The sequence below is a fragment of the Mesoplodon bidens genome, assembly GCF_964165515.1.
Source record: "Mesoplodon bidens genome assembly, chromosome: 3".
In the NCBI taxonomy this organism is placed as follows: domain Eukaryota; kingdom Metazoa; phylum Chordata; class Mammalia; order Artiodactyla; family Ziphiidae; genus Mesoplodon; species Mesoplodon bidens.
Window position 1 is genome coordinate 82126103 of NC_138178.1, and position 144179 is coordinate 82270281.

Below are 144179 nucleotides of genomic sequence, written 5' to 3' on the forward strand. Positions count from 1 at the left end.
ATATTTCTGTTTTTGTGCCAGTACCATACTGTCTTGATTACTGTAGCTTTGTAGTATAGTCTGAAGTCAGCGAGCCTGATTCCTCCAGCTCCATTTTTCATTCTTAAGATTGCTTTGGCTATTCAGGGTCTTTTGTGTTTCCCACACAAATTGTGAAATTTTTTGTGCTAGTTTTGTGAAAAATGCCAGTGGTAGTTTCATCAGGATTGCATTGAATCTGTAGATTGCTTTGGGTAGTAGAGTCATTTTCACAATGTTGATTCTTCCAATCCAAGAACATGGTATATCTCTCCATCTATTTGTATCATCTTTAATTTCTTTCATCAGTGTCTTATAATTTTCTGCATACAGGTCTTTTGTCTCCTTAGGTAGGTTTATTCCTAGATATTTTATTCTTTTTGCTGCAATGGTAAATGGGAGTGTTTTCTTGATTTCACTTTCAGATTTTTCATCATTAGTGTATAGGAATGCCAGAGATTTCTGTGCATTAATGTTGTATCCTGCTACTTTACCAAATTCATTGATTAGCTCTAGTAGTTTCCTGGTAGCATCTTTAGGATTCTCTATGTAGAGTATCATGTCATCTAAAAACAGTGACAGCTTTATTTCTTCTTTTCCGATTTGGATGCCCTTTATTTTTTTTTCTTCTCTGATTGCTGTAGCTAAAACTTCCAAAACTATGTTGAATAATACTGGTGAAAGTGGGCAACCTTGTCTTGTTCCTGATATTAATGGAAATGGTTTCAGTTTTTCACCATTGAGGACGATGTTGGCTGTGGGTTTGTCATATATGGCCTTTATTATGTTGAGGAAAGTTCCCTCTATGCCTACTTTCTGCAGGGTTTTTATCATAAATGGGTGTTGAATTTTGTTGAAAGCTTTCTCTGCATCTATTGCGATGATCATGTGGTTTTTCTCCTTCAGTTTGTTAATATGGTGTATCACATTGATTGATTTGCGTATATTGAAGAATCCTTGCATTCCTCAAATAAACCCCACTTGATCATGGTGTATGATCCTTTTAATGTGCTGTTGGATTCTGTTTGCTAGTATTTTGTTGAGGATTTTTGCATCTATGTTCATCAGTGATATTGGCCTGTAGTTTTCTTTCTTTGTGACATCTCTGTCTGGTTTTGGTATCAGGGTGATGGTGGCCTCGTAGAATGAGTTTGGGAGTGTTCCTCCCTCTGCTGTATTTTGGAAGAGTTTGAGAAGGATAGGTGTTAGCTCTTCTCTAAATGTTTGATAGAATTTGCCTGTGAAGCCATCTGGTCCTGGGTTTTTGTTTGTTGGAAGATTTTTAATCACAGTTTCAATTTCAGTGCTTGTGATTGGTCTGTTCATATTTTCTATTTCTTCCTGGTTCAATCTCAACAGGTTGTGCATTTCTAAGAATTTGTCCATTTCTTCCAGGTTGTCTATTTTATTGGCATAGAGTTGCTTGTAGTAGTCTCTTAGGGTGCTTTGTATTTCTGCGGTCTGTGTTGTAACTTCTTTTTCATTTCTAATTTTATTGATTTGAGTCCTCTCCCTCTTTTTCTTGATGAGACTGGCTAGTGGTTTATCAATTTTGTTTATCTTCTCAAAGAATCAGCTTTTAGTTTTATTGATCTTTGCTATCATTTCCTTCATTTCTTTTTCATTTATTTCTGATCCAATCTTTAAGATTTCTTTCCTTCTGCTAACTTTGGGGTTTTTTTGTTCTTCTTTCTCTAATTGCTTTAGGTGCTAGGTTAGGTTGTTTATTTGAGATGTTTCCTGTTTCTTAAGGTAGGAATGTATTGCTATAAACTTCCCTCTTAGAACTGCTTTTGCTGCATCCCATAGGTTTTGGGTCGTCGTGTCTCCATTGTCATTTGTTTCTAGGTATTTTTTTATTTCCTCTTTGATTTCTTCAGTGATCTCTTGGTTATTAAGTAGTGTATTGTTTAGACTCCATGTGTTTGTATTTTTTACAGATTTTTTCCTGTAATTGATATCTAGTCTCATAGCGTTGTGGTCGGAAATGATACTTGATACAATTTCAATTTTCTTCTATTTACAAAGGCTTGATTTGTGACCCAAGATATGATCTATCCTGGAGAATGTTCCATGAGCACTTGAGAAAAATGTGTATTCTGTTGTTTTTGGATGGAATGTCCTATAAATATCAATTAAGTCCATCTTATTTAATGTATCATTTAAAGATTGTGTTTCCTTATTTATTTTCATTTTGGATGATCTGTCCATTGGTGTAAGTGGGGTGTTAAAGTCCCCTACTATGAGTGTGTTACTGTTGATTTCCCCTTTTATGGCTGTTAGTATTTGCCTTATGTATTGAGGTGCTCCTATGTTGGGTGCATAAATATTTACAATTGTTATATCTTCTTCTTGGATCGATCCCTTGATCATTATGTAGTGTCCTTCTTTCTCTCTTGTAATAGTCTTTACTTTAAAGTCTATCTTGTCTGATATGAGTATTGCTACTCCAGCTTTCTTTTGATTTCCTTTTGCATGGAATATCTTTTTCCATCCCCCCCACTTTCAGTCTGTATGTGTCCCTAGGTCTGAAGTGGGTCTCTTGTAGACAGCATATTTATATGGGTCTTGTTTTTGTATCTATTCAGCCAGTCTGTGTCTTTTGGTGGGAGCATTTAATCCATTTACATTTAAGGTAATTATCAATATGTGTGTTCCTATTACCATTTTCTTAATTGTTTTGGGTTTGTTATTGTAGGTCTTTTCCTTCTCTTGTGTTTCTTGCCTAGAGAAGTTCCCTTAGCATTTGTTGTAAAGTTGGTTTATTTATGCTGAACTCTCTCAGCTGTTGCTTGTCTGTAAAGGTTTTAATTTCTCCATCAAATCTGAATGAGATTCTTGCTGGATAGAGTAATCTTGTTTGTAGGTTTTTCTCCTTCATCACTTTAAATATGTCCTGCCACTCCCTTCTGGCTTGCAGAGTTTCTGCTGAAAGATCAGCTGTTAACCTTTTTGGGATTCTCTTGTGTGTTATTTGTTGTTTTTCCCTTGCTGCTTTTAATATGTTTTCTTTGTATTTAATTTTTGGTAGTTTGATTAATATGTGTCTTGGCGTGTTTCTCCATGGATTTACCCTGTATGGGACTCTCTGTGCTTCCTGGACTTGATTAAATATTGCCTTTCGCATATTAGGGAAGTTTTCAACTATAATCTCTTCGAATATTTTCTTGGTCCCTTTCTTTTTCTCCTCCTCTTCTGGGACCCCTATAATTCGAATGTTGGTGAGTTTAATGTTGTCCCAGAGGTCTCTGAGACTGTCCTCAGTTCTTTTCATTCTTTTTTCTTTATTCTGCTCTGCAGTATTTATTTCCACTATTTTATCTTCCAGGTCACTTATCTGTTCTTTTGCCCCAGTTATTCTGCTATTGATTCCTTCTAGAGAATTTTTAATTTCATTTATTGTGTTGCTCATCATTGCTTTTTTCCTCTGTAGTTCTTCTAGGTCCTTGTTAAATGTTTCTTGCATTTTCTCTATTCTGTTTCCAAGATTTTGGATCATCTTTACTGTCATTATTCTGAATTCTTTTTCAGGTAGGTTGCCTATTTCCTCTTCATTTGTTAGGTCTGGTGGGTTTTTAGATTGCTCCTTCATCTGCTGTGTGTTTTTCTGTATTCTCATTTTGCTTATCTTACTGTGTTTGGGGTCTCCTTTTTGCAGGCTGCAGCTTTGTAGTTCCCATTGTTTTTGGTGTCTGTCCCCAGGGGCTAAGGTTGGTTCAGTGGGTTGTGTAGGCTTCCTGGTGGAGGGGACTAGTGCCTGTGTTCTGGTGTATGAGGCTGGATCTTGTCTTTCTGCTGGGCAGGTCCACGTCTGGTGGTGTGTTTTGGGGTCTGTGGCCTTATTATGATTTTAGGCAGCCTCTCTGCTAATGGGTGGGGTTGTGTTCCTGTCTTGCTAGTTGTTTGGCATAGGGTGTCCAGCACTCTAGCTGGCTGGTCGTTGAGTGAAGCTGGGTCTCGGTGTTGAGATGGAGATCTCTGGGAGATTTTCGCCATTTGATATTATGTGGAGCTGGGAGGTCTCTTGTGGGCCAGTGTCCTGAAGTTGGCTCTCCCACCTCAGAGGCACAGCACTGACTCCTGGCTGGAGCACCAAGAGACTGTCCTCCATAAGGCTCAGAATAAAAGGGAGAAAAAGTAGAAAGAAAGAAAGATGATAAAATAAAATAAAATAAAGATAAAATGAAATAAATTTATTAAAATAAAAAATAATTAAGAAACATTTTTTTAAAGTAAAAAAAAAAAAACGGATAGACGGACAGAACCCTAGGACAAATGGTGAAAGCAAAGCTATACAAACAAAATCTCACACAGAAGCATGCATATACACACTTACAAAAAGAGGAAAGGGGAAAAAATAATCTGTCTTGCTCCCAAAGTCCACCTCCTGAATTTGGGATGATTCGTTGTCTCTTCAGGTATTCCACAGATGCAGGTACATCAAGTTGATTGTGGAGATTTAATCTGCTGCTCCTGAGGCTGCTGGGAGAAATTTCCCTTTCTCTTCTGTGTTGGCACAGCTCCCGGGGTTCATCTTTGGATTTGACCCTGCCTCTGCGTGTAGGTCGCCTGAGGGCATCTGTTCTTCGCTCAGACAGGATGGCGTTAAAGAAGCAGCTGCTTCGGGGGCTCTGGCTCACCCAGGCCGGGGAGACGGAGGGGTATGGAGTGCGGGGCGAGCCTGCGGTGGCAGAGGCTGGCGAAACGTTGCACCAGCCTGAGGCGCGCCGTGCGTTCTCCCGGGGAAGTTGTCCCTGGATCACGGGACCCTGGCAGTGGCGGGCTGCACAGGCTCCCCTGAAGGGAGGTGTGGATAGTGACCTGTGCTCGCACACAGGCTTCTTGGTGGCGGCAGCAGCAGCCTTAGCGTCTCATGCCCGTCTCTGGAGCTCCTTTAAGCGGCCCTCGTAATCCCCTCTCCTCGTGCACCAGGAAACAAAGAGGCAAGAAAAAGTCTCTTGCCTCTTCGGCAGCTCCAGACCTTTCCCCGGACTCCCTCCCGGCCAGCCGTGGTGCACTAACCCCCTTCAGGCTGTGTTCACGCCGCCAACCCCAGTCCTCTCCCTGGGATCCGACCGAAGCCCGAGCCTCAGCTCCCAGCCCCCACCCACCCCGGCCGGTGAGCAGACAAGCCTCTGAGGCTGGTGAGTGCCGGTTGGCACCGATCTTCTGTGCGGGAATCTCTCTGCTTTGCCCTCTGCACCCCAGTTTCTGTGCTCTCCTCCGCGACTCCGAAGCTTCCCCCCTCCGCCACCCGCAGTCTCCGCCCGCGAAGGGTCTTCTAGTGTGTGGGAACCTTTCCTCCTTCACAGCTCCCTCCCACTGGTGCAGGTCCCGTCCCTATTCTTTTGTCTCTGTTTTTTCATTTTTCTTTTGCCCTACCCAGGTACGTGGGGAGTTTCTTGCCTTTTGGGAGGTCTGAGGTCTTCTGCCAGCGTTCAGTAGGTGTTCTGTAGGAGCTCTTCCACGTGTAGATGTATTTCTGATGTGTTTGTGGGGAGGAAGGTGATCTCCACGTCTTACTCTTCCACCATCTTCCTCCCATCAGGATTTGTTGAATAAACAAATGAATGGCTGACTGAATGGATGCATACATACTAATCCTTTCATGTTTATACTGGACCTTCATCTTACTCTATGTAAAACAATCATGTGAGCTTTCAATGAATGGTTGGTCACATTTTCCCTTTCCTCAAAGACTATGGGAGACCTTGTAGTAACATATCAGTGACTGTGAGATTAGTCCAGAACTAGACAGACAGCATCATCGTAGGACTTGTAACCCACTCCAAGAACTACATGTCACCTTGGTCACATCATTTAACCTCTCAAGGTCCCCCTATGCAAAATAAGGAAGTTGAAGGAAATGACTGTCAGCATTCCTCCCAGCTGATCCAATCAATCTAAGAACCCAGAAGAGACTGTAGCATCTGGAAATAATCTCTAGTCTCAGTTCTTTAAGGTTTGCTTACAATTATTTTTATTATTATTTTTAATGAACTAATACAAGGTGCCAGGGAAGCCTGGGAATGGGGTTATTTATTACATGACCTCTGGGTTGTGTGCTATAAATGTCACAAATAGGCACACCCCTTTCACTATTTATTTCCAGTAAAACAAAAGATCAAAAAATCAGCATCAAGGGATGACACAATACAGCTGAGACCATTAGAAGTAACTACTCCCAAACTGGGCATCATAAGACATCATGAACTGCAAACAGATTTACTCAATGAGGGAGAGCCACATCCCTTAAATTCTCCACGGATGCCATAGGGAGTTTCTCAGGGTAGAACATGAAATGAAAAAGAAGCGCCTGGCCAGGAATGCTGTACATTATCCCCCAATGACCTGCCACAGAGACTATTTTTGAAGAAGCATTTATCTCAGCAAGAGTGACAGCATTTAAGAAGTAGCCAGGTCCCAGTGCCAGACAATCCTTCATGGGAAAAGGCTGCGAGCATGGCTGGACCTTTACAAAAGCCTGAATGATTGATGGGATGGGAATTGCCCTTGGTTGGTTAGGTTGTTGGTATAAAGGAGCCATAAAGATAATGCAGAAGTTAGAACTTAGGAATCAAATGGAGTTTACCCCAAGTCGTTGCAGCCATTACAATGCTCAAAAATTAATCAAGTTTTAGATTTGCAAGATCCATCATAACTAGAAATGCAGACCCTCACTGCCTTGTAAATCTCTTAAGCAGTAACGGCTCATCGAATTGTATTATCCCATTGAAGAATAATGTTATAAGGGATGTGGTAATCCCGGTTTACACAATTCTGTTTTATGAACCTAGCCAGTGTATTTCGTATCACAAGCAAATATATTACAGCTATATTACATTGGCTCTCTCATTACTGATGTAGCACTGATGTTAGGTAACTCCTGTAAAACACCGAGAGAAACACTAACACACAATGGTATATTTATATATTGAGGGGAATCAGGATGTCAAATCAGAGTTAATGTGTCTTCTTTCCCTGCACAGAAAAAAAACGGCCAGTAAAGAGGTGGGGAACATGAGAAGCAGAGAAAACCTTTTAACCATTAAAATTGATCTCAAATCCAGGGTAGAAATGTGTTATAGAATATATTCTTTCCTCCTGTCTACCTTCTTCTACTCCAGAGAATAACCAAAAGATGGCCTGAAGTTATCACGGGACTTGGTGTTTCTCCAAAACAGAAAATACACTCAATGCAGCCATCATTTTCTTTAAATTTTTGAAGTTTCTGGTAGAGAAAGTGTGGCACTTTACAGAATTGAGAGCATCGCAAATCAATTCAAAGAACTAGTTCTTGGTGACTGGTGTTCACCTGGCCTCAGCAAGTTCACCTCTGGTGGCAGGGGTTTACAGCTCACTGTTCCTTCCATGCAGGACAGTTCTGATGGGTTCTTTTTCTATGGAGTCAAGACTTCAGTCTATTACTGACCTTTGCCAAACAGTTTGTCCTGGGTTCCTCACCCCACCCCCACCCCTACCCCCATTCATGTTTCAAACTGGATCTCAGGAAAGTGTTCTCTTGGAACACTGAAGGTAAACATATGTGACATCCACTACACTCCCTAACTCCCATGCCAATGACTGCTTCAAAAACCCTGAACCGAGATATATCAGGTAGATTTTTCATTGGACCTGACCATTATAACAAATACAGATTGTGTTTTACTGCTAAGTTTACACTTTGAAGATCAGTGGCTACACTTCCCCATCCCTCCCTCAATCCCCCATGTGGTCCACCGTGTTTTAATCTCGCCTACAAAGAGGGTGCCAGAGGTCACGGAAGACTTCCTGTATTTCTTCTGGGTGAGCAGCAATGTCAAATGCCAGGATGGAAGATGGTGAGTTTGTGTTTCACCAGTGATCTGTGTAAGAAAGGAAAGTAACTCCTCCCCCCACATGAAGAAAACTGCCTGGATGAAAGGAACTGTACAACATGAGTTTGCTAAGTGCATCCTCTCAACAGCAAGTTAAATGGCTGTAAGAAGTTGTGCTTGCATTTCATTCCATCAGCCCCAATTTCCTGGAAACTCAAACACCAAGTCCTCTCAAAATATGGCTAAATGCTAGCAAATATTTGCAGATATCATTTCTGCAAATGAAACCCAAAGACAGTTATGTACAAAGTTAGTTTACAGAATACCTATCCCATTAAGTTTCTTTGATGAGATCAAAATAGGAATAAATATTATTCTTAAATTCACCACCTAATCATCATTAGGAAAACTTAGGACCCTTGGAGGGGGTAAAGTAGATTTCTACAGATATTACTCACATATTTGGTTTTCTATATCAGAGTATCTTCGATGCTATTGTGCCAATTTTCAACTGGAAACTATGATAAGTAATACTTTAAATGCAAAAATATATGTATCCTGTACTTCAGTATTCATATGATGACTCAACTTCCCCGCCAAGTCAATTTGTCAGGTCCTTGGGCTCCAAGGAACTTTATGGAGGACATTGAGTGTTTCTCAAATTCATTTTGAAATGAATGGAAAAAGTCCTTGCACCTCACTTGTGGAAATACCCCTTATTTAGTTTGGAGGGCATGATCCCTCCTCCCTCACCTTGGGCTGGGGACACCATTAGCCAAGCACACAGTTCTGGGACTCTAAGGGAGGACAGCTCAGGACACCCTCAAATCAGTCACCTGAGTTACAAACATATAGACAGCTGAAATGGGTGCTAGACTAGGGGTCACAAATTCAACTTCTCCTCCTGTGCTATCCAGGTGTCCTCTGGACAGTGATGGACAGGAAGTGTAGGTGCAGTTAAGGTTCCTGGACGAGGTTCTTCCAACATTTCCTTTCCCCATATGTTGTTCACATCAGGACCTGTTCTCGAGTCTCTGGCAGTCGAAGAGCAATCAGGCCACCCCCAACAAGAGAAGTAGCAGCCAGAAGGATGGGGACCACTTTGGTGATCCCAACAAAAGAAGCAAAGATGGTGTTTCCCAAGATGGCGCCAAATTTGCATAATCCATTGAGGATGCCAAAGGCTGTTGCCCTGTAAAAGAAGAAAGTAAATCATTCTGGGAGATGCAAACTAGACCTCCTTAGATATGTGGGACTGGGTTCTTTCTTTCCCTTGTTAAAGAAGTATGGTGAAGGTGTGGGAGGGAATTTTTTTCCTAAATGTAAAAGTAACACATTCTTATTTTAGAAATTTGGAAGTACAGAATAACATAAAGATGCAAGAATATATAACTTCACCACTGAAAGTAATCACCATTATTAACATTTTGGAGTATCTCCTTCCCCAACTTGAAAGAATGAAGAAGGATGAAGCAGAAAGTGCAAGTGTTCCCCATTAATAACACTTCGACCCTCTTGTGGCAGAGACTGTTAGTTCTCCCTAAATAGCATTTCTCCAAATGTAAGACTACATTTCCCAGATTTCCTTGTTTCTGAGTCTGGCCATGTGACTAAGTTTAGGCCAATGGGATGTAAGTACTCCCAGCAGCTCCTGAGAAACTCCCTTAAGAGATGTCAAGAGTGGTCCTTTTTGCTCTCTTCTTTTATCCTTTTTCCTCCCATCCTGCTTCCTGGAATATAAATGGTCTCATCTTGGACCATGGCTGAGGTCATGAAAGAGGAAAAAGAAGATAAAAAGAGCCTTTAGTGCCTATCTCCTAAGTGTGCAGTTATTTGGGGTCTGTGTCACCCATGGCAGAAGCTAATCTTAATTGTTATTAATCACACTTCCCAGTGATAACTACCGTTAACCATCAATCCTTTTCTGACTCCATCTATATAAAGAGACAATATTCCCAGCACTAGTCCTCCTCAGATTAAGCAAAATATCTCTATTTAACACCACTAGTTTATGAAGAATATGGCTATATTTTTGTACTTTAAATTCTTTTTACATTTTTTTCTATAACTATACTACACTATACCTTTATCCATTTTCACCAGCTCCAATCCCAATCCTTTTGTTTTCTGAATTTTCTTAGATATTTTCACATGTGTATTTTTCCAAATAAACTTTAGACTAATTTTTTCAAGTTCCCAGAGTGTGGAAAAATCTCATGGAGTTTTGAATGGACTCTCTAAAAACTAAAGAATACTTGACATTTTTGTAAGATTAAACCTTCGTAGAATTCAGTAAGCTATATCTTGACATATTGTTGAGTCTTCTTTTATATCTCTCAGTAAAGCTTTATGGTTTTCTTCACATAAGTGTTTCACCTTTCTCATCAAATTGATTCCTATATATTTTTATGATTTCTTCTATTATTAGATGGATTTCAATTTTAATTTTTTGATATATTTTAAAATCTATAAATTATTAAATTAGTTTTATTATTGACCACCTTACCAAATTATTTTATTGTTTCTGGTAGTCTCTTTAATTCTCTTAGGTTTCCTGGATTTAAAATCACATACCATGAAATAATGATAACTTTTCCTCCTCTTATTTTTTGTAAAACTTAGAAGTTCTTTGATTCACAGAAAAGGCTCCAAGTTCACTATTCTGTGCTTTTCCATAGTTACCTCTATCCCAATACCTCTGTCATCAATCTTGGGAATATCATTAAGATTTGATGCAGAATTGCATTTACCTGGCTTCCACACCACTTCCCATTCCTTTCTGGCCAAAGAGCCACTTACCTGCTGTCCTGAAAAGTCCCCCTCCAAGAGGAGAAATAACTGCTAAGCAATGGCCTTGACCCTATGCCTTTAAACCAGGCCTCTTCCCATAGGGCATGCACAAAATAAAAGGAAACCCTGGGCATCCCTGCCCCATTCTCCACAAATGCCCTAGACCATCATGCCTCATACCCACCTTTATTTCTGCCCCACCCTTTGTTTGTCTAGTTCTGCACCTTTTCACTTCATTTCCCATTGGCAGGCCTGTTCTCACCTCCCTTTGGATCGCACGATACATGTGGTTTAGCTCCAGTTCTTCTCTCCTGGACAAGGACTGCCCTTATCCTTTGCATCTTGCCATCCACCCCACCGTATCAAGCCTTAGCCTTCCCACTTCTGGCCTATGCCAGCACCCAGGCAGGATAAACTCAATAACCTAAAAGACATTTAGTCCATGGAACACCAAGAAGACCAAGATGTGGCCATCATCAAAAAATCTACAAACAATAAATGCTGGAGTGGGTGTGGGGAAAAGGGAACCCTCTTGCACTGTTGGTGGGAATGTAAATTGATACAGCCACTATGGAGAACAGTATGGAGGTTCCTTAAAAAACTAAAAATAGAACTACTATATGACCCAGCAATCCCACTACTGGGCATATACCCTGAGAAAACCATAATTCAAAAAGAGTCATGTACCACAGTGTTCATTGCAGCACTATTTACAATAGCCAGGACATGGAAGCAACCTAAGTGTCCATCGACAGATGAATGGATAAAGAAGACGTGGCACATATATACAATGGAATATTCCTCAGCCATAAAGAGAAATGAAATTGATTTATTTGTAGTGAGGTGGATGGACCTAGAGTCTGTCATACAGAGTGAAGTCAGAAAGAGAAAAACAAATACCATATGCTAACACATATATATGGAATCTAAAAAAAAAACATGGTTCTGATGCACCTAGGGGCAGGACAGGAATAAAGACGCAGATGTAGAGAATGGATTTGAGGACATGGGAAGGGGGAAGGGTAAGCTGGGATGAAGTGAGAGGGTGGCATGGACATATATACACTACCAAATGTAAAACAGATAGCTAGTGGGAAGCAGCCGCATAGCACAGGGAGATCAGCTCGGTGCTTTCCAACTACCTAGAGGGGTGGGATAAGGAAGATGGGAGGGGGACGCAAGAGGGAGGGGATATGGGGATATACCTATGCATGTAGCTAATTCACTTTGTGATACAGCAGAAACTAACACACCATTGTAAAGCAATTATACTCCAATAAAGATGTTAAAACAAAAAACAAACACCCTAAATGCAATGTGGTATATTGGGTTGGATCCTGAAACAGAGAAAAAAAGAACATTAGTGGAAGAACTGGTGAAAACCAAATAAAGTCAGAGTCTAATAATGTACCAATGTTAACCTCTTAGTTTTGACAAATGTACCATAGTTATGTAAGATGTTAATATTAAGGGAAGCTAGGTGAAGTGTACGCAGAAACGTTCTGTACTATATTTGGAACCTTTCTGTAAGCTTAAAATTATTCCAAAATAAAATGTTTACTTAAAAAAATGGAAAAAAGAAAAAGAAGAAGAAAACCAAGATGACCGTAGTGGAGGATCTTGGGGCAGATGGACTTCTGGCCAAAGAAGTCCAAGAAAGTCCCAGAGGAAAGCCCAGAGAGGAACTGACCTCTGGTTGGTGGGATACAGCTCCACCGTGATCACATCCAGAGCATTCCAGGCAGCAATGCTTGTCCCACAGAACAGGCACTGCCAGCCAATCATCGCCGACTCACTGTTGCCAAAAAATAGGAAGAAGCAGCAGACAGCTGAGATGAGCATGGAGCCACCTGCAGAGGGAGATCAGGGCACAAAGAAACATGAAGCCCGTGGCAGACAACACCTGAAAAAACAGATTCATCTCTACACAAAGAAAGATGTGGACCCCATACATGGTACCCCAGCCATGGGATTAGAGACTTCTATGTGGGTTATATCACCAGAATTAGCCTCAAGGAAGCAGTTCGAAAACCTCACCCTGTGGTGCTGTCCAGCTCAGAATAACTGAGAACAAGGCGGAGAGTGTGAGTATTAGTAGAGAATTTATTATGCTCCAGACATTGTTCTAAGGTGCCCGAGATACATCATTATCAAAAGACTCTACTCTCATGGAGCTCATGTTCCACTGAGAACACAGCTGCAAACGGGCAACAGAAGAACACCCGATCAAGGGCCATGCTGCTTATTTTCACGTATGCCCATCTCCACCCTAGATATCTGAGTTGCCCTTCTCAGCTCTGCTCTGTGCCCGGGAAGCTAACCCCCGTGGACTGCATACCTGGAGTTTCCTTGTCAGTTGTGAGGAGAAAGGGCTTGGAATACTTCTTCCTAATTCCCATCCTGCTTTATAAGCCCTTTATTGGCAAAGGCTGCTTCCCCCCAGGATGACAGTTCCTCCCGGACACCGCCTGCTCCTTAGTTCCAGCTCTCCCTGGGCTCGGTTACTACTGTTTTCTCCCTTTGTCCCTGCAGCCCTGGAGGCAGAGCCTGCTGCCCACTTTTGCTAGTATCTGGGTGTCTCATCTGCCTCATTTGTTCCCATAGCCCTGCCCACACCTCTAAAACCTGCCCCATCATACAGTCTCTTCCCTAGAACTCTCAGGGGGTAAATTCCTTTTCCCACCAGGACCCTGGGTGATACAGCTAATGATAAGAGATCCCACTGAAAGAAAGCTATGTCAAATCCTACTGAAATCCAATACGTCCAGCCCAGAAGAGCTTGGGAAGCCTGGAGTGAGTGCAGGGCACAGATCAAGAGGATGTCTGGAAATGCGGTGGGACTAGTTAGCAGAAAGGAAGGAAGAAAGCAGGTCCCAAACAACCAGCTAGGAAACAGAGCAAGAGTCCCACCCAGGCATCAGAACCCTGGAGGAGGGAGGTCTTCAGGTTGCCAGGAAACCAGAAGGCTGGTCTGGCCTCACCCACAAGTGCCTCCCTGGGGGGCCTCCACCTGCAGTCTCACCCTCAGACCTGGAGTTGCCTGCTGAAGAGCTGGGGAATGGTAACTGTCTGCTTTATTTCTATTGATTCTGAGAAGGGCTAGGGCTGTGACTGGGTAGCCTGGTAGCCTCTTTCCAACAGCAAGGAGAGAACTAGAATGGGAGGAGACTGGCATCTACTGGACCACAAGTGCCCTGAGAACTGTATCATCAACATGCATGCACCCCTCAAAGTGGCCAGCCATGGGGCTTGGCGTACAATGTTTGTTGAATACAAAATATTATCATCAAATAAATTCAGTGATAGGGAACTGACCCCTTAACTATGTTAGGTCTTCCCATTATAGGTCCCTCTGGTGCCCAGTTCTTCCACTCTCATCATTAGTTCTTATTCCCCTTGTGATGGAGAGGCCTGAGGTCAAATCCCAGCTCCCCCTGTGTGATCTTGAGTGAGTCAATTAACCTCCCTGGGCTGTCTCACTCTCCCCATCACAGGGCTATGGTGAGGGTTAAATATGCTAATGTTTACAAAACGTTTGGGAAAAAACCTGACCTATAATAAGCACTTCCTAAGTGTTAGTTAAATGAAATTTCTAGTTTACATCTGTCTCTCCCAATAGATCATTTTTTCCTTAAGCACAAGGATGCTGTCTGTGTCAATTATTGCTGTATTCCCATTGCCAACCATACAGCCTGGCGGAGAATTATGCTGCATAAATTAATGTTTATTGAATGAATAAATGAAGAGTAACAGGCTCATCAGCAAAACTTTCTTCTCTGCTGTTAACAAGGCACCACTTCTGCCCAGGAAAGGGCACAGCAGCAGAGAAAGCAGGACAAATGATTATCCAGCAGACTCGATAGGGGATTTGTCTAAGGGTCATGGGAGAGGCAGTTTCAAAACAGGTCACCCACATCTCATTGTGACATTTATTGAGCACCTAGTATTTACTGGGCCCTGAGAATATCGCAGTTGATGCACTGTATGCCAGACCTTTTACTAAAGATACAAAGGGGGCACTGTCCGAGCTTTTAACAATCTGGCTCAGAAACAAAATACGGGCATTAATAAAAAAAAGTAAGATATAAAGAATAGTAAATATTAGTTCCAGATATCCAGTTTGGGGGTTACGGCTCTATTTAGCATTAGAGAAATCAATTTTTATCTGGGATACATTCATGATGACAAGAAGGGCTTCAATGGCAAAGAAGAGGATGTCCACTCTCTCCCTGTCCTGCCTGCTCCCTGCGCCCTGCCCTCCCTCTGTCCCTGGTCGAGGGGGGCCATCCATTCTTCTTCACAGATGCACCCACCCCACCCTTCATCGACCCTCATCTCCCAAGAACTTCCTCAGCTACTCCAGGACTTGACCACAGAATTCACTGTTCAACCCTGGGACTTAAAAGACCAGAGACAGGAATTTACTTTCTGCTATGAAGATTGCTCTTTTCTCCTCCAAAATTGTTGTGTTTTTTTCCCATAAAAATAGGCTTGTCAGAGCTGCTCCAAGTGATTTAGTTCAAGTGCCAAGTAAAACTGTTTGGGTTCGGTCACCTGCTTTTCTTCTCTACGTTGATTAGACAGGTTGGAGAGACTGCTCCAAACACACTATTTGTCTAGCTCATTACATATTAATATTTCCAAAGTAAAAACAAAAAACAAAAAAAGGGCCAGTGACAGAATGGCAGAAGTGTCACACATCTACTCTCACACTCTTTGTCTCACTGGAGCAAACAGAGGTATTATTTTAACCATCGTGCTTCCAACTCATCTAGGAAAGAGGTCATCTTCGTTGGCTCAGGTCAGTCCCACAGCATTACTAAGTGGCAACTCAGTGGCAGGCACCGTGCTGGGCACGAGTGTCACAGAAGTTAATAAGCCACCGTCTTCCGTCATCAGGTTTCAGGTCTAACCAGGGCATTGCCGCTAACAGGGGCCACAGCTCAATATGCCATGCCTGAGAGATGACCGTCCTCACCACATGATTAAAAAGCAGAAATCACAGGCATGTCTTGGGCTCATCACTCTAAATATTCATGCTACTACTTATTGACAAAATGATTATGTGATTTATCTTGTTTCCTCTGAGCTTTGCTGCTAGGATCTTGGAATTGATTTTTCCTGATCAGCTATATCCCTGGGGCAGAACTCATGGCATGTTTATTAGCATACTGTCTGCTTCCCTTTTCTTGGCCTTGACTCATATTCTAATGGGTGTACATTTTCCCTGGCCCTGGGTGTATATATTTTGTTTCTTGTTCACTATGCCTGGCATGTGTTTCAGTAACAAACTGCTGAATGAAGCAAGGCAGACATGAGAACCTGCAATGCACCAAGCACTATGAGATGCTTTGGGTACATTATGCTCAATCTTCACAAACCTCTACCAGCTCATTATAGGTCTCCTTATCTATAAGATAAGTCCCAGAGACGTAAAGGAACGTGTCCAAGGTCAAACAGCCTTTAGGTGATAGGATTCCAACATGAGCCTATCCAACTCCAAAGCCCAAAATGTTATCAATATTAAATAATAATAAGTAATAGGATTTATTTTAAATCATCAAGTGAAACCAATGTTCATTTAAGAGCATTTTACAGAGTGGGTAGAGCGGATGTATTTAATATCCTATTGAAGTGCTAATAAAATAAGTAACTATCACAGAATTGCTGAGTCAGGAAATGAAGATGTGTCCCTGGCATGGACCAGACCTCCACGGGGCCCTGGGGTTTTGCAGATGTGCCTCCTTGGTTCTACACCAGCAAATTCCATCTTACCTGTGTGGTTTCCTGTGTGAGATTTAAGAAAAATTCCACTGCTCTCATACACTTTAAGCCACTGCCTTAGCCCACTAGAGCACGAACGTGGCATCCCTAACAACTCACCAATCATCTTGAGCCTTCCGACTCTATCCATGAGAAGGGCAGATATGATGTTCCCAGGCAAGACAGACAGACTGCCAAGGAAGCTGACGAGGTAAATCAAGAAGTCATTATCTTGCTCTAAGTCCATGTGGCAGCCCTCCTTCTGCTCCAGAAAGGTGACGTTGATAAAATGACAGTTGATGAACTTATGCTGGTAGAGGTCTGCATAGAGAAGGAAACGTTTGGTTCACATGAAATGGAGGTAGGCTGGGGAGATTTGGGGCAGAAACAGGGATAAAGCTATGCCCCTTCCTTGGGCAGGTGGCACCGCCCCCTGGCAATCAGACAGTCTCAAAATCCAGGTGATGCATGGCCGGGTATGGATGAAGTAGGAAACCTTTAAAAATGTAACGACCTGTTCAAGTTCCTATAAGCAAGGGGAAATGAACATTCACTGAGGGACATGTTTAAGTACAGCATCTTTCAAGCCAGATAATAGTTCTCTTTGTATCAAAAAGATGACATTGAGGGCCACCGTACCTGGGCTACTCCTCTGAGGCTACCCAGTGTATACGAGGGAAATGGCCAGAGAATCAGATCCAGATTGAGTCAATCACTCCAAAGCCCATGCAGAAACCTGAACATGCTTCAGAATAAAAACCATTTGCTCCTTGGTTGTGGAGGAGGGAAAGAGATGACTAAGTAGAGTACAGTGGATTTTTAGGGCAGTAAAAACACTCTGTATGATATTATGATGATGGCTCTTATCCATGTGTCCAAGCCCATAGAATGTACAACAGCAAGAATAAAGCTTAGGGCTTCCCTGGTGGTGCAGTGGTTAAGAATCCGCCTGCCAAGGCAGGGGACATGGGTTCGAGCCCTGGTCTGGGAAGATCCCACATGTCACGGAGCAACTAAGCCCGTGCGCCACACCTAGAGCCTGCAAGCCACAACTGCTGAGCCCATGTGCCACAATTACTGAAGCCCACGCGCCTAGAGCCTGTGCTCCACAACAAAGAGAAGCCACCGCAATGAGAAGCTTGCGCACCTCAACGAAGACTAGCCTCCACTCGCAGCAACTAGAGAAAGCTAGTTTGGGTAATGATGATGCGTAGGTTCATTAATTATAACAAATGTACCGCTCTGGTGGGGGATGATGATAATGGGGGAGGCTATGGCATGGGAGCAGGAGGCATATGGAAATCCCTGTATCTTTCTTCCAATTTTGTTGTGAACCTAAAACTACTCTAAGAAAATAAAGTCTTAAAAAATAATAATAACCATTTGCTTCGGAACCAGTTCCATGTTTTTTGATACCTTCTAACATCAGCTATTCTAGCAAAAAGGTCACTATATAGGCTCTCAGGAAACCTAGGTTTGGGAACTGGCTCTGTGGCTGACCCGCTTTAACCTCCCTGAGCTTCTACCTATGAAGTTAGAGGAAAACACCTAATGATCTCCACTGCTTCCCAGCTCTGACACTTCATGACTGCAAGTGTTTGCAAAAGACCTCAATAGACATTTCTCCAAAGAAGATATACAGATTGCCAACAAACACACGAAAGGATGCTCAACATCACTAATCATTAGAGAAATGCAAATCAAAACCACAATGAGGTATCACCTCACACCAGTTAGAATGGGCATCATCAAAATATCTAGAAACAACAAACGCTGGAGAGGGTGTGGAGAAAAGGGAACCCTCTTGCACTGTTGGTGGGAATGGAAATTGATGCAGCCACTATGGAAAACAGTATGGAGGTTCCTTTAAAAACTAAAAATAGAATTACCATATGACCCAGCAATCCCACTCCTGGGCATATACCCAGAGAAAACCACAATTCAAAAAGTGTCATGTACCACAATGTTCACTGCAGCTCTATTTACAATAGCCAGGACATGGAAGCAACCTAAGTGTCCATCGACAGATGAATGGATAAAGAAGATGTGGCACATATATACAATGGAATATTACTCAGCCATAAAAAGGAACGAAATTGGGTCATTTGTTGAGACGTGGATGGTTCTAGAGACTGTCATACAGAGTGAAGTAAGCCATAAAGAGAAAAACAAATATCGTATGTTAATGCATATACATGGAATCTTAAAAAATGGTACAGATGAACTTATTTGTAGAGCATAGATGTAGAGGACAGACATGTGGACACAGGGGGGAAGGGGAGGGTGGGACAAATTGGGAGATTGGGTTTGACATAAATACACTACCATGTGTAAAATAGATAGCTAGTGGGAACCTGCTGTAGAGCACAGGGAGCTCAGCTCAGTGCTCTGTGATGACCTAGATGGGGGGAAAGTTGAGGAGGGAGGTCCAAGAGGGAGTGGATATAGGTATGCATATAGCTGATTCACTTCCTTGTACAGTAGAAACTAACACAACATTGTAAAGCAATTTTACTCAAATAAAATAAAATAAAAAGAGTGTTCAAGCAAAGAGGCATCAATGAAACTTGAAAAAGAAAATAAAAGATATGCCAAAGAGTAAATGTATAGAACTCACTAATATTTTTTTAAGTTCAGGCTAAACATAAATTAGGAAGATAAATCCCATAATTGACTATTTAAAGACCAAGGGATATTTAGAGACCAGATATTGAACCTTTCGAGGCTGATATCATGGAGGAAAAAGATGTTCTTGCATAAACTGTGCCTTGGTGCCAATGCCAGGGAGAAAGCATTGATCTGGACATAATGCAAGTATCTCAGTGGAAAGCTCACAGACTTCAGAGCTAAACAAATTAAGAGATGAATCAAAGTTCCTCCAACTTGCTAGCTGTGGCTTTGGACAAGTTGCTTAAGCCCCTGTTTCCTTAGTTGTAAGATGGGAATGATAGTACATTTCTTACTTGAGGCAATATTGGTGAAGCCCCTGGTAAAACTCAATTAGTTTCCTTATAACCCAACTCCACTTGGTATTAATTTATAATGAGAGCAGTAAAAATAATGAGGAGAGAGTGGTGGAATTTTGTGATTTTTTTTAATCATGGAAATCTGAAATGGTGTAATTTTAAAATATTCTTATCATCTCACTTCACGCACGAAGCTTGGAAAGATGCAGTTTTCCCTTTTCATTTATTATTGTGAGAACATATGTCTTGAATTTTGTTTCAAATTATGCTAGGTCTTCAAGAATGCACTCCAGGTATAAAATGCAGCCCTCCTGGAATGCTGTTTTTTTCTTTTTTTTTTTTTTAAATCTGGGTCATACTTTGTTCCCACCAAAGATCCTTAGTATATAGCATCAGTCTCGTTGAGATCAGAACACTTGTCCAGTACTTTTGTTTCCATTTTACATGTGATCAAACTGAGACACAGATAAACTAAATGCCTTGGTAAAGGCTGTGCAACTCTTTGTTGCACAAAGAAGCCCCAACGTGGGGCTGGAACCCATTTCTCCACATGAAGACTCAGCATGCATATCTGTGAATACTTTATTACTCCTAAAGCTTATGACTGAGCAGTTTGATTCTAGACAATAAGCCCACCCTGTTCGTGCCCTTACCTGTGTTATAAAAGATGGTCGATTCAATGGTGCAGTTTTTGAAATAGGTATCAGTCGATGTAACGTCTTCAAAATAGCACTCGTCAAATAAAGTGTCCTCAAAGAGTACATGTTTAAAGTACATCTTTGTGAACCTGTGGGAAAAAATTAGCCCCTGAATGATTCATCCAGGAAAAAAAAAAGAGACTTGAGACTCAGATGGAAAACACAGAAAGGCAGAAAAAAGGAGAACTGCAAACCCAAAGGTGCTGGAATGTTATTTTCAACCCAGACTAGTTTCCCATTTCTTCACTGTGTGTTTATAAATGGGGAGGGGCCTCAGGACGGTGGAAGCTGATGTCTAGTCCAGGTACACAGCCTGTGGTTCCCATATGCAGGTTCATGGACCTCCTACATCAGAATCACAGAAATGTGAAATAGTGTGAAATGAAAATGTTAATAACATCTCACTTTAGGAGTTTTAAAAACATGAATATCCCTCAGATGGTCGTAGAAGGTTTAAAGGCAGTAGATGTGTGAGGGCCTCAGAATCTTTGTTGAACCAAAAAAAGTGGGGAAATGGGCACTTTCATCCACATTGTTGGTAGAACATAATTGGTGCAGCCTCTTTGGAGAGCAGTTTTGCAAAATTTAAAATGTATAATCCCTTTGACCTAGGAATACCACCTCTAACAATTCATCGTACACATATTTGCTCATGCATTCAAAGAGACACATTCACTGATCTTCATTGCAACATTGCTGATAACAGCAATGGATTACTAGATAGATAGATAGATAACAGATAGATAGATGATAGATAGATAGATACCATACAGTGGAATACCACATAGCCATTATAATTATTAGGTAGATCTATATGTCTTAATATGGAACCATCTTCAAGATATATTGTTAACTGAAAAAATTAAATACAATATGGTGTTTATTGCATGTGACCATTCATGTAAGAAAGGATATGGCACATATGCCTGTAAATGCATAGCATATACCTGGAGAGTGATGCAAGACACTGGCAGATGTGGTTGGCCCTGAGGAAGTACAATGGGGGTTGGGCATGAGATAAATGTAATTTTTTTCTTTATATCAAGTGTACATATACTTTTTTATTTAAAAATAAAAGTCAATAAGAGGTAAAACCCCTAGATGATTATGAGGTGCAGCCGCATTTAGGAGCTACTGCAAGACTCCAACTCCTACATAAACTTAAAAGAAAAGAACAATATTATATTTAAAAACATATACTGACATATATTAACATCATCCTCTATTGGTTATATTTACCAAGCTTGGTTAAACTTTTAAGCAAGAAACCTTTGGCTATGTCTTCATTTATGAAGAATTACAACCCATTCATTCATCTGTCTATTCATTTATTTAGATATTCAGTCTTCAGCAAATACTTACATAGCTTTAGGTGTTATGAGTACAGAGGGGAAAGACATGGTCCCTGCCCTCAAATCTAATGGGAAAAAAATAAGCAAACAGACAACTACAATTCAGTGGGAATCACAGTGACAAAGGTAGCACAGGGTGCTGAGAGTCATTGTTCCTCTTTACAGCCACCAGATCATTCAATCTATGACCACATGCAAAGGGCAGTGCCCCTTACCCTTTATGCTCTGTTGTGTTCTGCTGAGAACCCTAACCTAGAGCCACCTCTCATTAGCTTCTGCAAAAGGACCTCCCACCCAATAAGAAAGCCTGGACCAGTGCTTCTCAAAGAGAAGTCCCCAGACCCCTTGCATCAGAATAAAATGGGAGGATATTGTGAAAGATACAGTTTTCTACATTCCATCCTGGACTTCTTGAACTATGATCACCAGAGGAAGATGCCAGGTTATTATACTTTAGAAAATGTGAGAGTCACTAATCTAGGAAGCCAAATTGTTTTCAACAATTTTTCTTAGGGTTAAATTTGCTGCAGACTTTTAAACAGCAGCCTCCAAAAGTTATCACTGGACTCTTCATATTTCCATGGAAAAACTAATCAGTAAGCCTTTGTTACAGGAAGATGGCTGTGCTGTCAAAATTAATGTAATTTGTATGCTGAATGTATTTACTCAGGAAAGCTATTCCTGGAGACTGTCTCAGGTCTTTGCCCTTCTTAATATATCCTTCTCTTTAATACAGTAATAGGCTGGTGATGTGGCCTTCGGTGGTATTTTAATGTTCTACCAAAAGTGGGTGAGAAAGCAGAGCCATAAATCATAATAGGTCTGACACAGACAGACCTTAAAATGTATCTCCAAGTAAGTTATAAAAAGCCTAAGTTATAAAAAGCCAAAATTATAAAGGAAGAGATAAAAGGAGAAAGGGCCAAGGCATATTTTATGAGTCTTTTATATAAATCATCTCCTCCAATCTCTAATTTATATACTAAACTGGTCCAAGATTCTTCATTCAGGAGATTTCAAAGGCTGAAAGAAAAGTTAACAAAAGTATCTTGTGGAACTTTTCCTTTAAGGAAGCAGAAGCTATTGGCGAAAGAAATAAAAGAGTGGACTTAGGACAAGGCCATCTTGTATTTCCAAATGGTTGAAATATTATTTCATGGAGAAGCAGATGTATAGGATGGGAAATACTGGTGCTAATGTCAACCAAACAGACTCTCTAAGGACATATGTTCTTGTGCCTCAGAATAAAAGATTGATACCAAAGTTGAACAAGAACAGTATACGGGAAATATACACCAATCTCATGTAGATGCAAAAATCCTAAATAAAACATTAGTAGTTCTATGGATTTTAGCAAACGTATGATGAGATGTATCCATCGTTATGGTCTCATGCAGACTACTTTCACTGCCCTAAAAATCCTCTATGCTCTGCTTATTTATCCATCCCTCTCCCCTAACCTCTGACAGCCACTGATCTTCATAGTTTTGCCTTTTCCAGAATGTCATATAGTTGAAATTATACAGATGTAGCCTTTTTCAGAGTGGCTTCTTTCACTTAGGAATGTGCATTTCAGGTTCCTCAATGTCTTTTTATGGCCTGATAGCTTACTTCTTTGGCCCTGAATAATACTCCATGGTCAGTATGTACCACAGTTTATTTATCCATTCACCTACTCAAGGACATCTTGGATCATCACTGGATAATATGGTAGTTCTGGCAGAGGGTATATGGGAAATCTCTGTGTCTTCCTCCCAATTTTGCTGTGAACCTAAACTGTTCTAAAAATAGTCTTAACAAAATAATAAGTTGAAACCCAATTTGAAATATTTGCACAAGTTTTGTGTAAAAAATAAAAAATAAAGGACATGTACGTTGCCTCCAAGTTTTGGCAATTATGAATAAAACTGCTATAAACATCTAAACAAACAAACAAAAAATTAGTAAATCAAATTTGTCAATGTATTGATTGCCATTTTAAAAAATTCACACTGGGGGCTTCCCTGGTGGCGCAGTGGTTGAGAATCTGCCTGCCAATGCAGGGGACACGGGTTCGAGCCCTGGTTTGGAAAGATCCCACATGCCGCGGAGCAACTAAGCCCGTGAGCCACAACTACTGAGCCTGCGCATCTGGAGCCTGTGCTCCGCAACAAGAGAGGCCGCGACAGTGAGAGCCCCGTGCACCGCGATGAAGAGTGGCCCCCGCTCGCTGCAACTAGAGAAAGCCCTCACACAGAAACGAAGACCCAACACACCCAAAAGTAAATTAATTAATTAATTAATTAATTTTTTAAAAAAAATTCACACTGAATGATTAAGATATATCCCAGGAATCAAGTATGGTTGAATACTGAAAAAATATTATTTAAATATATCATATTAATAGGTCCAAAGAGAAAATAATATGATTATCATAATAGATGCAGAAAAACGTTTGACAGATTCAATACACTTTCATGATAAAAACTCTCAGCATACTTAAAACAATAAAGAATTTCCTTAACTTTATAAAGGAGGCCAATCAAAAACATACAGCAAATATCATACTTAAAAGGAAGACACCCAAAATGCCCCCACTGAAGTCAGGATACCCATTAGCATGGCTTCTATCCATCACCAAACCGGATGTCATAATCAGCACAATATTGTACATCAGCTACACCTCAATTAAAAATATTTAAAATAAAAGAAGTAAATAGCCTAAAAATAACAAAACTAGTTGAAACATGTAGGGTATGAGAATTATACATGCACATCTATAACCTAGTATGATATTTACCTAAAATTTAAAGCACACAAAAGAATGCTGTACAATGTTTACAGATACATAAATATATTGGAAAAGTATAAAAACACACATGAATGTAAAACACCAAATTTATGACCATGGTGATCATCACTCCTCAGAAGGAAGAAGAATAGCACCAAGAAGGGGAACTGAGTGAGTGATGTTTAATCTATATTAAAATCTGAAGTCAATGTAGCATAGTTTATGATTTTACAAAGCTAGGTGCTCTGAATAGGGTTGTTGGTGCTATTCTCTATTCTCCACATATTTGATATATTTCATGATGGAATAAAAAGGAAAAGAAAGGAGACAAAACAATTGTTATGGGCAGGTGATAGGCTGGTATAACAATAACAAGGGGAAACTATTAGAACTAATAAAAGAGCTCGGTTAGAGACAAAACAAACATCCCCAAATCAACAGGATTTCTATTGATCTGCAATAACCTGGGTAAATGTCTGATGGAGGAACAGCAATCCCATTTTCAGTAGCCAATTAGTTGTAAAATATTCAGGAAGAGGCTCTATAAGAACTATGCAGGATCTAGATTAAATTACAAAATTTTGCTGAGATATTTTATTAACTCTGAAGCCTGATGGACATTACATATCAATATTATGACTTTCAGATGTGGAATTAGAGGCTTAAACAGGTCGGTCAGAGGTGGCTCAGCTATTTACTGACCCATCAAGACTTGGAACCCAATTCCCTCAAGCCTTGTCTCCTTCCTCAGACCTGAAGCCAGAAGGTACATTTAAAACATTTCCCACCCTTGCCAGCTTCACAGAGATTTACTGTCCTGAAACACACCCACTGCAGATGAAGAAAATTCCTACTGATGCTCCACTAAAAAATGCTTTTAACAGTGTGGGTAGCATTTCATTGTGATGTGTGAAATCAACCTTCTCTCTTCTAGATAACGCATTTGCTTTCTTTCTCTCTGCTCTCCCAGCTAAAAGTAATCTTCCCGCATGTGTGATAGTCAATAAGGTAAATAATTTTATTTAAATTTTTAATCAGCAAAGTGTGGATAAAGTCTAAGGGGGAATACTGGTACGAATGGGGACAATGCCCCATCCAAGTTAAAGAACTTAAAGAATTGAACTCTCCTTTAACTCTCTCTTAAAGAATTAAAGAAGCTCAAGGTTTCCAAAGGCGGCATGTTTTCTAGTTTATGACCAGCAGATGGCAGCATAACTCAAGAAAAGAAACCAGGTTCAATTCCTTAGATTGGTTTCAGAAGTTCCTATTCTTTTTCCAAGGAGAAAAACACCATTTTCATTCAAATAAATTGCTGGGGTAAAAATTATGAGCTTCAAGTGACTGTGGTATCCCCTGGTTAAAAAATTGAATGACATATATATGACAAGTTAAAATGAACTCATTGCAACTTCTGAAGGAATTTATACTTTAATAATCACACAAAACCATTTGTATGAATTTGAAACACAGAAACATGGTAGAACATCTGTGTGTGCAGAATATTTACATCCACTCCCAGACAATCATTGGCCTGCTTATGCACTCGCAGACCTTTAACAATAACTATTGTTCCCTGGGGCCCTGTTTCCACAGATGAGACCACCGCCTTCCTCAAGCCTTAAGCTTTGGGAGGCTCGGATCTTTTAAAAGGACAGAGTGGAGCAGAAGTTCCCATTTTCTGTGTAGCTAAGTCTTAGAACTCCAAAACCTACTTTTAAAAATCATAACAGCTCTGGCATTGCAATTAACTTTTTAATGCAGAAAACACCATGTAAAACAGGGCCTTTGTAGGAATGCAGAGTTTCCCAGTGAGACGATATTTGTAGTTGTCAAGGGTACAGGATTGGAGTCCGAATGCATGAATTGGTGAGAGATATTTCTAATCTATTTACGTTAGCTGTGTGATTTGGGCAAGCAACTCAACCTCTCTAAGCTTGTTTCCCGACCTGTAAAAGAGAAAGCACATTTCTTGCCTCCTGGAGTTTTTGTGAGGATTAAACGAGATAATCTCTGAAAGGCACTTAAGGAAGCACCTGGCACACAAAAGGGTCATTACCATCGTTATTATTACTAACACCACAACAGAGTATCACTGAACATTGGAAACTTCATAGATGAGGTCTCTTTTAGTGACTTTGTCTCTGCAGGGAATAACAACATATCATGGGTGACATCTAGCCATCCATAATGTCCCTTAGTTTTCAACATTTCCAAAGTGTTCTAATAAAGAAGGGCAATATTTCTTCCTTGGCAATGCCAACGCAAGATCTCTGGGCTTATATTGAAGAACCCTGATGGTGAGAAATCCTGGGGAGAATTGCCATCCACCAACCACTAGCCTTCGAGCTGCCATCCCTGGAGTGGCCACTCTCAGCAGATTCCAGGAACCAAAGTGTCCCCAAAGAAAGCATGTGCATACATGGGCATGTGAAGGTGGAGATGTTTGTGACTGAGCCTTGGCATTTTAAAAAATCATCTGAAAATCTGAATTCCATGTCCACGGATAGTCGGTCCTAAGTTTCCTGCCCCAAAGGACTTATATTTGTAGAAATAACATTCCCCTTTTCGTGTCACACTTTCTTTCTCATCCTAAATAACAGTGAACATTTGCTAAGGTCTGGCCGGTAAGAACATATGGACTAGACTGCCCAAGCCACCTTCCTTGAACTTCACCCAGACATACACTTCTTTCTCACAGTCATGGGCATGGCCACTTAGACACACTGGTGGTGCAGGCTGGGGAAGTAGAACCAAGTCAGAGGAGAATATTCATGGTGATAATTCTTACACAGACACATTAACTTGGGGGCAGTTTATACCACTGACACTGGGCTGTGGTGTTTCTGGTGTATCATGCCCTCGCCTGACCCAGTGAACTTGCTAAGGATAATTCAAGAAGGGAAACAGCAGAGGTGAAAATGCTGAGTTTAGTGGAGCATGTGGCCTGGAGGAAACTCTGTCCTGCCCTGACCCATTTGGGGCCTTCAGAGGGCAACCTCAAAGAGGTGTTCTTAAAGCCCAACAGGCTGGACTATCCATCTCAGTGTCCCAGGAGTAGGAAGAGGAGGAGTCAAACAGATTGAGGAGGATGTGGGCAGGACTTTTCTAACACTCCACTCATTTTTGCCCCAAAGCACAACATTCTTGATGACAGTGGGCCATGCCAATTGACACTTGGAGGTAATGTTAGGCTAAAGAATAACAAAAGATAGTGTTATATTGGCCTCTGGATTTGCTTCTGAAGAAGCATCCAGAATCAAAGAAAAAGCTCAACAGTCAGGCTATGAGTTGGTACAGGACCTCACTGGTGAGAGCTCTGGGACCTCTCTCTAGGCAGGCATCATTGAGGGGCTCTCTGCGCATCACCATTAAAGATGCGAGGTCTCAGGAGAGATGATTTGGTTGACCCTCCTTGGATGAATCAACCTTAGCCAGGATGACAGGGGAGGGCACAGTACAGACAGAGCCACCAGGGGCACTGTCGAGTCTCTGGCAGCCATGGTAAGCTGTGACGCTCCACCAGCCTTGGAGCTCAATCCTCGCCATATTGAATGCTTATCTTCCCAATGGCTCTCTCCCCAAGACTGTCCCCACACACAGTCCCCTTGATCTGAGGAAAGCCCGTGGTCTCCCACTTACTTGTCATTCACAAGTTTCCCATGTTGGTGAATCTGATTTTCCATTGTGAAGTTGATTGTGACACCATACACATGCTCATTGTGAAATACCTTCATTTTGGACTTGTATGCTTCATCTTGAAAATACCGGATCATATCAGGGAACCAAACTGTCAGTCCATAGTAACTGTAATACAGAAGACAGAATATCTGAGCAGCAACAGCTTCCGAGACTGCATTCACGACTTGATGTAAATCAAGCCCATTTTAAATGTATCAGTATGGTTCATTAGAAATATCTAATAATATAACTCATCATATTAATAGATCTAAGGGAAAAAAATCATGACTACATCCATAGGTGTCAAAAAGGTATTTGATAAAAAACGACATTCATTCCTGATAAAAACAACAGTAGATTAGGAATTCATGGACGCTTCCTTAGCATGTAAAAATATATATATCTCAGCTCAAAAGTCAGGATTTTTCTTAATGAGGAAACACTGCAGTCATTACCACTAACATAAGAAACAAGACCAGGATACACATTATCAGCACTACCGTTTAATACTATGTTGCAGGTCTTAGCTAACTCAGCTACTCATGAGAAAGAACATAGGAATATAAAGTTGCAAAGCAAGAGGTAAAATGATCTGGAGGGCAGACAGCAGAGGCAAGAAGAACTACAATCCTACAGCCTGTGGAACAAAAACCACATTCACAGAAAGATATACAAGATGAAAAGGCAGAGGGCTATGTACCAAAAGAAGAAACAAGATAAAACCCCAGAAAAACAACTAAATGAAATAGAGATAGGCAATCTTCCAGAAAAAGAATTCACAATAATGATAGTAAAGATGATCCAGGACCTCAGAAAAAGAATGGAGGCAAAGATCAAGAAGATGCAAGAAATGTTTAACAAAGACTTAGAAGAATTAAAGAACAAACAGAGATGAACAATACAATAACTGAAATGAAAAATAAGCTAGAAGGAATCAATAGGAGAATAACTGAGGCATAAGAATGGATAAGTGACCTGGAAGACAGAAGGGGGGAATTCACTGCTGCGGAAGAGAATAAAGAAAAAAGAATGAAAAGAAATGAAGACAGCCTAAGAGACCTCTGGAACTACATTAAATACAACAACATTCGCATTATAGGGGTCCCAGAAGGAGAAGAGAGAGAGAAAGGACCCGAGAAAATATTTGAAGAGATTATATTTGAAAACTTCCCTAACATGGGAAAAGAAATAGCCACCCAAGTCCAGGAAGTGGAGAGAGGTCCATACAGGATAAACCCAAGGAGAAACAGGCCGAGACACATAGTAATTAAATTGGCAAAAATTAAAGACAAAGAAAAATTATTGAAAGCACCAAGGGAAAAACAACAAATAACATACAAGGGAACTCCCATAAAGTTAACAGCTGATTTCTCAGGAGAAACTCTACAAGCCAGAAGGGAGTGACATGATATACTTAAAGTGATGAAAGGGAAGAAGCTACAACCAAGATTACTCTACCCAGCAAGGATCTCATTCAGATTTCATGGAGAAATCAAAAGCTTTACAGACAAGCAAAAGCTAAGAGAATTCAGCACCACCAAACCAGCTTTACAACAAATGTTAAAGGAAATTCTCTAAGTGGGAAACATAAGAGAAGAAAAGGACCTACAAAAACAAACTCAAAACAATTAAGAAAATGGTCATAGGAACATACATATCGATAACTACCTTAAATGTGAATGGATTAAATGCTCCAACCAAAAGACACAGGCTTGCTGTATGGATACAAAAACAAGACCCATCTATATGCTGTCTACAGGAGACCCACTTCAGACCTAGGGACACATACAGACTGAAAGTGAGGGGATGGAAAAAGATATTCCATGCAAAAGGAAATCAAAAGAAAGCTGGAGTAGCAATACTCATATCAGATAAAATAGACTTTAAAATAAAGAATGTTACAAGAGACAAGGAAGGACACTATGTAATGATCAAGGGATCAATCCAAGAAGAAGATATAACAATTATAAGTATATATGCACTGAACATAGGAGCACCTCAATACATAAGGCAACTGCTAACAGCTATAAAACAGAAAATCGACAATAAAACAGTAATAGTTGGGGACTTTAACACCTCACTTACACCAATGGACAGATAATCAAAAATGAAAATAAATAAGGAAACAGAAGCTTTTTTTTTTTTTTTTTTTTTTTTTTTTTGCGGTATGTGGGCCTCTCACTGTTGTGGCCTCTCCCATTGCGGAGCACAGGCTCCGGATGCACAGGCTCAGCGGCCATGGCTCACAGGCCCAGCCGCCCCGCGGCACGTGGGATCCTCCCAGACCGGGGCACGAACCCGTGTCCGCTGCATCGGCAGGCGGACTCTCAACCACTGTGCCACCAGGGAAGCCCAGGAAACAGAAGCTTTAAATGACACAATACACTAGATAGATTTAATTGATATTTATAGGACATTCCATCCCAAAACAGCAGATTACACTTTCTTCTCAAGTGCACATGGAACATTCTCCAGGATAGATCACATCGTGGGTCACAAATCAAGCCTCAGTAAATTAAGAAAATTGAAATCATATCAAGCATCTTTTCTGATCACAACGCTCTGAGATTAGAAATGAATTACAGGGAAAAAAACGTAAAAAACACAAACATATGGAGGCTAAACAATACGTTACTAAATAACTAAAAATAATAAGAGATCATTGAAGAAATCAAAGAGGAAATCACAAACTACCTAGAGAGAAATGACAATGAAAACTCGACAATCCAAAACCTATGGGATGCGGGAAGGCAGACAGCAGAAGCAAGAAGAACTACAATCCTGTAGCCTGTGGAACAAAAACCACATTCAAAGAAAGACAAGATGAAAAGGGAAGGAAGATAGACAAGATGAAGAGGGAAGTTTATAGCTATACAAGCCTACCTCAAGAAACAAGAAAAATCTCAAAGAAACAATCTAACCTTACACCTAAAGGAACTAGAGAAAGAAGAACAAACAAAACCCAATTTTAGCAGAAGGAAAGAAATCATAAAGATCAGAGCAGAAATAAATTAAATAGAAACAAAGCAAACAATAGCAGAGATCAATAAAACTAAAAGCTGGTTCTTTGAGAAGGTAAACAAAATTGATAAACCATTAGCCAGACTCATCAAGAAACAGAGGGAGAGGACTCAAATCAATAAAATTACAAATGAAAAAGGAAAAGTTACAACGGACGCCATAGAAATACAAAGCATCCTAAGATACTACTACAAGCAACTCTATGCCAATAAAATGGGCAACCAGGAAGAAATGGAAAAATTCTTAGAAAGGTATAACCTTCCAAGACTGAACCAGGAAGAAATAGAAAATATGAACAGACCAATCAGAAGTAATGAAATTGAAGCTGTGATTAAAAATTTTCCAACAAACAAAAGTCAGGGATCAGATAGCTTCACAGGCAAATTCTATCAAACATTTAGACAAGAGCTAACACCCATCCTTCTCAAACTCTTCCAAAAAATTGTGGATGAAGGAACACCCCAAAACTCATTCTATACGTCCACCACCACCCTGATACCAAAACCAGACAAATATACGACAAAAAAAGAAAATTACAGACCAATATCACTGATGAATATAGATGCAAAAATCCTCAACAAAATACCAGCAAACAGAATCCAACAGCACACTAAAAGGATCATACACCATGATCAAGTGGGGTTTATCCCAGGAATGCAAGGATTCTTCAATATACGTAAATCAATCAACGTGATACACCATATTAACAAAATTGAAGGATAAAAACCATATGATCATCTCAGTGGATGCAGAAAAAGCTTTTGAAAAAAGTCAACACCCATTTATGATAAAAACTCTCCAGAAAGTAAGCATAGAGGGAAATTACCTCAACATAATAAAGGCCATATATGACAAAACCACAGCCAACATCGTTCTCAATGGTGAAAAACTGAAACCATTTCCACTAAGATCAGGAACAAAACAAGTTTGCCCACTGTCACCACTATTATTCAACATAGTTTTGGAAGTTTTAGCCACAGCAATCAGAGATGAAAAAGAAATAAAAGGAATCCAAATTGGAAAAGAAAAAGTAAAACTGTCACTTTGCAGATGACACGATACTATACACACAGAATTCTAAAGATGCTACCAGAAAACTACTAGAGCTAATCAGTGAATTTGGTAAAGTAGCAGGATACAAAATTAATGCACAGAAATCTCTTGCATTCCTATACACTAATGATGAAAAATCTGAAAGAGAAATTAAGGAATCACTCCCATTTACCACTGCAACAAAATGAAAAAAATACCTAGGAATAAACCTACCTAAGGAGACAAAAGACCTCTATGCAGGAAACTATAAGACAATGATGAAAGAAATTAAAGATGGTATCAACAGATGGAGAGACATGTTCCTGGATTGGAAGAAATAACATTGTTAAAATGACTATACTACCCAAAACAATATACAGATTCAATGCAATCCCTATCAAACTACCAACAGCATTTTTCACAGAACTAGAACAAAAAATTTCACAATTTGTATGGAAACACAAAAGACTCTGAAGAGCCAAAGCAATCTTGAGAAACAGAAATGGAGCTGGAGGAATCAGAATCCCAGACTTCAGACTATAGTACAAAGCTACAAGACAGTATGGTACTGCTATAAAAACAAAAATATAGATCAATGGAACAGGATAGAAAGCCCAGAGATAAACCCACACATATATGGTCACCTTATCTTTGATAAAGGAGGCAAGAATATACAGTAGAGAAAAGACAGCCTCTTCAATAAGTGGTGCTGGGGAAACTGGACGGCTACATGTAAAAGAATGAAATTAGAACACTTCCTAACACAATGCACAAAAATAAACTCAAAATGGATTAAAGACCTAAATGTAAGACCAGACACTATAAAACTCTTAGAGGAAAACAGAGGCAGAACACTCTGTGACATAAATCACAGCAAGATCCTTTGTGACCCACCTCCTGGAGAAATGGAAATAAAAACAAAAATAAACAAATGGTACCTAATGAAACTTAAGACAACCCTCAGAATGGTAGAAAGTATTTGAGAATGAAGCAACTGACAAAGGATTAATCTTCAAAATATACAAGCAGCTCTTATAGCTCAATATCAAAAAAACTAACAACCCAATCCAAAAATCGTCAGAAGACCTAAATAGACATTTCTCCAAAGAAGATATACAGATTGCCAACAAACACATGAAAAGCTGCTCAACATCACTAATCATTAGAGAAATGCAAATCAAAACCACAATGAGGTATCACTTCACACCAGTTAGAATGGCCATCATCAAAAATTTTACAAACAATAAATGCTGGAGAGGGTGTGGATAAAAGGGAACCCTCTTGCACTGTTGGTGGGAATGGAAATTGATGCAGCCACTATGGAGAACAGTATGGAGGTCCCTTAAAAAACTAAAAATAGAATTACCATATGACCCAGCAATCCCACTCCTGGGCATATACCCAGAGAAAACCACAATTCAAGAAGTGTCAGGTACCACAATGTTTACTGCAGCACTATTTACAATAGCCAGGACATGGAAGCAACCTAAGTGTCCATCGACAGATGAATGGATAAAGAAGATGTGGCACATATATACAATGGAATATTACTCAACCATAAAAAGAAACAAAATTGAGTTATTTATAGTGAAGTGGATGGACCTAGAGTCTGTCCTACAGAAAGTCAGAAAGAGAAAAACAAATACCACATGCTAACACATATATATGGAATCTAAAAAAAAAAAAATGGTTCTGAAGAACCTAGAGGCATGATAGGAATAAAGACACAGATGTAGGGAATGTACTTGAGGACATGGAGAGGGGGAAGGGTAAGCTGGGATGAAGTGAGAGAGTAGCATTGACATGTATACACTACCAAATGTAAAATAAATAGCTAGTGGGAAGCAGCTGCATAGTACAGGGAGACCATCTCGGTGTTTTGTGACCACCTAGAGGGGTGGGATAGGGAGTGTTGGGAGGGAGACGCAAGAGGGAGGAGATATGGGGATATATGTATAGTTGATTCACTTTGTTATACAGCAGCAACTAACACACCATGTAAAGCAATTATACTCCAATAAAGATGTAAAAAAAAAATTAAAAAATTGTTTTTAATAAAACAAAAATTTCTAAAAAAGGGATCAGAAATTTCCTAGTTGTAGAAGCCACTAGCGTTGGTTGCCTGTTACTTAGAGCCAAAATCATCCAATCTGACACAGACTCTGTAAGTTAGAACCAACTGTAACCCTCAGTGTATAGATGAGGTACCTGAAGCACAAGGAAATTAATGAACTTAAGGAAAACAGAGCTTACCTTAAAGCCATGGTGAACCAAACCACGGCCAGAATCAGTGTGTTCATCCTGTAGGGCCCCATCACACAGTACAGAGCATTTTCCCAGACCTATAACACACAGAAGAGATGGGTTGTTAAAGGCAAAAACTTGTGACTTGGAAGAGCTCATTTTTAATATTTTCTATTAAATTGCCTAGGAACCCATTATCTTCCAGAGGCAGCAATTCTGCTCAAATAACAAGGAAAGCCTCTTCTCTTCTTACTGGCTGGTCTCAACTTCTAACAGTCCTGTAGCATCTGGGAACACAACAATGCTCCATGCATGTGACAAAAAGCACACGGAGTGGAGGTGTCAAGGCAGTGAATAGCCTTGAGTAGTGAGTTCTGCTCCCTGCCAGTGGGAATGGGTGATATTCCAAACATTGAACCACCCTACACCAAGAAGGTCATCCAGGCTCAGGAGACTCTGGCCATTGACTGCCTCAGTGTTCAATAGTTGATTCACTTCACAGGAGCCTTGCCCTTCAAGAAGACCTTCTCAGAAATCACCAACAAATCTCAAAGGGGTCATTTCTTTAACCCACTCCTTTCTTCCTATGGATTATTTAATGAGAAGGTGCTAGAGAGAAAGGTTTTTACTCAGACTAGACTTTGCACCTACATTCAAAATCTCTGCCTTGGAAAGGAAGAACAAAGAAAAGAAACGAAGGTTTATAGTTTGTGGCTCAAGGGCTCACAGGTAAGCATGGGCTTGGACCCGAAAGTCTCTATCCAAGGTAACTTTCTGCCCACCACACTGTCTTGGGTTGATGGGGGTGTTCAGGATCTCTATTCTTCATCCACTGATGTTACAGATTTCCATAGAGCCTCCCTCTCAACAACCCCAGGTCCCCAGCTGTACCTGCTTGAAAGTGGTCTTGAATCTGACTAGCCAGCGCTGGTACCAAGTCCCTGTTGAACTTTGGATCTCAATGAATTCATCCATTTGCTTGGGAGTTTTAATGTTGGAAACCTGTAAAGCAAAGATGGGCTAGAGAGTCTTAACCCCACTTTGACTTTTCAATTTTTAGTTTAATGTAACTGACTTTATTAACTTACTTAGGGCTAGAGGAGCTTTCAGTGACCCTATAGTTCAGTAATTCTTAGCCAAAATTGTACATAGCATCTCTTAGGGATCTTTCTCAAGTGGCTATGTCCCACTGCAGACAAAATGAATCAGAGTTCTTTCACTCAATTATGGCTTTGGGAAATACACTGAATTCGTGTTTATATCTGATTTGCCCATAGTAGAGTTGACTCCACCTTAAAATTGACAAGTCTATCCTTAATGGATATTAACATCACAGAAGTCTAGAACCCATAAAGGCAATAATGTGTGTGTGTGTTTGTGTGTGTGTGTTAGGAAAGGGGGTTTGCTATACAAGACATTTTTAAAACACAGCAGAATAAAAGACATTATGTCCTCCTTCTGCACAGCAAAGGAAATCATCAACAAAATGAAAAGGCAACTTACTGAATGGGAGAAAATACTTGCAAATCATATATCTGATAAGAGACTAATATCCAAAATATAAAAAGAACTCATGCAACTCAACAGCAAAAAAAAAAAAAAAATCCAATTAAAAATGGACAGAGGATCTGAATAGACAGTTTTCCAAAGAAGACGTACAGATGGCCAACAGGTACGTGAAAAAAATGCTCAACATCACTAATCATCAGGGAAATGCAAATCAAAACTACAATGAGATATCACCTCACACCTGCTAGAATGGTTATTATCAAAAAGACAAGAAATAACAAGTGTTGACAAGGATGTGGGGAAAAGGAAATCCTTCTGCATTGTTGGTGGGGATGTAAATTGGTGCAGCCACTATGGGAAGTAGTATAGAGGTTCCCCCCAAAATTAAAAATAGAACTACCATATGATCCAGCAATTCCACTTCCGGGTATTTATCCGAAGGAAATGAAAACACTAACTCGAAAAGATATCTGCATTCCCATGTTCACTGCAGTATTATTTATAAAAGTGAAGATATGGAGACAACCTAAGTGGCCATCAACAGGTGAATGGATAATGATGTGATACACACCCACCCATGCAAATACACACACAATGGAATACTACCCAGCCACAAAAAATTGAAAAAAAAAATCTTGCCATTTGCAACAACATGGATGGACATCAAGGGCATTATGTAAGTGATATAAGTCAGACAGAGAAAGACAAATACCCTATGATCCCACTTATATTCGGAATCAAACAAACAAACAAAACAAAACAGAAACAGAAAACCAAGCTCATAGATACAGGGAACAGACTGGTGGTTCCCAGAGGGGAGAGGGGTTGAGGGTGGATAAAATAGGAGAAAGGCATCAAAGGTACAAATTTTCAGTTATAAAATAAGTCATGGGGATGTAACGTAGAGCATGGTGACTATAGTTAATAATATAGTATTCATTACTTGAAAGTTGCTAAGAAAGTAAATCTTAAAAGTCCTCATCACAAGAAAAAATTTTTGTAAATGTGTGGTGACAGATGGTAACGAGACTTATCGTGGTGATCATTTTGCAATGTATACAAGTAACTGAATCATTATGTGGTGCACCTGCGACTAATACAATGTAATCTGTCAATTATACCTTAATTTTTAAAAAGAGAGAAATTATGTCCTCCTTGCTACCCCTGGTTTTCCTGGAAGAACTCAAAGAGATAGGGAATGGGAATAAGGCTGTATATCTCAGGGCTCCCCCAAGGGCCCCGGAAAGTGTTAATTTGTCCAATGTCAGCAGGTAGCCCCAGGGAGCAATCCTGACTCATTAAGACAGCGATTTTCAGTTTAATCAACGTTTAAGACAACCATTGCATTCTATAACTAACCATCATGTTAAGGAGATTCCTGAGCACACAAACTCTTAGCCAAGTTATCAAGGTCCGTGCATGCAGACCAATCCAGAGGAAAACAGAAGAGTGTACTCAAAAAATTCAAAACCAGTTTCTATCACCTCGTCCAACAAACCTTTCTTTCTAGGGAGAAAAGGCTTTAGTCGTAAGTGTCTCCATCTCTTTCTTCAGCCAAGGGACTGAGAATGTGAGGAGACAGAGAGATGAGGCTGGATATCCACAGGGGAAAATACAGTCCCTGAATTAGGGACAATTGCTTCTTTAATTCCCAAGCCCTGAGCCTAGGATGGCTTGGCTTTGTTTTTCTAAACCCTGAAAACAGTGGTTCTTCTCTTGGGAGGGCCGGATACCCTTTTGAGAACCTGGTAAAAACACAGGTGCTCTTCCTAAAAATCACAGGTATATGAGCATGCCAGAGCCTCCTGGGCTGGTCCTGCCATTCCTGGGTGTGTGGCCTCTGCAAATGCTCTTCTGCCCAGGCCCACAAAGGGACACAGGAGAGAGAACGCAGCAGGCCCTCCAGTGGGACTCTTGGCTGGAACCGGTCTTTGTGTTATTAGGTACCCCAGGGAGACCAAGAGCCCAGCTGCAGCCGAAAGAGGCCGAGGAGAAGGTTGACCCCAAGTCAGGAAGCACATTAAGAATCTCACTAAATGGGACTTCCAGGAGGTCCAGTGGTTAAGACTCTGTGCTTGCACCGCAGGGGGCGTGGGTTCAATATCTGGTCAGGGAGTGCCTGAGGTGCGGGTGGGAGAGGGGGGAAGGAAATGCAAATTTTATCTTTGCTTTGCTCCTGGGGAAAAATAACACCCTATTCCCTAGGGATCTGGGAGTGGGTGTGTTGACAACTTGCAAGCATAATTACTCTAATTTACAACTAACTAGGATACTTGGCTTTGCTTCAGTCTAAAGTAGAATACGATCTGTGTGGTCTGTGCTCACCCCAGCCTTGCAGAGCATGGGTTCTCAGGGGAATACTTCAACCCACCCCCTTTCCAAAGGTGTTTCAGTGGACACCTGCCAGGGGGCTGTTCAGAAGCTTGTGAGGTAGCGAATGGGGCTGGTGAAAGCCAGGGCTCTGTAGGGGAGGGGAAAGTATTCCTCTACCCTCTTAGGCTCCCTGGCTGGGTCTGGAAGTTAAACTGGCAAAGAGAGATTAACAGGAGTAAAGCATCCACATTTTACTGAATTTTTACATGTCCGTGGGAGCCTTCACAAGAGAATGAAGCCCCGAAGAAGTGACCAGCCCAGGAAGTTTTTAAACCTTGTAGAAACAGTAGATTTGTGAAGAACTGACAAGACAAAGATATTTGGGCTAGGGTGAATAAATGGTGAAGAAGTAATTAGGACGATAAGGGTTAGTTTAACAAGGTTTGTTGATACAGCCTTCTTGGCCCTAAGTTCCCCATCTCTGCTGAGAACAATGTCTTCTTTCCTTCTGGTGCAGGGAGAGCACCTTCCATGTGGGAGATTTATGGCCTGTTTCAGGGAACAAGGGGGAGCAGGGGGAGGTCAGAGTGACATTTCTACTTCTGCTGTTTTCTCAAACTCCTTCAGCTTATGATATTCAATATGCCGACGTGCCACATTTTGGGGTATCATGTCCTGAACCCCATCAGCTCCAAGGTGGATGTGAGGAGGGCCACATCCAGGGCTCACCATGAACACTAAGAGCCTGGCCTACCCTAAGCTCTTCCTCCAGGCCCCTGAGCATGTTTACTGTGAGTACCGTCTACAGAGGGGAGCACACAGGATCATAGCAGATGACCCCATTCGGCAGGGCTGAGTATCACTCCTGACTCCAGCCACTGCCCAGCTGTCTGAGGTCAGGAACACTTTCAGGCTGTTTATCTTTTCTTTTTTTTTTTCCCCGGCCCATCCAGTCATCTTCCTCTACAAAATTACTATGATCATCAAGTCAGTATGGAAATACTGAGCCCGTGACCTTTTTAATTCCCTTTTCCTGAGAAAGGGTGAAATCTACTAAAAGCAGAGGTTATACCCAAAGACTCAGTAACATCTCCTAGGAATAAGCAGGAGCTTGGAGGGAAGGCTATAGAATGGGTGGGGGTGGGAGGCAGGACTGAACCAAGCATACCCAGACCCCAGGGGACAGGGCTCTCCTGCTAACATCTGGGGTCCAGACCTGCAGTCCAGCTGCAGCATGAAAATCCATCACAGGGAGCGGCAGGGATGGGAGGTTGGGAGAACCATCAGTTCCCTTATCATCTTTCATTTTGAGTAGCTCTGCTAATTGTGCTTCTTCTTCCTTTTTTTCTTAAGTGTGGGAAATTTTTAATAAGAAAGTTAATTGAGGAAGGATTAAGAAACTGAACTAGCTAAAAGTTCTATTTTCAATTACATTTCGTTTATCCAACCGGAAAGTCTATAAATATTGTTAATGGTGCTTCTTAATAAATGTTTGTGATAAAAGGACTGGTCCCATGTTTTAGATAATTTTAGGAGCATTGGAACTGGGGAAATATGCCACTGGACAACTTTCTATAAAATCTATTATTTGAGTTTATTTATTAAAAAATATGACATAAAATATTTGGTTAATAGTTAACATCTATGTAGTATTTACTCTAAGCCTGGCACAGTTTAGGTGCTTGATTTTAATCCTTACCATAACTGTATTTATAGACATTGTTATCTCTCTTTTCCCAATGAAGAAAATAAGGCACAGACAGTACCTTGCCTAAGGCCACACAGCTAGAACATGTTAAAACCAGGATTTGGACCCAGACTGGTCTGGCTTCAGGTTGTAGATTCTTAGCTGCTATGGGGTCCTGCTTGAGAATCAGGGGTTTCAAGTAACAGGTTAACAAGAAAAAGTGTTTTACCACAGACTCAAATTATGGAAGCCAAAGAAGCAAAAGCAGTGAGTTGGAGTAGGTGGGAGCTAACTCAGGAAGGCTTCCTTGAAGAAATGGATTTGGAGTTGGTCTAAAAGGGGGTCATGCAGACAGGTGCACAAGGACCCTGCCATGGGTATTCCTCGTGGTTGGCCACAGCTTGGTGGGAAGAGCACAGTTCATGGTAACTAACAGGACCTCCCCGTGGAAACTGCCATTGGCTAGTTTTTCACTTTTTAAACTAGTGAGAAAGAAAATCCAGGCTAATAGCCAATGCTGGTGAGGATGCTGAGAAACAGGTATCCTATCATTGGTGGTATCACAGATCATTGCAACCCTACTGAAATGTAATCTGCAATGCATCTCAAGAGCTATAAAAATACTCATGCTGTTTGAGTCACTCATTTTATTTCTAGGAGTCTACTCTTAGAAAACAAACCCAGAACATGAAAGGAAAGGAACTATGTGCAGGAAAAGGTTCATTGCAGCAATATTTGCAGGAACAAGGTAATAAAACAGGGCACATGAATCTCTAACATTGGGAACATGTTTACGAAAACTGTGTTAATGTCTCTAATATTAATGTCCATTAAAAGGATGATTCTGAATACTATGAGACACATATAGAATGCCTATAAGTACTCCTAAATAATCTTTATGCATTGATATATGTAAATATATGTACATATGGTTATCCCCATATGAATACAGCTAGTTTTTCCCTTTGCCATATTTGAACAATTAGCAGTACCAAGAAGGTATCCATCAAAATGCAAAGAATAATTATGATGCAGTAATAGGAATGTCAGGGGCTTTATTCCCCTTTTGACAAATTTTCTGGGATGTGCTTATATAATAAAATTATTTTTTAGCCAACCAAAGCAGTGAAGAGGAGAGGCCCCCTCCTGTTGGCATAGGTGACCATGCACTCACCGTAAACACCTTCTCTGGGGTCCCCTTAGCCCTCATGTTGGTGTCGTGAACGTGCTTGAGAATCATCCAGGCTTCGTCGTGTTTGCCCATCTGGTAAAACCAAGGAGAGAGACATGAACAGTCTTTTGCTGATTAGGGGTGGAAAACCCTTCAAGCCCAACAGGTGCTGATACCCAAGTCTGAGGCGATTGGCCATGGATGTGTTATTGTCTAGGGCTTGTGAAAGACTAGGACAAGTTTCTGTCACAGCCCATCTTGGAAGGATAGTAAGGTTGTACCTTCAAGGTGTAAATGCTGGGTATTATTATCATTATAGGCTATGAGTAACTACTCGTAGTTTACAGTTGAATAGACTGCAGCGTGGGAGCCATGTTCCTCCCTGGCAGGACAAAGCAAAGACACAGCATGTGATGGGTTGAACTCTGTCCCCAACCCTAAAAATATGTTGAAGTTCTAGCTGCCAGTACCCCAGAATGTGACCTTATTTGGAAGCAGGGTTGCTGCAGATGTAATTAATTAAGGTGAGGTCATACTGGGGTAGGGTGCACCCCTAATCCAACATGACTGGTGTCCTTATAAGAAGAAGCCCATGTGAAGACCCAGAGACACATAGAGAGAACACCATGTGGTGACAAAGGCAGAGACTGGAGTGAAACAGCTGCAAGCCAAGGAATGCCAACAAATGCAAGCAACCCACCAGAAGTTGAAAGAGGCAAGTAAAGATTGCCCTAAGGGCTTCCAAGGGAGTGTGGCCCTGCCAACACCTTGGTTGGGGACTTTTAGCCAACAGACCTGTGAAACAATAAATTTCTGTTACTATGAGCCCCTTGGTTTGTGTGCCTTTGTTAGAGCAGCCCTAGGAAACTCATACACAATGAAGGGTAACTTTTGAGATAAGCATGGATAAAAAACTTTTTGCTGCATCTGGAACCTGATCAATGGGATGAAAGAAGAAATTCAACAAGGAGGGTCAGTCTGCAGAAAGCTAGAAGGAGGCTTATAAGTAGACTCTGAGAATTGGGGCTGTAAGAGCCTTCAAGTCCTATCGCCCCTCCACCAGCCCTGCCTGTCTGACCACCGCAAGCACGAGAGCCTCACCACCACCACCACCAAGCTGGAAACCTCACAGGACTCCGGGAGCAGCTTTCTGGAGGAGAGAGGTCCTACAAAGCCAAGAGTCTTGAAGGGCTTGGGAGCAGTGACAGATTTACAACCCAGCTCACAGCCATAACATGAAAAAACTGCATGCAGCTTTGAAGAGCCTCATAATCAGGACCTCTGGGGAGAGTGGGTGCCAGAAGCATCCTAAGCAGAGCCCCCTCCAGCTCCACCCAGCCTCAGGGAGCAGTGCTGCTGCTCTGTGCTCAGTGAGCTCCTGAGTCCCTCCGGCTCTGGCAGTCCTTGAATCCCAGGCGTGCAACCATCATGATGGATTTAATGATGGGCCAGGTCAGCCAACATGGGACCAAGGGGCTGGAGCAGCAGGGCTAGCTCCTGTCGCTGTTCCATTGCTCTCACAAAGGTTGGGGGCGCTGACTCACCTCTAGCAGAAACCTCGGGCTCTCTGGCATGAACTTCAGGGCCACCATGGACACAGTGCAGGGCAGAGCGCAGACGATGACAAACACTCTCCAGCTGTGGAAGTGGTAACTGGTGCCCATGCTGAAGCCCCAGCCTGTGAAGAAGCAGTCAGAGGATCTCTGACACACGGTCTTAGAGTGACCTTCAAGAAATGGCTTTCAAACCATGGGGCAAAAGAGCATCACCTGGGGAGCAGGTTAACATGCAAACTCTCTGGCTGTGTCCCCAAAGCCTCTGATTCTGAAAGGTGCTGGGAATCTGCATCTTTTCAACCCCATAGGCAGGCCTGGCCTGACACTTACGGGGCCTTGGGTAGGAGTACAAATAGAGGCACCATCCCATATTTCTCTGTATTCATTAAAATTTCAGTTAAACTGTTAGATAATAGATATTCCATCCTCCTGCTCAACAAATAAGCAGCTGGAAGGCCAAGCCCTGACCTGCCCAAGACCCACCTTTACAGGACCCCCTTCTGTCCCCGACCAGCCTCTCCTGTAGAATGAGGGGCCTCATGCCAACACGTGTGGTCACACCACACACACCACCGTGGTAAGAGTGGGTGTCCTTGTCATGATCCCTTGAGTTTAGTGGGGAGTCCTAGGCCCTGAGTAGCCAGAGAATGATCTGGATGGAGTGGGGTTGTGGCCTTAGGGACGCACGTTGCCTCATGGGAAGAGGTACAGCTGGAGGAAAGCCAGAGCAGGGCCTTATGTGACCCAGGGTTTTGATGGGGGATTAGTCTTACCTAAGTCAAAGGGCAATACCAGCTCTAGGTGATTCCAGTGCACAGGGTTCAGGACCACACTTTGAAAAAACACTGTCAGTGATAATACTAATTTTTTTTTAAAGAAACTGAGCTTCTACATTCAAATGAATTCTACCATCATTGAAATGGAGAGGTGAATAGCTCCTACTCAGCTTTCATTATTCAAAACATTTCTAAAATTCATTTTCAGAAATTGCCTTCAGGATCTACAAAACATTCCTTCAAATATCTTCGTAAGTAGCAAATTTCCCTCTTTCAAGGAACGATAACACAGTGAAAAGTGCCTGGACTTTTGCAGTCACATAGATCAGAGTTCAAATCCTGGCTTTCTCACATCGTTATTGTTATGTTGGTGGGTTTTCACAGCTGTAGAAGGCAGGTAATGGTACTTCCACAGATTTGCTGTGTGTGAAAGCTCCCGGCAACCAAAAATAATTCACCTGCTTTGAGGGTAGATTTGATTTGTTTAGAAATAGTTACATGACAGTTAGTGCCAAAGATGTTGAGTAAAATAGATGAATATCAGCAAAAGGATTGTTTTCTTTTAAAGCCAAGATTATGAAATAGACTGGTTCTCTCATGCCACTCAAAATGATCTCTGAAGACAATTCCAACAGCAGTTCTTAAAAAGACCAAACTTTATAAATAAATTATATTGATTTCTAAAGTTCAAACGGTGAACATTATTCGGCTGTAAAATCTCTATTCCATTTACTTAAAAATATACTATATGGCCAACTCCAGAGGTGGGCAGTTTATGTCTTGAATTCTCTCTTACCATCACGGTTCAATTTGTTCTACTTGCAGGGGACTCCTAACCAATATCTGCTGTTTCTGCAGGTATTTCTTACTCTATTTGCACAATGGAGTGACTGGCCGGAGGGAATCCCAGGTGAAAAAACATGGGGCTGTGGCTGCTTTTACACAATGGCCACAGAACATAATACACGTAATACATCCAACATTCTCAATCACAATCAAATCTCTTTTTTGCACAGCCTGGCCTGTTCTCCTTCCATCTCACTGGAGTTTGTTCATTTTTTTAAAAAATTTATTTATTTATTTATTTATTTTTGGCTGCTTTGGGTCTTCGTTGCTGAGCACGGGCTTTCTCTAGTTGCGGCGAGCGGGGGCTGCTCTTCGTTGCGGTGCACGGGCTTCTCATTGTGGTGGCTACTCTTGTTGTGAAGAAGGGGCTCTAGGCGCATGGGCTTCAGTAGTTGCGGCGTTGTGGGCTCAGTAGTTGTGATGCACGGGTTTAGCTGTTCCGAGGCATGTGGGATCTTCCTGGACCAGATCTCGAACCCGTGTCCCCTGAATTGGCAGGCGGATTCTTAACCACTGCTCCACCAGGGAAGTCCCTGTTTGTTCATTTTAATTTTAATTAAGAAGTCTTTCCTCTCTTGGGAGTGACAACAGAAAGAAGAAGGCAAAACCATAGTAAGATTTCCACATTCTCAGCTCATGTCCAAAAACCACTCTGGCGTAATCAGAAATAAAGCTGACCAAAACTACATAGCAGTCAAACTCAGGTGGGTAACAAGAGAAGAAGGGCAGAAGCAGGTATGTTTAGAAAGTATTCTGCCTCAGAGAGATTTTTTTTCTTAATGACAATATATGCAAATTATCCAAAATCCATTATTCCCTCATGCCTTTCTGGTTTTTATGGTGACTTTAGTAATCTGCACTTATCACATTCATTAGGCACACCTTTGGGGCCTTAAATCAATTAAAATTAAACAGTGAACTGCTTTCAAATATATAGGACTACTATTAATTTGGAGACAGGGATTGTTCTGGTCAATGATCTTTTAGCTTGCCCTACTTTTCTCCATCAGGATTTCTCAAACAGCTGGTGCTGCTGACTACAGTGTGAATTAATCTTCCATAATATATCCATTCTGGGGGGACTATGCCCATGAGTTCGCAGAAAAACATTCTGAGGTTTGTAATTTTTTTTCTCAGTGACTCAGTCACCCAAATTCCTGGTGCCAAGACCTCCCATCACTTCATTCCTGCAAAACCAGTTAAATGGTTTGCACAAGCTACGTACAAACATCAAGTCTCCTTTCCAGATCACCCTTGCATTTGTCCCTGCTGAGTGGAAGGGGTTTTAGAGGATTAATGTCTTAGGTCTGTTGGGAAATATCATCAAATGTCTCTGTTCACTGTGCACAGAACATCTGGTCCCGGTAAAATGAGGTTTAAAATAAATAATCACTCCTGTTGCACTGTGATTCTAGTCCACCATATTTCTAGGATGGGTTGCCCTCAAGTTAATGCCTGTTTCAATTAAGCCTAATCATCCAAGAGGCTGGTATTTTTAAATGGAATGTAAAAGCCATAGATTTCTTACAGGCATACAAATAGGAAAATATCCTATCCAGTTGGAGTAAGATACTTAACCACAAGCCCTGCTATCAGCCAGGAGCTATGTGGTCCCTCTGTCATGGGCATCCCACTTAGTCTTTCTTGGTCAATGTGTCCCCAGCCTGAATTCTTTTATTGCTTTTATAGAAACCAGACACCCAGACATTGTGTGTTTGTGTGTTCAAAGTGAAGTGAAAAAATGATGCAGTTTGTAGTGACTATTGTGGGTTGCTCCCCTCACAACATCCTTCCCATCCTTCCTCTCCACTGGGTTGCAGACTTGTGGTTTGGGTGGGACTGACCCCATCCCCAGTGCCAGGGTTGGAGAAGAAAGCATATGAAATGCCCAGGACCTGGCATCCTCTGGGGTTTAGTGATTGGCTGAGGTGAGCACATGACTTAAGTTGATCCAATCAGAGGGAAGCCAAGGACCTCTGCTCATTGGCTGGTTGTGAGGGCAGTTCCCTTGTGGAACAAGCAGTCTGCAAATAGGGCTAGAATTGCTAATGCAGCTTGGAGGGAAACCAGCCCAAATACTAGAATCGTCTCCAAAATTTTCTCACCATTATTTGCCTCCCAAGAACTGCTGGATGTTAGGGCTGGCACAGATCGGATCTCCACAGTCTATTCTCTTTGCTTCCTTCTCTCCATTTTATAGATAAAGGAACCAAGGCTGGACAAGCTAGAGTGACCTGTCCCAAATTACACAGAACCACTATTTTGACTCAGCTTTTATCCAGAGTCTATTTGTTTCCCCCACACACAAAATTTTCTAACTCAATTTATATGTAGAAATAGTTTCTTAGTGTTAACACGTTCGGATCAATTAACAGGGGAAATGATATTATAGCAAGAATTGTGGGGACAAAAGCAATTCCTTGGACCCATATAACCAACAGCCTGGATAATTAAAGTATGCATTTTGGGGAAGGGTAGAATGCAGAGCCTGATATCAGGAGTAATACAATTTTGTATCTAAAATTATGTAGAATTACCTATGGTAACAGAATTATCTGGAAAACCCTTCAACTCTTTATTTCATTATTCTTGTTCGTATTTCTTCTCTGTTTCTGATACAAAAATCCAGTGGGATATGGCAAAGGTAACATGATGGTCCCAAACCCATTTCCTCTACCTTGTGGGCACACAGCTAGGTCACATTTCCCAGCGTCCTTTGCTGTAGTGTGTGGTCATATTACAAATTTGGGACCAATGGGATGTGAGCAAAGAAGATGTGATCCAATTCCTAGCCTGCCCTTCAAAAGCACCCACATACAACTGTGCTCTTTCACCGAACCAACATGTAGGTTACCTGTTGAAGAGTGTAGATCACATGCTGGAGGGAACCTGAGCCCTGGGATTACTGATGGAGCAGAGCTGCCTGCAGATCAGAAACACCAGCCGGGCTTTGCAGGAGGGGAAAACTTCTTTGGTATTAAACCACTAAGATTTCAGGGTTTATCAGGTTCTCAGGGTAATACACCCAGCATCCCCTTAACTAATAAAATAGGGATTGTCTACACCAAAGCTTCTTCTTAAAAAGATAATACAGAAGCCTCCATTAGCCCAGAACACACATCAGAGAGGGTCAGATTTAAAACAAGCACACCAGGAGAAAAAGGAACCCTCCTACACTGTTGGTGGGTATGTAAATTGGTGAAGTCACTACGAAGAACATTATGGAGGTTCCTTAAAGAACTAAAAATAGAGTTGCCATATGATCCAGCAATCCCACCTGTGGGCATATATCTGGACAAAACTCTAATTCAAAAAGATGCATGCACCCCTATGTTCATAGCAGCCCTATTTACAACAGCCAAGACATGGAAGCAACCTAAACGTCCATGGACAGATGAATGGATGAAGAAGATGTGGTACATATATAAGATGGAATATTACCCAGCCATTAAAAAGAATGAAATACTGCCATTTGCAGCAACACGGATGGACCCAGAGATTATCATACTAAGTGACGTAAGACAGACAAAGACAATTATCATATAATATCACTTATATGTGGAATCTAAAAAATGACACAAATGAACTTCCAAAACAGAAATAAACCCACAGACATAGAAAAAACTTATGGTTACCAAAGGGGGAAGATGGGGGAGGGATAATTAGAAGTTTGGGATTAACATATACACACTACTGAATATAAAATAGATAACCAATAAGGACCCACTGTATAGCACAGGAACTATATTCAATATTGGGTTGGCCAAAAAGTTCATTTGGGGTTTTCTGTAAAATGTTATGGAAAAACCTCAACGAACTTTTTGGCCACCCAATATTTTGTAATAACCTATAAGGGAAAAGAATCCGAACAGAAGAATTGAGCTGCATAGTGGGAGATGGCGGTGTGGGAAGACACAGAGTTCACATCTTCCCACAACTAGGGCGCCTGCCAGACGCTGATGGGGGACCTCAATGCCTAAGGAGATGGGAGGAACCCCTGAGTGACTGGGTAGGATGTGGGGGGAGTGAGGGGGAGGGAGAAGTGGAGGCCAGACAGGACCTGTGCCCCTGAGGGGTGGCTGGGAGGGGGTAGGGGTTCCCATGCCTGGAGGGACCCTTGAGGGCTTGGAGGATCGGGGGAAGCATGCTTAGCATTTCCCCTGCCCAGTCGGGCCCAGGGAAGCCTGCAGGGCTCCCAAACTAGCTACTCCACCCTCCAAGGCCCCCTCCAGGGCGCATTGGTCCTAGGGGCATAGGAGGGAGGTGGGGGGGGTGCAAAAGAGGAGAGGCGGACGGAGGGGGAACCCTCCAGGACTGGAGGATCAGGGGAGGCATGGCAGCTGTTTCCCTCAAGCCCTGGGATGCCTGCTGGGCTCCCAGGTCTGGTCCTCCATTCTCTGAGGCCCCCTCTGGCTGTGGGGGTCCTAGGGGCATAGGAGGGAAGGAGTGGGGGAAGAAGAAGAGAGGCCAATGGGGTGGGGTCCTCAAGGATCAGAGGATGGGGAGAATGAGTCTAGCGTTTCCCCCACCCACTCGGGCCCAGTGAGCCTGCTGGGGTCCTGGACCTGGTCCGCAGACCTCCAAGGCCAGCGGCACTCCTGGGCCCCTCCTGCTGGGTTGAGCCTAAGCCCCACCCCCACCCCCCAGGGCCTTTTCCAGTCCTAAGCATAGGCCACGCCCACCACCTAAATCCCACCCCTGCCTAAGCCCCACCCCCCACAGCCAAGGCCTTTACTGGCTTTTTTTTTTTCCTCCTCTTTTTTACTGCTTAGGTTCTGTTTTACCTTCCAGTTGTTGCTTCATCTATATATATTTTTTTCTTTCTAACATATGTTAGTTTTCTAATCTTATTTTATTTTTTACTCTTTGCTATTGTTCTGCTCATTTTTTTCTTTTTTCTTTTTCCTTCTTTCTTTTTTTTTTTCTTTTTATTTTGCCTCCCCGCATGGCTTGCAGGATCTTGGGTCACAAGCTGGGGGTTGGGCCAGAGCTCCTGTGGTGGGAACTCTGAGTCTAAACCACTGGACTAACAGAGAACCTCAGACCCCAGAGAATATTCATTGGAGTGAGGTCTCCAGGAGGTCCTCATCTTGGTACCAAAACCCAGCTCTACCCAACAGCCTACAAACTCCAGTGCTGGAAGCCTCAGGTGAAACAACCAGAAAGACAGGAACACAAACCCACCCATCAAAAAAAAAATAAAAAATTAAACGACAAAAAAAAATATGTCACAGATAAAGAAGCAAGTCTTGTAGGATAAAACCTACAAGAGTATATAAATGAAGAAGAAATAGGAAACCTACCTGACAAAAAGATTCAGAGTAATGATAGTAAAGATGATCAAAATCTCAGAAATAGAATGGAGGCACAGATTGAGAAAATACAAGAAATGTTTAACAAAGATCTAGAAGAACTAAAGAACAAACAAACAGAGATGAACAACACAATACTGAAATCAAAAATACACTAGAAGGACTCAATAACAGCATAACTGAGGCAGAAGAACGAATAAGTGAGCTAGAAGACAGAATGGTGGAATTCACTGCCCAAAACAGAATAAAGAAAAAAGGATGAAAAGAAATGAAGACAGCTTAAGAGACCTCTGGGACAACACGAAACGTACCAACATTTCAATTATAGGGCTCCCAGAAGAAGAAGAGAAAAAGAAAGGGTCTGAGAAAACATTTGAAGAGATTACAGTGGAAAACTTCCCTAACATGGGAAAGGAAATAGTCACCCAGTCCAGGAAGGGCAGAGAGTCCCATACAGGAGAAATCCTAGGAGAAACACACCAAGACACATATTAATCAAACTAACAAAAATTAAATTCAAAGAAAAAATATTAAAAGCAGCAAGGGAAAAGCAAAAAATAACATACAAAGGAATCCCCATAAGGTTATCAACTGATTTTTCAACAGAAACTGCAGGCCAGAAAGGAGTGGGAGGATATACCTAGTGATGAAAGAGAAAAACCTACAGCCAAGATTACTCTACCCAGCAAGGATCACATTCAGATTCGATGGAGAAATCAAAAGCTTTTCAGACAAGCAAAAGCTAAGAGAATTCAGCACCATCAAACCAGTTTTACAACAAACGCTAAAGGAACTTCTCTAAGTGGGAAACACAAGAGAAGAAAAGGACCCGCAAAAACAAACCCAAAACAATTAAGAAAATGGTAATAGGAACATACATATTGATAATAACCTTGAATGTAAGTGGATTAAATGCTCCAACCAAAAGACACAGGCTGGCTGACTGGATACAAAAACAAGACCCATGTATATGCTGTCTACGAGAGACCCACTTCAGACCTAGGGACACATACGCCGAAAGTGAGGGGATAGAAAAAGATATTCTATGCAAATGTAAATCAAAGAAAGCTGGGGCTTCCCTGGTGGCACAGTGGTTGAGAGTCCGCCTGCCGATGCAGGGGACACGGGTTCATGCCCCAGTCCAGGAGGATCCCACATGCTGTGGAGCAGCTGGGCCTGTGAGCCTGCACGTCCGGAGCCTTGCTCCGCAACGGGAGAGGCCACAACAGTGAGAGGCCCACGTACCGCAAAAAAAAAAAAAAAAAAGAAAAAAAAGAAAGCTGGAATAGCAATACTGGTATCAGATAAAACAAACTTTAAAATAAAGAGTGCTACAAGAGATAAGGAGGATACTACATAATGATCAAGGGATCACTCCCAGAAGATATAACAATTATAAATATTTATGCACCCAACTTAGGGGCACCCCAATATATAAGGCAAATGCTAACAACCATAAAAGGGGAAATTGACAGTAACACAATAATAGTAGGCGACTTTAACACCCCACTTACACCAATGGATAGATCATCCAAACAGAAAATAAATAAGGAAACACAAGCTTTAAATGACACAATAGACCGGATAGATTTAATTGATATTTATAGGACATTCCACCCATAAGTGGCAGAATACACTTTCTTCTCAAGTGCACATGGAACATGTTCCAGGATAGATCACATCTTGGGTCACAAATCAAGCCTTGGAAAATTTAAGAAAATTGAAATCATATCAAGCATCTTTTCTGACCACAACGCTATGAGATTGGAAATCAAATATAGGAAAAAATCTGTAAAAAACACAAATACATGGAGACTAAACAGTGCACTACTAAATAACCAAGAGATCACTGAAAAAATCAAAGAAGAAATTTTAAAATACACAGAAACAAGTGACAATGAAAACATGACGACCCAAAATCTATGGGATGCCGCAAAAGCGGTTCTAAGAGGGAAGTTTATAGCAATTAAATCTCACCTCAAGAAACAAGAAAAACTCAAATAAACAATCTAACCTTACACCTAAAGCAACAAGAGAAAGATGAACAAAGAAAACCCAAAGTCAGTAGAAGGAAAGAAATCATAAAGATCAGAGCAGAAATGAGTGAAATAGAAATGAAGAAAACAATAGCAAAGATCAATAAAACTAAAAGTTCGTTCTTTGAGAAGATAAACAAAATTGATAAACCTTTAGTCAGACTCAACAAGAAAAAAAGGGAGAGGGTGAAAATCAATAAAATTAGAAATGAAAAAGGAGAAATCACAACTGACACCGCAGAAATACAAAGGATTATAAGAGACTACTACAAACAACTATATGCCAATAAAACAGACAACCACAAAGAAATGGACAAATTCTTGGAAAGGTAAAATTTCCCAAGACTGAACCAGGAAGAATTAGAAAATATAAACAGACCTATCGCAAGTAATGAAATTGAAACTGTAATTTAAAATCTTCCAACAAACAAAAGTCCAGGACCAGATGGCTTCACAGGTGAATTCTATCAAACATTTAGAGGAGAGCTAACACCTACCCTTCTCAAACTCTTCCAAAAAACTGCAGAGGGAGGAACACTCCCTAATTCATTCTATGAAGCCACCATCACTCTGATACCAAAACCAGACAAAAATATCTCAGACCAATATCACTGATGAACATAGATGCAAAAATCTGAACAAAATACTAACAAACAGAATCCAACAACACATTAAAAGGATCATACACCTATATCAGGTGGGATTTATCCCAGGGATGCAAGGATTCTTCAATATATGCAAATCAATCAATGTGATACTCCATATTGACAAATTAAGGAATAAAAACCATATGATCGGGCCTCCCTGGTGGCGCAGTGGTTGAGAGTCCGCCTGCCGATGCAGGGGATACGGGTTCGTGCCCCGGTCTGGGAGGATCCCATATGCCGCGGAGCGGCTGGGCCCGTGAGCCATGGCCTCTGGGCCTGCGCGTCCGGAGCCTGTGCTCCGCAACGGGAGAGGCCACAACAGTGAGAGGCCCGCATACCGCAAAAAGAAAAAAAAAAAAAAAAAAAAAAAAAAAAAACCATATGATCATCTCAATAGATGCAGTAAAAGCTTTTGACAAAATCCAACACCAATTTATGATAAAAACTCTCCAGGAAATGGGCATAGACAGAACCTACCTCAACATAAAAAAGGCCATATATGACAAACCCACAGCAAACATCATTCTCAATGGTGAAAAACTGAAAGCATTTCCACTAAGATCAGGAACAAGACAAGGATGTCCACTCTCAGCACTCTTATTCAACATAGTTTTGGATGGCCTAGCCATGGTAATCAGAGAAGAATAAGAAATAAAAAGAATACAAATTGGAAAAGAATAAGTAAAACTGTCACTGTTTGCAGATGACATGATACTATACACAGTAATTCCTAAAGATGCTACTAGAAAACTACCAGAGCTAATCAGTGAATTTGGTAAGGTTGCAGGATACAAAATTAATGCATAGAAATCTCTGGCATTCCTATACACTAACAATGAAAAATCAGAGAAATTAAGGAAACAATCCCATTTACCATGGCAACGAAAAGAATAAAATACCTAGGAATAAACCTACCTAAGAAGGAAAAAGACTTATACTCAGAAAACTATAAAACACTGATGAAAGAAATCAAAGATAACATAAACAAATGGAGAAATATACCATGTATGTGGATTGGAAGAATCAATATTGTGAAAATGACTATACTACCCAAAGCAATCTGCAGATTCAGTGCAATCCCTATCAAACTACCAGTGTCATCCTTCACAGAATTAGAACAAAAAACTTTACAATTTGTATGGAAACACAAAAGACCCCGAATAGCCAAAGCAATCCTGAGAAAGAAAAATGGAGGTGGAGGAATCAGGCTCCCCAACTTCAAACTATACTACAAAGCTACAGTAATCAAGACAGTATGATACTGGCACAAAAACAGAAATATAGATCAATGGTACAGGATAGAAAGCCCAGGGATAAACCCACTCACCTGTGGTCACCTAATCTATGACAAAGGAGGCAAAAACATACAATGGAGAAAAGGCAGCCTCTTCAATAAGTGGTGCTGGGAAAACTGGACAGCTACATGTAAAAGAATGATATTAGAACACTCCCTAACACCATACACAAAAATAAACTCAAAATGGATTAAAGACCTAAATGTAAGGCCAGACACTATAAAACTCTTAGAGGAAAACATAGGAAAAACACTCTTTGACATAAACCACAGCAAGATCTTTCTTGACCCACCTCCTAGAGTAATGAAAATAAAAACAAAAATAAACAAATGGACCTAATTAAAATTAAAAGCTTTTGCACAGCAAAGGAAACCATAAACAAGAGGAAAAGATAACCCTAGAATGTGAGAAAATATTTGCAAATGAAGCAATGGACAAATGTTTAATCTCCAAAATATACAAACAGCTCATGCAGCTCAATATCAAAGAAACAAACAACCCAATTAAAAAATGGGTGGAAGACCAAAATAGACATTTCACCAAAGAAGACATACAGATGGCCAAGAGGCACATGCAAAGATGCTCAATATCGCTACTTATTAGAGAAATGCAATTCAAAACTACAATGAAATATCACCTCACACTGGTCAGAATGGCCATCATCAAAAAATCTACAAACAGTAAACGCTGGAGAGGGTGTGGAGAAAAGGTGTGTGTATTTCTTGCACTGTTGGTAGGAATGTAAGTTGATAGAGCCACTATGGAGAACAGTATGGCAGTTCTTTAAAAAACTAAAAATAGAACTACCATATGACCCAGCAATCCCACTACTGGGCATATACCCTGAGAAAACCATAATTCAAAAGGACACATGTACCCCAATGTTCATTGCAGCACCATTTACAATAGCCAGGACATGGAAACAACCTAAATGTCCAACGACAGATGAATGGATAAAGAAGATGTGGTACATATATACAATGAAATATTACTCAGCCATAATAAAGGAAAGCGATTGGACCATTTGTAGAGATGTGGATGGACCTAGAGTCTGTCATACAGAGTGAAATAAGCCAGAAAGAGAAAAACAAATATCATATATTAACGCATATATGTGGAAGCTAGAAAAATGTTAGAGATGAAATTATTTGTAGGGTAGGGATTGAGACGTAGATGTAGAGAACAGACATGTGGACACAGAGGGGGAAGAGGAGGGTGGGACAAATTGGGAGATTAGGTTTGACATAAATACACTACCATGTGTAAAATAGATAGCTAGTGGGAACCTGCTGTATAGCACAGTGAGCTCAGCTCAGTGTTCTGTGACAACCTAGATGGGTGGGATAGGGAGGGTGGGAGGGAGGTCCAAGAGGGAGGGCATATAGGTATACATATAGGTGATTCACTTCGTTGTACAGCAGAAACTAACACAACATTGTAAAGCAATTTTACTCCAATAAATAAATAAATAAGAACAACTGGATCTCTTTTCTGTACATCTGAAACTAACACAACATTGTAAGTCAACTATACTTCAATAAATACACACACACCAAGGAAGGGAATGGGTAGAGAATTGTTGGTCAGTTTCAGGGGCAGTTTCTGTTCCTCCCTATGGTCTTCAGGATTCTGGATGATGGCAAAGCCTACACCCATGATCAGTGGTTCACCAAACGTAATTTTGAAGGGTAATGATAATATTACCCAGGATACTCAAAAGGTATAATCAAATTCAAAACTGCTGCCTTCTCCCTACTTTACTCTTAATCAAATCCAATAGTAAAAGTTAATGTTGCCAAGTCTCTGCCCAGAAAATCCAGTTTTTGCAATTATCCAAGATAATAAAATTGTCTCCGCTGAAACCAAGACCTTGTCTGTAAGGGCTGCTCCACGTTTGCAGCTGAAAGAGTGACAGCAGGCACTAAAATGGAAGGTATACGAGAGCACCACACTGAGGGGGAGGGGGCATCATGATCCAAGGTCAGGCCAAGGCCAAGTCATCAATTTGGCCAAGTCACCAACTTTTTGGCTTCTGTTACATCTATAAAATGGGGTTACTGAGCCTAACTTGCTGTGAGGAGGAGGGGTGGAGGAGATGAAGGTTGAAGTCCTTTCAAAAAAAAGGAAGGAAAGGAGAGAAGGAGGGAGGAAGTGAGGGTGGGTAGACTGTATTATTTCCAGAAAGACGTGTACTGAAATTAGCCATGTGTCTCCAGTGTTGGAATTTCTTTAGAAAGATCAAGGTCATACACAGGAACTGTGAGTGAGTGTGGGAATAAGGCTGAGGACGGGGAATGTTGTTCGGATGCAGATGTCATAGTAACAAGGGCCCCTGGGTTCTTTTAAGCCAGTGCACTCACCATAGTGTGGAATGATGCTCCAGGCCATGGCAGACGCATAGATGCCTCCAGTCATCCAGAAGATGCCTAACCAACTGAGATGCTCTCCTCGTTTCTCCCGGGACAAGAATTCAGAAAAATAGGCAAAAACAATGGGCAGTGCACCCCCAATACTGCAGAGAGAAAATGCCAGAAAGTAAGAACCAAGTCAGACACTAAAAATGGTCATAGCAGGAACCAAATTGCCTTGTCCCACCCTTAGGCTCAGTGGTGAAATAACCCAGTGAATTCAAAAGACTGGCCAAGGCAGTGTTGGATTATTTTGACCTTATGACTGACTTTACAATCTAACCCCTTTCTAAGGTTCAACTTTAACACAGTATCTTGGAAGTCAAACAAAAACTCAGTTCAAAGTTTTCTGGAGGTACCACTCAGAGTCAGGGTATCAGGATGGATGGGGTTGGGGGGGGTCCAGCTTGAACCTCTGTAATTACGCACCCTATGCCTGAGATGAGTCTGCAGAAGAGGAAGGCTCCATATCCCTGTACGAAGGAAGAGAGGGAGGCGAAGGAGGCGTTGACGGCCAGGGACATGCTGAGGACTCGCTTCCTCCCCAGCTTATCAGCCAGGCCCCCCAGGATGAAGGCTCCCCCCATCATTCCTAGGTAGACTATCACCCCTGTGAGGAGGAGAAAGAAAGAGAGAGGAGAGGGTGGAGAGAGAATACAAGAGATTAGAGACCATGCAACATTTTAGAAAATCTGATGCCCATTTTAATGCATCCTAGAAATTCTGTGTCACAGACATAAAAGGTGGAATGTGACAGATGTTGGTGGCCAATTAGAAATGTTGGACAAATGTGACTTCTTAGGAATGGTATTAAAAAAATAATAATCTCACCAGGTTTACATATATGTATACATACTAAAATAGATCAACCATAGCTGAGTTTGATGTATCTTTTTTCAGATGCATAATCTGCAGATGAGGGAAATTTTGTCATTTTATTTTTAAGCAAAAAAAGTGTTGGTGGGCTTCTTGGTGGCACAGTGGTTGAGAATCTGCCTGCCAATGCAGGGGACACGGGTTCGAGCCCTGGTCTGGGAAGATCCCACATGCCGTGGAGCAACTAAGCCCGTGTGCCACAACTACTGAGCCTGCACATCTGGAGCTTGTGCTCCGCAACAAGAGAGGCCACAACAGTGAGAGGCCCACGCACTGCGATGAAGAGTGGCCCCTGGTCACCGCAACTAGAGAAAGTCCTCACACAGAAACGAAGACCCAACACAACCATAAATAAATAAATAAATAAATTAATTAATTAATTAATTAAAGTTTTTTTTTTAAAAGTGTTGGTGCTACAGAAGTCCTTGTGGGGTTATGTTTAGAGAAATTTTCCAGGGAAAATTGTGGCCAAGCAGGTATGGGGAACAATGGGAAGGAAAAACATGGTGCGAGTGAAAACAGCAATTCCCAACAAGACAGCTTATTTTGTTAAACACCCAAGAAGGACCTTTTCCAAGCCTCAGCCAATGTTCAGATTTCTTAGGGGAATGTGGAAGAGACCTTTCTTCAACACATGTAACTACTATGTGCCTTGTAACAGAATCAGTTACTTTATGATATCATTTAAATACATTGTTGTACACACATTTATGGAATTCTAATGAAGCCAGCAAGCACCCTCATAGAGGTGGCAAATCTCCAGAAGCACATGGATAATTCTTTCCTACTAAATGTTGAGTACTTACTAATTATCAACGACTGCGCTAGTACATCGTTTACTAAAGCCAAGAAAAAATGTTTGGAGGATGTCTTTCATGTGGTGGAAATACTGAATACGAATTAGGAAAGTGTTCTTTTGCTAAGCCTTGACTGTAAATCAAACGAAGAACATCATTTGTCTTTCACAGAAAGGAAGCTTCTCCTGACCTGCGGATGCTTTATTTATGCAGATGTGTGCTGGGAAGGGCCCACATAAAGCAAAGAGCTTCATTAGCTGCTTAATCAACTGGAAGGTAGGTCCCCAAAAGGAGCAATTCAACGATGCTCTGCTTTATCTTCCCAGTGGCAGATTTCCTTCTTTTATTATTTTTATTCCATGAGATGAAAAGAACTTTGGTGCTGTCAATGGTTTTCACTAACTAGGATTCCCTTCCCTCATGTGAGTTGTAACTTTTCACCTCTACATCCCTCAAAGTCATGAAATATATTATTTCCTTTTTCTTTTCCATATATGTCACTTCATGAAATACGCCTGAGTCTATAAGCATTCATTAAATACCTCTTATTAGGTAAGTGCTATTTTTGTTAATGGGGATACAGCAGGGTACAAACACATGAAAATCCCTGCCTTCATGGCACTTACATTCTAGTTGGGGAAAAGAGATTATAAATGAGTGAGGAAAATATACAGTAAGTGGGTTGCTGATAAGTGTTATAGAGAAAAATAACACAGAGGCAGGGAAAAGGAGAGTCAGGGCGGGAGGTGACAGTTCTAAATAAGATGGTTCAGGAAGCCCTCAGGGAAACGGAACATTTGGGCAAAGATCTGCAGAGAGTCAAACATGGGGATGTCTAGGGGAAATTGCTGGACCTGTGCTCCTGGACCCAAGGTTTCTCTCCATTACAATTTTACCAGTTTCTCAGCCCATAGCTCGGAAAATGTAGTGAGCAACGTCCCACTACATTAGGTCACTGACACTTGTGTTTGAGAAAATGAGTCAAGATTGCAAACCCAACTCAGGCCTGGGTCATGCTGTACTGTAATAATGTCTGGGTTAGTCTTGCTGCTAGACTGTGAGTTTATCTGCCTGATCCAGCCCTGACTGGCCAAGGGCTTTCAGCATCTGGTTCCCAGCAGACTTAATCTTGCCCGGTTCTTAGCCATCGGGTGTTAAGTGGGATTGCCTTACTCACTGATGAGGGAGTCTTAAAACCATCTTCTGTTGCCATGACCTATCTCCAGCAAGAATGAATCCGGTCAGGTGCTTGGGTGAGCCTCAGGCTGTAGCTTCCCTATTATTCTCACCAAGTAGTACTAGTCTGCAAGACTGGCTTTGTATTTGGTCCCCATGCTAGTTTCCTACCAGCACCTGATGCCCCAACCAATTGGAAAAGTCCCAAACCCTGTGTGTGTCCACCCAGGCTTTCCCCAGGAAAGAACTGGGTTCTACTTCCTCAGACTTAGACAACCCACCTAACACCGTGACCACAGCCAAGAGCCCCACATCTGAGATACCCTGCCCTTCCTCCCCACTCCCAGTTAGACCCCTGGGAGCTCACCACCAGTCCAGTTCACACTGGAGTTTCACACCATTCCTTATACTTGGTAATTCAGACTTCTAGACCAGAGCAGAGAGGGAACTTTTTTCCCCAGTTAGGTCTGTTAGGCTTCCAACTTTTTTTGGCCTCAGTTTAGTGCAATTCCCTGCCAAGAATTTCCAACATCCCATTCAGCCAACAGAAAACTTGTGTTTCTCTCATGATACTTGGTCAGTAAACTTTGGAATAAAAAAAAAAAAAAACATATTGAAAGGGAAGAAGGAAGAAGGGGGGAAAGGGAGGGAGGAGGGAAGTCCCACCCAAATTGCAGCTCCATGAGCAAAACAGATGCTATGGTTGCTTTAAGCCACTGAGTTATACAGCAATAAATAATGGGACAGTAAGTGCCAAACAAACTTTGTTATTTCTTGCACTTTATTATCCTTATTTTATACAGGAGGAAACTGATCCACAGAGAGATAAAGTAGCTCCCCAGTGTCAACAACTGATGGAAATATCAAGATTTGGGACCAGTACTTCTGATCTCAGAGTCCCTGCTTCAACTACTATATTTCACTGCTCTTTATGGATAAGCACTGGTCAGACTTTGTAGCTCTGCATCAGTTCATTCTTTCTTCATTGGCTCGTCCCCAGGATGGCTTGCTCAGTGGGGCATGGTTCTTTCCATTCAAGGAGATAAACCACAAAATCTGTGATTATCTCCTGGTGAGAAACAGTGTTCCAATAAAGGTATATGTCAGGTATTTTAAAAATCACAGAGGGGGAGCACAGCCTGGATACACCTCACGCAACATGGGAAGGCTTCCAAGAGAAAGACATTGAGCTGTTGTTGAAGGACACATAGAAGTCAGTCAGGTCTCCATCTTGGTGACGGGGGTGTATCGCAGGCAGCAGCAGACAGCACGTGCAAAGACAGGGAGGCTGAAAGAACAACTGTTGTGTTTGGGCAACTACCTGTAAGTAGTTCAGTGTGAGTAGAACACAGTACTCGTGGGACAGCTGGTGAGGGATTGGGGCTGGAGGTTAGGACAGAGGCCAGATCATAAATGGCTCAGAGGGTGTGTGTGCATGTATGTATGTGTGTGTGTGTGAGAGAGAGGGAGCACATGCATGCATATGTATGAGTGCGTGCACATGTGGTGTTTGCATGCCTATATGTGGGCCTACAAATTGGGGGGAAGGGAAGATAAGAATCAGAGGAATGGTCAGGACATTTGCTAAGAACCAATCTGTACACCCCATACCCTGGTCCCACCCCAGAGAAAAACACTAGCATCCAATAAATGTTCTATTTTTTTCTTACTTCAATAAAGCTATCTTCAGCACTTCTCGAATTTCACTATGTACAAAAATCAATCATGGAGGTATCTTTTTAAAATCAGATTCTGATTCTCCAGTTTGGTAGGTCTGAGTTGGGGCCTGAGAGTCCGTATTTCTAACAAGACTTGTGCTGCTGGTCCACAGACCATACTCTGAGTGGCAAGAGGCTAGAGCACACCCAGCTTCAGGACAAGACAGGGAGGGGAAGTGGTAAGAATCCTGACTTTGGAACCCAAAGATCTCATTCACTGGTTGTGTAATTTGGGAGAAAATCCTCTACCCTGTAAGGGCCTGACCTTCACATCTGTAAACTGATTATTGAGATAGCTAATCTCCAAGCTGCCTTCCCATTTGTTTGTTTCTAAAACGTATAAATCATGAAGGATGAAATTCTGTGGATTTCTCAGGAAGAAGATTGTCAGACTAAAAAAACAAACCCAGACACAGATGCTTGATTAAACTTTTGTGATAGTCACACAAGACATGTTTATGGATCAGATGCGGCCCTAAGTGGCTTCTGGGCCACCAGTTTGCAATCTCAGCAGTGAACATTGTGCCAGTTATTGAGCTGTTATCTCTCAGCTCCAAAGCCATCCTTCTAGCCCCTACTTTGTCCACAAACTAATACAAGTACTTTGCAGGCTGCTCCCTGCTAGGCCCTGCCAGTAGGGGGCACTAGAGGGAGGCTTCAAGGAGGGGACCTCTGCTTTTCGCTCCTGTCCTTTCACCTGTGCAACACTTTTTCTCTCTGGCCGCAGCAATTCCCTTCCACAGCAGCAGCAGCTGAATGCAAAAAGCAGAACCAGACACATCCCGCCTCTCCTCCCCTCCCCTTCCAGAGCAGCACCAGCCAGGGCCCTCTCTCTAGAGATCTGAGCTAGCTCCATAGGGCCCCCTTTCCCTGAGCGTCTAAGTTATCATAATTCCAACTTATTCCCCCAGGTCCTAAGGGTGGCAGTTGCTCCTTGCCTTCACTACCTCAGTATACTTTTGACAAACATTTCACTTACCCAGTTAATAATTTTTTACATTAAATTCTGTTTCAATAATTGCCATGATTTCTGTCTCCTGACTACACCCTGACTGATCCAGACACATAAGCAAATGGATGAATCTTAGAGATTAGACACTGAGTTCAATCCCTTAGCTGTACTGGATGAGGAGACTGAATACCAGAGAAGGTCAGAAACCCTCTCAGAAGCTCTCTGCTGGCCTGGGGTCTGCTGGCACTACACTCTGGTCTCCTAGCTCCAGGCCAGGTGCTTTTGCTACCAAACCTCACTGTCCAAGGCAAAGGAAGAACTAGCAAGAACAAGAAGGGCTTCTCAAAATGCTGTCGTAGGGGGATCAGAATATGTGGCCTCCAAATGTGCCACTTTGATATAAGGATTATTTTGAGCTGAAGACAGTTGAGAAAGAGCAGACTCCCAAATAAAGCTCTGCCCTCCCTCACATTTGCCTAAAAGCAGGCTTAGACTCTAAATCACCAGAGACTCTTATCAACATAGAAGCAGCACAAAGAGGAATCTACATAACAAACCTCACTAAAGCAACTCTATATTAGTTTGCCCCACAGATTGATTTGCCTTCCCCCAGTTTGCCACTCTAGGAAGCCTAAAACCCTATTTGTTTGTCTTGTCACTTCTCTACAAATGTATTGTTCTTTGTGAAGATGCTATCTAAGCCCAGATTCTAACCATCCCTAGAGTTACTCACAAGTATATGCACTGTGCATGGCAATAAAGTCTGTTTGTTTTTCTCTTGTTCATCTATCATTTGTCAGTTTAATTCACAGGGTCCCCAGCCACCAAACCTAGGAGGATAGAGGGAAAAAGTTTTTCCTCCCCTGTACTGTTTTGGGACGCCATGAAAAGGAAGAGTGGAAGAAAGATGAGCCTATCCAAGGAGAAGAGAAATAGATAATTAACAATGCCTCTGAAATGGCTGTGCTATTAAACTCGTTCAAAATCTGTCTTTCACAGCAGAACTTAAGACTATAAATTTGGAAAATTAGAGTGCACTGGAGTCATCAAAAATTACTTTAGCATGAAGCTGATAAGGGGCTAGTTAGAAAGCTAGGAAGTCTACCCTCCTTCAATGCTATTCAACAAGCTCAGTGGCCTCTTGAGGCAATGTCCCCCCTAATAACACCGAGGTTTTTGAGGTAATTAAAAACCATGATTTAGAGTCTAAGCCTGCTTTTAGGCAAATGTTGGGTAGGGCAGAGAGCTTTTTTTTTTTTTTTAAGGCTGCTCTTTCTCAACTGTCTTCAGCTCAAAATAATCCTTATATCAAAGTGGCACATATGGAGGCCACATATTCTGACCCCCTATGACGGCATTTTGAAAAGCTCTTCTTGTTCTATCTAGTTCCTCTTTTGCCTTGGACAGTGAAGTTTGGTAGCAAAAGCACTCTGCTACTTGCAGAGCAGGGGGCATGGAGGTGAAAGGAGGGGGATGTGGTGGGGTGAGAAGGGCTTTCAACTGGTGGTAACACCGCAAATAAAATGGAAAAGAGGGAGGAACCCACACTGATAGGTGCCCATAAAAGGAAGAGCCCAGTCTTGAGACACAAGACTTGAGCTGGTCATGGTCATAGTCCTGGCTCCATGGGTTACCAGCAGCGTGACCATGGGCTCCCCACTCAGCTTCTCTGATCATTGCTCCTTCTTTGTAAAATTCAGATACTAGTGATCATCTTGCAGAGTTGTTAGGATTATGTAGGACATTGGGTTGAAAGTACGTAGCAGGATGCCTGGCTCGAAAGTAAATACATAACTAATCAAAGTTGCTACTGCTGTTATGAGCAATGCAGCTTAGAATGGGCTGGTACCTGAGAAAGCCACAGGATTGGAAAAATGACAATAAGTTGGTGGTATTTTAAAATCAAATCAACCATATATTAGAATTTGAGAAAAGGGGATCAAGACAAGCATAAGAAACTTATTTATAGGAGTATTCCCTTTAAATGTACCTCCCTCTATCCTTACCTGAAAAGGAAGCCAACTTCCAACAAAAAGCTTTTTTGGACTAAAATTTTTTCAAGTTTCTTCTAACAAGACTTTGGGGGGGGGGTACTTTTTCCCCCTAACTCTTCTGTTTCTTAAGTTCCCAGATTAAATGTCATCTCCTGAGAGAGGCACCCCTGATGTCCCAAACTAGGACTCAACAAACTTTTTCTGTAAAGGGCCAGAGAATAAATATTTTACTTGCAAATAATTTACCCTGCAGAAGTCTTGTGGTCTCTATGACATATTCTTCTTCTTTTTTTCTTTATAATCCTTTAAAAATGTAAAACAAAAATACGGTAAGTCCCCTCCATACAAACAAGTTCCATTCCAAAAGCGTGTTTGTAAGTCCAATTTGTTCATAAGTCCAACTAAGTTAGCCTAGGTACCCAGCTAACACAATCAGCTATAAAGTACTGTACTGTAATAGGTTTATAGTAATACTTTTCACACAAATAATTCATAAAAAACAAACACAAAAATAAAGAAAACATTTTTAATCTTATAGTACAGTACCTTGAAAAGTACAGTAGTACAGTACAACAGTTGGCATCCAGGGGCTGGCATCGAGTGAACTGGCAAGAAGAGTTGCTGACTGGAGGAGGGGGAGGAGGTGGGAGATGGTAGAGCTGAAGGATCATCAGCAACAGGAGACGGAGGGCAAGCTGCAACTTCACACACGTTCGAACTTGAACGTACGTATGTGGGGGACTTACTGTAGGCCACAGACCTGTAGACCATAGTTTGCTGACTCCTGTCCTGTTCCAAATGAAATTCTGTCATCTCTGCTGGCCTTTCGGCACCATGCTACCATTCCTTCATATAACATATGTCTATTTGCTGTTATGTATTTATTGGCTCAACGTTTGTCAGATGCCTTTGACTGCCATGTCCCAGAGGAGGGGGAGGAGGGGACCTGTCAGTTCTGTCCGAGTGGAGTTCCCACTGTGTCTCTAGCACCCAGCACAGAGAATGACACCTTGTAAGCACTCCATTAATATTTTTTCAAGAAATAAACAAAGTAGGGCTTCCCTGGTGGCGCGGTGGTTGAAAGTCCGCCTGCCGATGCAGGGGACACGGGTTCGTGCCCCAGTCCGGGAAGATCCCACATGCTGTGGAGCGGCTGGGCCCGTGAGCCATGGCCGCTGAGCCTGCGCGTCTGGAGCCTGTGCTCCGCAACGGGAGAGGCCACAGCAGTGAGAGGCCCGCGTACCGCAAAAAAAAAAAGAAAGAAAGAAAGAAACAAAATAATATTAAAATAATTCACACCCACTGTAGAAAACTCTGAAAAATACATTAAAAATGTATAAAAGGTAAAGTCAAAACTATCATACCACCACTCAAAGACAGCTGTTATTAGCGTACTTAATTCTTTGTATTTGTATTTGTACACATACAATTACATGGTGGAGACCATTCTGTCTTGGAAGTTCCATAACCTATTTTTTCCACTTGATAAGTAACTCAGCAAAGAACATCTTTGTGCATATGTCCTTGTCTGCGTTGCTAGTTATTTGCTCAGAATTGATTCCTAGAAATGAAATCATGAGGTCAAAGGGCTTCTTGAGACGCAGCACTGAATTTCCTTCCAGAGAGCTGGTATGTAACACAAACCCCTTGCCATCTCTAGAGATGCTCTTCACACAGACAGAATATACCTGCAGCACCAGGGGCAGCACGTTGAGGAGATAAACAATCAGAATGTGCTGGCTTATATGTGATGGGAAAGAAGAGGCTCCTGCAGGATAATCTTCTTTATTTATCAATTAACCAAGGACAAAGAAAGCATTTCTCACATTTTTTTCACTTGAATACATAGAAATTAAATGCATTAATATCCTAGGAAACTTCTGAGCTCCCTTTTTCTGCAGCCACTCCAGTATTTATTTGACTGCATGCATATGCCTTGCAAGAATAAAAATCAGCATCTCCAGATGGAACCATTTCTATTCCACTTCTTTATTATTCATCCAAATATACTTTCTTGAAGGGTAATGTTCTCTTGGACTAGGGTCTGGGAGTCACAGATCTATAAAGTTTACCACTTTATCACGTGGTAAACGTCATAAAGGTTGAACACATAAGTGAACCCCTGGGAGAAGTCTCACTTTGGTACTAAGTCATGGAAGAACATCAGGGTATCTATCTGCATACCCCTATGAAATCAGATGCCTTGGGTAGTTTGGCCAAGTGCTTTGTTTATATAACATCTGGATGCTAGGAAACTTCTGGGATAAGTAAATACTTTCTTTTGGGTCTAAAGTGTTTAGCACAGAAAAGGTTTGGTTTTAACAGTTTGTCTAGTGGAAACCAACGTGGCAATCACTGTATTGGACACTTCTAGTACTTTATGTGTCCGATAAACTCAAGTGAATGAATCTTTGGAAGTAGGTTAACTTTCCCAGTCTACTGAAAGTTGGAACTCTCCAAAAGGTCACATAAGATATTTGGAAACAAGTGTGGAGAAGAGAAAGGAAGGGACAAAGGAATTAGCATCTTTTAAGACCCTACCATGTGCTAGATACTATGCTAGGTGATATACAGAATAATTTCAATTTGTCATTCCAACCCTGTGAGGGAAGTATTAATGTTTTCATTTAATAGATGAGGTTAGGAGCTTTCCTCTCTGACCACAATTATTGAAATAGCTGAGTAAATTGTTCTAATATCTGATAGAAGAAATCCAGGTTTACAGTGGGTGATTCATCAATGCCCCAAATTATGGAGTAGCTCATGAGAAAAGGTGCACTAATACTATTCAAGGACGCCAGGGTTGGAGGTATTTGTCACTCTGCCTGAGGATGCAATACATTCACTCATGCTTGGTCCTTCAGCTCGAGAGAAGCCACAACGCTATGGAAGAGCAGAATCATCCCTCCTGGAAGGTCTAGGTTCGGCATGTGGCCAATAGATCCAGAGGTAGGGGTCTGCAGAGGGATTGGGAAATCTGAGAGACAGAGCCACTTGCTTCAGCAACATAGTGTAAGGATAGGGTCTTAAACCAGGAAGAGGTTCTTTCTCCAGCAATACTTAAAGGAAATTAAAGACCCTGCAAGGCAGCCCAGAGACTTTATCAACCCAGGTGATGCATAACCAAGCTCAAGCCACAAGGCAATATTCTGAGCCAAGCAGTGAGCCTGTAAGTATACCCAGATCCCAGATCTCTAGCCATGTCTTTGGTGAGTAGAAGATAGGCCTACTGTCATTGTGGAAGCAACTGTAACAGAAAACTTTCAGGACACTAGTGAGGTTTCTGCCCTGGGCTAGCCCTGGGGCAAAGGGGTATCTGGCATGTCCCTTAATCTCCTCTCAGGATATTGTTCTCACAACATCCTCAAGGAATATTTCTTAGTGCCTCTTCTTGATAAGAAGAGGCACTAAGAAATATTCCTTGAGGATGTTGTGAGAACCCTGAAATTGCCTTGTCCACATACCACCACACTAGAGCCATCTTAGAAAAGCAGAGATTGCCTTTTGGTACCTCTCAGTGCAGGTAAGAAGAGGTGTCACCTGGACTAAAACCAGTAGAGGTGTGACATCTCTGATAGCTCTCCTGGACACCGTGGGCATCTCAGATATGACCATTACCCAGTGAGCCTCGGCAATCCCTCAACCATTCCACTAAAGCCCAAGTTGAGACTGCCATTGTGGTCATTTCTAGAGGATGGAACCATGTATCTAATGACATCTAGGACCAGTCCAGGAGAATCACAGTAGTGCTAATTAATTGCAGAGTATGGCTCAGAGTTAATAGCTGAGACAGGAGTAGTTGACATAAAATAAAAAATGGAAACCAAAACCTTTACAAGGAAATTTGCTCAGCCCCATTCTCTATGTATCAGCGAGTGTGGGAAAGGGGCATAGAGATTAAATAAGTCCAGCCCAGTCCTCTGCTTTCAAAAACACTCACAATATAACAGAAATAAATAGGTGGAAACAAGTGAAGTGGTAGAGCAGGGCAGGGGCCAGAGAAAGGCCACAGCAAGAACTCTGGCAAGCTGATGACTAGAAAGAGGGTGGGGGCCAAGCTTTGCTATCTTAGAATAAGCAGATGGTTGGGGGTGGTAAAGGAATGGTTGGATGGGGACAGCAGGACTGAGCATCACACAGGGATCAGAAGGTGATGAGGCTGGTTATTGGCAGAGGTCAAACTCACGACCTTACAAAACTTGGATGTCTTTTGGTACAATGACTCTGAACAGGCTACCTTGTCTTCAAAGAACATTATCTTCTATATTAGCATAGAGTTGATTTAAAGCCAGACTGGAAAAGATCTGTCTTTCTCCCTGGGACACCTAGACATCTGGCTCTGACTCATGGCTAAGATAAGGGCAATGAGATTTGTGATGTGCTGTTTGAAGTCTGAAACTCCCCTGGTGATCCCTAGAGCCAATCTGTTTACTCATGGCTTTCAGTATCATAACTGGTTAGTCAACCTGGCTCTACCACACAATCAGAGGGACAAGAAAATCCCTCTGGGAACTTCTGCCTTGAGGTCTCCTAAAGTGAAGATTTCTTGCACAGATCTTGGTGGTTTTATCTGGAGACAAGCCCATATGAGAATAAGAAGGACCTTGGGGACTGTGCCTGGATGTCTTTTGAATGTCCAGTTCTTGCCTACACTCTCTTTCTCTCTTTCTCCCTTTAAATAAGAGCCTATGTGACCATACTCAGAGGAGTCTTGTGAGTCCTCTCAAATATCCAAACTGATGAAATCTTTTCACCTCTTAGCCCAAGGATTTCAAAATCAGATGCCTACACGGGCCAAGCAGTAAATGCAAATGAGTGAACTTGAGCAGGCATACTTAATGGGGAATGGTAGGAATGGGGGAATAGGGGCCCATCTAAAGGGAGCAGCCATACTTAACTTCAGCCAGTTGTTGTGTTATCGAATATACACTCTATTCCTAGAGTTTCAAAAAGAGCCTGAAATCTGATTTCTAAATAAAATTCCTTGCTTTTTAAAACACTCTACTAACCAAACAATTATTTTCATCCATTGTTTGCAAACCCTATGTGACAGAGATCGGCAGAGGTTTTAATATTAGTATGTTAGGAAAGTGAGTATTCACACTTTTGTTGAAATAAAATGTATCTCGTGGGTCAGATCTCTTAATTTTTTTATTCCTATGACAATTACTCTTAACTTTCTCTTTACCTTTGTATCAGGTATTGAATAACCCCTGGATAGTGATGTTCTATGCTCTTTCCTGTCTGTCTTCACATTGCTTGTTTCCCTATCTGGCATGCTCTTTGTTCAGATCTTTGCATGGCTGGCTCCTTCCAAAGCTTCCATGACTACCCGTCCACACCATCCACAGTGGTCTCTCCCTCTGACAGGTGGAATCACAAAGCCTAGTTAGAAGGCCATTATATCCCAAGTGAGTGACATTGACAGCTTGGAGTGGAGTGATTGGTGGCAGTGGAAATGGTAAGAAGTGGCTGGATTCTGGTTGTATTTTAAAGGTAGAGTCAAGAGAATAGATGGTATATAAAGCACAGATTGCATCAGCTCTCCAAAGAAGTGAGTGGCAATAGAGAGGAGTTTCCTCGGCTGAGTACTGAAATGTTCCAATGTTTAAGGGTCAGGAAGATGAAGAGAAACCAGCAATGGAGAATGAGAAGGAGTGGCCAGTGGAACAACAGGGAAACTGGAGGCAGGGGTAGCCTAGACATCCAATAAAGAAAGTGTTTCAAGGAGGCGAGAGGGCTGAACTCTTACAGTTGCTGCTGACAGGTCCAGAATGTGGAGGACTGAGATTGGACCACTCGATTGACCAAGTTGGGCTCACTAGTGATCTAGACAAGAACAGTTTTCTGAAGTGTTGGGGACTAAATTCTGCTCAAAGTCGAGCAAAAATGGGAAGTGAGGACTTGGATTTAGTGAGTTTTACTGAAAACAGAAGAGATGTGTGTGAAGTCAGGATTAGAGAAACTGTATCATGTTTGTGTGCTGATGGGAATGACTTGAAATAGACAGAAAAATAGATGAGGGAGAGGAAGGTGAGAATTATGAAAGTGGTACCCTGGGGAAGTGAGAGTGGATGAGAATCTAGCCTGAGAGTAGACAGGTGAGCCTCACAGCTCCTCCACAGCAACAGGAATAAGATGTAAGCCCAGGGGCAGTTAGGAACATAAGTGTGGAGGTAGGCACTGTGGGAGTTCTTTTCTGGTTGCTTCTGTTTTCTCAGTGAAAGAGGAACTGAGTTCATTATGCTGAGGGTAAAGATGGGGAGGAGGCGCTGGGAACTGGAAAACAGAGGATGAGGCACGAAATTGTCATCAAGGAGAGTGGGAAAGTGAATAATTCAGGGAAATGAAGGATGATGGCTGGCAGCACAAGGGCGCCCTTGAGGTTATTGACAATAAATTTAAAGTGAGACCAGGGGACGACATTGTGTGTATCTCACCAGCCGTGTTCAGCTACAGGGTACAGGGACAGAGTGATGATGAGTGAGGTGTAACCAGAGCTGAGGGACACAACAAAAAAGAGAGGCACAAGGAAGTTGATGGCGGTTATGATTCTGGCTCACGGAATTTAAGTTCAGTGAAGAATGGGATGAGGACAAGAGCGTGGTAAGTGACAGACCAAAAGGCTGTAGGTCTCATGAGGTTGTACAACTGTGGGAGCTGGAGGACTGGATAGAGTGAGCTAGAAAGACAGAAGAAGGGGTACTTGACATTGGGATTGTGGAGGGGTTGGAGTAATCAATAACAATAAGACCTAGGGTAAGACCAGGACAGTAGGTGATTAGGAGGGGGGATATCATTGCAGAAGACTTTAAGGAAAGAAACTAGGATATTAGAAAGCGCTTACTGAAATCACCAAGAATTATAATGGAAATAGTGACAGTAAACCTGGCACTAAATTCCTCAAGGAATGAGGAGGCATGACACAGGGGGCCAGTAGATGACTGCAACAAGGATGCATGCTACGTGATACCCTCTGAGGACAGGAGATGCAAATGAGGAATGTTTTAAGGAGGAGGAAGGGAGAATGGTCTGGAAATGTCATGGGGGGGCCAGGAGGAGCAATGGTACAGGGGTGTGGAATATGAAAAAGGAAACAGCCACCCACTAAGACTGCAGGGCTAAGTAACATCCTCAGAGGAGAATACATTTCAGTTGTAGCAAAAAGGCAAATGACAAAAAAAGCAAAAGCCACTAAGACTGCAGGGCTAAGTAACATCCTCAGAGGAGAATACATTTCAGTTGTAGCAAAAAGGCAAATGACATTAAGGGAAGAGGTGGGAGATGAGATAGGGGAAAAAAAGGATGCACAGTGCCATAGGGGGATGAAAGTCTGGGTGATAATGAACATCCTGGGAGACGTGGACCTCTCATGGTGACCAACACATACAGTGACAAAGGGTGTAATCATGCTCCCGAAGGTCTCAAAACCAATTTTGGTAGCACGGTTGGTAGTATTAGGGGGAAAAGAAGTATTGAAGGACGTACCTAGAGCACCCTGAGTTCTGGATCACCCCCTGCTCTTGCCAATGGAAGAATGGAGTTTAGGAAGGTGTGGGGGGGATCATCTCATTTATTTTCTGTTTCCCTTAAAATGTTAGCTCCATGAGGGAAGCACTTGTATGTCATTCATCAATGAGCCACTCAATAAATAATTGATTCCTTAAAGAGTTATTCAATAAGATAAAATATATATATATATATATATATATATATACAAAGCAAGATCATATCTATTGGGTCCTTATTGGGCACTTTGATGAGCCCTTGATGTACACTATCTTATTACTCCTCACAATAGTTCTGTGAGGTAGGTACTAATAATATCTTAATCTTATAGATAATGAAACCAAAGTTCAGGGAGGCTAAGTGATTTGTCTATGATGGTAGAGGTAGTTAGTGATAGAGCCAAAATATTAAGTCAGACTGCCCACCTTTAAAGTGTTTACACATATGGTAGACTCTGTTGGTCACATTCCCAACAGAACTTTTTCCCTCTTCTTCCTTGTTAAAGGAAGCGTGGTTTTGTTAATATTAAAATGTGTTCAGAGAAATACACACACACACACACACACACACACACACACAACCCTAGGGGATGAAGCATAGTTAATTTAAGATGGTCCTCTGAATCCAACTCTTAATTCAGGGAGAGCAATAAGACATACAGGGATGTCTGTCAAAGGCTACTAGGCAATGTTTTTGTGCAATAAAAGAGAGAACATTGCAGAAGAGGCACTTTCTTGCCACCATCGCTCTCACTTCCTGTTTGGAAAGCCATCATGGGAGGATGTAGAGCATAGAGCTATGGTGGTCAGCTTACGACCATGACGGAAAGGCCAGAAGAATGTCCTTGCCTAATGTCCTGACATCAGTAAGCCATTGACCCAACCCTGGAACCATCTACTTTAAGAATTCTTGATAAGTAAAGAATAAACATCTTCACGATTCAAAGTCATTGTTACCGGCAGTTGAATACATCCTAGACACATATCGCCTCCTAAAAAAGAAAACATACAGATGAAAGATCATCTGATTGATTTACATAGTCATTCCTTAAGAGCAAAAGGCAAGACAACTCTGTGTAGAGGAAAGACCTCTGTGCCAGTTGTCGGGGGTCCAGGTCCTGCTCTCAGAGCTTGTGACCTTGAAGAACTCGCTTCCTCCTTGGGGCTCAGTTTCCTCCAGTAAGAAATGAAAGGCATGTTAGGAGTTCTCCTTTATCCCTTTCACTTCTAATATTAGATGATTCTATAATGTTGTAAGTAATGGCTTACGCCTTATAATCTGTTGTCACATCTCCTTCGAAGGATAAGACTTTCCTTTCTAGGACCCAAGGAGAGGTGAGGCAGAGAGGCCAAGGAAAGAATGCGACTTCTTTAGGCTATTTGCTGCACATCCCCAGTGGAGGCTGATATATGCCTCCGAGTCAGCAAAATCTCCGGTGTTGAAACAGATGATGCTGACTCTGCACATTTGAGCAGCCTGGGCCCGTCCGAATGCAGAAAAGGGTGTTCACATTCGATCTGTTCAGTGGACCCCAGGGGGCATGTCAAAGGCTATTACATTTCCAAGACCATCTATCTGACTCTCCCTTCCCTCCTCCCTGCCCTGCTAATATCTGAGACTTCTCTGGAAACGAAACCAATCCTTTCCGAAGAAAAAACCAACTCATCTGGGCTTGTGCTGCATAAGAGTTATAAATACAGAGAGATTTTATACCTGCGGGCCTGCAAAGGGCCATGATAGCTGTATAGTCATGAACTCCACATTGGACAAGAGTGTTCCATTGTCTGATGTGGTTCCTGGCAGAAGGAGGGTGGGGAAGTCCTTTGTGCCTCTGCTGCTCTGGTCTAAAAAGGTGATGGAGCATTCCTTGGGACCCTTTTCATGGGCAGATGGCAGTGTCGCTCTTCAGCAATATGACAGCCTATTCTGGGCTCACAATCTATGCCTCAGATCACTGCAAGTCCCTGGTGAAATCGGCACCTGGCCTTTCTGGTCCAACTGGCTGGGATGTGGACTACATCATGCTCTCACCTACAGAGATAAGCTATAACTGACTCTAGCACTCTGATGGAGGCCCAGTGCCTACTTGGCAACTGTATGGTATCAGAGTCATGCATTTTGCGTAAAGGTTACTCAAGGTTACGTATGCAACGGTCACCTAAAGACATCTTCCATAGATGGGACGGCAAGGTAAAGGAGAAGCAGTAGACTTTGCAGGCAGACATAACTGGCTTCAACTCCTAGAGCCATCACTAACTAGTTTTGACAAGTTACATTAACCTCTTAGAGACTAAGTTTTCTCATTTGTAAAACAGTGAAAATAATGCTTCCCTTGCAGGTTGTTATAAGGATCAGAAATGTCATATATAAAATGCTTAGTATAAAAGAGTTTATCAAACTAATTTTTGGTGGTGGTAGTAATATAACTATTATAATTTGCTTTTAACTTAAAAGAAAGGTAACAGAGGTTGTACCAGTCCTGGGAAATAATGGACCCTTAAGCATTAGTTCTTTGCTTTTTATGAAGAAATCCGTACATGAAAAAATAAACCTTCCAACCTCATTACTATAAAGTAACCCACAGTGAACACGAGTGGCAATGAGTGACAATGCAGGACAAGAAAACTACCTTAGGAACCATATGCATCACTTACAGTCTTCGAGCAGCATTTCCTTCATCCTGTAAACTTGGGATTACCACTCTGACCACCTCACAGTTTCATTTAAAGGTCAAATGTGAGTATCTCTGAAAATCACTGATAATCTCTTGGATATCAAAATCCATTGATAATCTTGTTGGCAAATGTAAACAAGATTTTTGGGTACAACCCCATTTTCTTTACACTGGTCAAGGTGTATGCAAATATCCCATCCATCACCACAAACTCAAGAAGGAAGCTGTCTGGAGAGAATTCCTAGGTAGCACAATAAAAAAACCCTGACAACTCAGTAGCTCCTAATGACCCTGAGTCTCTGTGTAAACTACCTAGTTTTCTAGTCTGGCTGCACAACAGAATCACCAGGCGGCTGTGAAAAACTGCCTATACCATACCTCAATCATAGAGTCTCTGACAGCATTATTCTACAGCAAAGCCTGTTTTTGTTTTGTTTTGTTTTAAATATTTATTTATTTATTTATTTATTTATTTGGCTGAGCTGGGTCTTAGTTGTGGCATGTGGGATCTTTGTTTCCTCGTGCAGGATCTTCATTGCAGCATGCGGGATCTTTAGTTGCAGCATTCGGCTCTAGTTCCCTGACCAGGGATTGAACCCGGGCCCCCTGCATTGGGAGTAAGGAGTCTTAACCACTGGACCATCAGGGAAGTCCCAGGGCCTGTTTTTTTTTTTTTTAACAGCTCCTCAGGTGACTCAAATGGGCAGATAGAGGGGAGAACCCCTCACCTGGAGCAGTGGTTCTCAACTGGAGGTGATTTTGTCCTTCCAGGGGATATTTTGCAATATCTGGAGACATGCCCAACCCTGCAACTTCCCCTCCATTCCCAGTAAATATAACAGTTTACTTAAGGATTTCTCCCATTCATTCCTGCTGTATTCTCCATAGTCTGAAGATTATATTTTCAAATATGTGGATTTACAGCCCTATGAGCTTTTTCTAATTCACTAAAGTTTTCCATGGTGGGGACAAATATAGGGGAATCCATATAAATAAGTAACTAGCACATTTTTATTCCCCAAATTAATAAATCATTAGTTACCAAACATCTTTTATTTAGGTCTCAAGGAGTGTGCTTAGAACTATGGAGAAAAACAACAACAAAAACAAAAAACCTTCAAGTCTTTGAAGGTCTCATGGCCAAAGACGTTCTGCAAGCAGTGTAGACAGAATGTAGAGACATCTTTGCTACAATGAAAGTTCAAACAAGTTAGAAGCTGAACATCATCAGGTTGTTGGATCAGAAGATCCAACAGATGGATCAGATGGATCAGAAGAGCAGAGTGAGTATTAACTGAGGACATACTGTGTGCAGACCCTGAGCTGGATAGTTAGAACGGTGATCTCATTCAATTCTCCCAACAGACCTGAGAGCTAAGTACTCCTCTCCCCCTCCCCTCCCCCTCCCCTTCCTCCTCCTCCATCCCCCTCTTTTTCCAGACAATGCTATTTAGTCCATGTAAAACTAAAACCTACACACATGGAGCTCCAAATAGCTTAGATTCTATCTTGATGAAAATAAGAGTAAAAATCCAGGATCCATAAGTTTGAACAAGTGGTTAATAGTTAGTTTTTGACACAAATGTTTTCAGACTGAGGTAGGCTCTATCCTTTGATATAGGACTAAGTTGAAAGGCACAAAAAAACAAAACAGCTGTAGACAAGTGGGAAAAGTGCCTCACTCAAAGCTAAATCCGTACTTAACATGTAGCCCGCATCATAAAACTGAGGGTTTTGTTTCAAGAAGGTCTCCTTGCGAGATTTTTCTTAACCCCAATGGTTAATTGTGAAATAACTTTTAATCTTGAAATTACGATGCTGGTTTTCTGGTTGGTTGGTTAGCTGGTGGGTTGGTTGGTTCTATAGGAAATTGTTTTTCTTCCTTTATGTTTGTTACAGAAAATTGAATTTACTCATCAGCTTTGTCATAGTCAACCCTCTGACTATGAATTCACTGATCTTATTACAATAAACACAACCAGCTGTGTAAAAATGTCAATCTCTTGAAATTAGGAAGGGTTGTCTTCTTTGCATAAGTCATCAGTTTTCTTTCTTGCATATATTAAATAAGAAAAAAATGGTGCTTATAGCAGAAATATTTTGAAGCTGTATATAAAAAATCTCAATTTTTCAAAACACTCAAACAGCTTCTATTGTTTCCTCTATGTACTAGTCCAGGAATTGCATATTTCTCCCTTGGACTACTCCAGTAAATCTGTCATATCTCCTACCTTAGTCTCTCTCCCTGACAATCCATTCTTCATCAATGTGGGGATTTTGCCAGTTGCTAAATATGTCTACTCCAGGTAAGCACTCCAGAACTGGGGAAATAACCACAGGGTGGATTTGGGGACCTACCAGGCCCTCTGTGAGATGGGCCTGAGCCAAAACTCCATTCATCACCTGACCTCCATTAGTCCCTAATCTGACTTATAGAACACAGTGATGTTTTGAATCTCCTGGAATTAGTGCCAGTCCAGATCCAGTGTCTGGTAATCCTCAAAAGGTCTGATTATTTCCTTTTCTCCAATGTACAGGCATGCTGGTAAAAAGCCAAAGGTCCCTTGGGGAAGACTGGAAGAAAGATGAACCAGTATAAATTTTTGGCAGCGGCCTGGGATCCTTCCTCAAGGGGACCCAGCCTCCCCTTTGCTCACGGATTTTGGGTCTATAAACTGGCTCAAATCCGGGAATCAATTGAGGGGCATTGACTGTTTTTATGAGACAGGTTAGACTTTCGTTCACTTGACCTGGAATTTTTCTGCTCATTCAGATCAAATAAAAATTTAGTAGACTTCCTATGTATTTCACTTCTGGGAATACCGCAGTCTCTTAGAGTCAGGTACTGCTTTGACTCTGCTGTCCATTACAGTACTCACGCCCACCTTGACTTTGGTGGTTAAGCACTGTCACTTGGCCCCTGCCACCCAGGGTCCAATTACTCTGCATTTAGGTTTCTCACTTCAGTGACTGAAGTCCCCACTGCGAGGTCTGGCTTACATTTAAGAGTGATCACAGAGCTCTTCAAGGATGCTGGGGGTCCCCTTACAAATTTATTTCTCATAATCATGGTGAAAGGTGTGTCCTATGGACCCTCCCAAGGCGGGTGAGTAGGTTTTAAATGACAAATTCACCCTAACATTCCAATCTCCCTAAGCCTTTGAATCTCTTCCTTTACATTAAACCAAGGCAGGTCTGGCATTCAAGTTCATTTACTGTGGGCCAACTTTTGGTCCATGTTTTAGCCAACCAACCAACCAAACTAGTAGAGCCCTTTCTAACTCCCCAAGGCTTCAACATTAAATGCAGAAATCTCTGTTTATCGGGTCCATATCAATTAATGTGGCCCAATCCAAATTTATGTTCCTTCCACCATTACCCCACACCCCTAATATCCATTCCCACACATATTCCCTGAACTTCTGTGTAAATTAGAAAAACCAAGTAGTTCTTTTGCAGTGTAGCAGAACTCCTCATGGGTCACATTTTGACCCTCACTTTTAGGGACCTGCAGGGACTTGAGTTTAGTTATAAGTCCAGAAGAAAAGAGGAGTGGGGGTCCTGAGGAGAATCAACAATGTCTTGCAAGGTAGGTGCCTTAAGGGGAGGCCATTACAGCTTCCTCATCAACACAGGGTTAATCCCCTCAAGACGAGTGGAGGGGCTGCTTCTACTGGCAAAGAAGACTGATCAAAATTTAGGAGTTCAATGTCCCCAGATGCATCAGGGTCTTCCCACACATCCCCATGCCAACTTCCAGGATCCTATTTCTTCCCTATCAATGCCTTTACTTTAACAGTGGACATGCTGTGAGGCTGGGAGTTCAACCTGCACTGTAATTCAGCCAGTCAGAGGATGAGAATCTGGGTTTGGTTGTCAGCAATCTCAGGAGATAAAGGTGTCCTTCAGGGCAGACATAGAAGATTTTGGGTCATTTGTGCAGTGCTTGTGCTGGGAATTCGAGTCCTCAGTTCATTCATTTCTTTTCCCACTTTGTCAATGATATTAGGAGCAACCAGCCAATCTCATACTCGTTACTTTGACAGCAGTTAGTTTGACAAAAATGCTCACCTAGATCCTTGCCTCTTGTAAGTATTTGAATAGGAGTATCCAATGATGATATTTTGTGTATCCCTATTGCCACATCATGCTGTGAACAGGAAGTGCTCTCTTTACTATGGGAAATAGAGTAAATAGTGTCTTTAAATCTAACCAGATTACAGAACTGATTCCAGAAGCTCCAGAACCAATTCAGTAAACTCATCCTTAAGATTCTGTTCCTCTAGAACCACTCCCAGTACCAAAATCATGGGAGCAGAGTCATCATCCTAAACCACCTTGTCACTCCCTTCCTCAAAGCCATTTAATAGCTCCCCATTTAATAGCTCTTGCATCGCCTGTGGAATCAAGTCCATGCTCCTAAATATGGCAATCAGTGTAGACTCTATTAAGGAAGGCCTTGGCTTTCTTTCATTCTATTCTGAAGAATCCCATGATCTAAAAAATATAAATAAGGACAACTGATATAATCAAACACAAAAAGATTATATGAAAATTCCTAGTGGTGGATTTCACCATCATGAGTGTTTGTTTCCATGAGGCTAAGTAAGTATTTATTGAGCACATATTTTGTGCCAGGCTCTGGGGTACAGGTGGTCCCTCCTTTCAGGAACTGACACTCTGAATTCAGGGCTAAAGAAAAAGTGGCTCATAAATCAAGTGCTCTGCCCTGATGTTCACTTCGAACTTGCATACAAAACAAAGGATAATCTTTCATGACAGCAGAGTAATACATCCATCTCCGAGCTGCTATGGAAATTCAACACGCAATTTATTCTAATGAATCCACTCCATCTGACATTGCTCCATGTCCTCCCTTAGCTCATAATGACACCAAGTCCTAGGGGTCCCCTGATACGTTCTAAATCACTATCTGAAGTGTAGGACTCCCTGAGCCTTCCCACTGCAGATAGCAAGAAAACTAACAGCCAATAAAATACCCACCGAGCAACTAGACCCTTCCAGGAAATCAAAATTCTGAAGGCAAAAGTGGAACTCTTACCTAAAAATGAGGCTCTCTTTCTTTTGATCAGCATGAAGGTAGGAATCACCCACAGTTGCAGCCTAAGGGGTATTTTTACAATTACAAGAAAACTTTGGTGGCAATTTACCAAATGCAGGCAGAGAAGGATGCTGTTGGTTTGTTCCATGTGTCATCAATACTAAGTGGTATCCTAGCTATAAGGAAACAATGATTAGAGATGCCAACAATTTGATGTCACTTGAAAAAGCAAATGTCATGCCAGACAGTCTTAAACTTCCTATCTTTTAAGTCATTTTAAATGATTTTTTCTACATATAGCTAGAAAATACATAAATAATATTGATACCTGAAGGGGATTAAAAAGAAATATATTGATAGATTCATTCACCAACCACCTAAAATCATGGAAGACTTTGAGATGAAGAATTCAGATCAGCACAAGGTCACACAACCACTAAACAGCAGAGCAGATATAAAAACAAGCCACTTAACTCTACAACCTGCCAACCTCAAGTTCTATCCCTTACACTGTCTCTGTTTTCTTCATATTTGAATAAAAGGGATAACACTGAATATTGCATTGCATAGTGCTGTTTGGTATTTTATATTTCTTGTATGAACTATATTTTCACCATCAGAATAAAACACACTGAGTGCTGGGACCTGCCTGTCTTGCATTGCCATACAGGGAATACAGGCATGAGGAAATGTCCAGCAATTCTTTTAAAAATAAGAATAAAGAGTCTAATTAACAAATGAATGCATTCTTTTTGTCTTAAAGGGGACCAACCACTTTATAAGAAGCAGGGCTGACCCTTCACTGCTAGCAACATTTTCACAGGACTTTTTCTTCCCCAACTGAGACAGTTCTAGACAAGTGACTCACTAAAACACAACCCTTCAAGGAAGCAAACTTTCATCTTTCTAAAACCTCAGCAAAGTGGCACAGCGGCACCCAGATATTTTTGTTGACTGGCCTGGGGATGCTTCTTTTATTTTCTGAATGGTTCATCCATTTCCAGGGAGAAAATAACAAAATAGTCTATAATTTGAGGCCCGAATTTGGGGGTAGGAAGAGTTCTCCTTCTGAATTCTTTACCTGGAACATCAACTAGGAGTCAAGTCCAGAGGCATATCACTTTGTTTCCTTTTTTTTTTTTTTTTTTTTTTTGCTGAGCTGCAGGTCTTGAGGGATCTCAGTTCCCCCACAAGGGATTGAAACCAGGCCACGGCAGTGAAAGCACCAAGTCTTAACCAAACTACCAAGGAACTCCCCCAGTTTCTTTTTAAAATAAAAGAGAGTTAAGAGAATGAGAAGACAGGTCACAGACTGGTATAAAATGTTTGCAAAAGACACATCTGATAAAGGGCTGTTATCCAAAACCTACAAAGAACTCTAAAACTCAACAATAAGAAAACAAAAAACCTTCTTGAAAAATGGGTCAAAGACCTTGATAAACACTTCACCAAAGAAGGTATACAGATGGCAAATAAATAAATGGAAAGATGCTCCACACCATATGTCATCAGAGTAATGCAAATTAAAACGACGGGATATCACTTCACACCTATCAGAATGACCAAATCCAGAACACTGAAGACACCAAACACTGGCGAGGATATGGAGCAACAGGAACTCTCATACACTGCTGGTGGGAATGCAAAATGGTGCAGCCACTTTAGGAGACTTTGGCAGTTTCTTACAAAACCAAACTTTTTCTTACCATGCAATCCAGCAATCACACTCTTTGATACTTTCCCAAAGGAACTGAAAACTATGTCCATAAAAAAACCTGCGCGTGGCCATTTATAGCAGTTTTATTCATAGTTGTCAAAACTTGGAAGCAACCAAGATGTCCTTCAGTAGGTGATGGGACAAATAATCTGTGGTACATCCAGACAATGGAATATTATTCAACTCTAAAAAGACATGAGCTATTAATCCATGAAAAGACATGGAGGAAACTTAAATGCACATTACTAAGCAAAAGAAAGCAATTTGAAAAGGCTACATACTATATGAGTCCAATTATATGAAATTCTGGAAAAGACAAAATCTTATGGAGACAGTTAAAAAAAAAAAATCAGTTGTTTCCAGGGGTTGGGGAAGGGGGGAGAGATGAACAGGCAGAGCACAAAGAATTTTAGGGCAGTGAAAATTCTCTGTATGATACTGTAATGATGGCTATATGTCATTACACATTTGTCTGGCCCATTGAATGTGTAACACCAAGATTGAACCCTAAAGTAAAAATAAACTATGGACTTTGGGTGATTATGATGTGTCAATGTAGGTTCATCAACTGTAACAATGTACATCTGCTAGAGGATGTTGATAATAGGAAGAGATGATGTATGTGTGTGGGGAAGGGGCATAAAGAAAATCTCTGTACCTTCCTCTCAATTTGTCTGTGAACCTAAAACTGCTCAAAAAAATACTGTCTTAAAAAAAAAAACAAAACAGCTAGGAAGGGGAAAGAAAGAACTGGGTTAGCACTTGAACAGAAAAGGCCTTTTCACCAGCCAAGACAGGGAAGCTTGACCTTAAAAGCCTATTATAAATAACTTTGGGTTAAAGAAATATGCAATGTCACCTGAGAAAATCTAGTCCAGAATTTGGATGAGTCATCATTATCAAGCAATCAACTTAGTAATAATAACAACCTCAACAATAATAACTAAAATGAGTACCTATTATGGGCAGGCACTGTTTCAGGCAAGTTAAATGCATTAAATCCATTTAGTCCTCAAAAACCCTATGAGGCAAGATACCATTAGTATCTCCATTTTGCAGAGAAGGAAACCAAGGTACAGAGAAGCTAAGTAATTCCCAAAGTCACCCTCCTAAGAATTGGCAGAGCAAGGGCTCATACCCAGGCCACCTGGCTGCAGGGTCCAGGCTGCTCCATTGTCTCACTGCAACTATAATTCACTGTAAATGCTGAAGGGAGACTGTCATAATACAAAGTAACAAGAGCAAACTGTAGTTTAGGGGCATGGAGCGCTGATTGCTTTACCAGCTTTATCTCACTGAATCTTCACAACAGATGCATCATTACCCTATTCCATATATTGGAAAACTGATAATTAAAGAAGTGATGACTTGCCCAAGGTCACTGGAAGATAAATGATACAGCCAGTTGCCAAATCCTAGTAGCCAGACACCAGTGTCCACACCACTATTCCCCACACCATGCTATGTCTCTGTTGGAAGCAATCCATGGTGCTCAAGTAATCTATGGGACGCTTGATGACTGGAAAGAAGTCTGCCCCATGGCATGACCTCCTTCCTAAAGACCATGTGTGAAAGAAAGGCGGTATGGTATAGCAGAATGAACACAGACCCTGAAATCAGAAAGATCTGGGTTGAAACCCCAGCTCCAGCAATTACTATGTGACATTAAATACAGCTCTCTGAGCCTGTCTCCTAATGTGTACAAACGGGATAAAAATCCTATAAGCACCATGGTGACTATGAAGCTGACCTGAGACAGCACATGGAAAAGCCGGCCTCACGAGACCCTCCAATCACCCACCTCCCTGGATCCATAAAGGGGGCCCCACAAGTGCATCGGGAGTTCATTTCTGCTCAGGGGTCTGCCTGCCCCTCTTGGGCTGAGTCATAGCATCTTCATGAAAAACACTGAAAGTAAAATTGCACAAATGTGGGCTCTCCAGATTGGGACCATGTTCCCTCAACTCCTAGCATTTGCCCTGGGAGCCAGCAGGAGCTGTAACCATGCTGTTAATGAGGTTACTGGGCACCAGTGTGGCAGAGAGAACAAGAGGGTGTGAAAGCATTACTGACATACCGATTTGGACTAATAGGGACCCAAGATTTCAGTTGAGAATATCACAAAACAAAATAATGGTCCTGGAAATATTTAGATCAACTAGGGATGGTTTGGTTTGATCAGGAGGTTGGGGTTTGTTTTGTTTTGGGTTTTGCCCTTTTCAAAAAAATCTATTGAAACTTAGAGAAACACAGCAGAATTTTGTTGATAAAAAAATAATAAAAATAATTTAAAAAAAATAAAATTTTGTTGGTGTTTAAAAACTCTGGGTGACGTCTTGCTTATTGAGTCATTTCTTTTGTTTGCATATACTTGGTCTCTTCTGGTTTCCTGATGGCCATATCTGACAGAGTTCCCATCATTTTAAATGTCTCTTTAATTAAGCAGGAATGGATAAAACCATTTATGTGTGTGTTTGTGAGTAGTATATTTCACTTATCATAATTCAAGTTTCATCCATGTTTTAGCATGTGTCAGGATTTACTTCTTTAAGGCTGATTTTTTGGGGGGGCGTTTATATTCATTAGGGATATTGGCCCGTATTTTTTTTCTTTTTTTTAAATTTTATTGAAGTATAGTTGATTTGTAGTGTTGTGTTAATTTCTTCTGTACAGGAAAGTGACTCAGTTATATATATATTCTTTTCCATTATGGTTTGTCACAGGATATTGAATATTGTTCCCTGTGCTGTACAGTAGGATCTTGCTGTTTATCCATCCTATATGAAATAGTTTGCCTCTGCTAATCCCAAACTCCCATTCCTTCCCTCCCCTACTCCCCTTCCTTGGCAACCACAAGTCTGTTCTCTATATCTGTGAGCCTGTAAAAACATTTTTAAGAGCCCCCAGGGACAATTCTTTATGCAGATATTTTCTTTATATTATACCCCAATCTTATTTATTGTGGCTCAAAATCAGGGGCCAACAAACTGTAGCCCATAAGCTAAATTCAGCCTACTGCCTTTTCTTGTAAATAAAGTTTTATTGGAACCAGTTGTGCCCATTAGTTTACAAATTGTCTATGGCTGCTTTTGTGCTAGAGGCAAAGTTGAGTAGCGGTGACAGAGGCCATCTGGAGCTTTAGAGAAAATATTTGTCAATCCCTGCTCTAAAGCAGGCATTGGGACCAGAATGGCACAAAGTGTTTCATAGCAGGTATCCCTACCATAATCAAATAATTCTCTATGTTCGTTAATGCCTGTTTGTCCTACTTTATGTAAGTTCTTTGAGAGTCAAGGAGTACATCTACCTTGTTCAATATTTTCTCCCCAGGGCCTGAGCACAAAGACTAAAACATGGTACACAAGTAAGAAATATCTTTTGAGTGAATGAACTAAGTTGCTAGATGGATTTTGAGTTCTTGTGGGTCATAACTATGTCTCCGTCTTGAGTAAGAACCTGACTCACAGTAAGTTCTCTGTAACTGTATATTTGCTAAACAATCAATTGCATGGACTCTGAATTTAGAGAATGAATATTCTTTGCAGGACATTTAATGACCAAGACTATTTTGTCTACATTTTGATGAATCTCTTCTATGCCACACAATTTATGCCCATCCTCTCTCTAACTTCACAGAATCCTCTGTGCCGCAAGCCCTGATATCTGATGTTTGGCTCTGATGGTGTTAGTCTCATCAATGATTTGCAAAGCTGGTCCTCAATCCCATGGAATCCATCTGTGCTTCACAGTGTGATTCCCCAACAGCTTGAAGGGGCTCTGTGGGTGGCTCAGCCCAGTATTCATCGCCAAGGCACACAGTCATTCAGCCCACTAACACTTATATACAAGAGAAACCAGGAGCGGATGCTATCAGGTTCTGGAAAGACATAGAGAGAAGGACTGAGTGGAAGAGACCTCTGGCCTGCCACACACAAAATGAATTTGTCATTTGGATATGGAAGGTGGTTTAACATGAAAAAGAGAGAAATCAGACTCTCAAGGAGGCAACAAGACTTGGAAAAAAGAATATAACCTTTAAAAATTGTGAATCACTATGTTGTACACCCGTAACATACAATATTGTACATCAACTATACTTCAATTTAAAAAAAAAAGACTTGGAAAGAAAAACTAAGAGCTTGGGACTCAGACAGATCTGGGTAGGCACCCAAGCTCCAATACTTACTAGCTTTGTAAACCTGTGCCTATTAATTTCTCTGAGACAAAAATACCTTAATGACAAAATGGATGTAAAATGATAGTGTTGCAAGGACACTATGATAGATTTAAGATACCTAACAGTGACGGGTGCTATACAAATTTTACTGCTCTTTCCCCTTCAGATTTTAATGCCACAAAGAGAATGACCTTTGAAAATTTCTACTTACCAAGCATTCCTTTCTTGGAACTAGACAGACACATGTCCTTCTCTGCACTGGGCAGGGCAAAACTCACCACAAACACTTCCACGCCATCAGCCATCAGGGCCAAACCCAAAACAAAAAAGAGGGTCCACTGGAAGCGTCCGTGGCCACACTCATCAATGATGGTCTCGTACTGGTGGGCCAGCTGCTCTTCCTCTTCCATCCTCTCGGCCATCAGGTCTGCCTGGCCCCGAAGTCCATCCACCCTGGAGGGCGCCAACTTGGTCTGCTTGGCCTTGATGTCATCTGGGTGAGGGATGCCCTGGTACTCGCCCTCATAGATCTCATCCTCCTCATCATGGCCTTCTGTAACATCACTCTGTGCATCTTCTTCTGGATTGGATTCATTACCACGATAATAGCCATCACTGGGGGCATAGCCCTCATAGTTGTCATGATATTTGTAGTCATCCATTCCTTGGTTCTGGGACTGCCTGCTTGCCTCTCAAGCTATATCCCTTGCACTGTGAAAGAGGTTTGGGCTGTTTCAATAATCATCATCCATTCTATGTACAGACGTTTAAATGTATACTTCTTGGGTGAACGTGACACCTGTATTCTTCCCCTTGGTCTCAAAGGCAACCTAAGTATCCATTTGCATTCAATGTCTATTGGAAGTCTTTGGAAAGTTTCAAATTCTGGTCTGGTCTCTTGCAGCAATCCAAGGGTATTGTGTTGGAGATGTTGATTAGAAATGGGTCCAGCTGTTCTCCTTGACAAATAGTCTGCAGGACTTGGCAACTTGCTGACTGGCCTGGTTTGTTCTGCTACTGAAGGTTATACCCTGGAGTACAGAGAAAGGAAAGAGAAGAATGTTATGAAATGTGGAAATTCTGACAAAATACTCTCAGAATTAAACAAATATGTTTATTAGTGCCAGTGCTTCATGTGTAATGTGGAGGAAATCTTGGTTAGACAATAGATTCATACCAAATGAATGAGCCTTAAACCAGTGAGAAAGAGCAGTGGTCAGAGAGGCCCTTGGAATCATTGATTAACCCATGAAAGGGGTCAAGTCTTATACAAGAATGAAATATAAAGCGAGCAAGAGATTTTCAATACAAGATGATTTTGTGTTATGGGTTTTCTGTTAGAATAGATCAAGCTTTTGGCAACAGGGCAGGTTTATTACAGCTCAGCTTCTGTTATGAGGAGGCCAGCTTTCCTAACTTTGGCATGAAGTGGCTGTACAATTTTACATCTAGAAATGTATGGCAAAGAAATATCCAGGACCATTTTTCCCAGGGCTCAGCTTACTTCTGAAACTCAGCATTGTGGTTCCAGGGCCACTCCGACCTTGTACTTGTCTTAAATAGGCAAGAATAGCTGCTAAAGACCCAGAGCCAGAGAGCTTGTGCCTGAAGTTTGATTCTGCCACATAATGGCCATGTGATCATGCACATATTTTTCTGAGCCTCAATTTTCTCATCTGTAAGAGGGAGATAACAATAGTACTTAACCCGTAAGGCTGTGCATAAAGTACTTAGAACAGTGCCTGACCTGCTTGGTAAATACTATTTAAGCATTGATGTTATTTTGCTCTTTTTTTTTCTAGCTCCAGTTCTGGAAACCAAGACCCAGTATTGTCAGAGCCAAGACCCTACCTTATATCCCAATTCCAATCAGTGGGTCCATCTGTTGATTTCCATGCCCAACAGACCCTGTCCTAATTACATCCCTAGAATCCCAGTTCTCACAAGGTCTGGAGTCACCATTTAACAATGTCTCCTGGGTACCAGAAACTGTGTTAAAGGTGTCACATCCTTTATCCCTAATTCCTAAAACAATCAGAAAAAGAAGGAAAATGTGTTTCCATCCTTATCTTACAGATAAAGAAACTGTGTCTCAGGTGGGGTTAGATCAAGGACACAGAACCAGGACTCAAACAGGTCCACTGATCCCCAAAGTCAGTTCTTTCCATGGCTGTCGTGCTTCCCAAATGCTGTTCCAAGGGCCTGTCACACTAGATCCCCTGGGGGAGTTTAGAAAACAGATTCTAGAATGCATGCAGAGGGACTGGTTCAAGCTCAGAAATTTGAGTTTTCACACGGTTCCCCAAGTGGCTCTGAGGCCCAGCTTCTCACTGAGCTGCCCCCCCAGGTGGAGGCCAGACCCCTCCCAGACACCTTTAACTCACTTCAACTCTCCTCACTGCCAGACCCTTGGACTAAGATGGATGCTCAGATCTCTTCATCAGGGCTGCTAGAAATCCACTCCCCAGCTCAACCCACCTGCTGTCAAGTACATACTCATTCCCTCAACCTTTCCAGGCCTCCCTGTCACACCCAAAACCCACACTGTCCTTTCACCAAGCTCAGCTGACACCACCCCACAGAGGACTGGACACGCTTGCCCTCGCCATGCCCACAGGGTATCCCTGGACCCCCTGCCCTACACCTGTCTGCCTGGCTCTCCTCGCCCTCAGCCCTGGACAGACTCCAGCTCTGGAACTCATTTGACTCTGAAAACACAAGGGATATCTCTACTAGGGGATGCCAGACACTAGTGGCTCTCAAATGCAGGGTGGGCCAGAGCCAGTCAGGGCATGAGGGGCTCATTAGAGCTGGGATGGGGCCTGGAAATCTGCAACTTCCTCAAACGTCATAAGGAATCCAGTGGACTACGCTTTGAGAAAACAGTGAGGTAAAAAAACAGCAAGAAATATTTACTGAGAACTGATTCTCACTTCATCCTTTCAGATTTTTCACCATCCCCAGTAAATAAATTTCTATTAGGCCATGCTGGCCTGAACCATGTCAAATTAATATTCTAAATCTGTTTTTATTATATGCATTTAGGACCACAGGATGAATATAAATCACATGTAAACAGCATGAGAGCTTTGCAGAGTGCTATAAAAAATGGAGAAAGAACGTGCCAACTGTCTGAGATCTGGTGTGTTATTTCCATCCTGGGGGTTCTGCAAAAATGTCATGAACTAAAAATGATAGACTTGCAATTCCAAAAGCACATGTGGGAAATACCACTCGGGGCAAAGGTCCTGGGACTTGCTTTGTGGAAAGAAGCAGATCTTTGTCAAAACAAATTCCACTCATCTGATCCAGTTAAATGAACTGCTGTGAATGTCAGGTGTCGTGGAGTCGGGAAGACTCACTGTCAAGTGCTGTGGGGTTTTTTTCTCTTTCATTGAGAAATGCCAACTCATTTTTTCAGCAAAGTATTTTCTAAAGAGTACAGCTATTAATCTGTTATGGGTTAAGTTGGGACCCCTAAAAAAAAGGTATATTGAAACCCTAACTTCCAGTACCTCATAATGTGACCTTATTTGCAACTACGTCTTTATAAGGGTAATCAAGTTAAGATGAGGTCATTAGGGTGGGCTCTAATCCAATATGACTGGTGACTTATAAAAAGGGGAAATTTGGATGCAGAGACAGACACACATAGAGAAAAGATGATGTGGAGATAGAGGGAGGGTACCATGGACAAGACAGGGGATGTCTGAGGCCACCAGAAGCAAGGAGAGAGGCCTGGAACAGATTCTCCTTCACAGCCCTCGGAAGGAATCAACTCTCATCAGGATCAATCAAAACCAACACCTTGCCTTTGGATTTCTAGCCTTCACAACTGTGAAACGATACATTTCTTTCTTTAAGCCATCCAGTTTGTACTCCTTTGTTATGGCAGCACTAGGAAACTCATACATTCAAAAACATCAGCAAGTCTAATGATTATCAGCTAAACAGCAATAATAAAACAACCAGAAGAGCAGCTGTTAACTGCAGACTAAGATGAGCATGTTACAAGCATTACCTCATTTATCCTCACAGCCAATAGTGAAGCAATGTTATTCTCTCCATTTCACAGATGAAGAAACTGAGGGCTAAGAGGGTTAAAGAATGTGCCCAATGTAACACAGAGAATCAATTTCAGGGCTTGGATTTGAAGCCAGCTTCAGAGAGAATGTTAGGGATGATGTACAGTGGAAGAAACTTAGGAGTCCAAGGAGACAAGTCAGGGTCACACAAGGAGCTGCCTGCAGAGCTAGGACTGACATTGGGCTTCTGACTCCCAGGTTCAAGTTTGTTTGCCCATCCTCAACAGACATTCCCCAGGATCTTTAGTGCTTAAGGCATTGTATTAGTTATGACATGACTTGATCCCCATTCTCAAGAGGTCTACCCCTCATGAGAGAGTCAAACAACACAAAGCATCATGCAGTCATAAAAATTAAATGTTAATATTAACTCTCACTAATATTATCTTTCATTTATTGGGTACTTGCCTTGTGGCTTTGAGCCAAGAATAATGCTAAGTTTATCGTGTGCTCTACATATTCCAACTGGGACAAGAACCCTATGAGGCAGGGGCTGTTTTTATACTCAGTTTACAATAAACAAGACTGAGGCTGAAGAGGTTGGACAGATGACCAGGGTCACAGGTTGTAGGTTCTCCGAGGAGGTTCAGAGAAGGGAAGGATAGCTATGAGCTGAGTTCTACTGAAATAGCATCTTAGAGGTTGGGGGATTTCCAAGGGCAGGAAAGGGCTCAGAAGCAAACAACAGAGAGGAGGGCACTACAGGCTGGAGAACAGGGAGAAGCAAAGGCACAGAGGTAGGAATGGCTTCACCTGTTTTGGCAGCAATGAAGCATCTGCCCACAGCAGAGGATCCAAGAAGGGGCGATTATGGGAGATAGACTGGGGAGGGAAATAGCAATCAGTCTGAATGCCCTGCTCAGGGACTGAGAATTTTCCTTTGAGCAAGGGAAGCCCTGAAGTTGTTGCTGAAGTGAGTAAAGTAGCGTGTCATGCAGAGCAGGGATCTGGAAAGATTTTCCTGGTGGGAATGTGTGTCCTGGTTTTTAAGTGAAAACCTAGAGACAACGAAACCAGGTAGAAGTTTTCGTGTGTGTGTGTGTGTGTGTGTGTGTGTGTGTCTGTAACTGAAGATATTGCATGCCGCAACGAAGATGCCTCATGCTGCAACTAAAAGCCAAAATAAATAAATTAAAAAAAGAAAGACAGACAGACAAGTCTTTTTTCAGGCTGATCTGCCTTTTTGGAGGGTGGTAGGCTATATAGCAGAATGGTTCAAGAACACAAACCCTAGTGTTAAGGCCTCAGGTTCAAATCCTGACTCTGCCACTTCCTGCTACCTGTGCACAAGCTACTGGCGACTCTATGCCTCAGTTTCCTCACCTGTAAAAGGGTTGTAATACTAGTACCTACTTTGAGGATTTGGGAAGATAATCCATGAAGAGTGCTTAGCACAGTTCCTGGCACGGATGTGATCAATATAAATTTGATTTTTTATTATGATTGTTGTTGTTGTTATGATTATTATCTGAGGATTGATAAGGAAAATGTAGCCAGGATCTCAGCTTGAGCCTTGCCTAACTCCACTTGAGACCTGGGGCCCATCTGGACTGGGCTGGGGAACAAAACACAGAGAAAAACAAACTGACATTTAGTTATTCATGAAAACCACTGCTTCTCCAAAATGACCCAGCACAAATCTCTTAAGCATCCTCCTTTAACTCTTACATTCTGTTAAACTCTGCGTCTATGCTATGTGATTCAAAATCATCGCCTGGTAAACACTTGTTCATGATTAAATATCACATAGAACGAAGCTAAAAATAATGTTATAATCAAATGATGTAATGCTTCCCAAAATGTGTTCTGCAGAACGTTAGGCCTTTTAATATGCTCATTTAAGGGGAAAAAAAGTATTTCAAGAGCAAATAAGTTTAGGAAATGTTGCATACTCTATTCAGATTTTCTTTCAGAGACTCATAATGCACATGGCTATGTTAAAAGCTGTGAGAAGACCTGAATAAAAACCTATTTCACACCACAATGAGCTACCACCACACATCCATCAGAATAGTTACAATCAATAGACAGACGATAGCAAGTGCTGACCAGGATGTTATGAACTAGAACCCTCATACATTGTTGGTAGGAATAAGAAATGGTTCAGCCACTTTGGAAAACAGTTTGGCACGTTCTTAAAATGTTAAACATACACTTACCGAACAATTCCAACCTAAGAGAAATAAAAACACATGCCCACACAAAGACTAATACGTGAACGTAAATAACAACATAATTTACAATAGCCCCAAACTGAGAACAATACAAATGTCCATCAACTAATGAATGGATGAACAAAAGGTGGTATATCCATGCAATGGAAGAATAACCAGCAAGAAAAAGGAACAAACTACCAGTGCATACTACAACATGGAGGAACCTCAAAACCATTACACCAAGTAAAAGAAGGTAAACACAAAGGGTCATGTGGCGTACGACTCCATTATATGAAATTCTCCAGAACAGGCAAATCCATAGAGACCAAAAGCAGATAGGTGGTTGCCTGGGGCCAGGGTGGGAGCGGGGAGTGACTATAAGTAAATTTGAGGAAAGTTGAGCCAGAGAAGTGTTGTGTGTTCTAAAACTGGATTATAGTGATGGTTGTTGCACAACTCTATAAATTTACTAAAAATCATTTACTCTAATGAGTGGATTTTATGCCATGTATATTTTAATAATAAATTATTATTTTAAATAATTTTATAATTTGTATTACATAATAAGGCTGCTGTTCTTCCCCCCAAAATCTATTTAACTGGTGGAAACCAGTGTTACCCATGATTATGGACCTCTTTTTCCTTGGAACCCGTATTAACATTAGGCTCTTCTAAATAGTGAAGTACTGATTTAGAGCCTAAGTTTATCCATCCTAGGATTTTGTCATGTCTTGAAAGCCAATTTGGCAAGCATCATGGAGTCTATTTGCATGCAGGACCCATTAGAAGTGAGAATTAGGGAAAACAGCCTGGTCGTAGCCCAATGTGCCACAGGTGGAGGGAAAGATAATTCTGAGATTTTCCACCAGATTCAATCAAATCTTGGTGGTATATCAAGAGCACAGAATGTGGCAAGTTGGGTGCAAACAATAATGGAAGGTGGTCCCTTTAGCAAAGATGCCAGTAGACTCACACCCACCCCTAGAAAGCTGAGCACACTCGTTGGCCTCCTTGGCAGGAGTCAGTAGCAGCTGTGCCTTCAGCTGCAATTGGCCTTGATGAGACATTCACCCCAAGAGTCAGGGCAGAAGAACATGGCAGATAACCTACACTTTGAAAGACTAGTGCACCAACACAGGAGATGGCCTTGGGTACTCCTGAAACTATTTGTCAGGAATTAAGGGGGAACTGAGGCATAGAGGGGCAAAGCCTGAGAAAATCGTATTTAGAAACTTGGTGTAATTCTATTTCACATGAACAAGAGACAGGAAGGTCAGCAAATTCAGAGAGGCACTAATGAGATAGCCAATGTGTCTGTTAGCTTTGCAGACACCTCTTACTTCAGTTCCCATCCTAACTGTGCAGGTCATGCCAATAATGAGTCCAAAGATAGGACAAGAGGGCTCAGTACAAAATATTGTCAGTTGTTTAAGAGAAAGACCGCTGGACCACTAGATAGAGGATGTGAACTATAGCCCTATGCCTGCCATCGAGTCGGGGTGGGACCCTGGATGCAGCCCTCAGTTCCATGCATCTAAATGACAGGCTGTACTGGATGACTTCTTAAGGTCCTTTCCAGCTCTCTGATTCAATATTTTCTTCTATATCTGTGACAATGCTTTGAACCATCTAAGTAATATATAAAACATTATTATTATTATTATTATTATTATTTTAATATCTGGGATAGTGTCCATTTTAAGCTAAGAGCAACAATTTCCAAACTGATTAACCATTTTCTGGCAATGTGATGACTCTTTATTCTTAAACATTTAGAATTACTCCAAGAGGTACCATGGCATTCTGCACATATCTCTATAATCACATTATACTGTGACTGTTTATGTGTCTCTCTGCCAGGAGATTGTGAGCAATTCTAGGATAGGTAAAACATGGGATTTTACTAATTTTTTAATCTCTAGAACCAAATACAGAGTCTTTAAACATAGAAGGTCCTTGAAAATGCTTGCTCAATAAAGGAGGTTAATAGTTATTCAGTGCCTGCTTGAAAGCAAGTCAAAATGGCACCTGGGCCAGAGTGCCGCTGCCCTGGCTATAAATAGACCAATTGGTTTACCTTTATTTACCAAAAAAAAGTCGGATCAGCTGACCTCCTGAAGACGTCACCTTTTACAAGGAGTCATTCACTCTTTTACTTCCCTACTGGCCTTTCATTGACACTGAGGTCCCGGCTTGGTGCAATGGTCCTAAGGACTACTTGAGTTATTTGTTATCAACTTTCAGACTATAAAATATGTTTTAACCACCTGCTATGCTTCCTGAAATACACTGCTTGATGTTTCTGGGGTAGGTTACATCTACCCCTGAGCCGAAAATAACAAGGCTTAATCTGGTTAGTATCGGAAGATGTGTTCTCTGAGGCTTCCAACCTCAGATGTCCCACTTAACACAGTGTCATTAGTGTGACATTAAAAGTACTTCTCTCTTCTTAGCTGAATCACCCAGCTGTTCTATTGTATTAAAACAGAAAGCCAGTTTCCAAGGTGTATTGGTTATTAAACAAGAACGAAACTACATCTTTTTGTTGGAGGAAAAAACAAATACTTTAAAGGAATGCCAGGCTTAATTTGACTGTTCAGAATGGTTCTTTATTTTAAACTACAAAAGCAAAATAACAATTTATGGAGAAGTACATCAATCAAAGCATCATTCAGAACATCAAGCCCAGAAAACAACCCATATGTTAAGTAATAGGGGCTAGGTAAATGCAGCTTATACATACTTATATAGTTAAATATTATGGGTTTTGAAGGACTTATTAAGAAAAAAAATGATCACACTATAATAGTAGGTGAAAATATAGGTAAATCATATATTACATCATTATACCAATAGTTTCTGTAATATTATATATTGTAAATATTTATTTATACTACACAAATGTATATGGTGGGATGATCTGTTAAGATGTTAATGTTGACCTAGTAATCCCTGAAATGCTAATTCTCTCCCTCTCTGCTCCTCTGTGTTCTAAAGCCAGGTCAGGGTTTTTCACAGTGTGGTCCTCAAATCACCTACAGGAGAATCACTCGGTACCAATTAAACACAGATTCTTGGACCCCATTCCAAACCTTCTGACACAGAAGGGGGAAAGAAGTCTGTTTTATTAGCAAGCTCTCCAGGTAATTCTTGTGATCACTCAAAGTCAAGAGCCTCTGGTTGATGCTCTTCTTACCCCAAGAAGCAGTTAATTTCTTTTTTTTTTTAACATCTTTATTGGAGTATAATTGCTTTACAATGGTGTGTTAGTTTCTGCTTTAAAACAAAGTGAATCAGCTATAGGTATACATATATCCCCATATCCCCTCCCTCTTGCATCTCCCTCCCTCCCACCCTCCTTATCCCACCCCTCTAGGTGGTCACAAAGCACGGAGCTGATCTCCCTGTGCTATGCGGCTGCTTCCCACCAGCTATCCATTTTACATTCGGTAGTGTATATAGGTCCATGTCACTCTCACTTTGTCCCAGCTTACCCTTCCCCCTCCCCGTGTCCTCAAGTCCATTCTCTACATCTGCCTCTTTATTCCTGTCCAGCTCCTAGGTTCTTCAGAACCTTTTTTTTTTTTTAAGATTCCATATATATGTGCTAGCATGAGATCCTTGTTGCTGCTCCTGGGACTGCAGGGTTAATAGCCTCCATGGGCACCCACAGCCTGCACTTCATCCAGAGTGCTGCCTGCAGGAGGAACAGGGCTCTGTCTTCTCTCAGGGAACTCACAACCCCCTTCTCTAGCTTGGAAAAAAAAGAAAAAGCAAAGCAGTTAATTCCTTTGTGATTCAAGGGCAAATCCAAAGAAGCCCTCAAACAAGTCTTCAGACAATTAGACCCTTCCAGGAGCTAAGCTAGAAGGGAAGGGGAAGAGGAGCTGGTGTTTGACTTCTAGGGGAGGTACCCAAGCCCTGAGAGAGGGGGACTCATAGGTGTCAGAAAGCCTGTTCCCATAGGCAGCACTGAGTAGCAGAAAGAACCAGAACCACTGTGGCTACAGCCATGGACCAAGAGCCAAGCATCTCCGCCATTTGGGGGACCACTTAAGTGGTCCAGTGGAGTGGGGAAGGGAGCCCTAAAAAAAGACTAATTGCCATCTTATCAACCCTACTGTAATTTGATTATGAAAAACATTTTTTTTTTTTTTTTGCTTGCGGTACGCGGGCCTCTCACCGCTGTGGCCTCTCCCGTTGTGGAGCACAGGCTCCAGACGCGCAGGCTCACCAGCCATGGCTCACAGGCCCAGCCGCTCCGCGGCATGTGGGATCCTCCCGGACTGGGGCACGAACCCGTGTCCCCCGCATCGGCAGGCGGACTCTCAACCACTGCGCCACCAGGGAAGCCCCTGAAAAACATTTTTAATGGTATTTCTTGCCTAGCAGTGATATTGTAAAAGCAAATTCTTGCCCCCTGCGTATATCTGCAGATTCCAGCTCCGCTCCTTACAAACTCTGAGAATCTGAGCAAGCTGTTTAACCTTCAAGCTTCGGTTTCCTCATGTGTGAAATGAAGAGAATATGGGTTCCTATTCATTGGGTTGTTATGAGAATTAAATGAGTTAATACATTCAAAAAGCTCAGTGCAGTGCCTATCGCCAAGGAAGAGCTCAATAAAAATAGCCATTGTTATATAAATGAATAACACACAGGATATGCATTTCTACATATTCACTAACCTCTGTAGCAATGCCTAACAGAGCCAGAAGGACAATAAGAGCCTTCGCCTCATCCCACAAGCAGCAAATCTGCAGCCTTTGAGGTACGGTTCTCTAGATGTTTAGCATCCCAATCTGCTGGAACCCCGCCCTGAATCCCTACCCCTGGGCCAGTGTCCTGAACACCTCTCCCCATCACTCTGTACCAGCTCCTCTCTCTGGAGACCCAGACCCTGACAAACATCCCTGTAATCACCAGATATTTTGCTCCTGTTGGGGTTCAGGGTGGGCCCCCCAAAATACATCACAATGACATATTGATTACTTTGAATTACAGTTATTTAAGAAACAGCCAATGCTGGAGGGTCACTCTGACCCTCCTTTCTATCTCTCTGAAAACAGGAAATAAATCTCTCATGTAAAAGGTACATTCCCTTTATCTGGAGGTAGAAGAATACCCTTATTGCCAGAGACAGGGAAGTCAGGCTGAGAAGCCTATGTAAAAAAAACCTTGTCACTTCTTTAATTTACTACCCCAAGCCCAAACTCTAGATTCTTCACTAATTCAGCGCCCAAAACCTAAGTCTTTTTGTCCTGTAAATTCCTCACAAATGCATTGTTTTCTTGTCTAAAAAGTATAAAGGCCACCTGCTTTGGCCACTTCTTAGGTCTCATTTCTACCAGACCCTCTTATGCACAAATTAAAATTTGTTTCTTTTTTTCCTGTTCATCTGTCGTGTGTCACTTTTATTGTTAGTCCAGCCACAAGGACTCAAGAGGGATTGAGCGGGAAATTTCCCCTTCCCCGACACTTCCAAATGACTGATGCCCAAGGCCAATTTCCCAGAATGGGTGATGCTATATTTCTTGGTATCTGACATGATTTCAAGATATGTTTGAGCATCGCATTAAATAACATTGAATCACATAAAGAAAAAGTGCATTTTTAATGTTCTTTCAATCCCTTTCAATTGTCAAAGGAAAAGCCTCCTTTGGGGGGCCAGCACAGCTCTACCTCCTAGTTGCTAACTTGCTAACTGCCCTTTTTAACAAAGTGAAAACAAGCCTTAGATTCAGAGCTTTTAGCAAGGCACAGTATCTGGCTAAACATCAACAATATAACATTGTATTGCTTTCACTGTGTTTGTTTTTATAGTTACCCTATATTTACAAGAGTGGTATAGTTTCCTTCCTAAATAAGTGTATTCCTTTAATAAGAGTGAGTTGACTGTTCTTTAAAAATTAAGAGTTTGATCTTTGCCAGTGATATGGTAAAAATCTTGAGGATCATGCATGAATGATGCAAGCTTGACAAATACCACCCAGACAGAAAACATTGCCTTCAAGGTAGAATGAAAGCAACATTTTCTTATCTGAGTACTTCAGATTTATTATCTCATTTCAACTTCACCACACTATGAGGTAGTTATGGAACACAGCAGGACCTTATAGTCATTCCCCTCTGTCCTCCACCTGCCTTTTGCCTGTGGAAAAACTTTAGCCAAAGAATAAGTTTAATCAGAGAAGTGAGAAAATGCAGAAACAAAGGAAAACAGTAGAAGGAGACCAAATAATAGTTTAGTCATGAAGCAAACTCGAGGACCTTTAGTTCCTCCTCAAGGGCTATAGATAATATTCTGAGCCATATCCTGTGTGCTTGTAGATACTGAAACTCCCACCAGGTGGAAGAACTTAGCTACACGATGACCAGACTGTAGCCATGACATAAGCTGCCACAATTCCGAAAACTGGGCTCAAAGAAATGGAACAAACCAACCCTGGAACTGAAGACTAAAGCAATCAAGATGACGCTGGTCAGACCACTGATGACCAATTTCAAGATGACTGTCAGAGCTAACTGCTGTTTCTACATGTAGCCCCTCCCTCTGCCTATAAAAGCTCTTGCGCCCTGGTTGTCAGCGGGGGACGGAGGGGGGTAGTCGGCCTTTGGACAGGAGTCTGCCCTCCCCACCCCCACATTTGCCGGCCTCCAAAATAAAGCAAAATTTCCTTTCCACCAACCTTGCCTCTTTATTGGCTTTTGAGCAGGGAGCAGCCGGATCCCACTTTTGGTTATAGTTATGCTTGTTTTTCTATTCCATAGATAAGAAAACAGACTCAGAGAGGTCAAGTCACTTGCCAGGGTCACACAGCTAGTAAGTTTGAGAGTCAGGATTCAAACTCTCCATCTCTACTAAGCTTCCTCCCCCACACCCTTATTACCTCTCTTGCTGCCAGATGGGTACCTCTCAGAAACCAATGCTAGCTTGAAGAAAAATTAAATGTTGACTACCACTGAGAGGGCCTGCCTGCCAGATAACAAAGACCCTCCAAACCAGGCCCTGGGATCCTCTATTCCTCCACAATCCCACTTTACCTTACAATCAAATACACTCAACAAAGACTGTATACTGTAAGCAACAACTGAAAACATCCCTGTATGTTCACTTGGGAACAGATGTGCCCTAAGTAAATTCACAGACTGACAAAATTACACAGCAAATTTGGGTAACATAGGGGCAGAAAAATGTTCTCTTCTTCCCTAGGTTCTTTGGCTGGCCTAATAGTTAAATTACCACAGTACAAGTGAACAGGAGAAAAACAGATTTAACTTTATACATACAGGAGTCTCAAAAAAATACGAGACTCAAAGAGATGACTAACACAGGCAGCTTTTATACCTTTTAGACAAAGAAACAACAAATTTATGAAGAATTGCCAAGACAAAGGGGATTGGACTTCGGGTAGTAAATTAGTAAAGAAGTAACAAGGTTTGTTTATACAGCCTTCTTGGCTCTAAATTCCCTATCTCTTGTGACAAGGATGCTCTCTACCCTCCTGTTACAGGGTAGGTACCTTTCATGTGGGAGATTTATTTCCTGCTTTCAGGGGAAAAAGGAAGATTATAGTGTTCTTCTTGTACCGGCTGTTTCTTAAGTAACTTTAATTCAAAATAATCAATATGCCAAAGTGGCATCTTTTGGCGTGGCATATTCTGCTTCCTTTCAGCAATGTCAGATTTTCTAATGATGGGATCTCCATGGAGGCCAGTGAGTCCAGGGGAAGTTAAGGGGGACTTTGGGAGGATAGCTGGAGATATATGTGGAAAGGAAGGTGGAGCCAGATTAGGAAGGACCTTGAGTGACAACAGAGGGTGTTGAACTCATTGACACCTTGAAGTTTGAGGAGTGAAGAAGCACAGGTACATTTTAAACTAACCTGGAGGAAAGGAAAGGAATGCGGTCAAGCTTTTTGCTTTCTGGAAAATTTTTGTTTTGTTTTTTTCTGAGAAGCAATATTTCCTTTGGAACGAAAAGTAAGAGGTATTAAAACGGAGCCCTCTGTGCTGCCCACATCTACCTGGAAACTCATAGAACACAGCACAGGCTTATCTAAGGGAACACTTAAAGATCGGTCCCACTGCTGGTGGACTTCCATCTCCCAGAGCAAGAAGAGATATTAGAACCTGCTGGGCATTTCAAATACACTTTATTTTCCTTCTCAAAATAGATTTGATTCAAAAATATTTCTACTGGTTGAAAGCGCAGCTTAAAGATAAGAAACAAATCGTTTAGAGCGCTATGCCAATAACAGAATTGAATATAAGCTTGAAGACTGCAGTGGCCATCATCAAGAAAGCCAAACACCCAGGACCTCCTTCTTGTGTGGTTTACGGATTTTGCCCGCTGAGCCTATTAGATTTTACATCTTGACACTATGCCAAAGAAATAAGGTCTGGAGACAAGCCTTCATCCAACTGACACTGCCTCAGAGCATCCCTCACCTGCATCACCCCAACATGGTCAGCACACTTCCTCACAGCCTAACATCTCCTAGTGGTTTCTTCAAACCACTGTCCTCAAATTTGGCCTTGAAGGACCCTCGCTAAACAATGCCCACTCCACCTCCCCAGCTGTATTTTCTCCTTTTTTGATAACTCCTCCTAGGGGACTAGCCTTACTGAATTGTCATCATTATAGTCACTCATGTATTCCATAAATACTTTGGGGGGAGGCATACCAACTACACAGCAGGTCCTGTATCAGGTGCTGGGGACACCAAGGGGAATATAACAAGCTCCTGCCCTCATGTCCCTTATAGTCTAGTTCACAGACATTTTACTAAACCTAAGAACAACAGATTTCTGTAAGAAGAGGGTCCTTTCTTCACACATAAGATACTCTGTCTTCTGGTGTGTTACAATCTTTAGAAGTAGATCCCCCCCCAAAAAAATACAGAAATGGCATTAAACTTAAATGGTTTGATACTCCACTGGGGGAGGGGGCATTGGTTGAAACTTTGGGTCTCTTCCTAAAAGACTAAAAACTTTGTGGATACAGATCTATGAGGAAAATAAAGAGTGGCATGGACAGATTAATAGAGTTGATATCCAGGAGGATCCAAGACCTCCCCATCGTGCCCCAAAGGCAAGTCTGAGGACCATTGGCAGGGCTGAAGGAATTCTTCTTCATGTCTTTACTTATCTCTTCTCTCATCTTAGCCCTCGTCCATTTTTTTTCTTAAAACGAGCCTGCTCTTCTACCATATGATCCTGCAATCCCACTCCGGGGCATATATCCAGAGAAAAACATGGTCTGAAAGGATACATGCACCCCAATGTTCACTGCAGTACTGTTTACAATAGCCAGGACATGGAAGCAACCTAACTGTCCATTGACAGATGAATGAATAAAGAAGATGTGGCACATATACACAATAGGATATTACTCAGCCATTAAAAAGAATGAAATAATGCCATTTTCAGCAATAAGGATGGACACAGAGATTGACCTACTGAGTGAAGTCAGACAGAGAAAGAGAAATATTGTATGTTATGCTTATATGCAGAATCTAAAAAGAAATGATACAAATGAACTTATTTACAAAACAGAAACAGACTCACAGACTTAGAGAAAGAACTTAAGGTTACAGGAAGTGGGGAAAGGATGTGGGGAAGGGATAGTTAGGGAGTTTGGGACTGACATGTACACACTGCTGTATTTAAAATGGATAGCCAACAAGGACCTACTGTACAGCACAGGGAACTCAGCTCAATATTCTGTAACAAACTAAATGGGAAAAGAATTTGAAAAAGATTAGATATAGGTATATGTATAACTGAATCACTTTGCTGTGCACCTGAAACTAACACAACATTGTTAATCAACTATGCTCCAATATAAAATAACAAGTTAAAAAAAACCCCAAAAAACTAGCCTGCTCTTTGCCACATTCCAGCCTTGCAATAACCCAGCCATGGAAGCATCCCTCCTCTAGGGTTGCCTGCAGGTAGCAGCTTCTGCAGCTCAGGCCTATGGACTTACCACACACTGCTCAGCTAGGGGTCCCTGATTTCTGCTGCCCAGTTATGGCTCCACCCTGCACCCCAACAGCCCGCTGCTCTCCCAGCCCCTGGAAACCTTCCCCACGTTTCTCACTTTGAAGAAACTATAAGTAGAGGCCTCCCAGCTTATCTTGCTCTTACCAGTCCCCTGTAGTTCCCTGAAATAATATATGTTTTTTAATTTAGCCCAGTACATTCTAATTCTTGTCTTCGCCTCCTAATTACCCTGGAGTGACTCAGTCTCCGGGTGTGATTGTCCCTATGGTTCTCCTCTGCCCCCCACTCCAATGTATGACATCTCTGTAATTAGTGTCCTCCTTCTCCCCATCCTCGCCTCTAATTCAGCTTTGGCAAAGTATAAACTTTGTAATTAGAAAGAGCTCAAATGTTGCCAGGAATGCAAACACATTTAGTGCTAGAGCCTAAAGTTTTGTACAGTTCTGGGCTGCACTCCAAATCCTAGAGTTAACAGCGAAAGAAAAGGGGAAAGGAAGGGACCCTTTAACGAGCTTGTAGTACATGTCAGGAGCTTTCTCACACACAAGCTCATTTAATCCTTTCAAAGACCTAAGAGGTGGGTTTAGGTAACAGGAGCTCAGAGAGGCCAAGAGAAATGCCCAAGTTCACAAACCTGGAGAGAGGCAGAGTCAGACTCACACCCAGGTCTATCCCTGGCAGCCTCTGCTGTGGTCTTTGGGCTTCTCCACAGTATTACTGAATGTCAAGATTATCTCAGTCTGATACCTGACAAGCCTGGCTACTTGCGTGATGAAATTCCTTCACGTGCCTCTCTCCACCGTTTGGCTTTCCTGTTGAAATTACTCTTACCTATTTGGTAAGGAGAGATTTCAAATGATGTCAACATCTTAAAGAACTCTGCTCAAGCCATTCAAAGCAGTGTTGCCACACTCACGCACTCTTGCAGCTGACTGCCTAGACTGTCAGCACCTTGAGGGCAGGATCCACCTTGTATTTGTCTCCCAGGTGGTAGGTTGCAGGACTTTGCACTAAAGGCACTTAATAAATACTTTATTACAAAAGAAAAATAAAGAGAAGATTGGACTCCTGCCCCACTGAAGCCCAGGGCAGTGGAAACCCAAATAACCCATTGGAGCATCCTTTCATCTGTCCTTGGATACCAAAATGAACTCTGAGAGAGCTATGTCCTGGGGTCCTGAGCAGGACGGAAGAAGGGAGGAGGTGGGTAGGAGGGAACCAAACTAGGTAACAGGAAGCTTATTTTTTTTTAAAGATGTATCTTCCTTGTCCTCCTGTTTCTAAATTGCCTTATTACTTAGAGGGTTATCATATACCCTCTACAGGGAAAAGATGAATTTCAAGAAGACCTGGCAGGGATATTTTCATGGGCTCCTCAACAGCTATTGGAATCATCCTAGAAACAGATGGCACGTCACTGCAACATGTTGTGTGAAGGACAATTCCTGCTCAGGTGTCATCCGGGATCCACCCCCAGAGCTGCCAGCTGCCGCCATTGGGAACCTTGAAACCAAAGACACCATGTCTTTCTGTGTTCCGTGAATATGGGACTGTCCCTAGCAAAATGATCTTTGGAAACTTTCACCTCTGAAATCAGCTAACCCAGTATTGGTTTTTTTTCAGAAGGAAAAATAAAAATACTTTCCTCTTCTTCATAAACCACACAGTCATGATTTGCCCTAGAGATCTAAGGAAAAAAAGAGGCAATTTGCAAGCTGTTGTGCATATAAATAGAAGTATAGATACGAAGGTTTTTGCAAAATGGGAGGGGTCTCTGCTGGGGTATTGGAAACCACCTGTTCAGACACCAGTCAGTTTGTACTACATCAGAAATGTTGCCATCGCTTCCTGTGATACCAATCAGGCCAAACAGACTTGATGGACATGCCGCAAAAAAAATTAGCTCTCAGTTTGCATGAACTGGATGAATCGCTTCCCTGGTGAGCACCTCACAGTACACACAGGCCATTTTCAGGGACAGGGACTAAAAGATTCCTTACAGAAGCAATACTTTGCTTTAGACACAGGATGCTTTCCACAGAGGAATTCTTCAGTCCCACCTTTTAAAATATTCAGCAGAAAAATGTTTTAAAGAAAACTGCTTGTGGTGCAATTTCACAACTTTTATAGAGTTAGCATCTTGCCCTGGGCCTCCACCAAATGCTCCCTTCTCACTGTCTCAGGTCTCTCTGGAAGATGCACACACCCAGGGCTGGATCAGAGCCTTCTTTCCTGTTTGGGGTGATGTAGTTAAATAAGAGATCCTAACATCAGAACACTAGCCTTTCAAACTTCTAAATGGATCAGAAGATCCATTTTCCCTCCTCTGGACACCCCTGACTTTAAACTCACTCTCTCTATAATACAAGCAAGTCAAGAGGAAAGATAACATTTATATCCTTATGAGCCCATCGGCTGGCAAACAAGAAGATGGGGGTGAGAATGGGGCCCCTCACTCCCACCCCCACTACCTCAAAATGATTGTGTGATTATTCGCTTTCAAGCAGGCCTTGCCCACAACACCCCCAGATGGACAGCTCTCCTCAAGTCCCAAGCAAACTGAAAGTGTTCCATCTGATTCTAATCCACAGAAATTCCTGAGCGGGTTTCTGACTTTTACTGAACTGAAATTCAAAGTAGCAACCATAGTGAGGCCTTCGGAGAGCACCCCTATGTGGATCAGTGCACCATCCATATACGAAAACAGTCTACATATGGCTCTATGCACGGGGAACCTTCTGCAAGGGTGAACTTCCTTAACAAAATATTAACAGTAGTTACCTCTGGGAAAGGGGAATCACGTACACTGTACCCAGACAATGAAACTTTCTAGAAGAAGAGGAGGAAAGGGAGCAGCAGCAATAAGGGACTTATGAGCTTCTTTCTGAAGCATAGTGAGTTGGCAATATTTTAGCATATGCTTCTTCCAGAAAATGAAAACTGGGGTCCATACTTCAGCCTTAGGCCAACTTGGGTTTGAGTCCAAGTTCAGATCTCCTGCAAGTTTATTTAACCCCTCTCAACCTCAGTGTTTCCTACCTTATAGGGCGGTAGTGAGGAATAGAAGAAAGTAAGTGGATAGATAAATAAGCACAGCAGATGTGTGTAAACCTCCATAACTATGATTGATCTATTATCGTAACCCTCAACACATCACAAATGTGAGTTAATTTTTCTTCGAAACAAATAACCCTACTCAAAACTAAAAAAAGTTAGAAATTTAAAAGAAATGAAGGCAGAACCTTCATGCGCTGTCCAGTAGAACTTTCTGGGCTGCCCAAGACATAGCCACCAGCCACCCATGGCTATTGAAAGCAGGCAATGTGGTTAGTGTGACTGAGGAACTGAATTAAATTTGGCTGGTGTTGGACAGCGCAGATCTAGAGGTACCCCGCTTTCACCAAGAGGGTAATGAGTTCCCAGACAGTGAGGACTAGGCAGACGTTCTAGGTTTGTTAGAAGAGACCTCACACTAGACTCCAGCTCCCCAGACCCAAGCCCTGCTTCTACTGCATCTCAACTCTTCTCAAAGAAAATGAAGACGTCTGGACTGTTTTCACTGAACGGCATGTGAAACCCAAGTTGCACCATAACAGGATCACCACATTTAGGATACTTTAAAATTAAAAAGTTAATGGTGTTTTTGAATAAAGATAGAAAGGCATTTCATCAGAAAGGCTTAAGTCTTTCACTTTTACAGAGTTATTTGCATTTCAACAGAACACTCTCAACGCTTCTTCAAAATGCTTCAATACAGAATGGAATTGTAACAGTAGGATTCCAGGCGGTGGCGGAATTTCCTTTAAGTGGAACTGTGCACTTGCCTGGTGACCTAGACTACTCAGAAGGCTAGCCCTATTTTGTTCTTTTTTTAAAAAAATTTATTTCCTTATTTTTCTTCCACATACATTTTTTATATATTTTAAGGGTTACACTCCACTTACAATTATTACAAAATATTGGCTATATTCCTTGTATTGTACATTAAATACATCCTTGTAGCCTATCTTATACCCAATACTTTAAACCTCCCACTCCTCCACCCTTATAATGCACGCCCCCCCAAACTGGCCACTAGTTTGTTGTCTGTATCTGTGAGTCTGCTTCTTTTCTGTTATATTCACTAGTTTGTTGTCTTTTTTAGATTCCACGTATAAGTGATACCATACGATACGTCTTTCTCTTTCTGACATTTGAGCATAATGCCCTCCAAGTCCATCCAAGTTGCTACAGATGGCAAAATTTTGTTCTTTTTTATGGCTGAGTAGGTTTCCATTGTGTATATATATATATATATATATATATATATATATATATATACCACATCTTTATCATTTCATCTGCTGTTGGGCACTTAGGTTGCTTCCATATCTTGGCTATAGTAAATCGTGCTGCTATGAACATTGAGATGCATGTATCTTTTTGAATTTACTATTGTTGTTTTTTTCAGCTATAAACCCAGGAGTGGAATTGCTGGGGCATATGGTAGTTCTATTTTTAGTTTTTTGGGAAACAGTGTGGAGGTTTCTCCAAAAACTAAAAATAGCCCTATTTTGTTCTGAATCACCTGGATTACAGGAAACAGGGTAGAACCTGCTGACACCTCAACCATGGTCTAAGCAAACTGGGCAGCTGGGTAAAGGCTCCCCACCACCACCACCAAATCCATAGGGAGAAAAGCTTATAGACCAAATCCAATCTTGAATCTTTACAAGCAAGCCAAGATTCTCAAAGAATGGTATGTGCTCTGTTCTCAATGGGCACTAGAATAGCTAGAGGTGCTTAGAAGGAACTGATTGCTGGGTTAAGGCAGTGCAGTAGGAAGGTGTGATTCCCAGCATTTACTGAAGTTTACTGTAGGGGTGCTGGCATGCTCCACCCAAGCCTCCACTCACAACTGGTCTGCAGCCCTCATTTCCCCGCTTCTCCCTAGAGACTGGCCTCACCCACGGCCATGCCCTTTTCCCAGAGACACCTGAAGCCAATGACCAAGTGACTTGGGCGTACAAAGGCCAGGCCCACCTGCCGCAGTGCAGGCCAACTCTATGGGTCTTTCCAGCTCCTGCACTCCCTGGAGAGATGAGACTGCAGCCCACTTTCTCCCTCCGGCCAATCCTGCTTCTTTTACTCCTTCAGGTGCTGCTCCCAAGAGCACTAATTCTGCATACCAATCTCCCTCCACTTCCCAGGAAACCCCCCTGCAATAGGTCCTGTGTGCCAAACACTGTCCTCAGGACTAACATGTACTTACTCTCAGAAGTAAGCACTGTTATTATCCTCTTTTTAAAGATAAAGAAACTGAAGTTAAACAGAGATAAGTAATGTTTCCAAGACACCCAGGTAGCCTTGGGAGATCTTGTGAAGATTAAGAAATGATGCACGTAAACATGCTTATAATAGTGACTAGCACGGAGTGAGTATTCACTTCATTCATTACTGTTTTTCATTCATTCTGTAAATATTTATTGAGCATCTACTATATGCCAAGTGCTCTTCTTGGCACTACAGATACACCATTGAGCAAAAGAGTCCAAGTCTCTGCCCTCACAGAGCTAGCATTCTAGTGGGAGGGGCAAGAAATATACAAATAAAGAAGTAAATGTAAATGTCATGTGAGTGTTGTTAAAAAAGAAAGAGCCCAAAATGGAGTCACTTATGCTAGACCCCACCAAGAGTTAATACCTAACCTAATTACAGTTTCAACCTTCCCCAGGAACGTGCCCCTTAACCAGCCAACCTGGAATTTCCTGATCAGCACTAGGAAATCCTCTGATAGACTCCCTCCACCCCCCTTAGGAGGGTAACCTTGCCTAAAACAATGAATTCTTTGCTAATTTCTATCCCCCCGCCCCGCCACACCCTCCCTCTCTACATTTATAAACCTCTCCTTTTCTGCATCTCAGTGTAGCTCCTTTCTATCGCTCGATGAGATGTTGCCCAATTCAGTGCTGCGGGCCTTTTGGAGCTGATGATTGGAACCTAAATATTTACTTCAGCTGCACAGATTCCAATGCAAGTCGAGAGCGATGCAGCATGCCATCCTCCTGCTGTACTAAAGACCCCACAGAAGGTGTCATCAACGCTCAGTGTGGCTATGATGCCAGGCAAAAAACAGAAGTCGATCAGCAGTTTGTAATCTACACGAAAGGCTGTGAGGCCCAGTTTGAGACGTGGTTGCAGGATAACTTGATCAGCATGGCTGGTACTTTCATAGGTATTGCATTGCTACAGATTTGGGGGAATGTGCCTGGCCTGGAATCTGGTGAGTGATATTGAAGCTGTCAGGGCTAGCTGGGAGAGCCCCTGCGAGAGCTGCTTCAAGACACTGGACAGACGCAGCCTTCCTGACCCTCCAGTGTGCCCAACTGATATCCATGCTGCAAGGACCCTAATCACAGAAGCAACCTGCAATGCCACCTGATGGAGCTGCCAAGAACTTAGTTTGGGGGCAGGGAGTGTAGAAGTGGGAAATGCTGCTCACTGATAGAATTTTTTTAAAAAATAACCAGTTAAAAAAAACAATCGAGGGCTTCCCTGGTGGCGCAGTGGTTGAGAGTCCACCTGCCGATGCAGGGGACACGGGCTCGTGCCCCGGTCCGGGAAGATCCCACATGCCGCGCGGAGCGGCTGGGCCCGTGAGCCATGGCCGCTGAGCCTGCGCGACCGGAGCCTGTGCTCCACAACGGGAGAGGCCACAACAGTGAGAAGCCCGCATACCGCAAAAAAAAAAAAAAAAAAAAAACAATTGAATTGTTTTTAATAAAGCCAATTAGGTCTTCACATTTACTCAGTTGAATTTTTGTTATTTAACAGTGCCATGTATAAAAACCAAAGCAGGTTAAAAGCAACAGGAGACTACAGCAGTGAAAATGGGCTATTTTAGGTAGAGAAATAGGGAAGAACTCATTGATAAGTTGACATTTGAGTAAAGGATAGAAGGAAGTAAAGGAGTGAGCTGTGTAAATACAGTCAGCACTCCCATATCCGGAGGGTCCACGTCCATGGATGCAGAACCCACAGATATAGGAGGGCTGGCTATACTACACCATTTTATAGTATAGGGGACTTGAGCATCCTCGGATTTTCATATCCACAGAGGGTCCTGGAACCAATCCCCTGCAGATTTTGAGGAACAACTGTAGTTGCAAAAAGTATTTCAAATAAAGAGGGCAAGTGCAAAGTCAGGAACAGTGAAAGATACTGAGCAGAGGTGTGACGTGATCTGACAGGTTTTAGAAGGATCGCTCTGGCTGCTGCTGTGTTGAGAACAGACTTGGGATGGGCAGACAAGGAAGGGAGCAGGGAAGCCACAAAGGGGTCTCTTGCCGTAATCCAGAGCAGAAGCAGTACTTTAGGCTGAGATGGTTATGATGGAAGCGGTAGGAACTGTCAGACCTGGCTCCATGCTGGAGGTAGAGCCATCTGGATTTGCAGATGGATCAGATGTGGGGTGTGACAGCAAGAAAAGTCAGATGACTCCAAGATTTGGGGCCTGAGCAGCTGGAAGGATGGAGTAGCCGTGAACTGAGATGGAAAAAAAAACCTGCAGGAGTTGCAGCTTTAGCTGAAGATGGGGCAGGATCAGGAGATGTGGATTGATGCAAGTTAGCTATGATTAGGCAGAAGCCTTTAGGGAGAGACAATATGGAATGTTGGTGATGGAATTCAGGGCAGGCTGCCCCAAAATATGGCACTTTGGCATACTGATTGTTTTGAATTAATGTTATTTAAGAAACAGCTGGCACAGAAAGAGCACTCTGACCCTCCTTTGTCCCCCTGAAAGCAGGAAATAAACCTCCCACGTGAAAGGTACCCTCCCTGTACCAGAAGGAAGAGAGAAATCCTTATCACCAGAGATAGGGAATTCAAGGCCAAGAAGGCTGTGTAAACAAAACTTGCTACTTCTTCACTAATTTACTACCCTGCCTCAAATCCCTTTGTCTTGTCAATTCTTCACAAATTTATTGTTTCTTTGTCTAAAAAGGTATAAAAGCTGCCTGTTTTGGCCACTTCTTTGAGTCTCTCTCTCTCTCTCTTTTTTTTTTTTATGGTTTCCGGTACATACGAAATTAAATGTATTTTTCTCCTGTTAATCTGTTTTATGTCTATTTAATTATTAGACCAGCCATAGAACCTGGAAGAAAAGAAAGGAAACGTCTTCCTCCCCAACACTGGTTATGAACACATATTCTAGAGCCAGACTACCCAAAGCTGAGTCTTAGCTCTACTACTATTAGCTGTGTGACTTTGGGTATTTAACTGCACTTCTCTGAGCATCATTAGTCTTATCTGTAATATAGGGAGAATATCTGTATTTACCTCATATGGCTGCTATGAGACTTAAATGAGGAAAGATATGTACAAGTGCTAAGGACTAATAAACACCATATTAGTGTTTAAAAGTAAAAACTAGGCCTTCAATCAATGTCAAACTTGAGAATTATATAATATGTAGTGGAGAAAAAAGTTGTCCTCAACCCTTTTAGGGTTCCTGACTGGGTCTGAAAATTAAAATGACAAAGACATCAACAGAAGACAAGCAAGCAAATATATTTAATATAAGTTTTAGGTAACACAGGAGCCCTTGTAAGGAAATGAAAACCCAAAGAAACAGTTAGACCTACATATACCTATACTGGATTTGATGAAGAGTATGTGGTCATGGAGGAATATGACAGGTTAAGGAGTATGAGATGAGTGCAGTAAACTGGGGGAAACTCGGCAAGGCCTGCTTGTTGGGATTGTTCTCGGGGTCCCTTTGCCTTAAGAGATAAGGATGCTCCTTTCCTCTGGGTATAGGGAGGACATCTCTCACATGAGAGTTTTTTATCACCCATTTCAGGGGAGAAGAGCAAGGCAGGAGATGGTCAGAGTCACCTCCCTGCTTCTGCCATTTTACTCAGACTCCTTCAGCTTAAAATATTCAACATGCCAAGGTGCCATATTTGGGGGGAGCATGTCCTGAAACCCATCAGGTACATGTTGGTACCCAGGAGGAGTGATTCACTGTATCTGAAGACTTGCTCCCCTGAGGAGGTGAAGCCTGGGCTTGACTTTGAAAAATGCATAGGAAGTAGCCAGGGAGACAAAGGGTGGAAAGACTGGGAGCATTCAAGACAGAAGGGCCAGCATGTCCATTTCCCTGAAAATATAGCCGATATGCAGTAAAAGTGAAATGTGAAATGGTTATCTTATGCCACTTATGTTAATCCTTCTCCCTGACACTGTATAATCCGCAATATGTCTAAAGAGAATGAGAATGGCTTTCAGTTTATTTATGCAAAATAAATAAACTCTAGTACAGTCCCTCTGACCTTCTCGTGCACTGGTCTTTGCTGATTGGTGGGCTAGCACCACTGGCCACGTGAAAGCCTGTGTTGACATGTTAGAGCTTCCAACAGCTACCCAGTGGCCCTTGTCGACACCCCTGAAGTTTCCTTCCTTAACCCCCAGGCAAGTGTGTTCAAAAAGTAATCAACAGGGGCTGGCATTTGCCTTTCTTCTAATTATATGTGAACAGATTTCAAGGCCATATGGCTCAGTAAATATCCCGAAACTCTCTGTCCCTTACCATTCCTATCAATCCTGCTGGAGAAATAGCATTTCTAAGGTCAAAAGCTTGATTTGGGCAGAGCAGTTCTGTCTGGATCCCAGTGAAATGGGCCACAAAGACCAGACACAGAAGTAAGGCATCTGATTCCCTCAGCAGAAACCTTTCCTCTTGGTAAATGATCAAATAGAACATAAGCAACAGGAGAGAGGCTTGAACTTGTGTAGGATCAAGGCACTTCCTGGATTTTTTAATACACCTTAGATACAGAAATATGGAAAATCTTAACGAGTGATGACAGATGGTTAAGAAGAAAGCCAGACTCTGAGCTGTCAGAGCTTGCCTCTCTGGATAGGCCACCCATCTGAAGCCCCTTGGCCTGCAGACGTAGCCCCAGCTAGTTCCCAGTCAGAGAGAAGCAAACTTAGCCATCCAGCTGCTACACTGTCCTGACAGCAATGTGTTCTGAAGGGTAGAAGAATATATCACTTTGGCATACTAATTATTTTGAGCTGAAGACAACTGAGAAGCAGATATAAGAAAAGCTCTCTGCCCTCCCCTGAAAGCAAGACGTAAATGTGTAAAGGTGACCCCCTCTCCTCTCTACCAGGAAGGACAAATTCTAGACCCTTATGAGCACAGAGGCAGGATCAGGGGACCCTACATAACAAGTCTTCCTAACTAGCCCTTAACTTCCATTAGTCTCCCCCATATATTTGCCTTTCCACGATTTGCCACCCTTGAAACTGAAAGTCCTTTTCCTTTGTCCTGTCACTTCTCTAAAAATGTATGGTTCTTTTGTTGAACTGCTATAGAAGCCCAAGTTATAACCACCCCTTGGAGTTTCTCATCTCTGAGGGTTCCCATGTATATGTGCTCCGCACATGTTACTAAACTTCAGTTTGTTTCTCTTGTTAATCTGTCTTTTGTCAGTCTAACTGACAGGACCCCAGCCAATGAACCTAAAATGGGTAGAGGAAAAGAAAAGTTTTCCTCCTTTGCAGTTTAAAGCTGCTTCCCCATCAGCAAGTAGGCTTGAAATTAATAGCCTTTAGCCCAGAGTAACCTGCCAAGCCCTCATCCCCACGGTGAATGTCCAGAAACTTCGACTGGGCCTCTGCTCCATTACCTGGCTTACCTATCGCCCCACCTGGGCCCTGAAACCTGGGTGCCTCAGTGGTTCCTCTCATCTCTTATTGCTCGTGGTCCTGATTCAACACTGACAGGTTTGGAAAGAAACAAGCACCACCACGGCCTGCAACTGGGATTCTCAAAGCATTTACTCTGCTCTAAGAACCTGAGGGCCTAACATCTCCCCAGAGGCACTAGCGTTCAGTATTCAACAAATAGAGCCCAGACCCAATTCAACAAATAGAGCCCAGACCCACTCACTCCCACTCCAGGTGGGGAGATCTCGGGGAGATAGAAGCATATGCTTTGCTTGTCAAACTCATCACCACCACCAAGATGCTGGTCCCCTGAGCACACCAGCCTAGAGCAATGTTATCAACCTTTTTCACCTATGCTCCCCCTCCTTCAGCAAATCTCACAGCCATTCATTTCCTAATCCTCATTCTTCCCCCTAGGGAGTGATGGCTCAGTTAAGAGCCAAATTAGGGCCTCCCTGGTGGCGCAGTGGTTGAGAGTCCGCCTGCCGATGCAGGGGACACGGGTTCGTGCCCCGGTCCGTGAAGATCCCACATGCCATGGAGCGGCTGGGCCTGTGAGCCATGGCCGCTGTGAGTCCGGAGCCTGTGCTCCGCAACGGGAGAGGCCACAACAGGAAGAGGCCCGCGTACCACAGAGTCAAATTATTTTCTGAAAATTCTTCCCCTAAGATTTGTTGAGTTTAGCTCTCTGTAGTTCACATGGCCAAAAAAAGGTTCTATATTCAATATAGAAAATATATTTTATAATGCCAAATATGCTATTTCAAACTGTAAATACACATGCAAAACCACAGGAGATTCTGCCAGCCCTAGAGAATCACTGTGGTTTATGTCCCCTCCACCAGATCAGGCCACGTGCACACAGCAAGACTAGTCTGGGTCAAACCAAGGTTGGCCACATAGCTTTAAAAATTATAATTAAGATCTCCAGCTACCCTTCTTGGGCAATACCACCACAGCCAAGTGATTGCTTTCCCCCATGGCGTCCCCACTTACCCCTTAAATTGTCCTCATCTCCTATGGTCTAGGCCCCATTACCCATAACATAAGCCCTTCTAATCACTAAGGTAACATAGTCTGCATTTCACGTAAAGAAAATATATTTTTTAGGTTTCTGATACAAACATAATACTCCATTTTAACAAATGTGCTCACCTCCTCTAACAGACCTCCAAACACACACCTACGCACACACATGCATTATGGATGAAAACCCAAAGCTGTCAACTGGGAAGAAAAAGCAACTAGAATATTCAGTCAATGTCATAAGTAATGTCTTTGTTTGAGTAGGCCTGGGCACCTTGATTAAAGCATTGCCTTTTAAAATTTAATCATGTTATAAAATTTCTCTTCAAATACAGAAATACGAAGAGAAAATGATACAACGTAATGAAGAACCATGAACTCACAGCCCAGATTTATCTGATCTTAATATTGACCTTGTGGACTTTTTGCTTTCAAAACAAAGGAAGGTCTATGGATCAACTTGAAGGTGCCCCCCTGCACTCTGCAGACCTTTCCCACGTTGTCTCTCTCTCTTCCTCCCAGAGATTCACCAGTTTTTATATCTTCCCACATATGAATGTATATGTCCAATATGTTTTGTGTGTTTTTTAAACTTTATATAAGTGATATCCTATGGTAAATACCCTTGCTTCCATCTAAGACCAGCATCTGTGGGCTGAAGGCTGCCACAGCTGACAGGCTGAGCAGAAGAAGGGCAAAGTCCCACAGCCCTGAGATTGGGTGTCAACCTCCCTCTGCAGTAGCGCCCTTTGTCACAGCCTGGCATGTGACTAGTGCCATGTAAACAACGGTCATCATTCTTATTATCATCTGCCTGGCCCTGTGCTTGGCTAGAATGCTAGTTCTCTCCTCCTCAGTCTGCCCTTTAGACTCACCCCACAGTGACACTTTCACTCACTAACAGTGCCCAATGGCACAGCACTCATGTCAGTGCAATTTCATTCAGCAGGCAAGAAACTTCCCTTGATCTATAAATAGAGGATAATTCATAACTTTGCTGATTTTCCTTCCTCTCTGTCTCTGGTGTTTATCCACGGCATAGTTGCCAAATACGTATTTCCCCACAGTGTCTCCCCTTTGCCTGCAGAACCAAATCCAAATTCCCCAACATAGCATCAAGGGCCTTACAGTCAACCTCAGCTCTTCGTCTCATATTTAGCCACATCCCACATCCCAATTTTTTTTTTAATTGTCATGCTGGTTACTTGTTAAAATTCTATAAAATGCATTTTTCATTTTCCTACTCTATTTTTATAATCATTTTTTAATTGAAGTATAGTTAATTTACAATGTTGTGTTAGTTTCAGGTATACAGCAAAGTGATTCATAGATAGATAGATAATATACATATTCTTTTTCAGATTCTTTTCATTATAGGTTATTACAAGATATTGACTATAGTTCCCTGTGCTATACAGTAAGCCTTTGCTGTTTATTTTATATACAGTAGTGTGTATATGTTAATCCCAAACTCCTAATTTATCCCTCCCCTCCCCCACAATTGCTATCCCCTTTGGTGACCACAAGTTTATTTTCTATGTCTGTGAGTCTATTTCTGTTTTGTAAATAAGTTCATTTGTATCATTTTTTTAGATTTCACATATAAATGATATCATATGATACCTGTCTTTCTCTGTCTGATTTACTTCACTTAATATGATAATCTCTACATCCATCCATGTTATAGCATCTTATTTTAATTCTTTGTACACAGTGTTCGTCTCCTAGACTGTGAGCACCTCAGCACAGGGGCCCTACTTTATGCTTCATTTTATACTCACGCCTTGCCCGGGGCATAGAGTGAATAAATGTTTCACAAACACATCAAATGTAATTTTTTTCCATGACTGATTTCTAGCAAGAAGAAGAGTATTTTAGTATCTTAGCCTGTGTGTGACTATTGATTTATTTTTGAAAAAAAAAGACTCATTCAGCAGCAGATCTTTAATAAATTATTATGAACACAAAGTCTAAAGCACTTAAGCAGTTTCCCTTGTATGGATATTTTCCCTGCCTGCAGATTTTTTTAAAAAGATGGACACGTTTTGTTCTAGTTGTAATAGAATAGAATTGCAGGACCCCAGCCCTCCCCTAGACCCTTTGATCCCCAGGCCCTCCAATCCTGATGTCAACAGAAAAGGTATCTATATAATAACATCAACATCCTTAATACAACCACGGCAACAACAGCAAGCAAACTTCATCCAGGACTTACGTGTCAGGCACTGTGCTATGCCTTATCTGTACTTCAGCATTTAACCTGCCCACCACCCTATAAGGTGTGATGGATCATTTTATGTGTCAACTTGACTGGACCACAGGGTGCCCACATTAAACATTATTTCTGGGTGTGTCTGTGAGGGTTTTTCCAGAAGGGATGAGTATCTGAATCAGTGGACTCAGTAGAGCTGCCCTCCTCAGTGTGGGTGGGCACCATCCAATCCAATCCACTGAGGGCCTGGATGGAACAAAAAGTGGAGGAAGAAAGGAATCATTCCTTTCCTGCCTGCCTGCTTGAGCCGGAACATCAGTCTTCTCCTGCCCTTGGACTAGGATGTACGCCATTGGCTCTCCTGGTTCTCAGGCCTTCAGACTTAGACTAGAATTTTAACAACTTTTCTGGGTCTCCAGCTTGCAGACAGATGGCAGATCATGGGACTTCTCTGCCTCCACAATTATGTGAGCCAATTCCTCATAATAGATCTTCTCTCGCCATCAATCATTTGATCAATCAATAGATGGATGATAGATAGATAGGTAGATAGATATAGGTGAGATAGACAGATATAAATAAATAGATATAGATGAAATAGATAGATAGATAGATATAGATGATAGATATAGTATCCACCTGTTTGTGCATATAGACCGAGTATATATATACATATATAACATATATATACTATATATGTATTAGGGTTCTCAAAAAACTAGAACAATGCCTCTGTGTGTGTGTGTGTGTATATACACACTGTGCCTCCCTACACTCCACAGGGCCCTACATACCCAAGGAACATATATATTCTACCCAAAGACATTATCCCTACTTTATCAAAACAGGAAATTAAGCTCATGAGGCCCAGAGACATGTGTGGGCTGGCCCAAGGTCATGCCTTTGCAAGGTAGAATTAAGGCAGAGTGACTTGTGCATCACCCTATCTGTCACCCCTCAAGTCACTGAGCCAGAGCTCCCCACTTCCCCATCCTACCATTTCTGCTTCACTGAAACACTGTCTTCTCTCTCGAGCTCCCCTAGTACAAGACACTAATCAAAACTGCCCTTGACTGATCCCAGCTGACTTTGCCTAAATTCAATCTCTCCTGCGCTGGCCATCCACTGCAGCATCTCAGTGTCTTGTCCAGGATCCTATAAGAAAGAACGCCCTCTGATTCATCTATACCCTGATGATTAGCTGGCACATACCAACACAGGTTTGCAATTCCCACATTTACACTGTAGAAGTAGGGGGAAACTTTGTGGGCCCTTATGGTTATAATTTAGGTTTGATAAACCTAAACATGCTGGAAGATAGAGGAAAACAAAACCTTTTTCTGGCCTGCTGTCTCTGAGACAATAAGCACATTCAGAGCATTTAAATCTACTCCATTGATCTCTTTTGTGGTCATTTTACGAGCACGTCACTTGAGAATTAATCCTCAAGTTAATGTAAATGGAACGATATGAAAGCTGAGTGCTTCCTAGAACGAGGAGCATTGAGAAGATGAAAGCTGCTTTCATTCTGTGGTGGCAAAACGTCCTTGCACTTTTCTCACGTATTTGGAGGTCTTCAAAGGCCCTAAGATTTTTTAAATGCATAGGGTGGGTCTACTCTTAGATCTGCCTCTTGCTCAGACCTGGCAAGTGAAGCCACCATCTGCTCTGCTCCAGGAAAGAGAAGGAAATAAAGACAGTCTGGGTCTTCCTAAGGGGGTTCCCTGGCTCTGATGTTGTGGGGGTTTTTTTTCATCTCCAATTTGGAAAATGTCAGGGCAAAACAAAGTAAACCCTGCTTCCTTGGAAATGAGAGGCTAACCATATACCTCAAGGTCAACAGGTACCTTTTTCAACAAAAGTTTGTTGAGGTACTACTATGTGGCAGGGTACCAGGCAGGCATGGCGAATACTCCCTGTACAGATTCCCTTCCCACAATACTTGCAGGGGCTCCTTTCCATCCTTCTCAGGCTCACTTCTCCTGACTACCCCCATCACTTCCAAGAGCTGAACAGGGCACGATATTGAGCAATCACAGATGCCTAAGAAACAGATGCCTCACTGAGTAAAAGAGACCACTATGTATTAGCAAGACAGAATATGAATTAGTGACCCAATTTGTTTCTCTTTTTTTGCACTTTAAATAAGAAAAATGGGGGGTGGGGGGAATAGTGTAAGATATGAGAGCAGCCACGAGACTGAAAATGACAGCCCAGGCCAGCTCACTGCCTCAGGAGCAGCATCCACCCTGCCCAGCCTCGGAGCGTGCCAGCAGATACCTAGAAAATAGAACAGCTTGGTTTCAAGGTAGGAATCACACACCAGTCCCTAAGGCCCACCTTATTAAAAGCAGCTGCTGAAAGCCATTAATCTGTCCACAGCAAGAAAAACTTTCTGTGTTTTTTTTTTTTGGATATTCTTTTTTTTTTATTAGTTTCTGCTTTATAACAAAGTGAATCAGTCATACATATACATCTGTTCCCACATCCCTTCCCTCATGCATCTCCCTCCCTCCCACCCTCCCCATCCCACCCCTCCAGGCGAGCTGATCTCCCTGTGCTCTGCGGTTTTTAAAAATGGAAAAACAAATCTCAGTGAATTCCCTGACCTTGTGAAACAGGAGGAAATGTTACCTACTCTCCCCTTTTCTTCCCATCCTTTCTGAAAGGGAAGAAGTTTGTCAAAAATTTTAAAGCCATAGTAGAGGCAACTCAGTGACCATTTTACTTAAAGTTCAGAGTGACCAAAGGTCACTTCCAAGGTGGACCTGAGTCTTCACAACAGACACTCAAGAAGTCATATTTGGGACTTCCCTGGTGGTGCAATGGTTAAGAATCCGTCTGCCAATGCAGGGGACATGGGCTCAATCCCTGGCCTGGGAAGATCCCAGATGCCACAGAGCAATGAAGCCCATGCACCGCAACTACTGAGCCTGAGCTCTAGAGCCGAAGAGCCACAACTAATGAAGCCCGTGCGACTAGAGCCTGTGCTCTGCAACAAGAGAAGCCACCACAATGAGAAGCCCGTGCACCACAATGAAGAGTAACCCCCGCTCGCCACAACTAGAGAAAGCTTGCACACAGCAATGAAGCCCCAGCACAGCCAAAAATAAAAATTAATTAATTAATTAATTATTTAAAAAGTCATATTGACAAAGACTTATTAGAGAAAGGAACTAAGACAGCTTAGAATCTTATGTCAGCCAAACTTTCAATTAAAAGCAAAAGTAAAAAAAGAGATTGTGAGTCATTCAAGGCCTCAGAAGGTTATTACACAAAGACTCACTTTGAAAATACTTTTTAAGAGGAATAGTGCTGCAAAAAGAGAAAATAAATTCTAGAAGGACACTGCTAGATACAGGAAAGAAAAGTGAGTAAATATACTAATAAATTCTATTTTCTAAATAAATTATGACTCAAAATATATATATTTTGACCAGAGTGAGGTGATACCAGAGTGAGGTGAGACCATGATAATGTATTTGCTTTGTTTGTAAAGATAACTGTAGTTTTAATAATCTAGAGGTAATGATCAGAAAACTAAAACTGTAACTTGAAAATCTGTAAAGGGACTTCCCTGGTGGTGCAGCAATTAAGAATTTGCCTGCCAATGCAGGGGACATGGGTTCGAGCCCTGGTCCGGGAAGATCCCACACGCAACAGAGCAACTAAGCCCATGTGCCACAACTACTGAGCCTGCGCTCTAGAGCCCATGAGCCACAACTACTGAAGCCCGTGTGCCTAGAGCCTGTGCTCTGCTACAAGAGAAGCCACCATAATGAGAAGCCTGCGCACCACAATGAAGAGGAGCCCCCACTTGCCACAACTAGAGAAAGCCCACACACAGCAATGAAGACCCAACGCAGCCTAAATAAATAAATAAATAAATAAATAAAATAAAATAAAAAAATAAGAAAATCTGTAAAATATAATTCAACATATGTATTAGAAAGTAGGAAGGGAGGAAAAAAGACAAAAGCTATGCAAAACTAAAAACAGAAGACAAGATAAAGCAATAAATACTAACATAATAATAACTACAATTAAAGTAAAAAGTTAAACAAAGCAATTAAAATATTCTCAGGTTGTATTTTGAAAACTATCCAGCAAAATGTTGCCTATAAGATATTTATTTAAAATAAAAGTGCAGGGACAGATCATGTAAAAGAAGTATTTTGCACCACTTGTTAACAATGGCAAGAGAAATTTTATTTGAGGTATTGCAGTAGAGCAGAGACTCCAGTGTAGAGCTGAGCTCAACTCCAAATGCAGCAAAGACAGCTGAAGCTTGATAGCCAGAGAGTAGAGAGAGGGAGTCAGTTAATGGAAAATCACTAAGAACATAGCAAGATAAGAGGGGTGGGGGGATTTTTATTAAACTGGTTTAACAGCATTCTTGCTAAAGGCAGGTCAAGGACTTGGATATCAAGGATGGAGGATGAGGAACTTGATCACATATGAAGGATGGGGGGATTCTTCCTAAACTCACCTAGAAGGATTCTTTGCTGAAACTGGACTCAGCAGGCCAAGGTCAAGGTCTAGTCAAGAAGAGGATTAAGAGAAGCCTGACAAAAATTTGGTCAAAGAGGGAGTCTGTCAGTTGAAAACAAGTAATGGAAAAATAAGAACCCAGAGAAATTCAGAGTAACAATCTTAATATCAGACTAAATAGAATGTAAGGTAAAAAGTATCATAAGGAAAAAGACTATGATATATACTGGTAGAAGCAACACTAGATCAAGAAACTATAACAATCATGAACATAATGCTCTAAATAATACAGTATCAAAATACATGAAGCATAATTGATAAAACTGCAGGGAGATGTAGACAGATCAATGATTGTAGCTAGAGATTTTAATACTTCCTTTTCAGAAAAAGATAAAGCAGACAAAAAGAAAAATCATGTTGTAGAAGAACTACATGTGTGTATAGGTTTGTTGACGTTTATGGAACATTTGCAGAAATTTATAATGTACCAGGCCACAACAGAAGTTTCATACAGATTAGCTTCTGGCCATAAAGCAGTAAAATTAGAAATCAATAGCGTATGTCTGAAAACTAAGAAATACTCTGCCTTTAGGAGAAAGAAGAAATAACAATGGAAAGTTGAAGATACTTAGAACTGGTGAAAAAGAAAGCACTAGAGGTATGTATTTCTGACTATAAATAAACATTGATTGCTAAAAACCTCCAGCAAACATCATACTTATTGAGAAAAAAAAATTTTTTTTTTCTTGCGGTACGCGGGCCTCTCACTGTTGTGGCCTCTCCCGTTGCGGAGCACAGGCTCTGGATGCGCAGGCTCAGTGGCCATGGCTCACGGGCCCAGCCGCTCCGCAGCATGTGGGATCCTCCCGGACCGGGGCACGAACCCGTATCCCCTGCATCGGCAGGCGGACTCTTAACCACTGTGCCACCAGGGAAGCCCTATTGAGAAAATTTTACATGTATTCACTTTAACATCAAGAACAGGGAAAAAAATGCACACTTTTACCACCACTGTACAACACAGTACTGGAGGTCCCCACCAATGCAAGTAGGCAAGAAAAAGAAATAAGGAAAAAATAGAAAACATTGGAAATGAAAAGGCATAACAATTATTATTGATGAATGATATGATCACTCATGTAGATTATTCATATAGATGTAATAATCCAAGATTTATGGATAAAAGATCAACATACTATAATAAATAGCATTTCCCTTTATTAGCAATAACTAACAAGAAAATAAAATATGAAATAAGATAACCTACACAATAGCAATAAAAATCTAAAAAAGTATCAATGAGTTATTCTAAAAATTAGTGTACAAAGGTCTGTATGGAGAAAACCTAAAACTTTGTCAAAGAAAACTTTCAAAAGATCTGACTATATGGAGAAATTTACTATATTCCTATAATGAGATTACAACTTTATATATAAATGGGGAATTTTCTTAGAATTAGATTGTGTTGGTAAGTTAATTTGGAGAAAATTAACTTCTTTATAAAGTCAGAAGCATTGAAATACATATAAACATGTATGTGTATATATATGCAAGAAACAGAACAAAACTATGGTGTAATGTCATCCATGTATAGAATATGTATAAGTAAAACAATATATTTTAAGAATATATGTAAATGGGCTTATTAAGCATCTTGGAGTGAATGTCTATGGGAGGAGGTAAATAGGGATGGAGCCAGAAAAATAAAAATGGCAATGACTAAATGAACACAAAACACAGGGCATCTTTCTAAGGACCAATTACGATACGACAGCGTGCCAGGAACTAAATATGGTCCAATAAAAGGAACAGAGGTGAAAAAGACATTTTCAGCAAAAAACAAAAAAACTAAGGTAGGAAAGAGAATGCAGATAAGCCAGGGCTTAGTATTAGAAGCTATCAGATCATGAGAACAATAAGACAGACAACCTGGAATATGCGATGGGTCACAGAAGTAAGAGCTTTCAAATTAACTTTTTTTCAAAAAGTCTTTAGATAACTTTCACTATTCAAACCACACATCCATGTTCAAAGGAAAAGGACTCATTTGGCTTCCAAATTCTCTGGATTCAAGAGGCTAAAGCACATAATGAGCTGATAGACTTCTTCCTGGGACCCCTCTTGGCCTCTGTAGAAGGCAGGTTGTAAAACTCTAATTAATTGGTCTCTGATTGATCTCTCTGTAATTATTCTTTTTTAAATAAGGTGAGTATAGGAAAACTTACTGATAAAATAAAATAATTAAATGAAACTAATATATAGTCTTAATAAAATATGTTAAGCTTTCAGTCCCAAATGTCTTAGTAATTTGTATTTGAATATTTTATGCGTATAAGATAGCCTCATTATTATTGCTTATTATGGCATTGAAGCTTTAAATTAAATCCAAATACAGTAAATCAAAGTGAGTTTAACTTTCAAATATGTGGTTCAGTTCTTCTCAAAAGCTCTAAGCACCAACACACCAGTCTTAAAAGAAACGTAGTCAGTGTTTTGCAAAATGAAAATCCACAAATCACGAGTGCTGCTTCCTAGTAAATAAATATAGAAAATTATTGTTAGTTATTATTTACATTCAGTAAAAATTATACAAATCCACTTATCTTTGCAATGAGGAGAAATTTTCATTTGTTGCCACAATTAAAAAACATAGATAAAATCAAATGATTTCAGGATTAACACTATTTTTCTAGGTATTAAACCAGTATCTGTTGACATATGTTATCCTACAAGCCTCATGAAGCTTTACTTTAATTACTGTGAGGTATTTTTAAATATTGGATTATATATTAGAATGAGGTGCCTTCTAGAAAACAAACCCATAAGCTGGAGCAGTTTTTCAGCACATTGGACAGTGACCTTTACCTGCAGTTTTCCTATGCTGGTGACCAAGCTGGTTGGAATGCTCCACTCTGCTGCCAAGTGAAAAATTATTGATTAAATGTGAGACTCTGAAATTCATCTCTTACTGAGAGACATTTAAGAGCATTATAGAATTCATTTTATCCATTCAATAAATCTACTGAGAAATGAGAAAGAAGAATCCACTTGCAAATATGGAGAAATATTTCCTCGAGCAGTCACATCAGATAAACTATTCACCTTCAACAATATGCCACAAAATGTAATGCTGGTAGATTTGTTTTAATGCAGTGTTCATGCATCCAGGGAAGGATGCCTGGGAAATATTCATTCTTGTCAGTTTTTGTTAAAAACATGTCTTGTGCGTGACTCAGGTCTTCTCCTGCACTCATTATAGGAATAGAGCGTGTTCAAACAGTCCTCTCTTTCTCATGCAAAAAACAGTGTAATTTTAAAAGATAAAGCTCCCCCAAATAAATCTCTTTTGTGTATTTGATTGATATATCATGCTTTCAAGTTAACTGCCTAAGAAAGACTTGAATCCTCTCTTATTTTTTAAAGTTTATTAAGTATTTAGGATCTTTTCACATTTCTACAGCTTTTTTGATAACTCCACTGGTAGGTGTGATTACCTCCTCTTAAAAATTAGAAAACCAGGGCTTCCCTGGTGGCGCAGTGGTTGAGAGTCTGCTTGCCGATGGAGGGGACACGGGTTCGTGCCCCAGTCCGGGAGGATCCCACATGCCGCGGAGCGGCTGGGCCTGTGAGCCATGGCCGCCGTGAGTCCGGAGCCTGTGCTCCGCAACGGGAGAGGCCACAACAGTGAGAGGCCCGCATACTGCAAAAATAAATAAATAAATAAATAAATAGAAAACCAAGCCTCAGAGAGGTCAAGTGACTTGCTAAAGAACACACAGCAAGTAAACTGTGGAGCTGGGCTTTGAAACTAGCTTTGACCGATCCCATGTATAATTATGCTTTTCCTACTTGTCATAATGCTGCTCCACTATAGTGTTTTACAAATAAAGTTTGCTCTGTGGCTTATCTCACTTATAGACAAACATACAGAAATAAATTTAAACTCTAACATTAGTTCTATTTACATAAAAGAAAACACGTTTATGACAGTAATCTGCCAAGTAGGTCTCCTAAGGGTCTGTAGTTACTGGCTTTGGGTGTAAAAGAAATCAGTCTCAGCCTTCTTCATTACACATCTCACTAATAAGCAGATTGGCCAGGGCCTATTTTTTAGGAGAAAGTAAATGCGTAATTTCATGCCAACACCCACACCCTTTTGCAAAGAAGAAAAAATACCATGGTGTAATACAGCAATCTCTTATAAAGAATCCTCCTGTTTATAATGATAAAGAGAGAAGAGAGAAGGAGCAGGCTGTCCAAAGACAGCCCCAGACAGGTAGCAGCCCATCTCAGGAAGGGTCTAGTCCTACCCACTGGGGTGTCAGGACACACTGAGGATAAAGCACTGGTCAACCTCATAGAGTGGTGACGCGATTATAAGTGTGTGATTTAGAGCCAGGCCACAGCAACATGACCTTGGGCAAGTTACTTTACCCCTGAGCTTTAAGTTTCTTCATCTGGAAAAAGGAGATAATGAGCTCTACCTTGCAGAGTATTCTAAGAGTTCAATGAGTCCCTGAGTGCAGGGTAAGAACTGAACAAATGCTAGCCATTTTCATAATCCTAATCATATCACTTTTCCAGTTCAGCAATTTGACCTTCTTAAGTGCTCAGTATTATTTTCTTCAGGAAACCTCAAAGGACACCGACCTGTGGGTGTGAAGGGCAGAAACATCTATGTTCCATTCCACCTATTCCCATATGCCTTGCTGGGGAAAATCATAATATTCTCTCAAATAGCTATGAGCTTTGGACCAACAAGACCAAGACACTTATCATCAATGGACTGGAGACAGTTGCGTACCTTATAGGTTAAGCAGTGCCCACTGACTGTTTAAATAGAAGGAAGGAAAATATCATCCATATCCTGGATGCGAAAGAACTTTGCAAAAGAACTACTTGCAAAAGTTCAAAATTGCAAACAGATACACACACCCAGACACACACATACACACAAATGTGCTGCACATCTTTGTAAATTAGAAATCAAAATAAATTTGATTTTGAAGAGGTTAATTTTTTTCTCAAATGTCTTTTAGTTGATATTCAACTGGATGGACAGAACATCTGTTTCAGAAGAAAGTTCCAGTGACAGGATAAAATGATTTCCAATATCATATCTCTTTAAAAATGAAAGACACCCTTATAAATATTTACCTTTTTAAGTATTTCCATTGGAATATAGTTGTTTATACATATTTGTCTTAACTGAAGTAGATTCATAACAATTTTATTATACTAACATTAATCAACCAAGTATATATGCAGATTCTCTTGTGTAAATTTATGCCAAATAGTCTGAGAAATATTAAAATACTATGATAACATTTTGACTTTAAGCAATCATTTGAGGAGATGAAGGGCAGTGGCTTCTGACTGCTTGAATTCTGAATAAAGTGGTGAAGATCAGATACATAAGTTGGATCCCAATGATAAAATGAAGCATATGGCTTTGAAGTAACAGATAAGTCTTGAGTAGTCACTTTCAAGCTCACAAAGAAAGAAACAGCTGACTAGCAATGGAAAAAAACAAGGTAAAGAAGAAAGAAATTGGGGAACAGAAAGTGCTGGGTGATGAATCAGAAGGCAGTATAGGTTCCAATAGCAGGACCTTTGGGAAGACACCAAAAGAAAGGGACATTTTACAGAGCATTACCAAAGTCAAAAATTTCCCCCAAGAAATAACTGGTATCTAACCATCAACTCTCACAACATCTGACACCCACTTGTGATGCCCAAGTGAGTATTAATAGGTAGCATTTATTGAAAAGTTACTATGTGCTAAGCATTGTAGTAAGCATTTTACAAGCATTCTCTAATCCTAGGAGGTGGGAACCAATATCATCCCCATTTCTCAGATGAGAAAACTAAAGCTCTGAGAAATTAAGTGACTTGCCTAAAGACATGTAGCAAATCAATGGTGGTGCCCTGGTATGAACCAGGAAATGTAACTCAGAGTCCACGCTCTTAACTTCAAAATTACACTTCTGTATTCACAATGGAATACATTTCTTGAAAGTTAAAAAAAATTCATACAACTCAATGAATAAATGAAAAAGAAAGAATTCCATGTGCAGCCCCTCTTCCTTCAGTAATAAAATCTCATTATATGATGATTGATCCAAATTCTCACCAAGCCATACCTTGCTTAAAATAGAACTGACATCACAGGAGAGTCCCAGAACCTTGGGGATAAGAATTTCATAGAATCAGGAACTTTCTTAAGCTAGGTAGCGTTTTCTCCTTTTCCTCTTTATACACACAAAAGAATACTACTTCTTTTTTTTTTCCTCTAGCAGCATTTTTATTTACAAACAGCAATTTCCATTGACCTTACACCATAAAAAAGCCATTTACAAGCAAGAAACAAGAATTCAGAACAAAATTAAGCAAGGAAGACTACTTCTTACTACCCTAAAGTTTTTTAAAATTATTTTATTTCAGCTCATTGTCTTTAAATAATGACACCCAGTTAACCAATTAGATAACAATGAACAAATGGAATAATGAGTTTGATGACCATCATGAGGTTGTCACTTCCCTGAGTAAAGGACTTGTCACATATCACTTCTTTCATGTGGGCATCATGGCTGAACCTGTATTGGGTTATTTGTAAAGTAACATAAGAAACTTCGTAGCATCTGGTCTCTTAGAAGGAGAAAGATTTTAGTCCAAACTAGACTGTAGGTCTCTGCAATCTATATCTAGACATGACAGATGATAGATAGATAGATAGATAGATAGATAGACAGACAGACATGTGTTTGTATATTTACACCATAGGTATTTTTAAGAGCTTAAGTCTAAAGACAGAGAGAAAATGGACGCTTGGAATTGTGCACTTTCATTTTTCATTTTGAAATACTTGCATATCTCAAATGTAAGATTGTCTAGAACCACATTATCACTGGCCTTCTAATAAAAAAATGCATTCAAATGAAAAACATACTGACACTGCAAAATAAATTCAAGTGGGAGAAACAAGCCTTGTACAAAACAGAAGAGGAATGTTTTTCCTATGAATAATTTAAAGCAAGGATCAGTTCAAGCAAGGAGAGCTTTCCTTTTAAAAACCTCTCAAGACCTGATGTGTGACCATCCACCTAACTGTCACAGTGATGGAGCGCCTGCAGTGAATGGAGTGCCTTGCTTTGTGGCTGGCACATAGCAAGTGCTCAATTAATATTTGTTGAATGTGTGCATACATGAATAACCAAATAAAAGTTCTCTCAAAAAGCTCAAAAGCTAGAAGCTCCTATTTCAAGAGTCTGAAATAAGATCATAAACCTGAGTATAAATCCAAGGATGATGATAGCACCCATGATACTCTTCAGGCCAAGATCATGAACTTGACTCCCCTGGAGGCCAGTCAGTTTTGGTTATTCTGAGCCGTCACACTGTGCCCTATGACCAGTCAGCCATGTCTCCAACAAATGTCACTGACCACAAGGACATCTAAGATGGGTCAGCACTGAGTCATTGCTGCATAAACAATTCCAAGGGTCTGTTCTCATGGCAGAGGTCATGAGGATCTCTTTGGGTCCTTCATTTCAAGGACTTCATCCAAAGTTTCTTTCCCTACCACCTTTAAAAATGCCATTTGTGAAGGGAAAAAAAATCCACAATTCTGCTGGATATTAGTTAACCACAAACCAACCTCAAAAGCATATAGAACTGTCAAGTTTGGAAACTGTTATGGAGAATTATCATTCATATGTATGTTCAGGGGCTCTAAGAGGTGCAAGATCATTTCACAGGTACTCATTTAACAGCCTCTATGGAGCACCTATGTGCCAGGCACTGTGACAAGGCTGAAAGGACTGCAGACCCTGTCCTCGAGGAGTACATACTCTAGGGAAGAGACAGACGTTGCAAATATATAATCCTATAAAAGCAAAGGAGAAGGCATCAATTGGATTATCGAATATGAGGACTTTACCTAGTCAGCGGACGTGGCCTTTGAGTAAGCTTTGGGTAAGGCTGAAAATTAGCTAACAAATAGCTATGATCGCCATGTATTCCTGACCATACAAGTTGGGATTAAATTACTTAAATTGGGGAAAGTCAGCCTTCATTTGAATTACCCAGACACTGAGATTTTATTTTCTATTCTGAACTATTGAAATATCAAGTGAAAAAATCAAAGCAATTGACCAAACCATTATCCAGAAAACATTTTTTCCTTAATTTTACAGACGCTTCATGAAAAGTAGTTCAACAGCAACTGTACGAACAGCTCTCGGGTTCTCCACCTCAGCTGGTGCCCTTACATCTGGTTTTAAGATCTGGCTTAAGATTTATGACTTGTTATAGGTCAAAACTCTGAGGCAAATTTCTTCAAAACTCTTTGCACAACATGGCCATCATAGGTTATTTCCTCGCTGGTAGGATGTCAACTAGCCTTCCCCATAGACTAAGCTCCACTGCTGAATTGGTTTCATTGTACTTCACAGCCATTTTGCTATGTAATTGTGCCTGCATTCATCAAGATGACAAAGGAAATGAAAACTCCACTCCCAAAGCCCTGTGGATGTCAGTGAGCAAACAGATCCAAGAAGTAAACAAGCCAGATTCACATTCACTTGTGATTAACAGGAAAACAGAGGGGGAGGAAACTGACTATTTGCCAAGGACAGGATGGAACACAAATTGAATTTTCCTCCTGGCCTTTGAAAATGTTGACATTTCATCTGCTCATTATTTTTAGGTGTCTTATGTTCCCAACTTGCTTAACACCCTAAGTAAAATAACTGCCTGGGGCCAAAAAAATAACTGCAATAGCGTCAGGACTTTTTTAATCACTGGTCTTGTTAAGAAGTTACTGTATCCACCTTCATCTTTTATGAAGTGTCTAGAACACCTACCATTCACGACATTGTGAACTCATAATACATGAGAGAAATTTGAAGAATATATGTCTCATTTATCTTTGTAGCCCCAGTACCTAGCCCAGACCAGTCACAAAGTCCCATTAACTAGATGCTCCCTAAAACCCTTGAGCAGGAAAGCAACTTGCCAAAGTTCCTATCATGAGTAGGAAAGGTAATTCAGTGAGTGGAAATTCATGGTCTCTGGAGTCAAACAGATGGGATTTTGAATCAACCCCTATTTCCTAGTCACATGACCCTGGACAAATGGCTTAAATCTTCTAAACCTTAGATTCCTCATCTATCAAGTGGAGATAAGTATCCCCAACATCACAGGGATAAGGTATGAAACAAACCAAATCATGCACATAAAACATCGGCACTTACTAGGAAATAAGGAAATGTGGTCTCGTTCCTTTACTAAACCATTCAATAGATCATCTTGTGGCATGTCAATGATGTGGAATTTTTATTTTACTTTTACTAGTGGGAGCAAGGTGAGATGAGGGAGTAGATCCTGTTACTTTTGATATGACAAATAATATTGGGAAGTTACTCTTTTCCAGACTTGCTTCATTCATGCCAGAACAGCACACTATATATTCATGTCTGAAACGTGTTCCCCTACATTGACAGAGCTACAGGGCTGATAGGATGCCACACACCCATGGTCTCAGAGGTCCTATCCCATCATTATTCTCATCTTCTCTGATGCAATGAGCACACAGAACTTCATGGTCATCCACCTCCTCTTGGCATCTCTTCTATGAATTACAGATGGGAAAGTCCTCCCTCACCTCCAGATGGAGACAGCTAGGTCTGAACCCACCCTCACTCTGCTCAGCATCTACAACTCAAGCTGAATCCTACACTGGGGACATTAGTCAGCTCAGAAGTCTCAATGCTGAGAGACTGGCCCATCCAGTGGCCTGAACCATCTTTTAATGAGCTACATAGAAGTGTCACAAATTTGGAGAACTATCTTAGAAAAAGCTTTTCTTCCATTATCACTACAGTAAGTTTCCTTTTGCCCCCTGAATTAAAATCCTCTCCATGGGCTGCTCCCTAAGATATAAACTACCTGAGCTAGCCAGCACCTTTAGGCATACTGGATCCCATCTAATGAAGAATATTATTTAATGAGAAGACAAAGGAAAGAAGGATGCAATAGTGCAGGGGGCTTAAACTATTAAGAGAATGTGATCTTTGGCTTTAAATTAAGTCATTTTCACCCTAAATTAAGTGATAGCACAGCATTCAACATTCAATTTCCTGCTAGGAATGGAAATACAATGTATAGAGTACCTACTACACACCATCGGACAGTTTACCTAACTATCACATGCAGAACCATCACACTAAGAACAAAAGTAACTTGCCTAAAGCCACAAAGATAGTCAGTGAAGCTGAGATTCAAAGCCAGGTTTCTCACCTCTCAAGTCAAACTTTCTCAACCACAGAATCTTCTACTGTTCAGGCTTTAGTCCAAATGTACCCACTTCACAGGGGCCCACTCCCCACCACATCAACCAAAGAGTCCCTCCTTTTCTCCTAAAATAACTACTCCCGAGCATATTACCTTCTTTGTTCCTTTCACAGCAGTTACTGCAATGTGGCCTCATCTTGGTATTGATTTGTTCACTTGTTGATTATCTAAACTTCACTAGAAAAAAATGCCCCTTCAAGGAGGGCTGTTACTCATCTCAGTATACTTGGTGGACAGAATAATGATAACAGTAAGATTTATATAATCTTTATTATGAGCCACATACTGTAATTAGTACTTTACATATATTAATTCACTTAATCCTTTGAGGTGGAAACTATTATTGTCCTCTTTAGCTTACAGATAGGAAACCAAGGTACAGAGAAGTTAAGTAACCTGCCCAACGTCACACAGTTAGTAAGGACCAAGCTGGCCACCTGGACAGACTGTCTCCAGAGTCCAAACTCTTAACTCCTCTGCTCTCTTGCTTCTATTTGTTACAGGGATAATGGGAGACTTCTTAAGAAGGCACAAAAGAGAGGCTTTGGGGAGCTTATTTACATCACTTGCCAGTATCCAGGCCCTTCTACCTGCCTATGCCTCCCCTCCTTTCCCTTTGTTCTGAAGATCCCATGTGCCAGAAGAAGTAAAAAAAAAAAAAAGACTCACTGCAGACAAGAACGCTCTGTAAGGGCAGGAAATAGGCTTGTTCAGTGTGACCCAGGGAGGCTGAGCCACGTCGTCTCCACCTTTGTGGCTCTTGTGCACAGCACAGAGCCTGGCACAAAGGGAATCTGGAAAGGAAGGGAGAGAGGGAAATCCCCTCACTGGGAAGGGCTGAGAAGAGTTTTCCTAGAAGAAGGAACAGAACATGCAAATGATGGAGCTCCTGACTACTTTTGTTGTATTGAGGTGTAGTTTACATATGATACAAATGCACCACTTTTAATGATGTGATGTTAATATAGCGCTTGATGAGTTTTGACATTTAACCACCACTGGAAGCATGATAATCAATATTTCTATCACCTCCCCCCAAAGTTTCCTCACCACTGAAGATTTTCAAGCAAAAGAGTGACAACCAGATTGGTGTTTCAGAAAGACGATCCTACATCAGGCATGGAGGGGGGTAGATCAAAGAGGCAATGGTATCTTAAAAACCCAGTCATTTGGTAGTGTATATATGTCCATGCCAAGATTATACATCAACTATACCTCAACAAAATAAAGAAAAAAGAAAGAAAGAAAAATAAAAATAATTATGTTTACAGAGAAAAAAGAAGAAAAAACCCAGTCATCTCAGTTTCTGACCCATGGAGCAAGACAGATTCACTGACAAATAACCACTTTAAAACACTCACTGGGGGCTTCCCTGGTGGCGCAGTGGTTGAGAGTCTGCCTGCCAATGCAGGGGACACGGGTTCGGGCCCTGGTCTGGGAAATGCCGCGGAGCGACTGGGCCCGTGAGCCACAACTACTGAGCCTGCGTGTCTGGAGCCTGTGCTCTGCAACAGGAGAGGCCGCGACAGTGAGAGGCCCGTGCAGCGCGATGAAGAGTGGCCCCCGCTCGCCGCAACTAGAGAAAGCCCTCGCACAGAAACGAAGACCCAACGCAGCCAAATAAATAAATAAAATAAATTTATTTAAAAAAAAAAAACACTCACTGGAACAGTTCACAAACTTGGTTAAATTGCCAAAAGGAAAGAGAGCACAAAATGACAAAACTGGTCTGTGTGGGTTAAGCATAGAGTTTTTCTTAAGAGCAAGATTGCTGCCCAATCAATGGCAATCCTTACGCATCACGAGGAGATGTGATGGCCACTTAAGCTGAGTCTGGGTGTTTTATGATTTTGGGCACAGCCTCGGAGTCCCATTCCAACCAACTGCCCTGAGAAAATTAGCTACCAGCTTGACATACAACCCAAACCAGCAGACCAGGCGAGGGTCGCATTTGACAGAAACTGCAGTCTAGTGCACAGAGTGACTACAGAGACAGGAAGGCAGCCTGGCACCAAAGTTCAAGACCATATATGGCACCAGCCTGGCATTCCCACGAGCTCAAAAGACTAAACACCCAAACTCTCTGTGCTCAGAAATGATGATAGGAAGTTCATCCCGTGAACTGCTTATTATATGCTTTCCTTAAAAACTTAATTATCTTAACTTATTAGGTGAGGTCTATACTTATCTCCATTTTAGAAAGGATGAAACTGAGGCACAGAAAGTTCAAGCCACTTGTCCAATGTCGCACAGCAGAGCCAGGATTTAAAGCCAGGAAACTCAGCTCCAGAGACCCAGAGACTGATCCCCATACTTCCTGCCTTTCCACAGCATAATGGTTTAAGAGCCCAAGTTTCAGAGTTGGACTGAGATCCTAATTCTGGATCTGCTACCAATCAGCTGCATGACCTTGAATCTCTCTCCATCACAGTCTTCTCATCTGCAAAAAAGGCAGAGTTGTTGAGGATTTAAATGTGGAAAGCTGCTGGCAGAGAATGAGTCCACAAAGAAGAGTAGATGTGATAGTATTATTTCAGGAGCTCACAAACCAAATTCCAGGATGCGTATGATTCAACCTTCACTGTCAACTAACCACCTAAAAAAACCGAATACTGATGAATCATGCTGGTTTTAATTAAAGCCTTATTATTGCATTAGATCAGGAAAACTTCCCCAGAAGCATGTATTCATTTGACAAATGTCAAATACTTACTTGGTACCAAGTGCTGTTCTGGTTTCTGAAAACACACTGGTGAATGTAAGAGAAAAATCCTTGACCTCACAGGCAGGGACAGTTACAATTTTTTTTTTTTTTTTTTTTTACCACTCAGACTGCATTCATCTCCCTCTTACTCTTCAAGATGAAGAGAAGAACGATCATCAACGGCTAAAGGCAGCTGCAAACACAGCACCAAGAGCCAACTTCACGCTCAGGAGAGAACACTGCATCTCCTCCTCGTGGGTTCGGGTGCTCTACACGTTCAGAGAAACCTCTCTAGTAACGAACTATAGAAATGATCCCTGAAAGTATAGTCTTGACAGTTACAATTTTTAACGTAATTTAAATTATTGCTTACCAGGTATTGAACCCAGGCCCCAGCAGTGAAAGTGCTGAGTCTTAACCACTGGACCATCAGGGAATTTCCCTGTTCCTTTTAATTTTAAAAAACTCGAACAAACCAACATGTTTACCCCTCATAAGGTTATACAGGCAATCTAAAAAAAAAAAAAAAAAAAAGTCAAGCATCTTTATCTTTGTCTAGAATTATACCAACCTTGTCTACAGACACTGCAATCCCGTGAGAAATCTACTTAATTAATTAAGGGTTGGGGGTTTTTGGGCAGTAAAACCTTGAAATCATGGACCTAGGAGACAAATTAAATTACAATTATTTCTTTAAATTAATCTTTGATTTAAAAAAAAAAAAGCTGGGCTAAAACAAATCACTGGGTAGACTCTAGGATCCCTTTAATAATATGAAAGGGACTGATTCTCCTTAGCCTTTTTTCAACATTTCTCTTAGAGTTTTATTTACACTCCTAATGGTCTCCGTGAAAACAATGAGTATGTTAAGCAAGAGGAAAATTCCATGTTGGGATGTGACCTACAGATGAATGAATGTCTGAAGGCTTCTTTCTCAAAACTCAGCTCAAACGTGACCTCCACAGAAAACCTCCCTGACCATCCAAACTAACGCAGCCCCACACCCCCAGGTTCTATCCATTACCCTCTTTTATTTCTCCCTATCATTTATCACCCCCTGAAATGATCTCATTTGTTTATCAGTTACTTGTTTTCTGCCTCTCACACATTAGAAGGCAAGCTCCGTGGGGCTGGGATCCCATCTGCCTTTCCTCACTGTATCCCTAGCAGACAGTATACTGCCTGGTGCACATATTTGTTGAGAGAATAGATGAAGAGCAAAACTGGTGTGTTCCTTTGAAAGGGTCTCTCCCTTCAGCTGCAGTGAGGAAAGAGAAGCATGTACAAATTCCTAAGTTCTCCTCAAGTAGGCTATAAAGCAGTGTTGGGGTGGGGGGTGGTCTTGCATCCATTCATTCACTGAGCAGATATTTACTGAGAAACTACTATACACCAGGAACCAGGCTAAGTCCTGGGTAAGATAATGAAATAGACATGGTCCAGGTCCTTAAAGAAGCCATGATTGAACAAGCCCAAGCCTGGAACATCTGCAAAGTATACACTGATGGGGCTACTTCAAAGATACATAATGTATGTAAAGTCCTTAGCATGGGTCCTGGAAAATAGTAAGCACTCAAGGACTGATGAGAAACAAGAGGAAATCCATCATGATGATGATGACTACTACTTCATGCAGAAAGATAAAGGAACTTCCTACAGACATCAAATGAGCAAAAAATATTTACTGGGATAAATTAAAAAGTCTTAATAATCTGCCCCTGGATGAACTAGGAAAATTCAGTATAGGTTCTTTCTGCAGATAAGAATAATAACCATGTCCAAGACTACTGACATATTTCACTTTCTTATCTAAAGCCACAGCCACATCGTCATTTATGTTATTACTAATCTACGTAGGTTATTGGTTCAAGATGGCGGAGTAGAAGGACATGCTCTCACTCCCTCTTGCAAGAACACCGGAATCACAACTAACTGCTGGAAAATCATCAACAGGGAGACACTGGAACTCACCAAAAAAGATACCCCACATCCAAAGACAAAGGAGAAGCCACAATGAGATGGTAGGAGGGGTACAGTCACAATAAAATAAAATCCCATAGCTGCTGGGTGGGTGACTCACAAACTGGAGAAAACCTATACCACAGAGGTCCACCCACTGGAGTGAAGGTTCTGAGCCTCACGTCAGGCTTCCCAACCTGGGGGTCTGGCAACAGGAGGAGGAATTCCTAGAGAATCAGACTTTGAAGGCTAGCAGAATTTGATTGCAGGACTTCAACAGGACTGGGGGAAACAGAGACTCCACTCTTGGAGGGTACACACAAAGTAGTGTGCACATCGGGACCCAGGGGAAGAAGCAGTGACCTCATAGGAGACTGAACCAGACATACCTGCTAGTGTTGGAGGGTCTCCTGCAGAGGGGGGTGGCTGTGGCTCACCATGGGGACAAGGACACTGGCAGCAGAAATTCTGGGAAGTACTCCTCGACGTGAGTGCTCCAGAGTCCGCCATTAGCCCCACAAAAGAGCCCGGGTAGGCTCCAGTGCTGGGTTGCCTCAGGCCAAGCAACCAACAGGGAGGGAACCCAGTCCCACGCATCAGCAGACAAGTAGATTAAAGTTTTACTGAGCTCTGCCCACCAGAACAACAGCCAGCTCTACCTACCACCAGTCCCTGCCATCAGGAAACTTACTCAAGCCGCTTAGATAGCTTCATCCACCAGAGGGCAGACAGCAGAAGCAAGAAGAACTATAATCCTGCAGCCTGTGGAACAAAAACCACATTCACAGAAACATAGACAAGATGAAAAGGCAGAGGGCTACGTACCAGATGAAGGAACAAGATAAAACCCCAGAAAAACAACCAAATGAAGTGGAGATAGGCAACCTTCCAGAAAAAAACTCAAAACAATGATAGTGAAGATGATCCAGGACCTGGGAAAAAGAATGGAGGCAAAGATCGAGAAGATGCAAGAAATGATTAACAAAGATATAGAAGAATTAAAGAACAAACAAACAGAGATGAACAATACAATAACTGAAATGAAAAATACACTAGAAGGAATCAATAGCAGAATAACTGAGGCAGAAGAACAGATAAGTGACCTGGAAGACAGAATGGTGGAATTCACTGTTGTGGAACAGAATAAAGAAAAAAGAATGAAAAGAAATGAAGACAGCCGAAGAGACCTGTCAGACAACATTAAACGTAACAACATGCGCATTATAAGGGTCCTGGAAGGAGAAGTGAGAGAGAAAGTACCCAAGAAAATATTTGAAGAGATTAGAGTTGAAAACTTCCTTAACTTGGGAAAGGAAATAGCCACCCAAGTCCAGGAAGTACAGAGAGACCCATACAGGATAAACCCAAGGAGAAACATGTGGAGACACATAGTAATCAAATTCACAAAAAATACAGAGAAAGAAAAATTATTGAAAGCAGCAAAGGAAAAATGACAAATAACATACAAGGGAACTCCCATAAGGTTAACAGCTGATTTCTCAGCAGAAACTCTACAAGCCAGAAGGGAGTGGCATGACATATTTAAAGTGATGAAAGGGAAGAACCTACAACCAAGAGTATTCTACCCAGCTAGGATCTCATTAAGATTCGATGGAGAAATCAAAAGCTTTACAGACAAGCAAAACCTAAGAGAATTCAGCATCACCAAACCAGCTCTACAACAAATGCTAAAGGAAATTCTCTAAGTGGGAAACACAAGAGAAGAAAAGAACCTACAAAAACAAACCCAAAACATTTAAGAAAATGGTAATAGGAACATACATATTGATAATTACCTTAAACGTGAATGGATTAAATGCTCCAACCAAAAGACCCAGGCTCACTGAATGGATACAAAAACAAGACCCATATATATGCTGTCTGCAAGAGACCCACTTCAAACCTAGGGACACATACAGACTGAAAGTGAGGGGATAGAAAAAGATATTCCATGCAAATGGAAATCAAAAGAAAGCTGGAGTAGCAATATTCATATCAGATAAAATAGACTTTAAAATAAAGAATGTTACAAGAGACAAGGAAGGACACTACATAATGAACAAGGGATCAATCCAAGAAAAAGATATAACAATTATAAATATATATGCACCCAACATAGGAGCACCTCAATAAATACGGCAACTGCTAACAGCTCTAAAAGAGGAAATCGACAGTAACACAATAATAGTGGGGGACATTAACACCTCACTTGCACCAATCGACAGATCATCCAAACAGAAAATTACTAAGGAAACACAAGCTTTAAATGACACAGTAGACCAGAGGGATTTAATTGATATTTATAGGACATTCCATCCAAAAACAGCAGATTACACTTTCTTCTCAAGTGCGCTTGGAACATTCTCCAGGATAGATCACATCTTGGGTCACAAATCAAGCCTCAGTAAATTTAAGAAAATTGAAATCATATCAAGCATCTTTTCTGACCACAACGCTATGAGATTAAAAATCAATTACAGGGGGAAAAACGTAAAAAACACAAACACGTGGAGGCTAAACAATACGTTACTAAATGACCAAGAGACCATTGAAGAAATCAAAGAGGAAATCAAAAAATACCTAGAGACAAATGACAATGAAAACACGACAATCCAAAACCTATGGGATGCAGCAAAAGCAGTTCTCAGAGGGAACTTTATAGCAATACAAGCCTACCTCAAGAAACAAGAAAAATCTCAAATAAACAATCTAACCTTACACCTAAAGGAACTAGAGAAAGAAGAACCAACAAAACCCAAAGTTAGTAAAAGGAAAGAAATCATAAAGATCAGAGCAGAAATAAATGAAATAGAAAGAAAGAAAACAGTAGCAAAGATCAATAAAACTAAAAGCTGGTTCTTTGAGAAGATAAACAAAATTGATAAACCATTAGCAAAATTGATAAACCATTAGACTCATCAAGAAAAAGAGGGAGAACTCAAATCAGTAAAATTAGAAATGAAAAAGGAGAAGGTACAACAGACACCGCAGAAATACAAAGCATCCTAAGAGACTACTGCAAGCAGCTCTATGCCAATAAAATGGACAACCTGGAAGAAATGGACAAATTCTTAGAAAAGCACAACCTTCCGAGACTGAACCAGGAAGAAATAGAAAATATGAACAAACCAATCACAAGTAATGAAATTGAAACTGTGATTTAAAGTCTTCGAACAAACAAAAGTCCAGGACCACATGGCTTCACAGGTGAATTCTATCAAACATTTAGAGAAGCGCTAACACCCATTCTTCTCAAACTCTTCCAAAAAATTGCAGAGGAAGGAACACTCCCAAACTCATTCTATGAGGCCACCATCACCCTGATACCAAAACCAGACAAAGATACTACAAAAAAAGAAAATTACAGACCAATATCACTGATTAATATAGATGCAAAAAATCCTCAACAAAATACTAGCAAACAGAATCCAAAAACACATTAAGAGGATCATACACCATGATCAAGTGGGATTTATCCCAGGGATGCAAGGATTCTTCAATATATGCAAATCAATCAATGTGATACACCATATTAACAAATTGAAGAATAAAAAACATATGATCATCTCAATAGATGCAGAAAATGCTTTTGACAAAATTCAACACCCATTTATGACAAAAACTCTCCAGAAAGTGGGCATAGAGGGAACCTACCTCAACAGGATAAAGTCCATATATGACAAACGCAGAGCAAACATCATTCTCAATGGTGAAAAACTGAAACCATTTCCTCTAAGATCAGGAACAAGACAAGGATGTCCTCTCTTACCACTATTATTCAACATAGTTTTGGAAGTCCTAGCCACAGTAATCAGAGAAGAAATAAAAGAATACAAATTGGAAAAGAAGAAGTAAAACTGTCACTGTTTGCCAATGACATGATACTACACATAGAGAATCCTAAAGATGCCACCAGAAAACTACTAGAGCTAATCAATGAATTTGGTAAAGTTGCAGGATACAACATTAATGCACAGAGATTTCTTGCATTCCTATACATAAATGATGAAAAATATGAAAGAGTAATTAGGGAAACACTCCCATTTACCATTGCAACAAAAAGAATAAAATACCTAGGAATAAACCTACCTAGGGAGACAAAAGACCTATATGCAGAAAACTATAGACACTGATGAAAGAAATTAAAGATGAACAGATGGAAAGATATACCATGTTCTTGGACTGGAAGAATCATCCTTGTGAATATGAGTATACTACCCAAAGCAGTCTACAGATTCAGTGCACTCCTTATCAAATTACCAATGGCATTTTTAATGGAACTAGAACAGAAAATTTTTAAATTTGTATGGAGACACAAAAGATCCCGAATGGCCAAAGCAGTCTTGAGGGAAAAAAAATGGAGCTTGAGGAATCAGACTTCCTGACTTCAGACTATACTACAAAGCTACAGTAATCAAGACAATATGGTACTGGCATAAAAACAGAGATATAGATCAATAGAACAGGATAGAAAATACAGAGATAAACCCACACACCTGTGGCCAATGAATCTATGACAAAGGAGGCAAGGATATACAATGGAGAAAAGACAGTCTTTTCAATAAGTGGTGCTGGAAAAACTGGACAGCTACATGTAAAAGAATGAATTTAGAACACTCCCTAGCACCATGCACAAAAATAAACTCAAAATGGATTAGAGATAGGAAGAACCCTCTTTGACATAAATCACAGCAAGATCTTTTTTTATCCACCTCCTAGAGTAATGGAAATAAAAACAAAAATACACGAATGGGACCTAATGAAACTTAAAATCTTCTGAAAAGCAAGGGAAGCTACAAACAAGAAGAAAAGACAGCCCTCAGAATGGGAGAAAATATTTGCAAATGAATCAATGGACAAATGATTAATCTCCAAAATATATAAACAGCTCATGCAGCTCAATATCAAAGAAACAAGAAACCCAATCCAAAAATGGGCAGAAGACCTAAATAGACATTTCTCCAAAGAAGACATACAGATGGCCAAGAAGCACATGAAAAGCTGCTCAACATCACTAATTATTAGAGAAATGCAAGTCAAAACTACAATGAGGTATCACCTCACACCAGTTAGAATGGGCATCAACAGAAAATCTACAAACAACAAATGCTGGAGAGTGTGTGGAGAAAAGGGAATGCTCTTGCACTGTTGGTGGGAATGTAAATGGATACAGCCACTATGGAGAACAGTATGAAGGTTCCTTAAAAAACTAAAAATAGAATTACCATATGACCCAGCAATCCCACTACTGGGCATATACCCAGAGAAAACCATAATTCAAAAAGACACATGAACCCTGATGTTCATTGCAGCACTATTTACAATAACCAGGTCATGGAAGCAACCTAAATGCCCATTGACAGATGAATGGATAAAGAAGATGTGGTACATATATACAATGGAATATTACTCAGCCATAAAAAGGAACGAAATTGGATCATTTGTAGAGACGTGGTTGCATCTAGAGACTGTCATACAGAGTGAAGTAAGTCAGAAAGAGAAAAACAAATATCATATATTAACGCATATATGTGGAATCTAGAAAAATGGTACAGATAAACTGGTTTGCAGGGCAGAAACTGAGACACAGATGTAGAGAACAAACATATGGACACCAAGGGGGGAAAGCGGCAGGGGGTGGGGGGGGTGGTGTGATGAATTGGGAGATTTGGATTGACATGTATACAGTAATATGTATAAAATGGATAACTATTAAGAACCTGCTGTATAAAAAACTAAAATTCAAAAACAAAAAAAGAAATAGCTAATCAAAAGAAAAAACAACTCAGTAAAAATTAACAGTCTTAAACACAAAATACATTTATTAAAATAACTATTCTTATAGTCAAAGGAAACCATGGAAGACAGCAAAAAGAAATATAATTTTTAACAATAATGTTTTATATTAAAATGTGTTTTATGTTTTAGATTTAAAAGGCATGTGTACCACTAGTAATATAATATAGCTCCTTAGATGTCTAGTACAGTGTTTTTAAAGCTGTGGGTTGCAGTGTATTAGTGGATAGGAACCAAAAATGTTTTTTCAGATTAAATTTAGCACAAGAAAAAAATCAAACACAAAATAATAAAAAATAATAATCTACCTGGGACGTCCAGTTCTGGGGAAGATGGAATGAGTATGCTCTGCTCTCTCTCTCTCTCTCTCTCCTCCCCTTTACTGATAAAATCTCTGGACAAACTAGATAAAGCAACTATATGAGGATTCTAAAAAGTAAATAATAGCAGGCTTGCTGGAAAGGAAAATGAAAACTCAAAGAACCAATATAGCAATGAATTTCCTGATTTAATTTTTTGAGCCCAAATTCTCCAGTTTAGACTTAGATTTAGGGGTCCTAAATCCCAGAGCTGTATGGCAGGCACAAACAGAAAAAAAATCTACAAAAGAAACTTTATTTTTCTGGCCAGAAGACTGGAAAGAGGGGGATGGCTGCGAGACAGAGGCTGTGAGGTATCTGCATCTCTTTTCCTCCATTCCTTTCTGCTGGTCCTCAGCAAACCTCCACCATGAGCCTGCACTTCTACAGCAGGTGCAGCACTGTCACCACACAGGCACCAAAAACTGAGAGAAAATCCTGCTCTTTGGCCAGAGGAATGGGCTTATTTTTTTTTAATTGAATTATAGTTGGTTTACCACGTTGTGTTAGATTCTGGTGTACAGCAAAGTGATTCAGATAGATATAGATATATATAAGAATATACATATATTCTTTTTTCAGATTCTTTTCCATTATAGGTTATTACAAGATATTAAATGTAGTTCCATGTGCTATACAGTAGGTCCTTTTTGATTATCTTTTTTATATATAGTAGTGTGTATCTGTTAATCCCAAGCTCCTAATTTATTCCTCCCCCACTTTCCCCTTTGGTAACCATAAGTTTGTTTTCTTTGTCTGTGAGTCTGTTTCTGTTTTGTAAATAAGTGCATTTGTATCATTTTTTCGATTCCACATATAAGTGACATATGGTATTTGTCTTTCTCTTTCTGACTTACTTCACTTAATATGACAATCTCTAGGTCCATCCATGTTGCTGCAAATGGCATTATTTCATTCTTTTTAATGGCTGAGTAGTATTCCATTGTATATGTGTACCACATCTTCTTTATCCATTTCTCTGTTGATGGATATTTAGGTTGCTTCCATGCCTCAACTATTGTAAATAGTGCTGCTGTGATACAGGGTTGCATGTATCTTTTGAATTAGAGTTTTCTCTGGATATATGCACAGGAGGGAGTGAGATTGCTTGATCATATAGTAGTTCTATTTTTAGTTTTTAGGAAACTCCATACTGTTCTCCATAGTGGCTACACCAGTTTACAGGGGATGGGCCTCTTTGATGTGAAGCGTGTGGGAGGAGTCCTGTTATTTTTCTGTCTCTCTTCTTTCTGACTGATTTACCCCAAGGTGCAACCATTCATATAAAGTGTGGAACTGTGAAGGGAGACTAAAGTCTCAGATTTTTAAACAGAGAGCAAAAAAACGGAGACCTGGAAGCCAGAGAGTATGGGGACAATCACAAACTGGAAAGGGATGGAAAAAGCTATCCTCTAAATCTAAGTATGAAATCCTAGGCTCACTCTCAAGCTGCTCATATGTAGAATCAACCAAAGCAGGATAGCAAAAGCTCTAAGAACTGAACTATGGTATAGACCATCTCCCAGACCCCAGACTGGTACCTGAGTAGGCAGGCCCAAATAGTGATACAGTGGCTTTGAAAACTAAATTGACATTGGAACCAGAGCCTACAGAACACAGGACTTGCAGTCTGAACCTTACAGAATTGATTAGCTGCTTTAGAAAAACAAACCCCTCCCCCCCCCCAAAAAAAACCCACAACATTCTCCAGAGGGTTTTAACAAAACCCAGAGTCTCATAACACAATATTCAATATGTATGGGATGCAACCTGTGGTAGGCTCAATAATGTCCCTGCCAAAAGACACCCAAGTCTTAACCCCCAGAACTTATGAATATGAAGTAAAAGGGATGGTAAATCCCTTACACGGTAAAAGTGATTTCACAAATGTGATGAAGTTAAGGATATCGAGATGGGAGATTATCCTGGATTCTCTGGGTGTGCTCAATGTACTCACAAGAGGTTTTATATAAGAAGAGCTGGAAGATTGGGATCAAACAAAAAGTAGATGTTATGATAAAAACAGAGGTTGAAGTGATATATTTTGAAGATGGAGAAAGAGGCCACAAGCCAAGGAATATAGGAACTTCCAGAAGATGGAAAAGACAAGAAAAGACATTCTCTCTTAAAGCCTCCAGGAGGAATGCAGCCCTGCCAACACCTTAATTTTAGACTTCTGACCTCCATGACTATAAGAGAATATGTCTGTACTGTCTTAAACCAATAAATTTGTGGTAATTTGTTACATCAGCATTAGGAAATGGATACAGCATTTCAAATTACTCAAGAAAAACCTGAGAAAATCTCATTAATTCTCAAAGAAAAGATAACAGATGCCAAACCTGAGTAATTCAGATGTTGAGATTATTAGACAAAGATTTTAAAACATCTACTGTAACTATGTTCCATGGAGTAAAGGCAAAGAAGAGAGACATTTTCAGCAAAACAATAGAAACTACAAAAAAGAACCAAGTAAAAATTTTAGAACTGAAAAATACAATACTATAAAACTGAAATTTAAAATTCCCTAGATGGGTTCAACAAAAGAATAATGACTCAAGAAAGAGTCAATGAACTAGAAGATAGATTAATAGAAATTATCTAATCTGAACAATAGAAGAGAAAAACTGAAAAAAATTAACAGGTTTCAGGGAGCTGTGGAACAATATCAAAAGTTCTAAATATCTGTATCATTTTTGTCCCAAAAGAAGAGAATGAAACTGATGCAGAAAAAATAAATTTGAACAAGTAATGGCTGAATACTTCCCCAATTTATAGGATATAAATTTACAGATTCAAGAAATTCAGTGGACCTCAAATAGGATAAGCTCAAAGAAAACCAGGACCAGATACACTATAATCAAACTGCTGAAAACCAAGCAGAGAGAGAAAAAGAGAGAGGGAGAAAGGAAGGAAAGAAGGGAAGAAAGGAAGGGAGGAAGGAAGGAAGGAAGGAAGGAAAGAAGGAAGGAAGGAAGGAAGGAAAGAAGGAAAGAAGGAAAGGAGGAAGGAAGGGAGGGAGGAAAGAAAGAAAGAGGTTTTTTTTTTAATTACACATTATATAAAGGACATAACAGTGGTTCTCATCGGGGGTGGTTTTCTCTCCCAGAGGACATTTGGCAGTGTCTGGAGACATTTTTATTTGTCACACTGAGAGTGGGATGCTACTGGCATCTAGTAAGCCAAGGATGCTGCTAAAGCTCCTACAGTACACAGGACAGCCCCAAAACAAAGAATCATTCAGCTCAAAATGTCAACAATGCTGAAGTCCAGAACCCTGATATAAGGGAACAACAATTCAAATTACAGCAGAGTCCTCATTAGAAAGCATGGAGGCCAGGAGACAGTGGAACAACATTGTTAAAGTGCTAGAAAAGTTGTCCACCTACAATTCCATATCCAATGAAAATATCCTTCAAGGATAAAGGCAAAATAAAGACATTTCAGATGAAGAAAAACAATTTGCTGGCAGCAAATTTGATCTAAAATAAACACTAAAGGAAGCTTATTAGGTGGAAGGGAAATAATATCAGAAAGAAATTGTAAATTGTAAATATAATAGACTATTTATCTCCTCTTAAATTCCTTAAAATATGTATGACTGTTGAAAACAAAAAATTGTAACATTGTCTGATGTTATTTCAATGTTCAGTCTTTTGATCTCTGAGTAGCTTTTTTCTGAGATGGCCCCCAATATTCTCAGGCCCTAGTGTATACACACCTCCTCCCAGTTATTCAATCAAATAAATCTATGCATTATTACTATGAAGGACTTTTGAAAATCAGTTCACCTTAAGATAGAGAGATTACCCAGGTGCACCTGACCTAATCACATGAGCTCTTTAAATCTGGCTCTAACATTCAGAGACAGAAGTCAGAGATTCAGATCATGAGAAGGATTTGACGATGCTCTTCTGACTTAAAGATGGAAGGGCACATGTGACAATGCAAGTGGAC

At 41.2% G+C, this 144179-nt stretch overlaps 1 protein-coding gene across 3 annotated transcripts; it reads right to left on the bottom strand.

Moving 5' to 3' along the window:
* Positions 1-8843: 8843 nt before the first annotated feature.
* Positions 8844-85034, bottom strand: SV2B (synaptic vesicle glycoprotein 2B; the record flags this gene model as incomplete). Of its 3 annotated transcripts, XM_081227864.1 has the most annotated exons (12): positions 8844-9027; positions 12316-12475; positions 16509-16709; positions 20008-20141; positions 27814-27978; positions 34159-34247; positions 35041-35151; positions 40833-40922; positions 42374-42507; positions 55658-55809; positions 56135-56315; positions 84569-85034. In XM_081227864.1, 12 exons carry the CDS (start codon positions 85017-85019, stop codon positions 8844-8846), a joined length of 2052 nt encoding a protein of 683 aa, XP_081083990.1. The 3 variants fall into 3 exon arrangements, with proteins under 3 accessions (XP_081083990.1, XP_081083991.1, XP_081083992.1); XM_081227865.1 differs by lacking the exon at positions 16509-16709 and having other exon boundaries at positions 84569-85019; XM_081227866.1 differs by lacking the exons at positions 55658-55809; positions 56135-56315 and having other exon boundaries at positions 84569-85019.
* Positions 85035-144179: the final 59145 nt, after the last annotated feature.